Raw genomic sequence first — 128,084 nt, forward strand, 5'->3', positions numbered from 1 at the left:
ATCGGAAACTTAGTGGTCAGTAAATGGTTCCTGCTGGGATTTCTGGGTGGCCCCTGGGTTGGGAATTTAGTGGTCAGTAGATGGTTCCTGGTGGGATTTCTGGGTGGAAATTTAGTGGTTCCTGGTGGGATTTCTTGGTGGGAATTTAGTGGTCAGGGAATGGTTCCTGCTGGGATTTCTGGGTGGGAATTTAGTGGTCAGTAAATGGTTCCTGGTGGGATTTCTGGGTGGGAATTTAGTGGTCAGTAGATGATTCCTGGTGGGATTTCTTGGTGGGAGTTTAGTGGTCAGTAGATGGTTCCTGGTGGGATTTCTTGGTGGCCCCTGGGTTGGGAATTTAGTGGTCAGTAGATGGTTCCTGGTGGGATTTCTGGGTGGGAATTTAGTGGTCAGTGAATGGTTCCTGGTGGGATTTCTGGGTGGGAATTTAGTGGTCAGTAGATGGTTCCTGGTGGGATTTCTGGGTGGGAATTTAGTGGTCAGTAGATGGTTCCTGGTGGGATTTCTGGGTGGGAATTTAGTGGTCAGGGAATGGTTCCTGCTGGGATTTCTGGGTGGGAATTTAGTGGTCAGTAGATGATTCCTGGTGGGATTTCTTGGTGGGAGTTTAGTGGTCAGTAGATGGTTCCTGGTGGGATTTCTGGGTGGCCTCTGGGTTGGGAATTTAGTGGTTCCTGCTGGGACTTCTTGGTGGGAATTTAGTGGTCAGGAAATGGTTCCTGGTGGGATTTCTTGGTGGCCCCTGGGTGGGAATTTAGTGGGGGTGAGGAAGAGCTGGGTGAGTGATTTGAATCACTCAAAATGCCAAGATTTTCCCCGTTTTCTCTGAGGCAGAGACGGGAGTAAATCAGCAAGGCTGAATTGAAATCCCGTGGGGATTGAATCCCTCAAGGGGCTCCATCCTGTCCCTGCCCCGGACCCCTGGGACACCTCAGAGCCCCTCAGGGCCCTCGTCAGGGAACTTTTTGCAGCTTCAGGGTCTCGTATCTCAAACCTTGGGTACCTGGATGGGTCTGTGGGATGGCAGAGCAGGTTTCCAGCAGGTTCCAGAGACAGCATCAGGGCCTCGTATCTCAAACCTTGGGTACCTGGATGGGTCTGTGGGATGGCAGAGTGGCTTCCAGCAGGTTCCAGAGACAGCATCAGGGTCTTGTATCTCAAACCTCGAGCACAGATGAGTCTGTGGGATGGCAGAGTGGCTTCCAGCTGGTTTCCTGTCCAGAGACAGCTTCAGGGTCTTGTATCTCAAAATTTGAGCACCTAGATGGGTCTGTGGGACAGCAGAGCTGTTTCCAGCAGGTTCCAGAGACAGCATCAGGGTCTCGTATCTCAAACCTCGAGCAGAGATGAGTCTGTGGGACAGCAGAGTGGCTTCCAGCAGGTTCCAGAGACAGCATCAGGTTCTTGTATCTCAAACCTTGAGCACAGATGAGTCTGTGGGACAGAAGAGCAGGTTTCCAGCAGGTTTGTGTCCAGAGACAGCATCAGGGTTTCGTATCTCAAACCTCAGGCACAGATGAGTCTGTGGGACACCAGAGTGGCTTCCAGCAGGTTCCAGAGACAGCATCAGGGTCTCATATCTCAAACCTCAGGCACAGATGAGTCTGTGGGATGGCAGAGTGGCTTCCAGCAGGTTCCAGAGACAGCATCAGCAGGGCTCTGGGTGCCAAGCAGCGGGAACAGCCCCAGATCTGTGTGTCAGCCCAGCATCGCCTGTTCCCTTGCAGGTGCTGAACCTGTTCTTGGCCTTGCTGCTGAGCTCCTTCAGCGCCGACAACCTGGCGGCCACGGACGACGACGGCGAGATGAACAACCTGCAGATCTCGGTGATCCGCATCAAGAAGGGCATCGCCTGGACCAAGGCCAAGGTGCGCGAGTTCATGCAGGTGCACTTCAAGCAGCGGGAGGCGGACGAGGTGAAGCCCCTGGACGAGCTGTACGACAAGAAGGTGAACTGCATCGCCAACCACACCGGCGCCGACATCAACAGGGACATCGACTTCCAGAAGAACGGCAACGGCACCACCAGCGGCATCGGGAGCAGCGTGGAGAAGTACATCATCGACGAGGACCACATGTCCTTCATCAACAACCCCAACCTGACCGTCCGCGTGCCCATCGCCGTGGGCGAGTCCGACTTCGAGAACCTCAACACGGAGGATTTCAGCAGCGACACGGACCCCGACGGCAGCAAGGAGGTGCGGGGGGAGATCCCCGCGGGGCCGGGGGCTGCGGGAGCGCGGAAGGGGCTCGGTGGGGAGAGACGGCTCTGAAGTTTTAGTTTAAAGTTTTAGTTTGAACTCGTTTTGGTTTAAACTTTTATTTTAAATTTTTGTTTTATACTTTTAGTTTAAAATTTTAAATTTTTAGTTTAAACTTTTAGTTTAAAAGCTTACTTTAAACTTTTTTTACTTTTAAATTTTACTTTAAAATTTTTTTTTTTGCAAAAAAAATTTTTTTGCTTTAAAATTTTACGCTAAAATTTTCTTTTAAACTTTTAGTTTAAACTTTTAGTTTAAACTTTTAGCTTAAAATTTTAAAATTTTAGTTTAAACTCTTAGTTTAAACTTTTGCTTTAAAATTTTACGTTAAAATTTTCATTTAAACTTTTAGTTTAAACTTTTAGTTTAAACTTTTAGCTTAAAATTTTAAAATTTTAGTTTAAATTTTTAGTTTAAACTTTTACTTTAAAATTTTACTTTAAAATTTTCTTTTAAACTTTTAGTTTAAGCTTTTAGTTTAAACTTTTAGTTTAAACTTTTAGCTTAAACTTTTACTTTAAAATTTTATGTTAAAATTTTCTTTTAAACTTTTCTTTTAAACTTTTCTTTTAAACTTTTAGTTTAAACTTTCAGTTTTAACTTTCAGTTCAAACTTTTAGTTTTAACTTTCAGTTTAAACTTTTACTTTAAACTTTTCTTTTAAACTTTTAGTTTAAGCTTTTAGTTTTAAACTTTTAGTTTTAACTTTTAGTTTAAGCTTTTAGTTTAAACTTTTAGTTTAAACTTTTAAATATTAGTAATATTAAATATTAGTATAATATTTAATAATAAATCAATATTTGATATTAGTAATATTAACTAATATTAATCTGTATTAATAATTAATATATTAATATTATATAATTAATATATATATAGATAATCAGTATATGTATTAATTTTTGATATTTATGGCGAGTTTGTTATTTATTGATTATCCATGAGGTTTTGTGTTGCAGAAACTGGACGAGAGCAGCTCCTCTGAGGGCAGCACCATCGATATCAAGCCTGAGGTGGAGGAAGTTCCCGTGGAGGCACCGGAGGAGTACCTGGACCCCGATGCCTGCTTCACTGAGGGTGAGGAAGGAGTGAAGGAAGAGGAGTTTGGGATGTTCTGAGCTGGCAGCTCATCTCAGGCTTAGGCCAGCCTGGCTCAGGGCTGGCTCTCAGCTCATCTCAAGGCCCTTGCTGGATTCTATATATATATATAATTTTTATATATATATAATTTATATTTTTTTATACATATATATGTATATAATTTATATTTTTATATATATATAAAAATTATATATATATATATAAATTATATATATAAATTATATATATAATATATAAATTATATATAATATATATATAAAATTTATATCTATTTTTATATATATAATATTTATATATAATTTTTATATATATAAAATATATATATATAATTTATATTTTTATATATAATTTTTATGTATATGTAATTTTTATATATCTATATAATTTTACTATATATTATTTATATATATTATTATTATATATAATACATATAATTTTAGTAGTAGGAGTAGTAGTATTATAATACTAATATAAAAATTAAATAATTAAATTGATTAAAATATTTATAAATATTAACATATAAGTATATATCTATAGTTAATAATATTATATAATAATAATTTTATATATATTTATAGTTAATAAATAATTTAAAATAAATTCATTTAATAGAATAAATATGTAATAAAAATAATTGTTTTATTATAATAATAATATATAATTATGTATATAATGTATATATTATATGATATATAATTATAGATATCATATATAATATATAATCATATATATTATATATATTATGTTGTATATAATATATAATTATATATATCATATACAATATAATTGGGAGCAGTTTGTGAAGCTCTCAGAGGTGCAGCTGCCATCACAGAATCACTTTGTGTTGGGAAAAAACCTTAAATCTCATCCAGATTTCCCCCCCTGCCACGAGCAGGGACAGCTCCCTCTGTCCCAGCTGCCTCCAATCCCTGTCCAGCCTGGCTTTGGGATCCAGGGATCCCAAATTCCAGGGATCCCAAACTCCAGGGATCCCAAACTCCAGGGATCCCAAATTCCAGGGATCCCAAATTCCAGGGATCCCAAATTCCAGGGATCCCAAATTCCAGGGGTCCCAAATTCCAGCGATCCCAAATTCCAGGGATCCCAAACTCCAGGGATCCCAAACTCCAGCGATCCCAAATTCCAGGGATCCCAAACTCCAGGGATCCCAAATTCCAGGGATCCCAAACTCCAGGGATCCCAAATTCCAGGGTTCCCAAATTCCAGTCCCAAATTCCAGGGATCCCAAACTCCAGGGATCCCAAACTCCAGGGGTCCCAAATTCCAGGGATCCCAAACTCCAGGGATCCCAAACTCCAGCGATCCCAAACTCCAGGGGTCCCAAATTCCAGGGATCCCAAATTCCAGGGATCCCAAACTTCAGCGATCCCAAACTCCAGGGATCCCAAACTCCAGGGATCCCAAATTCCAGGGTTCCCAAACTCCAGGGATCCAGGGGCAGCCCCAGCGCCGTGCCCACCCTGACAAATTCAATTTATAAAGAATTAGGGATGACCTGAAGAAGATGATTTTTGTTCAGCTGAAGCATTTAGAGGCAGAGTATTTTTCCTCTCCTGTGACTGCCCTCAATGCGTTCCGAGAGCCGATCCAGTACGGGAATTCCCACGGCAAAAAAACGCTTTAAATGGTTCAAGGTTATTTTATCATCAACTTTTCCATTCGTGTCCTCGACAGCAGAGCCCTCAACCAAACAGAACAATCTGTTCCCAAAATCCACGTTTAATTCTGGTGACCAGAAATGGCCAAACAACCCCAAAATCCTCAAAATCCCCAAAACTTCCAACTCCCGTTAAAACCCACCCAGCGTGGCTCGCCTTGGGTGAGGTTAAAACTCCTTGCAGGGAGTGAAAATTGAATGTTTTTCCCTTAAAATGCTGCGTTTCCCAGGGTGCATGCAGCGCTGCAAGTGCTGCCAGGTGAACATCGAGGAAGGGCTGGGAAAGTCGTGGTGGACCTTGAGGAAAACTTGTTTCCTAATCGTGGAGCACAACTGGTTCGAGACCTTCATCATCTTCATGATCCTCCTGAGCAGCGGGGCTTTGGTGAGTAAAGTGTGAGTAAAGTCCGGGGGTGTTTGGTTGTGGAGGGGAGATTTGGGGGGAAAGCAAACTGGGGGAATTTAGATTGAATTTAGATTGAATTTAGATTGAATTTAGATTGAATTTAGATTAAATTTAGATTAAATTTTTACTAAATTTAGATTGAATTTAGATTGAATTTAGATTAAATTTCGATTAAATTTCGATTAAATTTAGATTGAATTTCGATTAAATTTAGATTAAATTTAGATTAAATTTAGATTGAATTTCGATTAAATTTAGATTAAATTTAGATTGAATTTAGATTGAATTTAGATTAAATTTAGATTAAATTTAGATTGAATTTAGATTGAATTTAGATTGAATTAAGATTGAATTTAGATTAAGTTTAGATTAAATTTAGATTGAATTTCGATTAAATTTAGATTGAATTTAGTTTAAATTTAGATTAAATTTAGATTAAATTTCGATTAAGTGTAGATTAAATTTAGATTAAATTTTGATTAAATTTCGATTAAATTTAGATTGAATTTAGATTGAATTTCAATTAAATTTAGATTGAATTTAGATTAAATTTCGATTAAATTTTGATTAAATTTAGATTAAATTTCGATTAAATTTTGATTAAATTTAGATTGAATTTAGATTGAATTTAGATTAAATTTCAATTAAATTTAGATTAAATTTAGATTAAATTTAGATTGAATTTAGATTAAATTTAGATTGAATTTAGATTAAATTAAGATTGAATTTAGATTAAATTTAGATTAAATTTCGATTGAATTTCGATTGAATTTCGATTGAATTTCAATTGAATTTAGATTAAATTTAGATTAAATTTAAATGTTTAAATTAAGAACAAAGCATTTAAATCTGGGTTCTGATCCTGGTTTGAGTAGAAGTGTGAGGATCTGGGGAAAAGTCAGCCTGGATTTCAGGGAATCACAAAATCCCAGAATCACTGAGGTGGAACATCCAGTCCAAATGTGACTGAAGGAAAACCAATTTCTTATGTTTGGTTTCTATGTTTTTTATATAAATTTATATATATATTATATATATTTATTAAATTTTTCATCTATATTAATATATATTTATTATATAAATATAATATTTTATATAAACTATATATATCTATTTTAGAAAAATATTCTGTATTATTTATATTATATAATATTACATAACATTAATATATAATGTATAATATATTATGTTACATTTTATTGTATATTATATATTATATATTATATGTTATATGTTATATGTTATATGTTATATATTATATATTATATATTATATATTATATATTATATACTATATACTATATATTATATATTATATATTATAATAGTATAATAGTATATATTTAATATATCATTAATCTATTCTATATTATATTACATTACATTACATTATATTAATTTTTATATACATTTTATATATATTTATCATAGTTTTTTAATAAAAACTCCTATAAATTCTTAAATTTTATTTATTTATTTATTTAAATTTTAAAATTTTATCTTTTCTTTTTAAATTATGTAATGATAATGATAATGATAATGATAATGATAATGATAATGATAATGATAATGGGATGACCCCATGATATGGAATAAATCCTATCTAATGACACGAGCACCCTGTAATAATAATAATAATATTAATAATAATAATAATGATGATTTTAATAATAATAGTAATAATAATAATAATAATCGTAATGGCATAACCCCATGGTATGGAATAAATCTCATTTAATGACACGAGCACCCCATAATAATAATAACAATAACAATAATAATAATAATAATAGTAGTAATAGTAGTAGTAGTAGTAGTAGTAGTAGTAATAATAATAATAATAATAATAATAAAAATAATAATAATAATAATAATAATAATAATAGTAATGGGATAACCCCATGATATGGAATAAATCCCATATAATGACATGAGCACCCCATAATGATAATAATGATGACAATAATGATAATAATGGTAATGATAGTAATAACCGTAATAGTAATAGTAATAATAATAATAATAATATTAACAATAATAAAATAACCCCATGGCATGGAATAAATCCCATTTAATGACACAAGCACCCCATAATAATAACAATAACAATAGCAATAATAATAACGATAGCAATAATAATAATAACAATAATAATAACAATAATAACAATAATAATAATGAAATAATAACAATAATAATAACAATAATAATAATAAAATAACCCCATGCCATGGAATAAACCCATTTAATGACACGAGCACCCCATAATAATAACAATAACAATAGCAATAATAATGACAGCAATAATAATAATAACAATAATAACAACAATAATAACAATAACAATAATAATAATGAAATAATAACAATAATAATAATAACAATAATAACAATAACAATAATAACAATAACAATAATAATATTGAAATAATAACAATGATAATAACAATAACAAGAATAATAACAACAATATAATAATAATAATAATAATAATAATAATAATAATAATAATAATAATAATAATAATAATAATAATAATAACAACAATAATAATAATAATATAACCCCATGGCATGGAATAAACCCCATTTAATGACCTCCCCCTTGTTTTCCTGCAGGCTTTCGAGGATATTTACATCGAGCAGAGGAAAACCATCCGGACCATCCTGGAGTACGCAGACAAAGTCTTCACCTACATTTTCATCCTGGAGATGCTGCTCAAGTGGTGCGCCTACGGCTTCGTCAAGTTCTTCACCAACGCCTGGTGCTGGCTGGATTTCCTCATCGTGGCTGTATGTATCCTCTCCTCCTTTCCTTCTGCTTGCTGGGGGTGTTTCCTCCTCGAATCCTGGGTTTGGCAGCAGCTCCATCCTCCTCACATCCTGCATTTAACAGCAGCTCCATCCCAGGTGTCTGTGAATTCCCCTGTGAAAAACGAGGTTCACGTGGTTTTTATAGGATTTAAATTTTTTTTTTAATAAAAAAGCAATTAATCTTAATTCAGTCTAAATTAGGAGGAAAAAGTAAAGTGTGGAGATAGGGTTGGGGGTTTCTGCATTCACCTTGTTAATAAAGGATTGTTCCTTAAAAACAGAACAAAACATATCCATAAATTCTCATTCATATCCATAAATTCTCGTCCAAATCCATAAATTCTCATACAAATCCACAAATTCTCATCCATATCCATAAATTCTCATACAAATCCATAAATTCTTATACAGATCCACAAATTCTCATACAAATCCATAAATTCTTATACAAATCCATAAATTCTCATACAAATCCATAAATTCTTATCCATAAATTCTTATCCATATCCATAAATTCTCATCCAAATCCATAAATTCTCATCCAAACCCATAAATTCTCATCCAAACCCATAAATTCTTATACAAATCCATAAATTCTTATCCATAAATTCTCATCCAAATCCATACATTTTTCTTAGGATCTTTGGTGTTCTTCTGTTCAGTTTTCTCTTGCCCCCTTCCCAACAGATCAATCCTCTTGGTGCCATCGAGATTTACATTCTCAATAAAATTGAGGATTCAAATCAAATAAAATTCTGATATCAGAAATGCAATAAATTCCTCCCTCCCCTCCAAGAGTTCTGGTCATTGCTGGCTTCATCTGCATAAGATAATTTAAAAAAGGAAAAAAAGATCTCCAGCTATTTTTTATTTTATTATTGTATCTTTTTCAGTCTTTGAGAAAAAAAAACAAAAGCAGTTTTTATTTTAATGCTATGTCATAGCTTAATATATATGTATTATACCACTATTTCTGAGTTTCATTAATAACAGAGATAGATCATATTATGACACCTAAATTTTCTAATCTTATACATAAAATATTTATTATAATACTTGAGAAAAGCCAATAATTCGATGTGCATTTGTAACACCCCCAAATCAAAAAAAATTTGATTTGGTTTTGTTTTTTTTTAATTGGGATTTCTCTGAGATCAAGGAGGATTTTCCAGCTCTTTTGCTTTGCTGAAAACAGAATTTTTAGGAGTTCTGCTGGTGTGTGGAGCCCCCTGAGAGGTTTTTAAGCAGGTGTGGCAGTTCTTGGTGATATTTCAAAGGGTTAAATTCTCTTTAATTGTTTTCTGGAGTTATTAATGATGAGGGGGTGATGAGGCAGCAAAATTTCCCCATCCCACCACCCCAGCAGGTCTGTTCTGAGAGCTGGAAATCCCTGGGGAGTTTAATTTTGCAAAGTTTAGCACAAATCCAAAAAAATTCCAAAAAAAAACCAGCAGGATCCCATCAAAGCAGAAAACTCAGAGGGGCAGCTCCACCCTGGAATCCCCCTGCAGGATCAATCTGAAAATTAAAAATAAAAAAAAATAAAAATAAAATTTAAAAAAAAAAATAAAATTAAAAAAAAATAATAAAATTAAAAAAAAAATAAAATTAAAAAAAAAAAAGAGAGAATAAATGATAAAATTAAAAGAAAAAAAAAGTCAATAGAGAGAAGTTTTAGCAATAAATTTGGTTTAGTTTTTAGCGAGGGAATTTAAAACTGATGGAATCGATGCTGTCGTGTAGGAAATTTCAGAAGGAAGAAAATCCAGAATCCCTGAATCCTTTTAAAATGTTTCATCACATCCATCTGGGATTGAGTGGCTCCAGTGAGTGCCCCAAGAGCAAGAAATGTTAAAAAAGAATCACCAATTTTATTTTGTTTTTTTTTTTACCCCTTGGAACACTCTGTGTATGATTCAGCTGCTGTTCAGTTTTCACTCTGGAAATATTCCTGAGTAGGTGGAAGGAGCTATGCTTGGAATTCAGGGCCAGAAGTGACTCAAACTCTGTGTTTCCTGTAGGAAAAATGAAATTTGAAATTTTCTTTTCATTTTTTTTAAATAATGATCCCCTCAAAACCTTTCCTTGGACACAACCTGCCGCGTGATAAATTTTATTTTCTGACGGTTTAACCCTGGATCTCTCTCTCTCTGCCTGAGGATAAAATACGAGTTTAATTCCAATATTTTAAATTTTGGATGAAATTCAGCTTAAAGGGGCAGATCTGGCACAAGTTTGATTTCCTTCCCACGTGTCTGGGAGTGGAAGAAAGTTCTGGAACTTCCCAGGCAGGAAGGGAAGAGCGAGGGGAACAAATGTAGAAGGATTTAAAATCCCCAGGGCTTCAGGAGGAATTCCTGTTTTCCCTTGGTGTCGCAGAACAGTTTTTCCCTAAAAAAAAAAATTAAAATTAAAATCTAAAATGTGACTTTGATATGCCAAAATACCCATCAGCGATGCTTCGTGTGCTGGATGTGTCGAATCACCTTTTTTTAACCCAAATTGTGTCGCGGAAGGGGCCAGGGCAGCAGGGAATGAGCTTTTACCATCCTAACGACGCTCTTGGATGTTATTTTTACAGGTTTCTATAGCATTGTCCAATTCCCCTCATCCCCAAAGCCTTCCTGGCTGTGTTTGTGAAGACTTTTACTGGGTAATAATGAAGGATTCTGCTTTCCAGTCAGTCTGGGATTCCCTTTGTCCGACCTCGGTGCCTGCTGTGTCTCCTCTTGGAATGTCCTCAGGGAATAATCCTCAAAGATCCCTAAAAAACTCCAGCTCTTTCTGCCGTGGTCTGAGCGTCCTGCTCGGGAGCCAGGTGTTATCGCCAGGGGAAGGAGATCTAAAAAAAAAAATAAAAATGAGGGTTCTTTGTTGATGGAATTATGGAATTATGGAATGGTTTGAGTTGGATGGGACCATAAAGCTCATCCCGTTACCCCAGGGTGCTCCAAGCCCCTTCCTTGGGCACTCCCAGTGTTAAATTTAAAAGAATTTATTTTATTTATTATTTTATTTATTTATTTTAATTGGTAAATAAACCACATCTCCAAATCCACCCAAATTTTATATTGAGTTCTATATTTATTTTGGATTTTTAAGGATGGGACCATAAAGCTCATCCCGTTACCCCAGGGTGCTCCAAGCCCCTTCCTTGGGCACTCCCAGTGTTAAATTTAAAAGAATTTATTTTATTTATTATTTTATTTATTTATTTTAATTGGTAAATAAACCACATCTCCAAATCCACCCGAGTTTTATACTGAATTACATTTTTATTTTGGATTTTTAAGGATGGGACCTTAAAGCTCATCCCGTTACCCCAGGGTGCTCCAAGCCCCTTCCTTGGGCACTCCCAGTGTTAAATTTAAAAGAATTTATTTTATTTATTATTTTATTTATTTATTTTAATTGGTAAATAAACCACATCTCCAAATCCATCCAAATTTTATATTGGATATTCTATTTTTATTTTGGATTTTTAAGGATGGGACCTTAAAGCTCATCCCGTTACCCCAGGGTGCTCCAAGCCCCATTCTTGGGCACTTCTAGGGGCATTCCCAGTGTTAAATTTAAAAGAATTTATTTTATTTATTATTTTATTTATTTATTTTAATTGGTAAATAAACCACATCTCCAAATCCACCCAAGTTTTATATTGAATTACATTTTTATTTTGAATTTTTAAGGATGGGACCTTAAAGCTCATCCCGTTACCCCAGGGTGCTCCAAGCCCCTTCCTTGGGCACTCCCAGTGTTAAATTTAAAATAATTAATTTTATTTATTATTTTATTTATTTATTTTAATTGGTAAATAAACCACATCTCCAAATCCATCCAAATTTTATATTGGATATTCTATTTTTATTTTGGATTTTTAAGGAAGGGACCTTAAAGCTCATCCCGTTACCCCAGGGTGCTCCAAGCCCCTTCCTTGGGCACTCCCAGTGTTAAATTTAAAATAATTTATTTTATTTTTATTTATTTTAATTGGTAAATAAACCACATCCCCAAATCCACCCAAGTTTTATATTGAATTAGATATTTTAGTTTGGATTTTTAAGGAAGGGACCTTAAAGCCTTTATATATTTATATAAATATATTTTATATATTATATAAAGATATCTATTTCTATATATTTATATTTCTATATTTATCATATAGATATATTTATTATATATTATATATTCATATAAATATATATTATAATTATCTATTTCCATATATTTATTATATTATATATGAATATATTTTATATTATATATAAATACATATTCCTATATATTTATTATATTTCTATATATTTATTATAAATTATCTATTATATTTTATATATATTATATAATATGTAGTATATTATATATTAACATATAATTATATATAATATATTAATAATAATATTTATTTTTATATTATTATTATTATTATTATTATTATTATTATTATTATTATTATTATTATTATTATTATTATATAATTCTAATTTTTTCAATACAAAACCAATCCCCAGGAAATTTCCTATTCTGAGAATCCAGCTCAAACCCCCACCTGTTCCAGGAGGAGGCATTTTTTGGGTTTATTTTTGTTTATTTCTGTATTTGGATGTCTTTTTTAATTTCATCTTAAAAAGGATTCGCGTCTCCTTTTCTGTCTGAGGAAAAATGGGAATTGTGGCAGCTGCTGTGCTGTGTCTGTCCCCGTTTTCGTGACTTGGTGGCTTTCAGGAGATCTGAGAATTCAGGTTTAGAGCCAAAATGTTTGCCCAGTATAAACCAGTTCATCCCAGTGCTTCACCAGTGCTGGGATTGGGGGGAAAAACCCAGCAAAAAGGGGATGGGATGGGGGAAAATGGGATAAAACGGGGTTGGGATGAGAGGAAATTGGGGGGGAAATTGGGAAAAACGGGAGGAAAATTGGGGTGGGGAGAAAAGGGGAGAAAACACCTGGAATGGAAAAAAAACGGAGAATTCTGGAGCTGGGATTGGGTAAAAACGGGGAAAACTGGAGATTCTGGTTTAGGGATGTGGTAAAAACCCCGGGAAAAGCAATTCCTGGGAATCCAGGTGGCCATTTCCCCTCATCCCAGCCCTGTTCAATCCCATTTTCCTCCATCCCATCCTCGTTTTTCCCGATTTTTCCTGTTCTATCCCATCCTCATTTTTCCCGATTTTTCCTGGTTCTCCCATTTTCCTCCATCCCATCCTCGTTTTTCCCAATTTTTCCAGTTCTATCCCATTTTCCTCCATCCCATCTTCCTTCTTTCCCAATTTTTCCTGTTCTATCCCATTTTCCTCCATCACATCCTTGTTTTTCCCAATTTTTCCTGGTTCTCCCATTTTCCTCCATCCCATCCTCGTTTTTCCCAATTTTTCCTGTTCTATCCCATCCTCGTTTTTCCCAATTTTTCCTGGTTCTCCCATTTTCCTCCATCCCATCCTCATTTTTCCCAGTTTTTCCTGTTCTATCCCATTTTCCTCCATCCCATCTTCCTTTTTTCCCAATTTTTCCCGGTTTCCCCCCAATCCCAACCTCGGCAGCTGCATGAGTCGGTGAAACACTGCTCTGTACTGGGTTGTACTGGGTTGTACTGGGTTCCTCCATCCCATCCTTGTTTTTCCCAATTTTTCCTGATCTATCCCATTTTCCTCCATCCCATCCTCATTTTTCCCGATTTTTCCTGTTCTATCCCATCCTCATTTTTCCCAATTTTTCCTGTTCTATCCCATCCTCGTTTTTCCCAATTTTTCCCGATTTCCCCCCAATCCCAACCTCGGCGGCCGCATGAGCCGGTGAAACGCCGCTCTGTACTGGGTTGTACTGGGTTTTACTGGGTTCCTCCATCCCATCCTCGTTTTTCCCGATTTTTCCTGATCTATCCCATTTTCCTCCATCCCATCCTCGTTTTTCCCGATTTTTCCTGTTCTATCCCATCCTCATTTTTTCCGATTTTTCCCGATTTCCCCCCAATCCCAACCTCGGCAGCCGCATGAGCCGGTGAAACGCCGCTCTGTACTGGGTTTTACTGGGTTTTACTGGGTTTTACTGGGTTCCTCCATCCCATCCTCGTTTTTCCCAATTTTTCCTGATCTATCCCATTTTCCTCCATCCCATCCTCGTTTTTCCCAATTTTTTCTGTTCCATCCCATTTTCCTCCATCCCATCCTTGTTTTTCCCAATTTTTCCTGTTCTATCCCATCCTCATTTTTCCCAATTTTTCCCGATTTCCCCCCAATCCCAACCTTGGCAGCCGCATGAGCCGGTGAAACACCGCTCTGTACTGGGTTTTACTGGGTTTTACTGGGTTTTACTGGGTTCCTCCATCCCATCCTCGTTTTTCCCAATTTTTCCTGATCTATCCCATCCTCGTTTTTCCCAGTTTTTCCTGGTTCTCCCATTTTCCTCCATTCCATCCTCATTTTTCCTGATTTTTCCTGTTCTATCCCATCCTCGTTTTTCCTGATTTTTCCTGTTCTATCCCATCCTCATTTTTCCCGATTTTTCCCGGTTTCCCCCCAATCCCAACCTCGGCAGCCGCATGAGCCGGTGAAACGCCGCTCTGTACTGGGTTGTACTGGGTTTTACTGGGTTTTACTGGATTTTACTGGGCTGTACTGGGTTACACTGGTTTATACTGGGCTGTACTGGGTTACACTGGTTTATACTGGGCTGTACTGGGTTACACTGGTTTATACTGGGCTGAACTGGCTTGTGGTCCGTCTCCATGCTTGGAAAGCCACCGGGAAACGGATCAGCAATTCTCCATCTCAACCCAAGCGGGATCAGGGGAGAGAACACCCCCAATCCTCATCGCCCGCCCCGGCCCGGGGGAGGCAGGAGGAGCTGGAAAAAGCCTCTGAGGAATTCCAGAGTGGAATTTCCCAGGTGTGCAGTGTTTGTATTTATCTGTATTCTTTCTCACAGGTACCTTTAACATTTGTCTGGCTTAAATTTCATGGGCGCCGCCGGGATCCCTGCAGCCGGTAAAGGGCGAGGGTAAGGTTTTTGTCATCGTTTGGGCTCTTCCTTCCTTCCAACAGCCCCCTTCTCTCTTTTTCTTCTCAGTGTGTGTCTCTTCTTCTTCCTCCTCTCTCTCTTTTTTTTGTTTTTCACTGATCTCTTCCCCTTCTGTTCTTTTCTCAACCGCATTATTTCCTTCCAGGTCGGTTCAGTCAAGTGAAGTAGGCAGCTGGTGTCATGGCTTCGGTATTTGGGGCGGCCCAGGTGGCTCCTGGGCTGGGCAATCAGGGTTAGGGGATCCAATCTAACAGTCTGGAACATTTTTTTCTTTTTTTCTTTTTTTTTTTTTTTTTTTTTTTCTTTATTTTTTGTTGTTGTCGTTTTGTTGTCGTTTTTTTTTTATTATTTTATTTAATTTTTTTTCACTTTTTTGTGGTTTTTTTTTTGGCTTTTTTTCCGATTTTTTTTTTTTTTTTGTGTCTTTTTTTTTTTTCTCTCTCTCCCCTTCTTTGCTTTTTTTCTATTTCTTTTCTATTTTCTGTGTAGGTCTCTTTAGTCAGCCTTATAGCTAATGCCCTGGGCTACTCGGAACTAGGTGCCATAAAATCCCTTAGGACCCTAAGAGCCTTGAGGCCTTTAAGAGCGTTATCCCGATTTGAGGGGATGAGGGTAAGAATTCCGTCAGCAGCCGATCCTTCTGCATGCCCGTGGAGCCGTTTGATTTTTTTAAAAGCATGCTAGAACCGATCCAAAAAAAAAAAAAAGAAAGAAAAAAATTCCCAACAGAATCACGATGGCAGCTGCTGACTCGATCACCTCCACGTTGGATGTGAGCCTCGCCCGCCGCTGCACCCTCCCCTCTTAACGAAGGGAGATGCATCAGCTGCCTCATTACATTAATTAGCGGCCCAAAAGCACTTTGCCATTTCCTAGCCCATGTCGCCACTTGGCTGTTCTCATTTGGCCTGGCTTTGACCTCCAGCATCCGAGGAGCTTCTCAGCTTTTTTGAGGAATTTTTGATTTTTAGGGAGAATCACCAGGTGCAAAAATAAAAAAAAACAAACTCCAGAATTGGAACCATCTCAGGGGTTTTTTGGGTTTTTTTTTTTTCTGGATTTTTCCAGGTGTTGGTGGAATTGGATTGAATGATTTTTTTTTTTTTGTCTAAAGGGGGATTTTTTTTTGTTAAAAAAAGGGGGGAAAAAAGCTTCAAGGGGGGAGCTGAGCTCTTTGGAAATTTCGGTTTCGTTCCTCTCGTTGCACCTCGTTGTTCTCAGTCTGGTCTGGTGGTGAATGGCAGCCTTGTCTGGTGGTGAAATTTTTCCTTTTTGTCCTTTTTCCTTTTTATTTTTCCACGCTTTTTTTGGTCCCCTGTCGCGTCACTGTGGAACCAGAAACAAAGCAAAAGCATTGAACTTCACAAAAGCTTTCCTTGAATTGGTGCTGGCACCACTCCCTCGGGTGTTTCAATTGTTATTTTATTATATTTCAATTGCAGCCACTGAAATTCTGACATTTTGCTGCTTTTTTTAAAATTTTTTTTCCCCATTTGGGATTGAAAAAGTCTCCTAAGAACAGGCAAAAAATATAAATTATGTAGTAAAAAAAAAGAAATTAAAAGTATAAATGATGTAGTAAAAAAATAAATCAAAAATATAGATTATGTAGTAAAAGAAATCAAAAATATAAATTATGTATTAAAAAAAATAAATCAAAAATATAAATTATGTATTAAAAAAAAAGAAATTAAAAATATAAATTATGTAGTAAAAAAAAGAAATCAAAAATATAAATTATGTAGTAAAAAAAAATCAAAGATATAAATTATGTAGTAAAATAAAAGAAATCAAAAATATAAATTATGTAGTAAAAAAAAGAAATTAAAAATATAAATTATGTAGTTAAAAAAAGAAATTAAAAATATAAATTATGTAGTTAAAAAAAGGAAATCAAAAATATAAATTATGTAGTAAAAAAAAAGAAATCAATTTTGTATAAATGGATTTTGCAGGTGCTCTTTAAGTATGTGGGGTTAAATCCCAGTTGTAACCAGAGGATAATGCAAGAAAATCACATTTATTTAAAGGATAAAGGAAGGGGATAGCTGTTTTTAATTTAAAAGGTTTAAAAGATTATTTTAAATTTAAAAGATTAAAATTTAAAATTTAAAAGAATAAATTTAAAAGATTAAATTTAAAAGATTATTTTAAATTTAAGGATTTTCAGGAGCTGGGGAGGGATAAAAACCCCTGAGCTCCAAAACCGAGGGATTAATAAAGAATAAACCTGGAGAAAATAAAAGCTTTTATTTCTATAGAAAAATAAAAAATAAATAATATTTCCATATAAAAATAAAAAATAAATAATAAACCTGGAGAAAAATAAAAGCTTTTATTTCTATAGAAAAATAAATAATAAAGCTGGAGAAAATAAAAGCTTTTATTTCTATAGAAAAATAAATAATAAATAATAAAAGCTTTTATTTCTATAAAAAAAAATAATAAATAATATTTCTATAGAAAAATAAATAATAAATAAATAAAAAATATAAATAATAAAATACAAAAAATATAAATAATAATATAATCATAATATTTTTAAGAAAAAAATAAATTATAAATAAAAAATAAATAATAAATAATAAACCTGGAGAAAATAAATGTTTTTATTTCTATAGAAAAATAAATAATAAACCTGGAGTTTTATTTCTATAGAAAAATAAATAATAAATAATAAATAATAAATAATAAATAATAAATAATAAATAATAAATAATAAATAATAAATAATAAAGCTGGAGAAAATAAAAGTTTTTATCTCTACAGAAAAATAAATAATAAATAATAAACCTGAGGAAATAAAAGTTTTTATTTCTATATAAAAATAAATAATAAATAATAAACCTGAGGAAATAAAAGTTTTTATTTCTATATAAAAATAAATAATAAATAATAAACCTGAGGAAATAAAAGTTTTTATTTCTATATAAAAATAAATAATAAACCTGAGAAAACAGAAGTTTTTAAGCCCTGCTGGGGAGAAGATTCCTGATGTACAATCAGGGAATTCTCACATTTAAATAAGGGGGATTTTCACCAAAAATTGCTGGTTAGGAGTGCAGCCCTGTCAGAAAACTACACCCAATTCTTTATTTTTGGAGACAAATATCAGTTCTCCATCCAACCAGAGCAATTCCTGTGAATTCCAGGGAATTCATTTCTGAAATACCTTTTAAAAGGAGGCTGAAACCGGAGTTCTTTGCTTTTCTCTCCATAGCAATCTGCATTTCCAGGAGCTTGCTCTGCTCTCGGCTGGGTCAGGGAGTTTGATGTGACACCTGCATGCACACGAAAGCCATGTTCCTCCTTTGGCTCCTTCTGGAAAGTTCTGTGCATTCCAGGGACCAGAAATGACCCTGATGTGGCAGGATCTCACCCCTTTTTGTATTTGTATTTATATATATTTATATATCAGTGACCCCCCAAAGTGCAGAATAAATCAGTGTATTTTTATTTTTATTTATATATATTAATATATATATTTATATATCAGTGACCCCAAAGTGCAGAATAAATCAGTGTATTTTTATTTTTTATATATATTTATATATCAGTGACCCCCTTGTATTTTTATTTATATATATTTATATATCAGTGACCCCAAAGTGCAGAATCAGTGTATTTTTATTTTTTATATATATTTATATATCAGTGACCCCCTGTATTTTTATTTATATATATTTATATATCAGTGACCCCCTGTATTTTTATTTATATATATTTATATATCAGTGACCCCCTGTATTTTTATTTATATATATTTATATATCAGTGACCCCCCCAAAGTGCAGAATAAATCAGTGTATTTTTATTTTTATTTATATGTATTTATATATCAGCGACCTCCCAAAGTGCAGAATCAGTGTATTTTTATTTTTTATATATATTTATATATCAGTGACCCCCTGTATTTTTATTTATATATATTTATATATCAGTGACCCCCTGTATTTTTATTTATATATATTTATATATCAGTGACCCCCCAAAGTGCAAAATAAATCAGTGTATTTTTATTTTTTATATATATTTATATATCAGTGACCCCTGTACTTTTATCTATATATATTTATATATCAGTGACCCCCTTGTATTTTTATTTATATATATTTATATATCAGCGACCCCCCAAAGTGCAGAATAAATCAGTGTATTTTTATTTTTATTTATATATATTTATATATCAGTGACCCCCTTGTATTTTTATTTATATATATTTATATATCAGCGACCCCCCAAAGTGCAGAATAAATCAGTGTATTTTTATTTTTTATATGTATTTATATATCAGTGAACCCCCCAAAGTGCAGAATAAATCAGTGTATTTTTATTTTTATTTATATATATTAATATATATATTTATATATCAGTGACCCCAAAGTGCAGAATAAATCAGTGTATTTTTATTTTTTATATATATTTATATATCAGTGACCCCCTTGTATTTTTATTTATATATATTTATATATCAGTGACCTCCCAAAGTGCAGAATAAATCTGTGTATTTTTATTTTTTATATATATTTATATATCATTGACCCCCTGTATTATTATTTATATATATTTATATATCAGTGACCCCTGTACTTTCATTTATATATATTTATATATCAGTGACCCCCTTGTATTTTTATTTATATATATTTATATATCAGTGACCCCAAAGTGCAGAATCAGTGTATTTTTATTTTTTATATATATTTATATATCAGTGACCCCCTGTATTTTTATTTATATATATTTATATATCAGTGACCCCAAAGTGCAGAATAAATCAGTGTATTTTTATTTATATTTATATATATTTATATATCAGTGACCCCCGTGTATTTGTATTTATATATATTTATATATCAGTGTCCCCCCCAAAGTGCAGAATAAATCAGTGTATTTTTATTTATATATATTTATATATCCGTGACCCCCAAGTACAGAATAAATCAGTGTATTTTTATTTATATTTATTTATCAGCGACCCCCCAAAGTGCAGAATAAATCAGTGTATTTTTATTTATATTTATATATATTTATATATCAGTGACCCCAAAGTACAGTAGCTGGAACAAATCAGTGTATTTTTATTTTTTATATATATTTATATATCAGTGACCCCCTGTACTTTTATTTATATATATTTATATATCAGTGACCCCCTTGTATTTTTATATATATATTTATATATCAGTGACCCCCTTGTATTTTTATTTATATATATTTATATATCAGTGACCCCAAAGTACAGTAGCTAGAATAAATCAGTGTATTTTTATTTTTATTTATATATATTTATATATATATATATCAGTGACCCCCCCAAAGTGTAGTAGCTGGAATAAATCAGTGTATTTGTATTTATATATATTAATTTTTATTTTTATATACCTGTCCCACCCCTGGGGCTTCCCACACGCGCTCGAGTCTCACAACCGAGGCGATGGTTTTGATTTATATATTTATATCTATATTAATATTAATATATTTTATATATTTAATTTATAATATCGTGTTCATTTATTAATCTGAATCAGGAATCTTAATTAGGAGATCTCCATCACAGACCGAATACCCCGCTGAGCCGCCTCGATTAAAAGCTCACATTTGTGTTGGCCAGCGATGCTCCCAAATTAAAAAATTTGGAATTAGAAAAAAGGAATTAGAAAAATTCAGAATTAGAAAAAGGAATTAGAAAAAGGAATTAGAAAAATTTGGAATTAGAAAAAAGGAATTAGAAAAATTCAGAATTAGAAAAAGGAATTAGAAAAATTTGGAATTAGAGAAAGGAATTAGAAAAATCTGGAATTAGAAAAATTTGGAATTAGAGAAAGGAATTAGAAAAATTTGGAATTAGGAAAAGGAATTAGAAAAATTTGGAATTAGAAAAATCTGGAATTAGAAAAATTTGGAATTAGAGAAAGGAATTAGAAAAATTTGTAATTAGAAAAATTCGGAATTAGGAAAAGGAATTAGAAAAATTTGGAATTAGAAAAATTTGGAATTAGGAAAAGGAATTAGAAAAATTTGGAATTAGGAAAATGAATTAGAAAAATTTGGAATTAGAAAAAGGAATTAGAAAAATTTGGAATCAGAAAAAAGGAATTAGAAAAATTTGGAATTAGAAAAATTTGGAATTAGGAAAAGGAATTAGAAAAATTTGGAATTAGAAAAATTTGGAATTAGAAAAATTTGGAATTCGGGAGAGATGAGCTGTGACAAAAGCCATCTCTGTCCCTTTTTGGTGCAGTTTGGAGGGAGGAACATGGCTTTTCTGTCCTCGGGAGCCTGCCGGGTGCATGCTGAGCTCTGCCTGGGACAACACGAGTGGCCTGGCGTTGTCCTCGGTGTGACCCGGGTGTCGTGACCCGGTGACACGAGTGGCCTTGCTTGGTCCTCGGTGTGACCTGGGTGTCGTTACCCGGTGACACGAGTGACCTTGCATTGTCCTCGGTGTGACCCGAGTGACACGAGTGGCCTGGCTTGGTCCACAATGTGACCCGGGTGACACAAGTGTCCTGGCTTGGTCCTCGGTGTGACCTGGGTGTCGTGACCCGGTGACACGAGTGACCTTGCTTGGTCCTCGGTGTGACCCGGGTGTCGTTACCCGGTGACACGAGTGGCCTTGCTTGGTCCACAGTGTGACCCGAGTGACACGAGTGGCCTTGCGTTGTCCTCGGTGTCACCCGGGTGTCGTTACCCGGTGACACGAGTGGCCTTGCGTTGTCCTTGGTGTGACCCGGGTGACACAAGTGGCCTTGCGTTGTCCTCGGTGTGACCCGGGTGTCGTTACCCGGTGACACGAGTGGCCTGGTGTTGTCCTCGGTGTGATCTGGGTGTCGTGACCCGGGTGACACGAGTGGCCTTGCGTTGTCCTCGGTGTCACCCGGGTGTCGTTTTGGTGTGACCACGGTGATGCTGGGCTGGGTCCTGACCCCGTTTCCGCAGCCCCTGCTGGGAGCAGGACCGAGCCCGGAGTGAAAACAGCTCGGTTTGGATGTGGGGAACGGCTGGAGGGAGCCACTGACCCAAAAAATCCTCAATTCACCGGAAAAAGGTGATGGGAAAATTCCAAATTCTCATCCGTGAGAGGCTGGGAGATTCAAATCAGAGAAAAGAGTTACTGAAGAACAAAATAAATAAAAAATAAAGTAAATGAACAAAGTAAATGAACAAAATAAATCAACAAAATAAATAAAATAAATAAACCAAATAAATCAACAAAATAAAATAATTAAATAAATAAAGAAATAAATAAATAAAATCAACAAAATAAATTAATTAAATAAATGAAATAAATAAATCAACAAAATAAATCAACAAAATAAATTAAATAAATTAATTAAATAAGGAAATAAATTAAATTAATCAACAAAATAAATTAAATAAATAAATAAAATAAATAAATAAATAAATAAAATCAACAAAATAAACAAACAAAATAAATAAAATAAATGAACAAAATAAATCAACAAAATAAATCCCCAACCACTTGGCCTGTTTTTATTTGGAAAACAGAGCTCTGGAACAGAATTTGAAGGTTGGAATCACTTCTAACTTCTCCATGGAGTAAAATCTGAGGTGTCCTCGGATCATCCGTGAGAGTCTGAGCCCCCCTGTCCCTCTGGGCAATTCAAATCAGATTAAAGAATTACTGAAGAACAAAATAAATCAAAACCAAAATAAATAAATGAAATAAATCAACAAAATAAATAAAATAAATAAATAAATAAATAAAATAAATTAAAAAAATGAACAAAATAAATCAAAAAAATAAATGAACAAAATAAATAAACCAAATAAATAAACAAAATAAATAAATTAAATAAATCAACAAAATAAACAAACAAAACAAATCAACAAAATAAATCAACAAAATATGTAAAATAAATAAATAAACAAAATAAATCAACAAAATAAAAAAAGAAAATAAATAAATAAAATAAATCAACAAAATAAATGAAATAAATCAACAAAATAAATCAACAAAATAAATAATCAAAAAAAAAAAATCAACAAAATAAATCCCCAACCACGTGGCCTGTTTTTATTTGGAAAACAGAGCTCTGGAACGGAATTTGAAGGTTGGACTCACTTCTCCATGGAGTAAAATCCGAGGTGTCGGTGGTCCCCGTCCAGCTGTTCCCCCCAAAACCAGCTGTAGTGATGCTCGCTGTCTCCTCCTCGTGTTTTATACTGAAACTTTTTCCCACCCCTCCCAACACAGGTGGTTGTCAACGCCTTGGTTGGCGCTATCCCTTCCATTATGAATGTCTTGTTGGTCTGCCTTATCTTCTGGCTGATTTTCAGCATTATGGGGGTTAACCTGTTTGCCGGGAAATATCATTACTGCTTTAATGAAACAGCTGAGCATCGCTTTGAGATAGATGTTGTTAACAACAAGACTGACTGCGAAGCTCTGATGCCTCCCAACTCCACGGAGATCCGCTGGAAGAATGTGAAAATTAACTTTGACAACGTTGGGGCGGGATACCTGGCTCTGCTGCAGGTGGTGAGTTTGCTTTGATGTGGAGTTCTTCTCTCTGAAATAACGGTGTTAGTGTTCAGGGACTCACAGAATCCTGGGTGATTAGAGGAAGGTGCTATATTTATATTTATATTTTTATTTTTATTTTTTATATTTATTTTATTTTTATTTTTATTTTTATTTTTATTTTTATTTTTTATATTTATTTTTTATATTTATTTTTATTTTTATTTTTTATATTTATATTTATATTTTTATTTTTTATTTTTTTATTTTTAATATATTATTATATATTTATATATATAATATTTATTATATATATTATATATATTATATATATATTTAATTTTAATTTATATATTTATATTTATATTTATATATATTTATATATATTTTTATATATTTATTTTTTGGTTTATAAATTTATATTTATATTTATATATATTTATATATATTTATTTTTTGGGTTTATATATTTCTATTTCTATTTATATATATTTATATATGTTTTTATATATTTATTTTTGGTTTATAAATTTATATTTATATTTATATATATTTCTATTTCTTTTTTGGGGTTTATATATTAATATTTATATTTATATATATTTATTTTTATTTTTATATATTTATATTTATATATATTTATATATATATTTATTTTTTATTTTATATATTTCTGTTTATATTTTATATATTGGTATATTTATATTTATATATTTATATATATTTATTTTTATTTCATATAATTATATTTTTACATATTAATCCTTATTTATTATTTATTTATTATTTTATTTTTATATATTTATATTTTATGTATTGATATATTTACATTTTTATTTATATTTATATATTTTTTCTTTTTCCTTTTATATTTGCACATTTATTTTTATTATATTTATTTTTATTTTTATTCTTATATTTATTTTTATTATATTCATATTTATTTTTATATTTATTTTTCTATTTTATATGTATTTAAATTTATATTAAAAAATAAAAAAATATTAAATAAAAAATAGATTTATTAAATAAAAAAATTGATTTATTAACTGAAAAAAATACATTTATGAAATGAAAAAACATGAAATGAAAAGAGAAATATTTAAATAATAGTAAAGTTTATTACACAGGACCATCAGGAGTCCCAATTCAGGTTCATTTTCATATTTTGGGTGAATTCTTCCTTTTCTTTGCCAGGCTACATTCAAGGGCTGGATGGACATCATGTACGCAGCTGTTGATTCCAGAAAGGTACAAAAAAACCCCAAAAACTCCCCTCCCTTTAATTCCATCCCCTCTTTTGCTTTGCTAAAAATCAAAATTAAAACTTGCAGAAGCCTTTTTTTTTTTCAATATATAATATTCACAAATATTATTTACAAATAAAAATAAAAATATTCTGATTTTTGCATCTTTTTTGCTCCAACATCTTCGAATTTACAAACACAACCGATCTCATTTTGCCTGCATTTTTTTGCCTCCAAAATGTCATTTTTTTTGCTGTTTTTATCTCCATTTCAGCAAGAAGAACAACCCAAATACGAGGACAACATTTACATGTACATTTACTTCGTCATCTTCATCATCTTCGGTTCCTTTTTCACCCTCAACTTGTTCATCGGCGTCATCATCGACAACTTCAATCAACAAAAGAAAAAGATAAGTGATTTTTGTTTGCTTTTTATTCCAGGACCAGGCTGGTGGTGGTTTTATCTGCAAAATAAAAATCATTTTGGGGCATAAAACTGATTTTTTTGGGGCTTTTTGGAGCCTCCCAGGGGTGGCTGAGCACAACGGGGAGCACAAAATGCAGCTCAAAGTGGATGAAAAATTTTTTCTGGGTTATATTTTGGGGCATTTTGGGGTTTTTTTACATCTTTCCTAAAATAAAAAGCCCAAAATGTAGCTCAAGGTAAATTAAATATTTCCCCTGGCTTATATTTTGGGGCATTTTGGGGTTTTTTTAATGCCTTTCCTACAAAAAAAAAACCCCAAAATGTTGCTCAAACATTTCCCCTGGGCTTCATTTTGGGGCATTTTGGGGTTTTTTTACATCTTTCCTAAAATAAAAAGCCCAAAATGTATCTCAAGGTAAATTAAATATTTCCCCTGGGTTATATTTTGGGGCATTTTGGGTTTTTTTTTTTTTTTTTTACACCTTTTCCTTTAAATTTTATTATTATTATTATTGTTATTATAAATTTAATTTTCTTTAAAAGTTTTAAAGAAAAAAAAAAAAATTCAAATTTTAATTTTAAAATTTTCAAAGAAAAAAAATTAAATTTCCATTTTAATATTTTAAAAGGAAAAAAAAATATTAAAATTTCAATTTTCAAATTTTAAAAGGGAAAAAAAATATTAAAATTTTAATTTTCAAATTTTGAAATAAAAAAAATTAAAATTTAATTTTAAAATTTTAAAATGAATGTAATTTTTAAAGGGAGATCAGTGCACTCTGGGGGATTAATGTGAATTATTTCTGTCTGAAATAACATTTACCCAGCTGGGCTTTACTCCTTTCCCTTCTGGATGAGCTGATTGTAACCAAATTTTTTATTTTCTCCTTTACTTTGGAGGTCAAGACATTTTCATGACAGAAGAACAAAAGAAATACTACAATGCCATGAAAAAACTGGGCTCCAAGAAGCCTCAAAAACCCATTCCAAGACCTCTGGTGAGTGCAGGGAGGAGATGTGGAGCGGATTTAAATGGAATTTTTGTCACCAGGAGCGTTCCCTTTCTCCTGGCTGAAATTATTCCAATAATTCCAACAATTATTCCAATAATTCCAACAATTATTCCAATAATTCCAACTATTACTCCAGTTATTCCAACAATTATTCCAATTATTCCAACAATTATTCCAATTATTCCAACAATTATTCCAGTAATTCCAACACTTATTCCAATTATTCCAACACTTATTCCAATAATTATTCCAATTATTCCAACACTTATTCCAATAATTCCAACAATTCCAGTAATTCCAAGATATAAATATAAATACAAATACAAATACAAATACAAATACAAATACAAATATAAATATAAATATAAATATAAATATAAATATAAATATAAATATAAATATAACACTCCTATTAGTAGGGCTGTAGTATCATGGTGAGGTAAAAATAATGGCAATAAATATAAATATAAATATAAATATAAATATAAATATAAATATAAATATAAATATAAATACAAATATAAATATAAACATAAACATAAACATAAACATAAATATATATATATATAAATATAAATAAATATAACCCTACTGCTAGTAGGGCTGTAGTGGCATGGTGGGGTACAAATAATGGCTATAAATATAAATATAAATATAAATATAAATATAAATATAAATATAAATATAAATAAGTATAAATATAAATATAATCCTCCTGCTAGTAGGGCTGTAGTAGCATGGTGGGGTACAAATAATGGCAATAAATATAAATATAAAATATAAATATAAATATCAATATCAATATCAATATCAATATCAATATAAATATAAACATAAATATCAATATCAATATCAATATAAATATAAACATAAATATAAATATAAATATCAATATAAATATAAACATAAATATAAATATAAATATAAATATAAATATAAATATAAATATAAATATAAATATAAATATAAATATAAATATAAAATATAAATAGAAACATAAACATAAATATAAATATAAAATATAAATATAAAATATAAATATAAATATAAATATAAATATAAATATAAATATAAATATAAATATAAATATAAAATATAAATAGAAACATAAACATAAATATAAATATAAAATATAAATATAAATATAAATATAAATATAAATATAAATATAAATATAAATATAAATATAAATATAAATATATATAAATATAAATATAAATAAATATCAATATCTCCCAACCCCGCTCCTCCTCTCTCCCCGTGCCGCAGAACCGCATCCAGGGCGCCGTCTTCGACTTCGTCACGCAGCAAGCCTTCGACATCGTCATCATGATGCTCATCTGCCTCAACATGGTGACCATGATGGTGGAGACGGACACGCAGAGCAAGCAGATGGAGGACATCCTCTACTGGATCAACTTCGTCTTCGTCATCTTCTTCACCTGCGAGTGCGTGCTCAAGATGTTCGCCCTGCGCCACTACTACTTCACCATCGGCTGGAACATCTTCGACTTCGTGGTGGTGATTCTGTCCATCGTGGGTGAGTGATGACAGGGATGCTCTTCACCTCTTGAAGGTTTCTCCTTGAGCCCTGGGAGGAGATGGTGGTGGAATTTGTCTGCCCCTGGTGTCTCTCCCCTCTGTTCTTGACCTTCCTTTCCAGCTGTGTGGAGTAAAAAGCTTGGAATTTGCTTTCTCTGTGTTTAAAACTGAACTTTCACTCGCCTCACCAGGATGTTTTAGCTCTCAGGAGCCTCTGGAAAAGCTTCCTGCCACAGCACAGGATTTGCCATCTCTGACTGGGGTTTGTTTGAGTGTTAAATCCGCGTTTCCTCCAGCAGGTTTTGAGGATTTTAGCGTCTGATCCGCAAAATAAACCTCACAAAGGGGTGGGAGTGAGGCACCACTCAAACCACCAGCCCTCAGACCATCCCACAGCCTAAAACTCAGCCCCAGATTTGAAATCGGGTTTATCTCTCACTTTTAGCGCCTTCAGGGCTGAGTCTGGGGCCTGGCTGCCGTGGCAGGGGGTTCCATCATCGTTGTCCAGGAGGGATGGATCCTTCTCTGGCTCAACCTCTTCCCTCTCCCTTGAGTTAGGACCTTGAATCACAGAATCCTGGAATGTCCTGAGCTGGAAGGGATCATCCAGTGCAGCTGCAGCTCCTGCACAGACCCCACAACAATCCCTGGAGCGCTGTCCCAGCACCCCTGGAGCTCTGGAGAACCTTTTCCTGCTCTCCTGGAGCTCTGGAGAACCTTTTCCTGCTCTCCTGGAGCTCTGGAGAACCTTTTCCTGCTCTCCTGGAGCTCTGGAGAACCTTTTCCTGCTCTCCAGGAACACTTTTCCACAGCTCCAGCTGTTCCCTCAGCCCATCCCTGGGCATCCCTGAAGTTCTGGAGAACCTTTTCCTGCTCTCCCAGCCTGATACAGCTCCAGCCTGGCCCTGGGCACCCCAGGAGCTCTGGAGAACCTTTTCCTGCTCTTCTGGAGCTCTGGGAGAACCTTTTCCTGCTCTCCTGGAGCTCTGGGAGAACCTTTTCCTGCTCTCCTGGAGCTCTGGAGAACCTTTTCCTGCTCTCCTGGAGCTCTGGAGAACCTTTTCCTGCTCTCCTGGAGCTCTGGGAGAACCTTTTCCTGCTCTCCTGGAGCTCTGGAGAACCTTTTCCTGCTCTCCAGGAGCTCTGGAGAACCTTTTCCTGCTCTCCTGGAGCTCTGGAGAACCTTTTCCTGCTCTCCTGGAGTTCTGGAGAACCTTTTCCTGCTCTCCAGGAGCTCTGGAGAACCTTTTCCTGCTCTCCTGGAGCTCTGGAGAACCTTTTCCTGCTCTCCTGGAGCTCTGGAGAACCTTTTCCTGCTCTCCTGGAACACTTTTCCACAGCTCCAGCTGTTCCCTCAGCCTGGCCCTGGGCATCCCTGAAGTTCTGGAGAACCTTTTCCTGCTCTCCCAGCCTGATACAGCTCCAGCCTGGCCCTGGGCACCCCAGGAGCTCTGGAGAACCTTTTCCTGCTCTCCAGGAGCTCTGGAGAACCTTTTCCTGCTCTCCTGGAGCTCTGGGAGAACCTTTTCCTGCTCTCCTGGAACTCTGGAGAACCTTTTCCTGCTCTCCTGGAGCTCTGGAGAACCTTTTCCTGCTCTCCTGGGGCTCTGGAGAACCTTTTCCTGCTCTCCTGGAGCTCTGGAGAACCTTTTCCTGCTCTCCTGGGGCTCTGGAGAACCTTTCCTGCTTTCCTGGAGCTCTGGAGAACCTTTTCCTGCTCTCCTGGAGCTCTGGAGAACCTTTTCCTGCTCTCCAGGAACAGTTTTCCACAGCTCCAGCTGTTCCCTCAGCCTGGCCCTGGGCATCCCTGAAGTTCTGGAGAACCTTTTCCTGCTCTCCCAGCCTGATACAGCTCCAGCCTGGCCCTGGGCACCCCAGGAGCTCTGGAGAACCTTTTCCTGCTCTTCTGGAGCTCTGGAGAACCTTTTCCTGCTCTCCTGGAGCTCTGGGAGAACCTTTTCCTGCTCTCCCAGCCCTGCCCCAGCTCCAGCTGTTCCCTCAGCCCGGCCCTGGCCACAGGGAGCAGAGGTTGGAGCTTCTCCTCCACTTGAGGAGGATTTACCTGCCTGAAGGTGCCACCCTAACCCAGACCCCCCCCAAAACCCCACCACGCTGTCCCACCCATCTCCGAGCCCAGAGGGAGCGGCAGCCCGTGCCTCCCCACCCTCACACTGGTTTCCTCTGTCCTTCAGGGATGTTCCTGGCTGAGATCATCGAGAAGTACTTCGTGTCCCCCACCCTGTTCCGAGTCATCCGCCTGGCTCGCATCGGCCGCATCCTGCGCCTGATCAAGGGAGCCAAGGGCATCCGCACGCTGCTTTTTGCCTTAATGATGTCCCTGCCCGCCTTGTTCAACATCGGCCTCCTGCTCTTCCTGGTCATGTTCATCTTCTCCATCTTCGGCATGTCCAACTTCGCCTACGTCAAGCACGAGGCCGGCATCGACGACATGTTCAACTTCGAGACCTTCGGCAACAGCATGATCTGCTTGTTCCAGATCACCACCTCGGCGGGCTGGGACGGGCTCCTGCTGCCCATCCTCAACCGCCCGCCCGACTGCGACCTGGACAAGGAGCACCCGGGCAGCGGCTTCAAGGGGGACTGCGGGAACCCCTCGGTGGGGATATTCTTCTTCGTCAGTTACATCATCATCTCCTTCCTCATCGTGGTCAACATGTACATCGCCATCATCCTGGAGAACTTCAGCGTGGCCACGGAGGAGAGCGCCGACCCGCTCAGCGAGGACGACTTCGAGACGTTCTACGAGATCTGGGAGAAGTTCGACCCCGACGCCACGCAGTTCATCGAGTACAGCAAGCTGGCGGATTTCGCCGACGCCCTGGAGCACCCGCTGCGCGTCCCCAAGCCCAACACCATCGAACTGATCGCCATGGACCTGCCGATGGTGAGCGGGGACAGGATCCACTGCTTGGACATCCTGTTTGCCTTCACCAAACGCGTGCTGGGGGACAGCGGGGAGCTGGATATCCTGAGGCAGCAGATGGAGGAGAGGTTCGTGGCTTCCAACCCTTCCAAAGTGTCTTACGAGCCCATCACCACCACGCTGCGGCGCAAGCAGGAGGAGGTGTCGGCCGTGGTGATCCAGAGGGCCTACAGGGCTCGTTTGGCGCGACGAGGATTCATCAGCCGCAGACCCGCCGCCCCCAAACTGGAAAACGGGGGAGCAAACAGGGAGAAAAAGGAAGGAACCCCGTCCACGGCGTCGCTGCCCTCCTACGACAGCGTCACCAAACCCGAGAAGGAGAAACAGCAGCGGGCGGAGGAGGGGAGGAGAGAAAAGGCAAAGAGACAAAAAGACAGGGAACACAAGTGTTGAGACACACAAAAAAAAAATAAAAATACACACACACACACACACACACACACAGGGGGAGAGAGGAGAGAGGAAAAAAAAAAAAATAGATTAAAAAAGGGAAAAAAAAAAAAAATTTTAAAAAAATTAATTTAAAAAAAAAAAAAATAGTAGAATTGTATGAATTAAAGTATTTGCAAGCGAAAAAAGAAAAAAGACAAAAAAATTGTTTACAAACTTCTTGAAATATATCAATACAGAAGAGCTGTGGAGACACTTACCTGAAGATCTTATACCAAACATAGTCTGCTTACCGTGTGACAGCGTTGCATCTAAAAGCAGTGACCTACCACCTGTTTAAAGGACCCTGTAAACAAACATTTAAACACGAAAAAAAAAATAACAAAAAAAAAAAAAAGGGAAAAAAAAAACCCACAAAAAAAAAAAAAAAAAAAGGATTTTCTATTGTTTGGGCAGGTGGATACTGCATGTTCCACATCAGTCAATGCAACTTAGGACAAACAAGCGAAATAAATCACACACAAAAACACAAACACACACAGAGAAAAACAAAACCTGCTGCTGGGATTCATGTATTTTCCAAAGCAGCCCCAAATGGATTTATTATTTTTGGGTTTTTTGGGTTTTTTTTTTTTTTTTCCCATTTTGTCGGTTATTCTCGGGAGAAAACCCAGAAAGTCGCGGCGTTAATGGGGTTTGTTCGTGCGGAATTAGATTTGGATTTAGTTAAGCAGCAAAAAAAAAAAGGAAAAAAATTGAAAAAAAATGGAAAAAAAATCGAAAAAAAAAATTTGAAAAAGAGTTAAAACAAGTAGAACAAAAAAAAAAAAAGATGAAAAATGAAACAAATCAAGCATTAACCCCACTTAATCCTCATGGTTTATTTGAGATTTTATTATTATTATTATTTATTATTTACATTTTGGTTTCTCCATGGGTTTGGTTTGGGAGCCTGGAGCCACCCCACAACCCCCCCCCCCCAAAAAAAACAACTCCAAATGTTGTTTGGAAAGCGATTTCTGCATGAAAAATGAAAAGGCACGAGCAGGGACCATGCATGAGGAACCACGAGCAGGAGACACCTGCGCTCACCTGTCCACACAGGTGTGTCAAGCCATAAAAAAAAAACAAACCACGAAAAAAAAACCCCAGCTTTTTATTTACCCTGCGCTGGATTTGGAGAGAAAACTCAGTGATGCTCCTGCCCGCCAGCGGTTTCAGGATATTCCGTGGATGGGTTGGTAAAAGGGGGGAAAAATACACAAAAATAGGTCAAAATAGCCCAAAAATAGCCCAAAAATAGCCCAAAATACCCCAAGAATAGCCCAAAATAGCCAAAAATAGCCCAAAATAGCCCAAGAATAGCCCAAAATAGCCAAAAATAGCCCAAAATAGCCCAAGAATAGCCCAAAATAGCCAAAAATAGCCCAAAATACCCCAAGAATAGCCCAAAATAGCCAAAAATAGCCCAAAATACCCCAAGAATAGCCCAAAATAGCCAAAATACCCCAAGAATAGCCCAAAATAGCCAAAAATAGCCCAAAATACCCCAAGAATAGCCCAAAATAGCCCAAAATACCCCAAGAATAGCCCAAAATAGCCCAAAATACCCCAAGAATAGCCCAAAATAGCCAAAAATAGCCCCAAAAATAGCCCAAAACTCACAAAAATACTCCAGAACAACTCATAAAATACCTGAAAATACTCCAAAACAACCCAAAATACCCCAGAATGCCTAAAATACCCCAAAACATCCCAAAATACCCCAAAACATCCCAAAATACCCCACAACACCCCAGAACACCCCAAAATACCCCCAAAATACTCCCAAAATACACCAAAATACCCCAAAGTCCTCCCCAAAATACCCCAAAACACATCAAAATACCCCAAAATACCCAAAACCACCCCAAAATCCTCTCCAAAATACCCCAGAATACCCCAAAATATCCCAAAAATATACCCCAAAATGGCCAAAAATACCCCAAAAATATACCCCAGAATACCCCAAAGTAGCCCAAAAAATAGCCCGAAATAGCCCAAAACACCCCAAAATACCCCAAAATACCCCAAAACAGCCCAAAATACCCCCAAAAATACCCCAAAACAGCCCAAAAAATACCCCAAAATGCCCCAAAAATACCCCAAAATTGCCCAAAATACCCCAAAACACTCCAAAATACCCCAAAATACCCCAAAATACCCTGAAATCCTCCCCAAAATACCCCAAAACACCCCCAAAAAATACCCAAAAGTACCCCAAAACAGCCAAAAAAAATACCCCAAAACACCCAAAAATACTCCAAAAGTACCCAAAATACCCCAAAACACCCCAAAATCCACCCCCAAAAAAAAACCAACTTCCCCCAGCAGAACCCACCAAGGAAATGAATGAATTATTCATTTAAATCTTTATTAATTTAAATCTTTATTTAAATAACTTTTTATTTTCCATACAGCCATGAGGGTTTTTTTTTTTTTTACTTTTTTTATTATTATTTTATTTTTATTTTTATTTCTTTTTTTGCACGCTATTATTTCTATTCTATTTATTTCTATTTCGCACACTTAAAACGAGAACAAAATTTCAAAATGCTGCTCTGGACTTCACCAAAATGGGATAAATTTGGGAATGTTTTTTATTTTAAACCGTGTAAATCCAAAACTTAGGGCTTCAAGAAGCCAGCAAGGCCAGTTGTATCCTGCAATATTTAATATTAATTAATATTAATATTAATAATTGATCGTTAATATTAATTCTCCTTCCGCCTCCATCCTGCAGCGCTGACACTTCTGATTTTTTTTTTGGGAGAGATAAATGGTGAAAAAAAAGTTGATTAAAAATGTTAAAATTCCCTCTTCTGGTGGGGATTTGGGGAGTTTTGGGGTGGAGGGAGGGTTTGGGGCTCCCCCCGAGCTTCTCCTGCCCTGGGGGGGAGGCACTGAGGGTTTGGGGGTGACCAGGAGGGGTTTTGGGGTGACCAGGAGGGGTTTGGGGGTGGCCAGGAGGGGTTTTGGGGTGGCCAGGAGGGGTTTTGGGGGTCCTTTCTGTGTTTTCCCCATCCCCAGCTCGGTTTTGGGGGTCCCCTCTGGGTTTTCTCCATCCCCAGCTCAGTTTTGGGGTGACCAGGAGGGGTTTTGGGGGTCCCCTCTGCATTTTCTCCATACCCAGCTCAGTTTTGGGGTGGCCAGGAGGGGTTTTGGGGGTCCTTTCTGTGTTTTCCCCATCCTCAGCTCTATTTGGGGGTGACCAGGAGGGGTTTTGGGGGTCCCTTGTGCATTTTCCCCATCCTCAGCTCAGTTTTGGGGGTCCCCTCTGCATTTTCTCCATCCCCAGCTCAGTTTTGGGGGTCCCCTCTGGGTTTTATCCATCCTCAGCTCAGTTTTGGGGTGACCAGGAGGGGTTTTGTGGTGACCAGGAGGGGTTTTGGGGGTCCCCTCTGCATTTTCTCCATACCCAGCTCAGTTTTGGGGTGGCCAGGAGGAGTTTTGGGGTGGCCAGGAGAGGTTTTGGGGGTCCCCTCTGCGTTTTCCCCATCCTCAGCTCAGTTTTGGGGTGACCAGGAGGAGTTTTGGGGGTCCCTTCTGTGTTTTCTCCATCCCCAGCTCGGTTTTGGGGTGTGACCAGGAGGGGTTTTGGGGTCCCCTCTGTGTTTTCCCCATCTCCAGCTCAGTTTTGGGGTCACCAGGAGGAGTTTTGGGGGTCCTTTCTGTGTTTTCCCCATCCTCAGCTCTATTTGGGTGTGATCAGGAGGGGTTTTGGGGTCCCCTCTGCATTTTCTCCATACCCAGCTCAGTTTTGGGGTGGCCAGGAGGAGTTTTGGGGTCCCCTCTGCATTTTCCCCATCCCCAGCTCAGTTTTGGGGTTACCAGGAGAGGTTTTGGGGTGGCCAGGAGGGGTTTTGGGGGTCCCTTGTGCATTTTCCCCATCCTCAGCTCTATTTGGGGGTGACCAGGAGGGGTTTTGGGGGTCCCCTCTGCATTTTCCCCATCCCCAGCTCGGTTTTGGGGGTCCCTTTTGGGTTTTCCCCATCCCCAGCTCAGTTTTGGGGTTACCAGGAGAGGTTTTGGGGTGACCAGGAGGGGTTTTGGGGGTCCCTTGTGCATTTTCCCCATCCCCAGATCAGTTTTGGGGTGACCAGGAGGGGTTTTGGGGGTCCCTTGTGTGTTTTCCGCATCCCCAGCTCAGTTTTGGGGTGACCAGGAGAGGTTTTGGGGGTCCCCTCTGCATTTTCTCCATCCCCAGCTCGGTTTTGGGGGTCCCTTTTGGGTTTTCCCCATCCCCAGCTCAGTTTTGGGGTGACCAGGAGAGGTTTTGGGGTTACCAGGAGGAGTTTTGGGGGTCCCCTCTGCGTTTTCCCCATCCCCAGCTCAGTTTTGGGGCTCAATTTTGGGGTTAAACCCCACTCGGGTTTTGGGGGGAACCCAAGGGGGTGCAGCCCCCTCCAAAGCGGGGGGTACCCAAACCAAGGGGGCACAAAACCAAATAAAACAACCCCAAAAAAACTCAAAATTTCAGTTTTTTATCATCCCATAAAAGCCAGAAAAAAACCCAGAATCACCTGAAATCAAACAAACCCCGACCTCGGGGCGCATCTCCTGTCCTGCCCCCCTTTTTCCTCATAAGATGAATAAAATAAATCAAAATAACAACAAAGAAACACAAAAAAAAAATATAAAAAATTAAAAAAAAAAAATAATTTAATTCTACATACATATGTATATACACAAAAAAAAAAAAAAATGGAAAAAAATTTAAAAAAAAAATAGCAAAGCGTGGTTGAACTTTTTAAGAGAATATTATAAATACTGTAATATATCATTTTATTTTATTGGCATGCTTTTTTTTTTTGTAAATACGAAAGAACTACAAAAAAAAAAAAAAAAAAATTATAGAATGGCTTCTGGCTTATGCCATTGTCCATGGTTATTTTTATTTTTTTAAGATTTTTTCTGTTCTCCTTAGATTTTAGATAGCCAGGAAATATTCCCCAAAGCAAAAAAAAAAAATAAAATAAAATATAAAATATAAAATACAACAACAAAAAAAATTCCAAATTAAAAATCCCTCCAATAAACTAGATTTTAACAAAAAAAGCTTTATTTGCAGCAGCAAAAGTGTCGATTTTTTGGGTTCCAATGTGCAATAAATCGACAACTTCTATGCAAGATTTGGCTGAATTTCGTAATTTTTCTTAGGCTGAGTCTCGTAGGTGACGCGTTGACGTTTTGTGCTGGCAAAACTCAAAAAAACTTGGAAATAAAACCAAAAAAAAAGTCCCTTCAAACTCTGGAAATAAATGATTTATTTTGGATTTTTTGAGTTTGAGAGGCAGGAAGGGGAGGGAGGAGGTTTGGAGGTTTTGTTCTATGAAAATTAAAAGTTTTGGGGTGTTTTTTTGGGTTTTTTTTTAATTTTTTGGGGTTTTTTTTGGGTTTTTTTCCCCCAGGGTAGGTTTTTCTCTGATGGGGAAATTTTGGGTGAAAATCTCGGGGGGTTTTGGTGTCTCACCCAAATTTCACCTTTTGGGGTTTGGGGAGCAGAATTTGGGGTTAGGAAAGGCAAAATTCAAATCCATTTCCCTCCAAAATTCTCCTTTTTTGGGTTAATTTTGTCATTTTTTGGGTTCATCCAAAAGCCTGGAGGGGAGGGCGGTAACGAAATTCCATCCTGAGATGATTTATTCGCTTTTCTCTGGTTAAAATCCAGCTGGGGAAAAAGTAAATTTAAAAAGGAAATGGTAAATAATGAAGAAAAAATGGAAAAATAGGGGAAAATGGGGAAAAAACGGGAAAAAAATGGGGAAAATGGGAAAAAAATGGAAAGAAAATGGGAAAAAATTGAAGGAAAATGGAAAAAATGGGAAAAAATGGAAAGAAAAAATTTTAAAAAATGGGAAAAAAATGGAAAGAAAAATGGAAAAAAATGGGGAAAATGGGAAAAAATGGAAAGAAAATGGGAAAAAATGGGGAAAAAATGGGAAAAAAATGGAAAGAAAATGGAAAAAAAATGGGAAAAAATGGGGAAAGAATGGGAAAAAATGGAAAGAAAATGGAAAAAAATGGGAAAAATTGGAAAGAAAAAATTTTTAAAAATGGGGAAAAAAATGGAAAGAAAATGGAAAAAAATGGGGAAAATGGGAAAAAATGGAAGGAAAATGGGAAAAAATGGGAAAAAAATGGAAAGAAAATGGGAAAAAATGGGGAAAAATGGGAGAAAATGGGGAAAAAATGGGAAAAAATGGAAAAAAATGGAAAAAAATGGGAAAAAATGGGGAAAAATGGGAAAAAATGGGGAAAAATGGGAAAAGATGGAAAAAAATGGAAAAAAATGGGAAAAAATGGGGAAAAATGGGAAAAAATGGGAAAAAATGGGAAAAGAATGGGAAAAAATGGGGAAAAAATGGGAAAAAATGGAAAGAAAATGGAAAAAAAATGGGAAAAATGGGGAAAAAATGGGAAAAAATATAAAAAAAAGGAAAGGAAAGGAAAGGAAAGGAAAGGAAAGGAAAGGAAAGGAAAGGAAAGGAAAGGAAAGGAAAGGAAAGGAAAGGAAAGGAAAGGAAAGGAAAGGAAAGGAAAGGAAAGGAAAGGAAAGGAAAGGAAAGGAAAGGAAAGGAAAGGAAAGGAAAGGAAAGGAAAGGAAAGGAAAGGAAAGGAAAGGAAAGGAAAGGAAAGGAAAGGAAAGGAGAAAAGAGGAAGGAAATAAAACACAATATTTGGGGGAAAAAAAATTAATAAATTCAGTTTGAATGATTTTTTTCTGCTGCAAAAATGAAATTTAAAACCAAAAATAAGCCCAATATTTGGATGTTGAGGATTATGGTGTCAGAAGCCTCACGGTTCCTTCCTTACCCAGCGCCATCAGCGATTCCTCCGAGCCGAAAGAAGCAGAAATCCATTTCCTGTGCGCGAGGGGAGGCCGTGAGGTCCTGTCCCGGGTGTTTCTCGCACTCCTCCTCCCCTCGGAGGGTTGTTCCAGGTGTTGGGAGCTGCAGGAGGAGCTCCTGGAGGGGTTTGGGGGGTGCCGGGAGGGGCTCAGGCCCCGGCAGGTGAGGGTCACACACAGGTGAGGGTCACACACAGGTGAGGGTGACACACAGGTGAGGGTGATGCACAGGTGAAGGTCCCAGGTGAGGGTCACAGGTGAGGGTGACACACAGGTGAGGGTCACACACAGGTGAGGGTGACACACAGGTGAGGGTCCCAGGTGAGGGTCCCCAGACAGGTGAGGGTCACACCCAGGTGAGGGTCACACACAGGTGAGGGTCCCAGGTGAGGGTCCCAGGTGAGGGTCCCAGGTGAGGATGCTCCGTGCTGGATCTGCTCTGGCAGAGGAGGACGTTCAGTGATGGCTCAGCCTGAAACTGCTCACCCAATAACCCAATAACCCAATAACCCAATAACCCTATAACCCTATAACCCTCACCCTATAACCCTCACCCTATAACCCAATAACCCTATAACCCAATAACCCTATAACCCAATAACCCTATAACCCAATAACCCAATAACCCAATAACCCCTCACCCTATAACCCTATAACCCTATAACCCAATAACCCCTCACCCTATAACCCTATAACCCTATAACCCTATAACCCTCACCCTATAACCCTATAACCCAATAACCCTATAACCCTCACCCTATAACCCAATAACCCCTCACCCTATAACCCTCACCCAATAACCCCTCACCCTATAACCCAATAACCCTATAACCCTCACCCTATAATCCTATAACCCTATAATCCCTCATCCCATGGTCCCTCATCCCATAGTCCCTCACCTCTCATCCTATAATTCCCCACCCTATAAACCCTTCATCCCACAGCCCCTCACCCTATAACCCTTCATCCTATAGTCACTTATCCTATAACCCCTCACCTTACAGCCCCTCACCCTATAGCCCCTCACCCTATAGCCCCTCACCCTATAGCCCTTCATCCCATAACCCTATAGCTCCTCACCCTATAGCCCCTCACCCCTCACCTGCAGCCCCCCTCCATCATTTTTCCTACAAAGACCCCAAAAAGACCCAAATCCCCCCCGGGGGGGGCTGGGTGCTCCTGCTGCCCCCCGGTGCTGTCAGAGCCCGACCCCAGCCCCACCCTGGGGTCCCACCCTGGGGTCCCACCCTGGGGTCCCACCCTGGGGTCCCATCCTGGGGTCCCACCCTGGGGTCCCACCCCGGGGTCCCATCCTGGGGTCCCATCCTGGGGTCCCACCCTGGGGTCCCACCCTGGGGTCCCATCCGGGGTCCCACCCTGGGGTCCCATCCTGGGGTCCCATCCCGGGGTCCCACCCCGGGGTCCCATGCTGGGGTCCCACCCTGGGGTCCCACCCTGGGGTCCCACCCTGGGGTCCCATCCCGGGGTCCCACCCTGGGGTCTCTGTGCTGACCCCCCAGGCGGCCCCGGCCCCCGGCACCAGACAAAGGCAGCGGGAATTGCTTCTCCTATTTCAGTTCTGCTCATGGAATTCCCTTCCATACCAAACACAACTCTGAGTTCACCCCGGTTTAATTTAACAAATGTGGATTTTACAGCTGAATCAGGAATTGCTTTTCCTATTTAAGTTCTGGTCACTCTGGAATTCTTCCACACCAAACACAAATCTGAGTTCATCCCAATTTATTTAACAAATGTGGATTTTACAGCTGAACCCGGGAATTGCTTTTCTTATTTCAGTTCTGCTCATGGAATTCCCTTTTTTTTAGCAAACACAACTCTGAGTTCACCCCAGTTTAATTTAACAAATGTGGATTTTACAGCTGAACCAGGAATTGTTTTTCCTATTTCAGTTCTGCTCATGGAATTCTCTTCCATACCAAACACAACTCTGAGTTCACCCCAGTTTAATTTAATAAATGTGGATTTTACAGCTGAATCAGGAATTGCTTTTCCTATTTCGGTTCTGCTCTCCCCAGAATTCCCTTTTTTTTAGCAAACACAACTCTGAGTCCACCCCAGTTTATTTAACAAATGTGGATTTTACAGCCAAACCTGGAATTGTTTTTCCTATTTCAGTTCTGCTCATGGAATTCCCTTTTTTTTAGCAAACACAACTCTGAGTTCACCCCGGTTTATTTAACAAATGTGGATTTTACAGCTGAATCAGGAATTGTTTTTCCTATTTCAGTTCTGCTCATGGAATTCTCTTCCATACCGAACACAACTCTGAGTTCAGTTTAATTTAATTAAATCTGAGTTTAGTTTAATTTCGGTTTAATTTAACAAATGTGGATTTTTCTGCTGGGTTAAAGCGACCCCAGAGCTTTGGTTGCACCTCGTGTCACACACACACACACAAACTGGGAGCACTGGTTTAACTGGGCACGGGGATGGAGAATTCCCAGTTCTCCCCACCTGGAAACTCGGATCATTCCCTACCTCACAGGGGTGTTGTGAGGCTTTAATTAGCGCCCTAATGAGGGTGGCGGGCTCTGGGGGGTGAGGAGGGGGTGACAAAAATCTCTGCTGTGCCCGTCCCGCACCCTCGGCCCGGGGGGGCAGGAGCGGTTCTCCCCCCTGACACCCCCGGCTGTTCCCCCCGAGCTGCTTCATCCTCCTCCTCCTCCTCCTCTCCCACCCCCGGTTCCGCTCTCGGTTCTGTTGGACCCGGGGAGAGGAGGAGGAGGATGGAGCCGGCGGAGGAAGGAGGGACGGGCTGGGAGTTCCATGGCTGAACTTTTGAGTTCCTTTGTACTGTACATCTTTTTACTTTGGAATTTGCAATAAAGAGTTATGTCCATCTTGTTTTAACGACTTCTCCTGCCTGCCCTGTGCTTCTGTTCCCTCCTCGCTCCGGGAATTCCGGGGGTGACCGCTCCGAAATTTGGGGGGTCCAACCCCAACCCCTGCCCTGGAGGAGAATCCAGGAATTTTTTGGAGGGTTGGAGAGGGATCCAAGGCTTTGAAACCCCCCCGGGCACAGCCCAAAGCTCATCCCTGCCCTGGAGGAGAATCCAGGAATTTTTTGGAGGGTTGGAGAGGGATCCAAGGCTTTGAAACCCCCCCGGGCACAGCCCAAAGCTCATCCCTGCCCTGGAGGAGAATCCAGGAATTTTTTGGAGGGTTGGAGAGGGATCCAAGGCTTTGAAACCCCCCCGGGCACAGCCCAAAGCTCATCCCTGCCCTGGAGGAGAATCCAGGAATTTTTTGGAGGGTTGGAGAGGGATCCAAGGCTTTGAAACCCCCCCCCGGGCACAGCCCAAAGCTCATCCCTGCCCTGGAGGAGAATCCAGGAATTTCTTTGAGGGTTGGAGAGGGATCCAAGGCTTTGAAACCCCCCCAGGCACAGCCCAAAGCTCATCCCTGCCCTGGAGGAGAATCCAGGAATTTTTTGGAGGGTTGGAGAGGGATCCAAGGCTTTGAAACCCCCCCCGGGCACAGCCCAAAGCTCATCCCGAGCCCTTCCCGGCCAATTCTGGCTCCTGGTTTTGAGTCACATCAACCCCGTTCCTGCAAATCCAGGGAATTTTGGACCCCCCTGGGGTTGTGTGTCCGTCCGACCCCCCCTGCTCGCACAGGAACTGCCGAGTCCCCCCCTGCTGCCACAATTTACATTTTAAAGCTTGGGGAAAAGGCCTCGTTTCACTCCCCCGAGCAAATCCACCATGTCCCGGCTCGGTTTGCCTTCTAAAGTATTTAACACGGGATATATTGGCCCTGTATCCACCAGGAATTCAACGACATTGTCCTCAAGAACAAGAACGAGCCGAGAACGAGCCGAGAACCGAGACAGGAACGAGCCAAGAACGAGCGAAGAACCGAGCCAAGAACGAGCCAAGAACGAGCCAAGAACGAGCCAGGAACGAGCCAGGAACGAGCCAGGAACGAGCCAAGAACCGAGGCAGGAACGAGCCAAGAACGAGCCAAGAGAGAGCCAGGAACGAGCCAAGAACGAGCCAAGAACGAGCCAAGAACGAGCCAAGAACGAGCCAAGAGCGAGCCAAGAACGAGACAAGAACGAGCCAAGAACCGAGCCAAGAACGAGCCAAGAACCGAGCCAAGAACCGAGGCAGGAACGAGCCGAGAACGAGCCAGGAACGAGCCAAGAACGAGCCAAGAGAGAGCCAGGAACGAGCCAAGAACGAGCCAAGAGCGAGCCAAGAACCGAGACAGGAACCGAGACAGGAACGAGCCAGGAACGAGCCAAGAACCGAGCCAAGAACGAGCCGAGAACGAGCCAGGAACGAGCCAAGAACCGAGCCAGGAACGAGCCAAGAACCGAGCCAAGAACCGAGCCAAGAACGAGCCAGGAACGAGCCAAGAACCGAGCCAGGAACGAGCCAAGAACGAGCCAAGAACCGAGCCAGGAACGAGCCAGGAACGAGCCTCCCCTGCCCAGGAGAACACGCTGAGGCCGTGTTTGGATTCCAACCCCTCCACGAGGCTTTACTGAGCTCTGCTTTTCCTCTGGGCATCCCCTGGGCTCCGCTTTTCCTCTCGGCATCCCCCGGGCTCTGCCCTTGCTCAGGCGCTCAGGATCCTCCTCCAGTGGCAGCAATAGACGGCGGTGCCCGTGAGGAGCACGGAGCTCAGGAAGGCTCCGAACACACCCAGAAGCACGGGCCGGAGCCAGCCCAGGAGGCCGCGGCTGTAGCTGGGGGGCGGCTGCCGCTGGAAGAGCATCTCCCCGGGCAGCGGAGCCCTCCTGGCCCTGGGCTCCGGCGGCCGCAGCTGCGCCGAGCTCAGGTGCTGCACGCTCCTCCTGTAGCCCTCCACGTTCCTCCGCAGCTCCAGGCTCCGGGCTTGGTTCAGGTTTTTCCCCAGCTCCCGGGCGATGTCGGAGCGGCCGATGTGGTGCAGGGCACGGACCAGGTGGTCCCAGGTGGTCGCTTCTCCTGCTGTCACCAGCCAGAGCCGCAGCGCTTCCGAGCATCCCCGGGGGCTGCGCCCGAACCAGCGGCGGAGGACGGGGGGGTTCCCCTCGGGGGTGTTCCCCTCGGGGGTGTTCACCTTGGGGGTGTTCCCTTTTGGGGTGTTCCCCTCGGGGGTGTTCCCTTTTGGGGTGTTCCCCTCGGGGGTGTTCCCCTTGGGGGTGTTCCCCTTGGGGGTGTTCTCCTGGAGGTTGTTCTCCTGGAAGTTGTTCTTCTGGAGGTTGTTCATCTCGGGGTTGTTCCCATCGAGGTTGTTCCTCCTGGGGTTGTTCCCCTTGGGGTTGTTCTCCTGGAGGTTGTTCCCCTTGGGGTTGTTCCCCTGGAGGTTGTTCATCTCGAGGTTGTTCCCCTCGAGGTTGTTCCCCCTGGGGTTGTTCCCCCTGGGGTTGTTCCCATCGAGGTTGTTCCCCCTGGGGTTGTTCTCCTGGAGGTTGTTCATCTCGGGTTTGTTCCCACTGGGGTTGTTCCCCTTGGGGTTGTTCCGGTTGTTCTCCTGGAGGTTGTTCCCCCTGGGTTTGTTCCCCTCGAGGTTGTTCCCCCTGGGGTTGTTCCCCCCGAGGTTTTTCTCCTCGGGGACAGCTCCGGGAGGTTCCTCCAGGCTCCCCAGCTCCTCCTCGGGGCTGTTGAGCTCCGCCTGCAGCTGCCGGCACTCGGAGCCGGCCAGCAGCTCTGCGATGCGGCTCATGGTGTGCCGGCCCACGGTGGCAGCCACGGTGTCATCGCCGCGGCCACCCGAGGCCAGCAGGAGCAGGAGCAGGAGCAGGAGCGGCCTCATGGCTGGGCAGCAGCGGGGATCCGGCGTTCTGGGTGTCCCAGGAGCGGCCCTGACCTCACAGAGCCCCGCGGGTTCCATCCGCAGCCCCGGCGGATGCTGAATGCAAAGAGGAGGGAACAGAGCCTGGCTGAGTCACGGGATTCTCATTTTTGCGCTCTGAATCCTCTCAAATCTCATTTCCGACAAAACAGGAGAGAGAACCCAAACAGCCCCTGGAGAAGGACAAGAATCTCTGCACTCAAGGGCTGATGTTCCAATTAATTAATGATGGTGATGAGCTGCTTTAATGAGCAGCGAGAGTTTCACCCCCAAGGCGTCTATGAAAGAAAATCCAGAATAACAAACTTTGCTGTGCTGTTTAACACCCAGGAGAGTTTGTGTCGTTCTTCTCGCCGTTCCCAACAGAGCCACAAGCCCCCAACTTGCCCCCCAAGCGTTCCAATGTGGCCACGGGCACAAACGCGTCCCAAACCAGCCGCAGATGGAACCAAAGCTCGGTCACGCTGTGCAGGAGGAGCTCCAAGGCGATTTCAGAGCTGCCGCTGACATTTGTTCACCTCTGCGGCCGCCCTCGCTCCCCAGATCCTCACCCTGGAGCATCCCGAGCTCCACCCGTGGGGCTGCCCCGAGCTGGGGCTGCGCTCTGGGGTGGTTCCGCTCCTTGGGACACCCGGCCCGGCTCGGGGGAGCAGCCCCGGACCCTCCCCGGACCCTCCCCGGGTCCCCTCGGGTCCCCCCGGACCCTCCCCGGGTCCCCTCGGGTCCCCCCGGACCCTCCCCGGACCCTCCCCGGCTCCCCCGGGCTCCCCTCGGGTCCCTCCCCGGACCCTCCCCGGGTCCTCCCGGACCCTTCCCGGACCCTTCCCAGGTCCCCCCGGACCCTCCCCGGGTCCCCTCGGGTACCCCCGGACACTCCCCGGGTCCCCTCGGGTCCCCCCGGACACTCCCCGGACCCTCCCCGGCCCCCCCGGGCTCCCCTCGGGTCCCTCCCCGGACCCTCCCCGGCTCCCCCGAGCTCCCCTCGGGTACCCCCGGACCCTCCCCAGCTCCCCCGGGTCCCCCCGGACCCTTCCCGGACCCTCCCAGGCTCCCCCCGGACCCTCCCCGGGCCCTCCCCGGCTCCCCCGGGCTCCCCTCGGGTCCCCCCGGGTCCCCCCGGGCCCTCCCCGGCTCCCCCGGGCTCCCCTCGGGTCCCTCCCCGGACCCTCCCCGGGTACCCCCGGACCCTCCCCAGCTCCCCCGGGTCCCCCCGGACCCTCCCCGGACCCTCCCCGGACCCTCCCCGGCTCCCCCGGGTTCCCCCCGGCTCCCCCCGGACCCTCCCCGGGTCCCCTCGGGTCCCCCCGGACCCTCCCCGGGTCCCCCCGACCCTCCCCGGGCCCTCCCCGGACCCTCCCCAGGTCCCCCCGGGCTCCCCCGGGCTCCCCTCGGGTACCCCCGGACCCTCCCCGGACCCTCCCAGGCTCCCCCCGGACCCTCCCCGGACCCTCCCAGGCTCCCCCCGGACCCTCCCCGGACCCTCCCAGGCTCCCCCCGGACCCTCCCCGGGTCCCCCCGGGTCCCCCCGGACCCTCCCAGGCTCCCCCCGGACCCTCCCCGGACCCTCCCCGGGTTCCCCCGGGCTCCCCTCGGGTACCCCCGGACCCTCCCCGGCTCCCCCGGACCCCGACGTGGCAGAGCCGGCCCCAGGATGGGCTGAGGAGCCACGAGGTGGCAACAGAGCCCCGAGGCTCCTCCAGCGCGCTCCTCCCATCGTGAAAACCGCGATTTTCCCCCAAAAAATCCCTTCTGGAGCCTCGATTTCACCCCCAAAAAAAAACCCCTGGAACCGCGATTTTCCCCCCAAAAAATCCATTCTGGAACCGCGATTTCACCCCAAAAAAAAACCCCTGGAACCGCGATTTTCCCCCCAAAAAATCCCTTCTGGAACCGCGATTTCACCCCAAAAAACCCCCCTGGAACCGCGACTTCACCCCCCCAAAAATCCATTCTGGATCCGCGATTTTCCTCCCCAAAAAATCTCCATGGAAACGCGATTTTCCCCCCAAAAAATCCCTCTGGAGCCACGATTTTCCCCCCCAAAAAAACCCTAAGAAACCGCGATTTTCCCTCCCAAAAAATCCCCTTTGGAACCGCGATTTCACCCCAAAAAAAACCCCCTGGAACCGCGACTTCACCCCCCAAAAAATCCATTCTGGATCCGAGATTTTCCCTCCCCAAAAATCCCTTTGGAACCGCGATTTTCCTCAAAAAAAAATCCCTCTGAAACCGCGATTTCACCCCCAAAATCCCCTCTGGAACCGCGATTTTCCTAAAAAAAAAAATCCCTCTGGAACAGCGATTTTCCCCAAAAAAACCCTAAAAAAACTGCGATTTTCCCCCCAAAAAATCCCCTTTGGAACCGCGATTTCACCCCAAAAAACCCCCCTGGAACCGCGATTCCCCCTCCTCAACACCCCAAGGCCAGGATTTGTTCAGGTAATCTCTTTAATACTGTGTAATATTAATTTTTTTCTTTTTATCTTTTTTTTTTTCTCTTTTTTTTTTTTTTTTTTGCCTTTTTTTCCTCTTTTTTTAAAATACAGCATTTCTTGAGGTAGACCATCCCAGCCCTAGAGCTTCTCAGACATCAATAAGACATGAATTAAATACTTTCATGTACAAATACGTTGCAAAAAATGAGGTAGAAATGGTTACAGAGAGTGTACAAATAGGATAATTAATAATTAATAATTAATAATAAGTCTTCAGGAAGCCGGCACGACTTTTTGGAGGTGGGAGGCAAAGTTAATGCCCTGGATGTAATAAAAAAATGGGGAAAACAGGGAAAAAATGGGAAAAAAACCCCGTGAGGGGTTTGTTCTCTCTGCTCACCACACCCTGAGGTTTTGGGGGGCTGCTCTGGGGGAGGGGGAGAGGGATTTAAAACACTAAAAATAATTAAAATCAACACTAAAAATAATTAAAATTCACATTTTTTTTAAATGGGGAAAACCCCACAAAGAGGCAGAGAGGGGTGGGATGGGCTGGGGGCTTTTTAAAACTCGTTCAGCCCCGCTGGGATTATTTTTTTAGGGGTTGGGAGGGGGAAAATTTGGGGGAAAATTTGCCAAATCTGCTCCAAAAAGCGGTGCCAGCGACATCTCCCAAGCTACGGCACTAAATTTCCCACTGAAGACACGTTACTCCACCAAACGCTACAATAAACCGTGTTAAAACCAAAAAAAAAACCCCCAAAAAATCAAAATTTCAAATAAAATTATGGCATAATATAAGCGGAAAGCACCTGAAATACATTCAAATTTCATATTTGTAACAGCTTCAAGTTTATTTTTCCTTTTATTTCTTCCTTTCTTCAACCCCCTTTTTTTGGGGGGTAAATGAAGGAGGCAGCTTTGTCCCAGGTGGGAAAAACTCTTAAAAAAAAAAAAAATTCCTTTTTTTTTTTATTTTCTGAGAAGATAAAAAGTGTTTTTTTTTAAAAAAAAAAAAACAAAACATTCTTTAGTTTTTTTCTGAGGTAATTTTTTTTTTTTCCTGAGTAGTTAAAAAGAAATAAAAAAAAAAAAACAAACGAACAAAAAAACGCTACAGAGCTTACAAAAATAAAAAACCCGAGTCTAGGATATTCAAAAATCTACGGCATTTTACTCCAAAAAAATTTGGTTTTGGGGTGGTTTGGGGTCTGACCCCCTGGTTTGGGGTGCAACCTCCTTGTTTTGGGTTGAAATTCCCTGGTTTTGGGATGAAATTCCCTGGTTTTGGGATGAAATTCCCTGGTTTTGGGTTGAAATTCCCTGGTTTTGGGCTGAAATTCCCTGGTTTTGGGCTGAAATTCCCTGGGTTTGGGTTGAAATTCCCTGGTTTTGGGTTGAAATTCCCTTGCTTTGGGCTGGAATTCCCTGGTTTTGAGATGAAATTCCCCGGTTTTGGGATGAAATTCCCTGGTTTTGGGTTGAAATTCCCTGGTTTGGGCTTAAATTCCCTGGTTTTGGGCTGAAATTCCCTGGGTTTGGGTTGAAATTCCCTGGTTTTGGGATGAAATTCCCTGGTTTTGGGATGAAATTCCCTGGTTTTGGGTTGAAATTCCCTGGTTTTGGGCTGAAATTCCCTGGTTTCGGGTTGAAATTCCCTGGGTTTGGGTTGAAATTCCCTGGTTTTGAGATGAAATTCCCTGGGTTTGGGATGAAATTCCCTGGTTTTGGGTTGAAATTCTCTGGTTTTGGGCTGAAATTCCCTGGTTTTGGGATGAAATTCCCTGGTTTGGGTTGAAATTCCCTGGTTTTGGGATGAAATTCCCTGGTTTTGGGTTGAAATTCCCTTGTTTTGGGTTGAAATTCCCTGGTTTTGAGATGAAATTCCCTGGTTTTGAGATGAAATTCCCAGGTTTTGGGTTGAAATTCCCAGGTTTTGAGTTGAAATTCCCTGGTTTTGGGCTGAAATTCCCTAGTTTTGGGCCAAAATTCCCTGGTTTTGGGCTGAAATTCCCTGCTTTTGGGCTGAAATTCCCTGGTTTTGAGATGAAATTCCCTGGTTTTGGGTTGAAATTCCCTGCTTTTGGGTTGAAATTCCCTGGTTTGGGCTAAAATTCCCTGGTTTTGGGTTGAAATTCCCTGGTTTTGGGATGAAATTCCCTTGCTTTGGGCTGAAATTCCCTTGCTTTGGGCTGGAATTCCCTGGTTTTGAGATGAAATTCCCTGGATTTGGGATGAAATTCCCTGGTTTTGGGTTGAAATTCCCTGGTTTTGGGCATCTCCCCTTTCCCCGATCAGGTGAGAAGGGGCTCCAAAGACACCCGAGGTATTTTTGTTGGGAATAATTAAAAAAAAAAAAGCAATTAAAAACCCCAAAAAAACCAAACCAACCCCCCAATTAAAAACCAACACTAAAGCTTTGGGGTGGATGGGGGGAGCTCCTGAATCCGTCGCCGGATCCCGATGCCGGAAAATCTCCCGGGGCGCCTCCGGCCCCGCCGGCATCGCCGATCCAGGCACGGAGGGTCGGGAAAATAATAAATAGCTTATCCTGAGTCGTGGGCGAGGCTTCCCCAAAAATGCAAAAAAACAAAACAACAGCCTGTAAAAAATCCCTGGATGAGTCCGAAATAGGAAAGGCCAGGCCGGGCCAGCATCACCGGTGTCCCCAAGCCCGCCGGGTGTCACCCACCCCTCAGTGCCTGGTGCCGTACATCTTATCCCAGTCCAGGAACAAGTCCAGCTCCTTTTGGGACACACCCGGGCGCACCTTGCACAGAGCTTTCTCCAGGTCCTGGTAGGATGTGGGGGGTCCTGGCAGGGCGCGGCGAGCGGCCCCGGCGTGCTGGCACAGCCGCAGCAGCTCGGCGCAGGAGAAGCTCTCGGTGCGTTGGGCCAGCGCCGCCAGCTCGCGCTCGCCCAGGCAGCAGCTCTGCCTGGCCAGGGCCTGGCGGAGGATCTGGCGTCGCGCCTCGCCGTCCGGTGGCGGGATGTAGAGCCGCGTGCCGAAGCGCCGGTGCGACGCCTCGTCGATGCTGCCGGGCCGCGCCGTGGTGCCGATGACCACCACGTTCCGCTCGGATGAGGTGGCCACGTCGTCCAGGTAGGAGAGGAGCTGGGATTTGAGGCCACCCGCCTGGCCGCCGTCCTCGCCCGGCCGCGCCGCCAGCAAGGAATCGGCCTCGGTGATGAGCACCACGGAGGGCTGCCGGCAGCTGGCCACCAGGAACACGGTCTGGAGAATCTTCTCGGCTTCGGCCTTCCAGGTGGACAGCAGCGCGGCGCCGCTGAGGCGCAGCAGGGTGGAACCCAGCTGGGTGGAGACGCAGCGGCCCAGCAGCGACTTGCCGGTGCCGCGGGGCCCGAAGAGCAGCAGGGTCCGCAGCGGGTGGCTGGCACCGCTGCAGGAGCCGGGCCGCAGGATGGGCCACAGCAGCTCCTCCTCGATGGCCGCCTTGACGCCCGCCCGCCCGGCGATGTCCGACCACTGCACCGGCGGCCCCCGCTCCACCACCTTGGTGTTCACCAGCTCCAGCACCAGCGGGTCGACGTTCTTGGGCTGCTCCTCCAGCGGGGCGAAGCCCAGAGCTTTGGGGGGCAGCCGCAGCGGGAAGGGGGGTCCCGGCTCGGCCGTGCGCTCCCCGTTGGCCAAGGTGGGGCTGAACTTCTCGAAGGGCTCTGCCGGCCGCAGGGCAGCGTCCCTGGAGCCGTAGGGTGGCGAGGCCATGCCCTTCATCTGCTGCCCGCCGAACTTTCCGCCGTGTTCCTCGGCGCTCCCAGCCGCCGGGGGCTTCCCGGCTTTGAAGGGCACCTGCGGGGAGTCGCCGCCGCCGGCGAAGCCGTTCCCCCGGCACTCGCCGTTGTCCGACAGCGGGTACGGGGACTTTGGCTGCTCGTAGCTGTATTTCCTGTACCTGCCCTCGCCGTCATCCTCCCCGCCCATGTCGAACGCCTTCCTCTTCAGCGTGCCCGCCGCCTCGGTGCCCAGCGGCGGCACGGCCAGCGAGCCCAGCGCAGCCCCCTGGTAGCCGTAGCCAGGGACCCCCGGCGGGCGGGCGGGGGGCGGCGGGGCCGGGATGGGGGTGGGCGCGGCGATGCCGGAGGGCAGGTAGGAGGCTGCCGAGGGGTGCGGAGGGTGGATGCCCCCGTAGCCCGGCTGCGGAGCGTAGCTGCCCGCCGTGTAGTTGTAGACGGGGCCCGAGGAGCCGTAAGCGGGCACCAGGGCGGGCGAGGGGTGCGCCGGCTGCAGGAGCCCCGAGCTGTGCAGGGCGGGGGGATGCGGCGGGGGCAGCGCCGCCGGGGGCTGGGTGCAGTAGCCCGAGGGCAAATAGGTGCCACCGTAAGCCGAGGGGTACTCCTGAGCCGCCCCGAGCGGCCCGGAGCCGGCGGCGGCCGCCCCGCAGGAATTACCGGCAGCGTACACCGGCTCGCTGAGGTTGGGCAGCACCGGGGAGCCCCCCAGCCCCATGGCCCCGCTGCCGGCGGGCACGGCCGGTGGCACCGAGCCCTTGGCGAGCCCATCGGCGATGGGGGCCAGCGGGTAGGAGCCGTCAGAGCCCCCCGGCCAGGGCTCCCCGTCCCCTTTCTGGCCGTTCACGGGGCCGAAGGCGCCGTCCCCGTACCCGGCGAGCGTGGGGCGCTCGTAGGGCGAGTCCAGCACCCCCGAGTACTTCTCGGCGTACCTCTTGAGGAGGTTGGAGGCCGTGAGAGCCGAGATGTCATCGTTGGCCCAGGCGTAGTTGAAGCGCTGGCGGGTGCTGGGGTACAGGTCGGACTTGTGGGCCGGCGAGGAGGTGGTGGAGGAGACGTCCAGGTGCTGCTCCGGCCACTGGTTCAGGGACTGGGCATGCTCTGGTGACCAGTGCATCTTCGACAGACCTGTGGGCACGGGACAGCGCGGGTGAGAGCAGAGGAACGGGAATTCTGCACCCAAAACCTGCTCTGCTGCCCTGTCCCGGGCTGGGAGCGCCTGCTCGGGTGTTCTGAGCTTGGGGAAACCTTCAGGGCCACTGAGGCCAAGCTTTGACCGGTCCCCACCTCATCACCCGGGCCACCTCCAGCTGTCCCTGCGGTGACGCCACCACGTCCCTGTCCAGGCCAATCCAACGCTCCCTGAGAGGGAATTCTCCACCCTAAAACCTCCTCTGGCCACCTCCTGCTGGGGCTGCCACCTCCTGCTCCAGCCCTGAGGGTGGTGGCAGTGTCCCCAAATCTCCTCTGGCCACCTCCTGCTGGGGCTGCCACCTCCCTCCAACCCCGAGGGTGGTGGCAGTGTCCCCAAACCTCCTCTGGTCACCTCCCTCCAGCCCCGAGGGTGGTGGCAGTGTCCCCAAACCTCCTCTGGTCACCTCCCTCCAGCCCCGAGGGTGGTGGCAGTGTCCCCAAACCTCCTCTGGCCACCTCCTGCTGGGGCTGCCACCTCCTGCTCCAGCCCCGAGGGTGGTGGCAGTGTCCCCAAACCTCCTCTGGCCACCTCCTGCTCCAGCCCCGAGGGTGGTGGCAGTGTCCCCAAACCTCCTCTGGCCACCTCCTGCTCCAGCCCCGAGGGTGGTGGCAGTGTCCCCAAACCTCCTCTGGCCACCTCCTGCTCCAACCTCGAGGGTGGTGGCAGTGTCCCCAAACCTCCTCTGGTCACCTCCTGCTCCAGCCCCGAGGGTGGTGGCAGTGTCCCCAAACCTCCTCTGGTCACCTCCTGCTCCAGCCCCGAGGGTGGTGGCAGTGTCCCCTCCCCTCCCCACTGTCCCCAGCCCCTCGGGGGACACCGAGGCCGGGGCCAGGTGGGGACCTCGTGCCCTCCTCGCTCTCTGCCGCGGCCTCTCAGCCGCTCTGCACAATAAGATTAATTTAATGCTTTAATTGACTTATGGGGCACTTTGGATATCGAAGTTCCACCAGAGGATTCCGGGCCTCCTGTCATTGGCAAAGCTCTCCTGACGGATAAAATCACAGGGGATCCTCCTGGAGCTGCCCGTGGGGCTGGGGGAAAATGCACCCAAAAGCTTGAAAAGGAAAAAAGGAGCATTTGGCTGGTTCTGAGATGAACAAGGCATTTCCCCTAATTTTTTATATTTTTTTTTAGGGAATTAAAGCAGCAGGAGTTTCCATCCTCGCTCAGTGGGTGCAGGGCCCCCCAGGAATGTCAGGATTTGATTTGGGGACACCAGGGGAGGTGTCTGAGCGCTCCAGTACAACCAGTAAATCCCAGTGCCATTCCCAGGAATGCCAGGATTTGATTTGGGGGCACCAGGGGAGGTGTCCGAGCGCTCCTGGGAGCCACCAGTACAACCAGTAAATCCCAGTGCCATTCCCAGGAGCCACCAGTACAACCAGTAAATCCCAGTGCCATTCCCAGGAATGTCAGGGTTTGATTTGGGGGCAGCAGGGGCGGTGTCTGAGCTCTCCAGTACAACCAGTAAATCCCAGTGCCATTCCCAGGAATGCCAGGATTTGATTTGGGGGCACCAGGGGCGGTGTCTGAGCCCTCCTCGGAGCCACCAGTACAACCAGTAAATCCCAGTGCCATTCCCAGGAGCCACCAGTACAACCAGTAAATCCCAGTGCCATTCCCAGGAGCCACCAGTACAACCAGTAAATCCCAGTGCCATTCCCAGGAGCCACCAGTACAACCAGTAAATCCCAGTGCCATTCCCAGGAATGTCAGGGTTTGATTTGGGGGCACCAGGGGCGGTGTCCGAGCCCTCCTGGGAGCCACCACCAGTACAACCAGTAAATCCCAGTGCCATTCCCAGGAGCCACCAGTACAACCAGTAAATCCCAGTGCCATTCCCAAGCTCCTGATGACAGCAGGGCAGCGACAAACCCCAAACACCCGAACAAAACGAGTTGAGCCCGGCCCAGCAAACCCCTTAAAAACACGGGAGAAATAAAAAAAAACCCAAAAGCCATGGAAAAAACAAAAAAAAAAGGTGGAAAAGGCAGAGAGGGGGGAGGGCGGCGGGCAGGGAGGAGCTGTCAGGGTTGGAATGGGAGGTGAATGAGTGGCGGAGCGGGACAGATGTTTCAATGCTCCCCTTGGCAGTGTGAGAAAATTACTGTCCAGTGACCAAATGGCCGGGCCGGTTCCCACCCTCGCTGCTGCCCATTATCCCCAGCACAAGACAAAGGCGGGCAGGGGGGCTGGGCAGGGAGAATCCCATTGTTCCCGCCCGCCCTAATTATGGAAATCTTGTTAATCTATTCAGCAGCGAGTCTGAACTGGGCTTTTGTTCGGGGGGTTTGCAGCGGGGGTGTCCAACGGCTGGGAGCGGGGATGGGGTGCGCTGCCTCCCCCCGGGAACAGCCAGGAGGCCGAGGGGAGCGGCCCCGCCGCGGCTCCGGGGAGCCAGGGGGGTGCGTTTGCTCTGGAGAGCCCTGGAGCTCGCGGGGATGGTGCTGGAAAAACACCTGGGGGGCAAATGCCAGCGGGGTGACCCCCCCAGAGCAGGGTCTGCAGACGGCTGAGCCGGCCCCGCGTCACGGGGGGATGGAGAGGGGGCTCCGGTGGCTCTGGAGGGAAGAGCAAACAGGATGGACGCAGGATGGACATTCCAGAATGGCCAGTGGCCAGTGGCCAGATCTCCAGTGGCCAGATCTCCAATGGCCAGATCTCCAGTGGCCAGATCTCCAATGGCCAGATCTCCAATGGCCAGTGGCCAGATGTCCAATGGCCAGTGGCCAGATCTCCAATGGCCAGATGTCCAATGGCCAGATCTCCAATGGCCAGATCTCCAATGGCCAATGTACAGATGTCCAGAAGTCCAAAATGTCCAATGTCCAGAATGCCCAGCTGTCCAGTGTCCAATGTCCAGAATGTCCAGTGTCCAATGTCCAATGTCCAGATGTCCAATGTCCAGAATATCCAATGTCCAGCTGTCCAATGTCCACTGTCCAGAATGTCCAGATGTCCAATGTCCAGAATGTCCAGTGTCCAATGTCCAATGTCCAGATGTCCAATGTCCAGAATGCCCAGCTGTCCAGTGTCCAATGTCCAGAATGTCCAGTGTCCAATGTCCAATGTCCAGAATATCCAATGTCCAGCTGTCCAATGTCCAATGTCCAGAATGTCCAGATGCCCAGCTGTCCAGCTGTCCAATGTCCACTGTCCAGAATGTCCAGATGTCCAATGTCCAGAATGTCCAGATGTCCAGTGTCCAGAATATCCAATGTCCAGCTGTCCAATGTCCAATGTCCAGCTGTCCAGCTGTCCAATGTCCACTGTCCAGAATGTCCAGATGTCCAATGTCCAGAATGTCCAGTGTCCAGAATATCCAATGCCCAGATGTCCAATGTCCAGAATATCCAATGTCCAATGTCCAGCTGTCCAGATGTCCAGTGTCCAATGTCCAGCTGTCCAGATGTCCAGAATGTCAGATGTCCAGCTGTCCAGATGTCCAATGTCCAATGTCCAGATGTCCAATGTCCAGCTGCCCAGCTGTCCAGATGTCCAATGTCCAATGTCCAGAATGTCCAGAATGTCCAGCTGTCCAATGTCCAGCTGTCCAGCTGTCCAGCTGATTCCGATGGGAATTCAGCCGGAGGCTGAGCCCGTCTGTCACCATGGGAGAAATGGGAATGGGAAAAGGGAGCCCTGGGCTGGGAATGAATTCTGATCCTGGGGAGTCCCAGCCCCATCCAGAAATTAATTTGAATTAATTCTGATATTGGGGAGTCCCAGCCCCATCCAGAAATTAATTTGAATTAATTCTGATATTGGGGAGTCCCAGCCCCATCCAGAAATTAATTTGAATTAATTCTGATATTGGGGAGTCCCAGCCCCATCCAGAAATTAATTTGAATTAATTCTGATCCTGGGGAGTCCCAGCCCCATCCAGAAATTAATTTGAATTAATTCTGATATTGGGGAGTCCCAGCCCCATCCAGAAATTAATTTGAATTAATTCTGATCCTGGGGAGTCCCAGCCCCATCCAGAAATTAATTTGAATTAATTCTGATATTGGGGAGTCCCAGCCCCATCCAGAAATTAATTTGAATTAATTCTGATATTGGGGAGTCCCAGCCCCATCCAGAAATTAATTTGAATTAATTCTGATATTGGGGAGTTCCAGCCCCATCCAGAAATTAATTTGAATTAATTCTGATATTGGGAATCCCCAGTATTTTAATTAATCCCCAGTGAATTTTAATTAATTCTGATACAGACCCTCAGCCCAACAAGAAATGAATTTGAATTAATTCTATACTGGGGAGCCCCATCCCCATCCATAAATTAATTCGAATTAATTCTGATCCAGATCCCCATCCATAAATGAGTTTGAATTAATTCTGATCCAGATCCCCATCCATAAATGAGTTTGAATTAATTCTGATCCAGATCCCCATCCATAAATGAGTTTGAATTAATTCTGATCCAGATCCCCATCCATAAATGAGTTTGAATTAATTCTGATCCAGACCCCCATCCCCAGCCAGAAATGAATTTGAATTAATTCTGATATTGGGGAGCCCCATCCCCATCCATAAATTAATTTGAATGAATTCTGATCCAGATCCCCATCCATAAATTAATTTGAATTAATTCTGATCCAGATCCCCATCCATAAATTAATTTGAATTAATTCTGATCCAGATCCCCATTTATAAATTAATTTGAATGAATTCTGATCCAGATCCCCATCCATAAATGAGTTTGAATTAATTCTGATCCAGATCCCCATCCATAAATGAGTTTGAATGAATTCTGATCCAGATCCCCATCCATAAATGAGTTTGAATTAATTCTGATCCAGATCCCCATCCATAAATTAATTTGAATTAATTCTGATCCAGATCCCCATCCATAAATGAGTTTGAATTAATTCTGCTTGTGTCACCCCCATCCCCATCCCTCCCCATCGCATTTTTCTCCTCGGTGCCTCTGGAATTCCGCAGGGAATGGAGCCCCAGCTCCTCTTTTCCATCATTTCCATCATTCCCGGCCATCCCGGATGATGGATCCCGTTCCCATCCCCTGGGATCCATCCCAGCCCCACCCAACCGTGCCCAGACCTTTTGTTTTCACAAACCTTTTTTCACTCTCCTTTTTCCAGCACTGGAACCCCCCCAGCTCCCTCCTGCACCCCTTCCCCTGATGGATTCTCCAGAAATTCCCTTTTTTTGGGGGGTTTGCTTTGCCCCAGGTTGTTTGGATGCATTTGGATTTTGGGGATTTATTTCCCTTCTGCAGCCTGGGATTGTCCAGGTTATAAACCAATTATTTATTAATAGAATATTAATATATAATATATAATATAATATATAAAATATAAAATATAAAATATAAAATATAATATATATTATATAATATATAATACATAATATATAATATATAATATATAATATATAATATATAATATATAATATATAATATATAATATATAATATATAATATATAATATATAATATAATTATATTATATATTCTATTATATATTAATATTATATTAATAAATAAATTGGTTATATTTATTATATATATAATATATATATGTATTATATTATATATTATATATATTTATTATATATATTATATATATATTTATTATGTATAACATAATTATAATTATATTATAATATAAAATATAATTTTAATTATATTATAATATATATAATATAATATATTAATAAATATATTATCATTTACATATTCATTTATTTGTTTCGGTATTTATGTTTCTGGATCTATTTTTATGTTGATGTATTTATAGAAATAGATTTAGTATATTTATTTTTATATATATTTATATATAATAAATATTTAATTTATTTATACACTACATGATATATAATATATATTAAAATATATTATATATTATAATATATTATATATTAGATAATATATTATATAATATATATTTGCATAATTAAATTATATATATTATATACAATAATATTGTATTATATAATATTATATAATTATATATCTATTATATATATTATAATATTATATAGTATATTATATAGTATATATAATATTATATATAATCATATAAATGTCAATATATTAAATATATGGAATATATAATTATATATATATATATAATATGGTGAATTTGGTAAATTTGGTGAATTTGGTGGATTTGATGAATTTGGTGGATTTGATAAATTTGATAAATTTGGTGAATTTGGGGGGTTTGGTGAATTTGGTAAATTTGGTAAATTTGGTGGATTTGGTAAATTTGATGAATTTGGGGAATTTGGGGAATTTGGTGAATTTCTGTTGGCAGAACCGAGGAGGTGGCGATGCTGGGGACGAGGCTGGAGCTGGGATTGGTGGCATCTGGAGATTCCTCTGGCCACCAATGCCACCAGTGACCCTCTGGTCACCAATGCCACCAGTGACCCTCTGGCCACCAATGCCACCAGTGACCCTCTGGTCACCAGTGCCACCCCTGCTCTGTGACCCTCTGGCCACCAATGCCACCAGTGACCCTCTGGTCACCAATGCCACCCCTGCTCTGTGACCCTCTGGCCATCAGTGCCACCCCAGTGACCCTCTGGTCATCAGTGCCACCCCTGTGACCTCCTGGCCACCAATGCCACCAGTGACCCTCTGGCCACCAATGCCACCAGTGACCCTCTGGCCACCAGTGCTGCCCCATATATTTGAATATTTATATTTATATTTATATTTATATTTATATTTATATTTATATTTATATTTATATTTATATTTACAGTTCTTTGGTGTAGAACCCCAAACCCCATGCACAGAGCCAGCTGCTGTATATACATATATGTGTGTGTGTGTGTGTGTATATATATATGTATATATATATATATATATAAATATATATATATTTATATATATGTGTATATAAATATACAATATATATATATATATACACGCATGATACATATAATAATATACAGAATAGAATAGAATAATATATTAAATTAAAATAATTAATATGTTACAATATAATATTATACCCTGACCAGGGATAAAATCTCAGCACCCCAATCCAGGATAAAACCTCCACATGCCAATCCAGGATAAAATCTCAGCATCCCAATCCAGGGAGATCTCAGCATCCCAATCTGGGATAAAATCTCCACACCCCAATCCAGGATAAAATCTCCACACCCCAATCCATGGAGATCCCAGCACCCCAATCCAGGGAGACCCCAGCACCCCAATCCATGGAGATCCCTCCTCACACCACAAAATAAACCTCGCTGGGGGAGATGGAGCTGAGCCAGCAGCTCCCTGAGGGATCCAGGAGGGAATTCCTGGAGCAGGAGAAGATCCAGGATGGGATTCCTGGAGTGGGAGAAGATTCCTGGAACAGGAGAAGATTCCTGGAACAGGATTAGATCCAGGATGGGATCCCTGGAACAGGATTAGATCCAGGATGGGATCCCTGGAACAGGATTAGATCCAGGGTGGGATCCCTGGAACAGGAGAAGATCCAGGATGGGATCCCTGGAACAGGAGAAGATCCAGGATGGGATCCCTGGAACAGGAGAAGATCCAGGATGGGATCCCTGGAACAGGATTAGATCCAGGATGGGATCCCTGGAACAGGATTAGATCCAGGGTGGGATCCCTGGAACAGGAGAAGATCCAGGATGGGATCCCTGGAACAGGAGAAGATCCAGGATGGGATCCCTGGAACAGGAGAAGATCCAGGATGGGATCCCTGGAACAGGAGAAGATCCAGGATGGGATCCCTGGAACAGGATTAGATCCAGGATGGGATCCCTGGAACAGGATTAGATCCAGGGTGGGATCCCTGGAACAGGAGAAGATCCAGGATGGGATCCCTGGAACAGGAGAAGATCCAGGATGGGATCCCTGGAACAGGAGAAGATCCAGGATGGGATCCCTGGAACAGGAGAAGATCCAGGATGGGATCCCTGGAACAGGATTAGATCCAGGATGGGATCCCTGGAACAGGATTAGATCCAGGATGGGATCCCTGGAACAGGATTAGATCCAGGATGGGATCCCTGGAACAGGATTAGATCCAGGGTGGGATCCCTGGAACAGGATTAGATCCAGGGTGGGATCCCTGGAGTGGGAGAAGATTCCTGGAACAGGATTAGATCCAGGATGGGATCCATGGAACAGGATTAGATCCAGGATGGGATCCCTGGAACAGGATTAGATCCAGGATGGGATCCCTGGAGTGGGAGAAGATTCCTGGAACAGGATTAGATCCAGGATGGGATCCATGGAACAGGAGAAGATCCAGGATCCCATCCCTGGAACAGGATTAGATCCAGGATGGGTGGCGTTCCCACCCTCAGGAATATCTCCTCGATTCGGAGGATGTAAAATTGATCCTCTTGGCCTCAGGCTGCATTTCACCACCCCAAAATCAACCCAATTTTAGGATTTTCTCCTCCCGTGGGTGTGGGGTGAGCGCTCCCAGCCCTCGGGCGGATTATCCCGGGGATTTGGGAAAAGCAGCAGCAGCAGGATGGGACCCCAGCTATGAAACAGAGAAACTCCCGGAGCTGCAGCAGGTGGAGGAAACATCCCTGGGCTGGGAATCTCCCCAGGGGTTTGTCACCCCTGGAACCTCCTCAGCCGCCGGGTCCCGCATCCACAGCACCCAGGGAACGGCGCCGAGGAGATTTCTCAGCCTTTACTCCTCGTTTTCCCCTGGAAACGGGAGAACTCGGAGGGGATGGAAGGGTTTGGGGCACCAAAACCGAAATGCTGCAAAATGCCCAGGCCAGCCCTGGGGAGGGGAAAAAAGGGAGGGAGGGGAGGGGAGAAGAGCGGCTCCAGATAAGGAATTGTTAACATGATCCATATGGTCAGCACCGCGCTGTTTAACCAAAATGATAATGGCAAAAGGGAAGAATGCAGCGGGGGCTCGGCGGGAGAACAAAGGCGGCCACAGAGCCCTTCCCTGCCCCTGGAATCCTGAGCTGTTCCCAACCTTCCCTGCCCCTGGAATTCTGAGCTGCTCAAATCCTTCCCTGCTCCAGGAATCCTGAGCTGCTCAAAACCTTCCCTGCCCCTGGAATTCTGAGCTGTTCCCAACCTTCCCTGCTCCAGGAATCCCAAGCCGGCACAAACCATTCCCTGCCCCAGGAATCCTGAGCTGCTCAAAACCTTCCCTGCTCCAGGAATTCTGAGCTGTTCCCAACCTTCCCTGCTCCAGGAATCCTGAGCTGTTCCCAACCTTCCCTGCCCCTGGAATTCTGAGCTGCTCAAAACCTTCCCTGCCCCAGGAATCCTGAACCATTCCAAACCCTTTCCCTGCCCCAGGAATTTCGAGCCATTCCAAACCCTTTCCCTGCCCTGGGAATCCTGAACCATTCCAAACCCTTTCCCTGCTCTGGGAATTTCGAGCTGCCCCAGGAATCTCGAGCTGGAAGAGCTGGTGATCACAAACCCCTTCCCTGCCCCAGGAATTTCGAGCCATTCCAAACCCTTTTTCCCTGCCCCAGGAATCCTGAACCATTCCAAACCCTTTTTCCCTGCCCCAGGAATCCTGAATTGTTCCCAACCTTCCCTGCCCCAGGAATTTCGAACCATTCCAAACCCTTTCCCTGCCCCAGGAATCCTGAACCATTCCAAGCCCTTTTTCCCTGCTCCAGGAATCCTGAACCATTCCAAACCCTTTCCCTGCCTCAGGAATTTCGAGCCATTCCAAACCCATTCCCTGCCTCAGGAATCCTGAACCATTCCAAACCCTTTTTCCCTGTCCCAGGAATCCCGAGCTGTTCCAAACCCTTTCCCTGCCCTGGGAATCCTGAACCATTCCAAACCCATTCCCTTTCCCTGGGAATTCTGAACCATTCCAAGCCCTTTTTCCCTGCCCTGGGAATCCCAAGCTGTTCCAAACCCTTTCCCTGCCCCAGGAATCCTGAACCATTCCAAACCATTTTTCCCTGCCCTGGGAATCCTGGGAATCCAGAGGCTGCTCCCCCATTCCCCACTCCAGGAATTGTGGCTGAGCCCCAAAACCGCCCCCGGCTCCTTCCCCCTCCACAAAATCTCTCCTAAAAACACAAACAAACCCTGCTAAAAACAGGGAGCGAAACCCCAAATAAATTTATCTGTATCTCTAACGATATTTTCATTTTCCATCGAAACGGGGGCAGGACTGGGGGGATGCAAAGACGGAGCCCGTTCCTGTCGGATCTGGGATGAATTCAGGCCTGGCTGCTGATGTTATTCCAGGATCCCGTGGTTTTCCAAGGAACACAATGCAGTGCGTGCCATTCATTATCCCGCCAGTCCCCCAAGAGAAAATGTCAACACACTTCTGCCGGAGAGAGCTAAAACAAATGTTTAATGTGATAAACAAGCGCCAGGCCTCAGCCCCCGCTGAAATGTTTAATTCAGAATCACCTCCAGAGCAAACAGGAGCCCGCATGGGAAATGCTGGCAGAACCTCAGCGATTCCCAGCAGGAAATCCATCCCCAGCCATTCCAGCGCCCTCCGCGGAGCCACGGCCACACCAAACACGCAAATCCTGCCCCAAATTCCCTCAAATCTGTCACAAAAGCTTCGACCACAAACGCTCGGTTTTGGTGGAAAACCAGGAATGAGGTGAACCAGCACATGGCGACTCCAAACCAAAAGAATTTTGGAGCACACGGGATAAAGGGGTTTTAAAATGATGTTTTTCCCCCGTCCCAGCCACGAGCGAAAAACTCCAGGTTTAGAATAAAAATAATGTAAAATAAAAAATAATTTAAAATAAAAATCATTTAAAATAAAAAGAATTTAAAATAATAAAAATAACTTAAAATAAAAATAACTTAAAATAAAAATAATATAAAATAAAAATAATTTAAAATAATAGAAATAATTTAAAATAAAAATAATTTAAAATAATAAAAATAATTTAAAATAAAAATAACTTAAAATAAAAATAATTTAAAATAAAAATAATTTAAAAGAATAGAAATAATTTAAAATAAAAATAATTTAAAATAATAAAAATAATTTAAAATAAAAATAACTTAAAATAAAAATAATTTAAAATAAAAATAATATAAAATAAAAATAACATAAAATAAAAATAATTTAAAATAAAAATAATATAAAATAAAAATAATATAAAATAAAAATAACATAAAATAAAAATAATTTAAAATAAAAATAATTTAAAATAAAAATAATTTAAAATAAATTAACTTAAAATAAAAATAACTTAAAATAAAAATAACTTAAAATAAAAATAATATAAAATAAAAATAATATAAAATAAAAATAATTTAAAATAAAAACAATATTAAATAAAATTAATTTAAAATAAAAATAATTTAATTTCTTTTTTTTTTTTTAAAAAAAGGAGCTTTCAGGCAAAGCTTCTGTTTAAAAATCACCGTCAGCTCCTGAACGCCGCGAGTGTTTTGAAGGCTCCGGCGTGCGCTTGACGTGCGACAGCGGCTGCGGGAGCCTGCATTGTTCCCGGGGAGAGGGATGGAGGAGGGAGGGAGGGATGGGAGGGATGGGAGGGATGGGAGGGATGGATGATGGATGATGGATGGATGGAGGGATGGATGGATGGATGGATGGACGGACGGACAATCGCACCCTGAGCGCTCTCCGCGCTCCAGGCAGGGTTCGGAGCAGGATTGGTTCCGCCACCGTGACCCGGCTCCCCTCGGGACCCCTCTGGGGCCAGGCTCGTGTCACCACCGCGCCCCCCGGAGCCCCCCGCAGCCTCTCGGGGGGAAGAGGAGCCAAAGGCCCGGGTGGTTCCCCGGTAGCTCTCGGCTCTCCGGAGCCCTCCCGCGACCCCCGGGCTCTCCCCGGGCTCTCCCCGGGCTCCCCCCGGGTTCCCCCCGGGCTCTCCCCGGGCTCCCCCCGGGCTCTCCCCGGGCTCCCCCCGGGCTCCTCCCGGGCTCTCCCCGGGCTCCCCCCGGGCTCCCCCCGGGTTCCCCCCGGGCTCCCCCCGGGCTCTCCCCGGGCTCCCCCCGGGCTCTCCCCGGGCTCTCCCCGGGCTCTCCCCGGGTTCTCCCCGGGTTCCCCCCGGGCTCCCCCCGGGCTCCCCCGGCTCGGTGCCCGCAGCGCGGCGGGCGGGATGCGCACCCCGGGCGGCTCCGGGGCTGCTCGGCCGAGGGTCCCCGCTGCCCCCCGACCCATCCCGGCCCCACTCACCTCCTCATGCCGGCGGGGCCGTCAGCGCAGCCCGGGAGGCCGAGCCGGGCGCCGCATCCTGCGCTGCCGCCCGGACAATGCGGGGCGGCGCGGCGGCCCCGGGCGGCGGGGGCTGGGGCCGGGCTGGGGCTGGGGCCGGGGCCGGGGCCGGGGCCGCGGCCGGGGCCTGGGCTGGGGCTGAGCCCCCCGCCTCCCTCCCACCGCCCACTGCCCGCCCCCGGGAGCGGCGGGGCGGAGCGGCCAGGCCGGGCCATGGCGAGGTGCGGGACAGCGGCCGGGGGGGCTGCGAGAGTCCCGGAGGGACCCCCGGCACCGGGGTATCCCTGCTGACCGAGCCCCCAAATCCCTGCTGACCGAGCCCCGAAATCCCTGCACCCTGATCCCCGAAATCCCTGCACCCCGAGCCCCGAAATCCCTGCACCCCGAGCCCTCAAATCCCTGCAGCCCGAGCCCCCAAATCCCTGCACCCTGAGCCCCGAAATCCCTGCACCCTGATCCCCGAAATCCCTGCACCCTGATCCCCGAAATCCCTGCACCCCGAGCCCCGAAATCCCTGCACCCCGAGCCCTCAAATCCCTGCAGCCCGAGCCCCCAAATCCCTGCACCCTGAGCCCCGAAATCCCTGCACCCTGAGCCCCGAAATCCCTGCACCCTGAGCCCCGAAATCCCTGCACCCCGATCCCCGAAATCCCTGCACCCCGAGCCCCAAAATCCCTGCACCCCGAGCCCCGAAATCCCCGTACCCTGATCCCCGAAATCCCTGCACCCTGAGCCCCCAAATCCCTGCAGCCCGAGCCCCCAAATCCCTGTACCCTGATCCCCGAAATCCCTGCTGACCGAGCCCCCAAATCCCTGCACCCCGAGCCCCCAAATCCCTGCACCCCGAGCCCCCAAATCCCTGTACCCTGATCCCCGAAATCCCTGCTGACCGAGCCCCCAAATCCCTGCACCCTGATCCCCAAAAATCCCCGCACCCCGAGCCCCCAAATCCCTGCACCCCGAGCCCCAAAATCCCTGCAGCCCGAGCCCCCAAATCCCTGCACCCCGAGCCCCAAAATCCCTGCAGCCCGAGCCCCCAAATCCCTGCACCCCGAGCCCCCAAATCCCTGCACCCCGAGCCCCCAAATCTCTGCACCCTGAGCCCCCAAATCCCTGCACCCCGAGCCCCCAAATCCCTGCACCCCCATCCCCTGCACCCCAGCATTCCAGGGCCCATGGATCCCAATCTTCAACCCAACACCCATGAACTCTGACCCCTGCACCCCAACACCCCTGACTCCCTGTACCCCAACATCCCTGAACCCAAACACCCCTGATCCCCAACATCCCCAACATCCCTGACCCCCAACATCCCTGATCCCTGATCCCAAACACCCCTGACCCCCAACATCCCTGACTCTGACCCCCAACATCCCTGACCCCCAACATCCCTGATCCCTGACCCCCAACATCCCTGATCCCTGACCCCAAACATCCCTGATCCCTGACCCCCAATATCCCTGTCCCTGCCCCCAAACATCTCTGACCCCCAACCTCCCTGACCCCTGACCCCCAACATCCCTGACCCCCAACATCCCTGACCCCAAACACCCCTGACCCCCAACATCCCTGACCCCAAACATCCCTGACCCCCTGCACCCCAACATCCCTCCCCTGTTCCCCCAGCTCCTTTCTCCCTTCTCCCTGCACCCCAACATCCCTGCACCCCAACATCCCTGCACCCCAACATCTCTGACCCCCAACCTCCCTGACCCCTGACCCCCAACATCCCTGACCCCCAACATCCCTGACCCCAAACACCCCTGACCCCCAACATCCCTGACCCCTGACCCCAAACATCCCTGACCCCCAACACCCCTGACCCCTGACCCCAAACATCCCTGACCCCTGACCCCCAACATCCCTGACCCCAAACATCCCTGACCCCCTGCACCCCAACATCCCTCCCCTGTTCCCCCAGCTCCTTTCTCCCTTCTCCCTGCACCCCAACATCCCTGACCCCCAACACCCCTGACCCCAAACACCCCTGCACCCCAACATCCCTGACCCCCAACATCCCTGACCCCTGACCCCCAACATCCCTGACCCCCAACATCCCTGACCCCTGACCCCCAACATCTCTGACCCTTGACCCCCAACATCTCTGCCCCCCAACCTCCCTCCCCTGTCCCCCCAACTTCTCCCTGTCCCCCTCCGGCCCGTCCCGTCCCCCCGGGCCCGGAGCGATCCCAAATCCCTGGAATATTTTCCTGCTATTAATCAAAGCTTTCCCCCAGGGACAGCGCGGCACAGCCCCTTTATTTATTGAATTTTTATTAATTTATTTATTATTTATTTTTATTTATTTATTATTTATTGAATATTTATTCATTATCCCTAAAAAATCCTTGGGATCAGCAAAAAATCCCGCTCTTTGGGCCATAAAATTCCTCTTTTTTGGGTGGGTTTTCCCCAAGAATTCTGCTCTCAGAAGCCGTGATCTGTTTTAATCAATCAATCAATCAATCAATCAATCAGGCTCCTGGGGGATGGGTTAGTAATAATTCCCTGATCCCAGTGTTGCGCGCTCCCGGGTTTTTAGGGAATATTTTCCTTTCCAGGAGGGAATTCCCTGTGCTGGAGGTTCCAACCCTGGAGCAGATGGATTCATTTGGCTCCAGCTCACCCCGGGATCCCAGGATTGCGAATTTGGAACCTCCACGGGACGATTTGAATCCCGGAGAGCCGTAAAAAAGCAGCGATAAAATCACATTTATTGCGGTTCTGCTTTCACTGGGCACAAAGTGACTTTTATTAAACTGGCAAAAGCGAATTTCTCCTCTCACGGGGTTCAAGCTCACCTCGTTAACTGAGGAAAAGCTAAGGATTTATTATTGATTATTTAAATTATTTAAATAATTAAATAAAATTATTTAAATTATTTAAATTATTTAAATTAATTTTTATTTTTATTTTTATTTTTATTTTTATTTTTATTTTTAATATTTATAATTTATTATTCATTACTAATCATTAATTATTTTTATTTTTATTTTTATTTTTATTTTTATTTTTATTTTTATTTTTTTTTATTTATTATTTATAATTTATTATTTATTATTCATTATTTATTATTTACTATTTACTATTTACTATTTACTATTTATTATTTATTGTTTACTATTTATTATTTATTATTTTTATTATATTATATTATATTATATTATATTATATTATATTATATTATATTATATTATATTATATTATATTATATTATATTATATTATATTATATTCATGATATACTATATAGTATATAGTATATAGTATTTATTATATTATCTATTATCTATTATCATCTATTATGTATTATATATTATATATATTATATTATATGTTATATGTTATATGTAATATGTTACATGTTATATATTATATATTATATATTATACATTACATATTATGTATTATATATTATATATATAATATTATATATCATATATTATTATATATTATATATTATATATATTATACCTCAGGGACATCGGACCCCCTCCCCAGCCTGGATTCACGGGGGTGTTCAGGGGGGCTCCGGGACCCCTCCCCAGCTGTTCCCCGGGGGTTTCAGGGGGTTCAGGGTGGGATGGGGGGCACTGGGACCCCTCCCCAGCTGTTCCCCGGTGCTTTCAGGGGGTTCAGGGCGTTCAGGGGGGCTCTGGGACCCCTCCCCAGCTGTTCCCCGGTGCTTTCAGGGGGTTCAGGGGGGCTCCAGGACCCCTCCCCAGCTGTTCCCCGGGGGTTCAGGGTGGGATGGGGGCTCCGGGACCCCTCCCCAGCTGTTCCCCGGGGGTTTCAGGGGGGCTCCGGGACCCCCCCCCAGCTGTTCCCCGGGGGTTTCAGGGGGGCTCCGGGACCCCCCCCCAGCTGTTCCCCGGGGGTTTCAGGGGGTTCAGGGCGTTCAGGGGGGCTCCGGGACCCCTCCCCAGCTGTTCCCCGGGGGTTCAGGGTGGGATGGGGGCTCCGGGACCCCTCCCCAGCTGTTCCCCGGGGGTTTCAGGGGGTTCAGGGTGGGATGGGGGGCACTGGGACCCCTCCCCAGCTGTTCCCCGGGGGTTTCAGGGGGTTCAGGGGGGCTCCAGGACCCCTCCCCAGCTGTTCCCCGGGGGTTTCAGGGGGTTCAGGGCGTTCAGGGGGGCTCCGGGACCCCTCCCCAGCTGTTCCCCGGTGCTTTCAGGGGGTTCAGGGTGGGATGGGGGCTCCGGGACCCCTCCCCAGCTGTTCCCCGGTGCTTTCAGGGGGTTCAGGGGGGCTCCAGGACCCCTCCCCAGCTGTTCCCCGGGGGTTCAGGGTGGGATGGGGGCTCCGGGACCCCTCCCCAGGCTGTTCCCCGGGGGTTTCAGGGGGTTCAGGGGGGCTCCGGGACCCCTCCCCAGCTGTTCCCCGGGGGTTTCAGGGGGTTCAGGGGGGCTTCGGGACCCCTCCCCAGCTGTTTCCCGGGGGTTTCAGGGGGGCTCCGGGACCCCTCCCCAGCCACACCAGGACCCCTCCCCAGGCTGTTTTTCCCGGGGGTTTCAGGGTGTTCAGGGGGGCTCCAGGACCCCTCCCCAGCTGTTCCCCGGGGGTTTCAGGGGGTTCAGGGGGGCTCCGGGACCCCTCCCCAGCTGTTCCCCGGGGGTTTCAGGGGGGCTCCGGGACCCCTCCCCAGCTGTTCCCCGGGGGTTTCAGGGGGGCTCCGGGACCCCTCCCCAGCTGTTCCCCGGTGCTTTCAGGGGGTTCCCGGTTTTCGGGCGGGGGTCTCTGCCCGCCCCCTCCCCTGCAGCCCCAGGGGGAGCACAATGGGCTCTTGTTCTCGGTAACCCGAGAAGCTCCAGCCCCAGCGCTCCAATTTTCGGCTCCAGCCCCTCCCGCATTCCTCAGCCCCACAAAAGCGGATTTTTATTCCCTGGAATGCGCAGCCCTCGTTTCACCGCTCTCCCAGGAGAGAGAAAATTCGAGATTTTTATTCCCTGGAATGCTCAGCTCTCATCTCACCTCTCTCCGGGAGGGAAAATTCGAGATTTTTATTCCCTGGGGTGCTCATCCCTCCTTTCTCCGGAGATAAAACCCGAGATTTTTATTCCCTGGGATGCTCATCCCTCCTTTCTCCGCTCTCCCGGGAGAGAAAATTCGAGATTTTTATTCCCCGGGGTGCTCAGCCCTCCTTTCTCCGCTCTCCCGGGAGACAAAAACCCGGGATTTTTATTCCCCGGGGTGCTCAGCCCTCCTTTCTCCGGAGATAAAACCCGGGATTTTTATTCCCTGGGATGCTCATCCCTCCTTTCTCCGCTCTCCCAGGAGAGAGAAAATTCGAGATTTTTATTCCCTGGGATGCTCATCCCTCGTTTCACCGCTCTCCCAGGAGGGAAAATTCGAGATTTTTATTCCCTGGGGTGCTCAGCTCTCCTTTCTCCGGAGATAAAACCCGGGATTTTTATTCCCTGGGGTGCTCATCCCTCCTTTCTCCGGAGATAAAACCCGGGATTTTTATTCCCTGGAATGCTCAGCTCTCATCTCACCTCTCTCCGGGAGAGAAAATTCGAGATTTTTATTCCCTGGGATGCTCAGCTCTCCTTTCTCCGGAGATAAAACCCGGGATTTTTATTCCCTGGGATGCTCATCCCTCCTTTCTCCGCTCTCCCAGGACAGGGAAAATTCGAGATTTTTATTCCCTGGGGTGCTCATCCCTCCTTTCTCCGGAGATAAAACCCGAGATTTTTATTCCCCGGGGTGCTCATCCCTCCCTTCTTCGGAGATAAAACCCGAGATTTTTATTCCCTGGGATGCTCATCCCTCCTTTCTCCGCTCTCCCGGGAGATAAAACCCGGGATTTTTATTCCCCGGGGTGCTCATCCCTCCTTTCTCCGCTCTCCCAGGACAGAACCCGAGCGGGAAGAGTTTTCCGCGTTTGGGAAATGCGGGTGGGAGGATCCCGAGGAAAATCGGGATAATGAGGATTTGGGCAGATGGAAAAAGCAGCTGGGGCGGCTGGGGATGGGGAAGGGACACGGGGGACGCTGCTCCAGGAGCTCTGAGATCACTCAGATCTAAGATTTATATTATCTATATTTACATTATTTATATTTATATTTATATTTATATTTATATTTATATTTATATTTATATTTATAATATTTATATTAATATTATTTATATTTATATTTATATTTATATTTATATTTATATTTATATTTATATTTATATTTATATTTATTTCATTTTTATTTTATTTATATTTTATTTCTATTTTAATTGATATTTATATTTTATTTATATTTTATTTATATTTATATATTATTTATATTTATATTTGTATTTATATGTATATTTATATTAGTATTTTTATATATGTATATGTATATGTATAGGTATATATTTATATTTATATTTATATTCATATTTAGATTTATATTTAGATTTAGATTTAGATTTAGATTTAGATTTAGATTATTTCTATTTCTATTTCTATTTCTATTTCTATTTCTATTTCTATTTCTATTTCTATTTCTATTTTTATTTATATTTATATTTATATTTATATTTATATTTTATTTATATTTATATTTCATTTTTATTTATATATTATTTATACTTATATTTGTATTTATACGTATATTTATATTAGTATTTTTATATATTTATATGTATAGGTATATATTTCTATTTCTATCTACGTGTATATGTGCATTTATATTTATACTTATATTTATATTTACATTTATATCTACATGTATATGTGTATTTATAGATTTAGATTTAGATTTAGATTTAGATTTAGGTATAGATTTAGATTTAGGTTTAGATTTAGATTTAGATTTAGATCTAGATTTAGGTTTAGATTTAGATTTAGATTTAGGTTTAGGTTTAGATATAGATTTAGATTTAAATTTAGGTTTAGATTTAGATTTAGGTTTAGATTTAGGTTTAGGTTTAGATTTAGGTTTAGGTTTAGATTTAGATTTAGATTTAGGTTTAGATTTAGGTTTTGGTTTAGGTTTAGATTTAGATTTAGATTTAGGTTTAGGTTTAGATTTAGATTTAGATTTAGGTTTAGGTTTAGATTTAGATTTAGATTTAGGTTTAGGTTTAGATTTAGATTTATGTTTAGATTTGGTTTAGGTTTAGATTTAGGTTTAGGTTTAGATTTAGGTTTAGATTTAGGTTTAGATTTGGTTTAGGTTTAGATTTAGGTTTAGGTTTAGATTTAGGTTTAGGTTTAGATTTAGGTTTAGATTTAGATTTAGATTTGGTTTAGGTTTAGATTTAGGTTTAGATTTAGATTTATTGAAGAGCTCCGGCTGTCAGGGGTGCTCAGACCCAAATCTGACCCGTTGTGGTTTTGAGCTGAACACGTTTTATACTCGATCATTATACAATTATATCATTATTCAATTAATAATTGATATTCATTATTAAACTGACATTGTTCTGTTGTGTGCACAACTGGACAGAGTTAAAGGAATTAAACAACAAAGCTGAGATTTACCCAAAAAAACTTCCAAAGATGCACCCGGGGTTTATTCCCGGGTTTATTCCCGTTTCATTCCCGGGTTTATTCACGGGTTTTATTCCCAATTTTATTCCCGGTTTTATTCCCAATTTTATTCCCAATTTTATTCCCAATTTTATTCCCAATTTTATTCCCGGTTTCATTCCCGGTTTCATTCCCGGTTTTATTCCCGGTTTTTATTCCCGGTTTTATTCCCGGGTTTATTCCCAATTTTATTCCCAATTTTATTCCCGGTTTCATTCCCGGTTTCATTCCCGGTTTTATTCCCGGTTTCATTCCCGGTTTTTATTCCCGGTTTCATTCCCGGTTTTTATTCCCGGTTTTATTCCCGGTTTTATTCCCGGTTTTATTCCCGGTTTTATTCCCGGGTTTTATTCCCGGTTTTTATTCCCAATTTTATTCCCGGTTTCATTCCCGGGTTTATTCCCGGTTTTATTCCCGGTTTCATTCCCGGTTTCATTCCCGGGTTTATTCCCGGAGGGAGCCCCGAAGGTTTCGCTCTCCCGCGACCTCTGGCACCCCCTGGTGGCAGCGGGGGGGACACAGAGGGGACACCGGGGGGACACCGGGGGGACATTGAGGGGACACCGGGGGGACATCGGGGGGACATTGAGGGGACATCGAGGGGACATCGAGGGGACACAGAGGGGAAATCGGGGGGACACTGCCGGCTCATGTGCCCGGGGGGACACGGGGACATCGAGGGGACATTGAGGGGACATCGTGGGGAGACCGAGGGGACACCGAGGGGACATCGAGGGGACACGGCCCTGGCACCCCCGCCAGACCCCGAATTCCTGCTCCATATCCCGGGGGTCTCCCTCCCTTCCCGATATCCCGGGGAATTCCCGGTATCCCGATATCCCGATATCCCGATATCCCGGGGAATTCCCGATATCCCGATATCCCGGGGAATTCCCGATATCCCGATATCCCGATATCCCGGGGAATTCCTCATTCCCGATATCCCGGGGAATTCCCGATATCCCGATATCCCGATATCCCGGGGAGTTCCCGATATCCCGATATCCCACGGGAATTCCTCATTCCCGATATCCCGGGGAGTTCCCGATATCCCGATATCCCGGGGAGTTCCCGATATCCCGATATCCCGGGGAATTCCTCATTCCCGATATCCCGGGGAATTCCCGATATCCCGATATCCCGGGGAGTTCCCGATATCCCGATATCCCGGGGAATTCCTCATTCCCGATATCCCGGGGAGTTCCCGATATCCCGATATCCCGGGGAATTCCTCATTCCCGATATCCCGGGGAATTCCTCCCTCCCCCCACCTCATTATCCATGGGGGTTCCGCCCAGGCCACGCCCCCTCCCCACTGACCCCTCCCCGTTGATTAACCCCGCCCTCCGCATGCGCATAAAAAGCCCGCGCGACGGAGCGCGGACTCCAACTCCCGTGAACACCCGCGCGGCGGGCCGGGGGGCGGCCCCCGCGCTGATTGGACGCCGCGGGGCGGTGCCGCGCGCTGATTGGCTACCACGCCGAGGTTTGAACGGGTGCGCGGCGGGCTCCGCCCTCTGGCGGCCGGCGGCGGAGCAGCAGCGCAGCGTGAGCGGGGGGGGCGCGGCCCGCGGGGATTTGGGGCAATTTGGGGGTCCCGAGTGGGGATTTTGGGGGGCTAAGACCCTCTCAGGGAACTGGGGGAGCCGGGGAGGGTGCGGCGAGGACAGGGAGAGGCAGGGAGCCCTGTGGGCCGCGGTGAGGACAGAGGAGAGAAGGCCGGGACGCCTGAGGGGGTGGGGGGGGGGGGGGTCAGGGCCTCTGTGAGGGGAAGGAGTGAGGGGGGGGCTGGAAATGGGGCTGGGGTCCCTGAGGTGTCAGAAAATGGGGTCGGGGGGACTGGGAGTGATCTGACCCCCTTAAGGGGGTTCAGGAATGGGGCTGGGGGCTTGGTGGGGGGGGAGGAATGGGGCTGGAGACCCCCAGAGGGGCTGGGGGTCCCTGGGGAGTCAGAAATTGGAGCTGAGGGGGCTGGGGTGTTGGGGAATCTGGGGGGTTTTGGGGGTCTGGGGGGTGTTTGGGGGTCTCTGGTATTGGGATCTCTGGGTCTGGGGGTTTTGGGGTTCTTTGGGTTTGGGGGTTGTTGGGGTGTGTGGGTTTGGGGGTCTCTGGGTTTGGGAGTTTCGGGGTTCTCTGGGTTTAGGGATTTTGGGGTCTCTGAGTTTGAGGTTCTGCAGGTTTGGGGGGGCTCTGGGGGTCTCACACCTCCCCTTGCTCCCCCCAGCCCCGCCTCACATCACAGCCCCTCAGGAGAAGCCCCCGGGATGGACGAGAAGGACGGGAAAGATGGGAATGACGGAACCACGGACGGCTGGGCCGGCATCGAGGAGCGCCTGGAGAAGATCCGGGTGAGCCGAGGAGAGGCTGAGCCTCCTTCCCACGGAAAAACCTCGGGATGCCCAGGGAGAACTGGGGAATTCTGTGCTGGATCCCAGTGTGGGATCTCTGCAGGGTTCTGAGCTGGTTCTGGCTCCTTCTTTTCCTGGGAAATGACCCTTGAGGGGCTCAGTTGTGATCCCAAATCCCTCTTTTCCCAGGAAATGCCCCCAGAGTGCCCAGTTGTGATCCCAAACCCCTCTTTGATGAGGAAACAGTCCTGGAAGGGTTCAGTTCTGATCCCAAATCCTTTTTTTTCCCATTAGATGTCCTTGGAGGGGTTCAGTTGTGATCCCAAACCCCTCTTTTCCCAGGAAATGTCCCCTAGATTGCCCAATTCTTATCCCAAATCCCATTTTTTCCCAGGAAATGTCCCCTAGGTTGCCCAATTCTGATCCCAAACCCCTTTTTTCCCCATTAATTGACCCTGGAGGAGCTCAGGTGTGATCCCAAACCCTTTTTTTCCCCCATCAAACACCCCCTGAGGTGCTCAGGTGTGATCCCAAATCTCTTTTTTCCCCATGAAACGCTCCCTAGGTTGCCCAATTCTGATCCCAAACCCCTTTTTCCCCCATGAAACACCCCCTGAGGTGCCCAGTTGTGATCCCAAACCCCTGTTTTCCCCAGGAGAGCCTCGGCAGCCGCTCGGCCCCGTGCTCCCGCCGCGTCCAGCTGTGCGACCGCGCCCTTCGCTCCTGCGTGGCCGAGCTGGCCCGGCCCGGGGGGCTACCGGCCCACGGCGCCCAGCTGCTGACCCTGGCCCAGGAGGCCACCAACACCTACCTGAGCCTGGTCCCCGAGCCCCCTCACCTGTACCTGGAGAAAATCCTGTTCCACGTGCTGCGCAACGCCGCGGGATGGGCCGGCATCCGCAGCTGGAGCGCGGCCGAGCTGCTGCGGGAGCGGCTGCGGCGCTGCCGCCGCCGCGACGCCGACTGGGCCGGGGTGACCCGCGGCGCTTTCGGGCTGCTGTGGCGAGCGGCGGCCGAGCTGGCCGGGCCCGAGAGGCCTCGAGAGGAGGGCAGGGCGGTGCTGAGCGCCCGGCTGCGCTCCCTGCGCTTCCTGCTGCTCTTGGAGTCGGAGCCGCCGGAACGCTCGGCTCGGGAATCTTTCCGCCCGCCGTTCTTCGCCTCGTGCACCGCCCAGCACGCCGCCGCCGCCGCCGCGCTCTACGAGGCCCAGAGAGCTCCCTGCCCGGTTTTCCTGGCCAGGCAGCTGCGGGAGTGGCTGCTGGAAGCGCTGCGGGACGAGGCCCCGCGGCCTCCGGATCTCGGGAGCTCCCTGTGCTGCCTGGAGCTCACCCTGGAGTGCTGCCGCCGCCTCTGCAAAGCCCGGCGGCACCGCGAGGCTCTGGACCTGCTGGGGGATTCCAAAGGGTTTTTGGGAGCTGGGAATTCTCTGGGAGCCCCCCTGGAGCTGCTGGAGGCCGGGATCCAGCTCAGCTGGGCGCTGCTCAAAGGCGGGGCCGGAGCCCGAGCCGTGGGCTCGGCGCTGTGCCGGGCGGGAGCGGCGCTGGCGGCGGAACCTTCCGGAAGGATTCTCCGGGTGGTGCTGGAGTGCTCCCAGTTTGTGCTGGGGCAGCTCGGGGAGGCGCTCAGGAAGAGCCAGGAGCTGCCCCTCGGCCTCCAGGAGCTTCCCGGGATTTGTGCCTTCTCCCAGGGCCACGGGCGGGCGCTGCGGCAGCTGCTGGCCCAGGTGAGGAGGAGGAGGAGGAGGAGCAGCTCCGGGATCAGGATTCCCTGGAATCCTGGAGGTCCCAGCCCTGGCAGCAGCTCCTGGACTTTGGGGAGTCCCAAATCCCACTTTTCCCTTTCCCAGACCCATCCCAGTAGAAGCTCCTGGAGTTCCTGAACCTCCAGATCCCTCTTTCCCCATTCCCAGCATTCCTAAATCCCATTTCTCTAATTCCCAGGGTCCATTCCCTGACCCCATTCCTAGCCCCACCCCAGCATTCCCAAATCCCGTTTTTCCCATTCCCAGGGTCCATTCCCTGACCCCGTTCTCATTCCCAGCTCCATCCCAGCATTCCCAAATCCCGTTTTTCCCATTCCCAGGGTCCATTCCCTGACCCCATTCCCAAATCCCATTTTTCCCATTCCCAGGTCCCTCCCGACTCCGTCCAGGAGCAGGTGATGGTGAAGCAGCTGCTGTTCCACAGCCTCCAGCTCTTCTCCAACGCCATCCATGAAATATTCCAGCGCTCCCAGGTATCCCAGGGAACGGATCCGGGTCCCTCGGGGGGCTGGGAGCCTCTCCCGTGGGATGTGGGGCTGGAATTTTGGGGTTGAGGTGCCCTGAGGGGTTCTGGAAGCTTCTCCTGTGGGATGTGAGGCTGGAATTTTGGGGTTGAGGTGCCCTGAGGGGTTCTGGAAGCTTCTCCTGTGGGATGTGGGACTGGAATTTTGGGGTGGAGCCACTCTGGGAGCCTCCCCCGTGGGATTCAGTCACCCTGAAAAGGTTCTGGGGGTTCTGGAAGCTTCTCCCGTGGGATGTGGGGCTGGAATTTTGGCTCTGTGGGACCATGGAGCAGTCCCCTGTGGGTCTGGGGTCCCAGCTGAGCCCCGGGGTCCCCGCAGCCCTCGGGGTGGCCGGAGCTGCCGCAGGTGACCGGGAGCTGTGTCCGGAGCGTCACCTGGATGCTGGAGGGGCTGGAGGGGCTGCCCGAGGCTGAGAGCGGCAAATTCCTCGATGTCACCGGTCAGTGGCACCCCCTGTCCCCAGTGGTCAGTGGCACCCCCTGTCCCCGTCCCCAGTGGTCAGTGGCACCCCCTGTCCCCGTCCCCAGTGGTCAGTGGCATCCCCTGTCCCCATCCCCAGTGGTCAGTGTCCCCCCAGGGCTCTGTCCCCATCCCGGCTGTCCAGGGGGTCACTCCATGTCCAGGGGTTTGGGGTCACTCTGTGTCCAGGGGGTTTGGGGTCACTCCATGTCTGGGGGTTTGGGGTCACTCTGTGTCCAGGGGTTTGGGGTCACTCCATGTCCAGGGGTTTGGGGTCACTCCATGTCCAGGGGTTTGGGGTCACTCCATGTCCAGGGGGTTTGGGGTCACTCCATGTCCAGGGGGTCACTCCATGTCCAGGGGGTTTGGGGTCACTCCATGTCCAGGGGTTTGGGGTCACTCCGTGTCCAGGGGTTTGGGGTCACTCTGTGTCCCCCCATCCCATCGGTCACTCTGGCCCCTCTGGACACAGCCACGGCCACCTTCCGCCTGGGCCAGGCCTTCCTGAGCCGGAACGTTCCGGAAGCGGCCGGAGCCGTGTGTGAGCCCTTCTGCCGGGCAGTGCTGACCGGCCACGGCTACGGCCGGCCCGGAGTCACCCCCGAGCGGGTACTGGGAACACTGGGATGGGGCACGGGGGGTACTGGGGTGGGGTTCTGGGGTCACTGGGATGGGGTTATGGGGTCACTGGGATGGGGTTATGGGGTCACTGGGATCACTGGGATGGGTTATGGGGTCACTGGGATGGGGTTATGGGGTCACTGGGATCACTGGAATGGGTTATGGGGTCACTGGGGTGGGTTATGGGTCACTGGGGTGGGGTTATGGGGTCACTGGGGTGGGTTATGGGTCACTGGGATCACTGGGGTGGGTTATGGGGTCACTGGGGTGGGTTATGGGGTCACTGGGGTGGGTTATGGGGTCACTGGGATCACTGGGGTGGTTTATGGGATCACTGGGATCACTGGGACGGGCTCTGGGATCACTGGGATCACTGGGATCACTGGGGTGGTTTATGGGGTCACTGGGGTGGTTTATGGGGTCACTGGGATCACTGGGATGGGTCACTGGGATCACTGGGATCACTGGGATGGGTCACTGGGATCACTGGGATCACTGGGACGGGCTCTGGGATCACTGGGATCACTGGGACGGGCTCTGGGATCCCGGATCCCGACGCCGTTCCCGCAGCTCCACAGGTGTTTCCGGCTGTGGGTGGAGAGCTGGCGCTGCCGGCAGCGGGAGCGGCGGGCGCTGGACGCGGTGGCCCAGTGGCTGCTGGCCCTGGGGACACATTCCCAGCACGGACAGGTAATTCCCGGGATCAGGGACATTCCCAGAGAGCAGGGACACATTCCCGGGGATCAGGGACACATTCCCAGCATAGACAGGTAATTCCTGGGATCAGGGACATTCCTGGGGATCAGGGACACATTCCTGGGGATCAGGGACACATTCCCAGCACGGACAGGTAATTCCCGGGATCAGGGACATTCCTGGGGATCAGGGACACATTCCTGGGATCAGGGACACATTCCCAGAGATCAGGGACACATTCCCAGAGATCAGGGACACATTCCCAGAGATCAGGGACACATTCCCAGAGATCAGGGACACATTCCCAGGACTGGTGAGCCATTCCCGGGGACTGGTGACCCATTCCCGGGACTGGTGACCCATTCCCGGGACTGGTGACCCATTCCCGGGTACTGGTGACCCATTCCCGGGGACTGGTGACCCATTCCCGGGATTGGTGACCCATTCCCGGGACTGGTGACCCATTCCCGGGTACTGGTGACCCATTCCCGGGGATTGGTGACCCATTCCCGGGGACTGGTGACCCATTCCCGGGACTGGTGACCCATTCCCGGGGATTGGTGACCCATTCCCGGGGATCAGGGACACATTCCCGGGGACTGGTGACCCATTCCCGGCATTCCCAGCCCTTCCCGGCCCCGCTGGCCGAGCCGGTGGCGCTCTGGGCCAGGATCAAGACGGAGGCGGCCAAACGGGGAGCGGAGGAGCTGCGGCTGTGGTGAGGGAGCTGGGAATTGGGGATGGGGGAACTGGGATGGGGAATTCGGAGGGGAGGATTGGGGTGAGGAGAATGGGGCGGGAGGGATTGGAGGGATGGGATGAGGGGGTTCGGACTGGGGGGATTGGGATGGGGAATTGGGATTGGAGGGATGGGGGATTGGAATTGGGATAGGAGGGATGGGATGGAGATATGGGATGGGGAATTGGGATTGGGATAGGAGAGATGGGATTGGGGATCAGGACTGGGATTGGAGGGATGGGATGGGGAATTGGGATTGGGATAGGAGGGATGGGATGGGGAATTGGGATTGGAGGGATGGGGGATCAGGATTGGGACAGGAGGGATGGGATTGGGGATCAGGACTGGGATTGGAGGAATGGAGGATCAGGATTGGGACAGGAGGGATGGGATGGGGAATTGGGATAGGAGGGATGGAAGATCAGGATTGGGATTGGGACAGGAGGGATGGGATGGGGAATTGGGATTGGGATTGGGATAGGAGGGATGGGATGGGGAATTGGGATTGGAGGGATGGGATGGGGAATTGGGATTGGGATTGGAGGGATGGGATGGGGAATTGGGATAGGAAGGATGGGGGATCAGGATTGGGATTGGGACAGGAGGGATGGGATGGGGAATTGGGATGGGATCCTGTCCCCCCTCACCTCCCGCTCCGTCCCCGCCGCCAGGACCCTGCGGGATGCCCTGGATTCCCACTCCCATTCCCGGCTCCTGCCCGGGGCCGCCGTGCCGGGGCTGCTGCTGGCCGAGCTCCGCGCCTACAAATCCCTGCGGAGCCCCACGGCAGCCGAGCGCTACGGGGTGATCTGCGACCTGCTGGGCCCCGCGGGAACGGGGGATCTCGGGGGAACGGGGGATCCCGGGGGAATGGAGGATCCCAAGGGAACGGCGGATCCCGGGGGAACGGCGGATCCCGAGGGAACGGCGGATCCCGAGGGAATGGTGGATCCCGGCCGGAGCCTGCCCAGGGCGGTGGCGCTGCTGGAGCTGGCGCAGCTGCTCTGCAGCCACAGCTTCGCCCCCCACACTGACTGGTGGGTGCCTGGCCCAAATCCCAGCCCAAATCCCAAATCCCAGCCCAAATCCCAGCCCAAATCCCAGCCCAAATCCCAAATCCCAGCCCAAATCCCAAATCCCAACCCAAATCCCAAATCCCAGCCCACATCCCAAATCCCAGCCCACATCCCAAATTCCAGCCCAAATCCCAAATCCCAGCCCACATCCCAAATCCCAGCCCAAATCCCAGCCCAAATCCCAAATCCCAGCCCACATCCCAAATCCCAGCCCAAATCCCAGCCCACATCCCAAATCCCAGCCCACATCCCAAATCCCAGCCCACATCCCAAATCCCAGCCCAAATCCCACATCCCAAATCCCATCCCATCCTATTGATCCCATCCCGATCCCATCCCTGATCCCATTTCCCCATCCCATTCCTGCATTTCTAAGGCTCCCCCATCCCAATCCCCCCATCCCAATCCTGGGATTCTGGGAGCCATTCCCGTTATTTTGGGGTTGATTCCGGGGATTTTTGGAATCCCTGTCCCTGCAGCTCCGCCCTGGACGCCATCCAGGAGGCCCTGAGGCTGCTGGAGTCGCTGGCCCAGCATTCCCAAGCCCAGAATTCCCAAATCCGGGATCAGCTCCTGGACGAGCGCGCCCAGGCCCTGCTCTGGCTCCACATCTGCACCCTGGAGGCCCTCATGGAAAAGGTGGGTGGGATTTTCCCGGGATTTTGGGGAATCCTGGAGTTCCCTGCTCATCCCAAACCCTTCTCAGGATGAATTTCCCAGGATTTTGGGGAATCCTGGAGTCCCTGTGTGTCCCAAACCCTTCCCAGGGTGATTTTCCCGGGATTTTGGGGAATCCTGGAGTCCCTGTGTGTCCCAAACCCTTCCCAGGGTGATTTTCCTGGGATTTTGGGGAATCCTGGAGTCCCTGTGTGTCCCAAACCCTTCCTGGGGTGCGATTTTCCTGGGATTTTGGGGAATCCTGGCATTCCCAGCTCATCCCAAACCCTTCCTGGGGTGCGATTTTCCCGGGATTTTGGGGATTTTTGGGACGCTCGGCTTTCCCGGGGTGGTTTTCCCGGGATTTTGGGGATTTTTGGGACGCTCTGCTTTCCCAGGGTGGTTTTCCCGGGATTTTGGGGATTTTTGGGACACTCGGCTTTCCCGGGGTGGTTTTCCCGGGATTTTGGGGATTTTTGGGACGCTCTGCTTTCCCGGGGTGGTTTTCCCGGGATTTTGGGCATTCCCAGCATCCCCAATCCCCGTTCCCTTCCCAGAGCGTGGCTCGGGAGCGGCGCGGGCGGCGCCGGAACGCGGAGCTGCCGGATGGATCCGAGGGGAGCGCGGGAGAGCGGCCGGAGCCGCGGGACGGGATCCGCTGCAGCCTCAGCTCCGACAGCGGTGAGGGATCCCCGGGATCCGGGATTCCCGGGATCCGGGATTCCCGGGATCCGGGATTCCCGGGATCGGGGAGTCCCGGGATCGGGGAGTCCTGGGATCAGGGATTCCCGGGATCGGGGATTCCCGGGATCGGGGAGTCCCGGGATCGGGGAGTCCTGGGATCGGGGATTCCTGGGATCGGGGATTCCCGGGATCGGGGATTCCTGGGATCGGGGATTCCTGGGATCGGGGATTCTGGGAACGGGGAGTTCTGGGATCAGGGATTCCTGGGATCCGGGATTCCCGGGATTGGGGATTCCTGGGATCAGGGATCCCCAGAATCAGAGAGAGATTCCCAGGATCAGGGATTCCTGGGATTGGCTATTTCTGGGATCAGGGATTCCCGGGATCAGGGATTCCCAGGATCTGGGATTCCCGGGATCAGGGATTCCCAGGATCTGCCATTCCTGGGATCAGCGAGGGGATTTTGGGATGAGCGAGGCCTCTGGAAGGTCGGGAAAAGCTTTTCCAGGGGCAGTGATGAGATTTCCTGGGATGGATAAAAACCCTGGAGGGGCGGGGAGGGATTTTTTGGGATCCTGGAAGTCCGGGGAGGGATTTTTTGGGATCCTGGAAGTCCGGGGAGGGATTTTTTGGGATCCTGGAAGTCCAGGGAGGGATTTTTTGGGACGCTGGTGGATCTGGAGGAGGTTTTTTGGGATCCTGGAAGTCCGGGGAGGGATTTTTCGGGATCCTGGAAGTCCGGGGAGGCATTTTTTGGGACGCTGGTGGATCTGGAGGAGGTTATTTGGGATCCTGGAAGTCCGGGGAGGGATTTTTTGGGATCCTGGAAGTCCGGGGAGGGATTTTTTGGGATGCTGGAAGTCCGGGGAGGGATTTTTTGGGATCCTGGAAGTCCAGGGAGGGATTTTTTGGGATCCTGGAAGTCCAAGGAGCGATTTTTTGGGACGCTGGTGGATCTGGATGAGGTTTTTTGGGATCCCAGATGTCCGGGATGAGCCTTCCCATCATCACCACCGAGCTTTCCCGGGCAGCACGATGACTTTCCCGGGATGATCCCGCTTTGGGAAGAGCTTTTTCCCGGGATTTCCCTCCCTGGCCGAGCCCTCTGCCCCCTGCAGCTCTCTCCAAACCCTTGGACGAAGCCGTTTCCCTGTGGGAGCAGCTGCTGGAGAACGCCGGCGTTCCGGCGCTGCGCAGCCCGGAGCAGAGCGCCGGCTCCCTGCAGCTGCTGGCCGCGCTCTTCCTCATCCAGGGAAAGGTGATCCCAGATCCCCGGGGATCCCCGGGATCCGGGAGGGAGGGAAAAGGCTTGGGGTGAGGAGGAAGAGGGAGGGAGTTTGGGATGAGGAAGAGGAGGGAATTTGGGGATGAATAGCTCTTCCTCATCCAGGGAAAGGTGATCCCAGATCCCCGGGGATCCCCGGGATCCGGGACCGAGAGGGAAAAGGGTTGGGGTGAGGAGGAGGGAGGGAGTTTGGGATGAAGAGGAGGGAGGGAAAAGGGTTGGGGTGAGGAGGAAGAGGGAATTTGGGATGAGGAAGAGGAGGGAGTTTGGGGATGAACAGCTCTTCCTCATCCAGGGAAAGGTGATCCCAGATCCCCGGGGATCCCCGGGATCCGGGACCGAGAGGGAAAAGGGTTGGGGTGAGGAGGAAGAAGGGAGGGAGGTTTGGGATGAAGAGGAGGGAGGGAAAAGGGTTGGGGTGAGGAGGAAGAGGGAATTTGGGATGAGGAAGAGGAGGGAATTTGGGATGAAGAGGAGGGAGTTTGGGGATGAATAGCTCTTCCTCATCCAGGGAAAGGTGATCCCAGATCCCCGGGGATCCCCGGGATCCGGGAGGGAGGGAAAAGGGTTGGGGTGAGGAGCAAGAGGGAGGGAGGTTTGGGATGAAGAGGAGGGAATTCAGGGATGAGGAAGAGGAGGGAATTTGGGAAGAGGGAATTTTGGATGAGGAAGAGGGAATTTAGGGATGAGGAAGAGGAGAGAATTTGGGATGAGGAAGAGGGAATTTAGGGATGAGGAAGAGGAGGGAATTTAGGATGAGGAAGAGGAGGGAATTTGGGATGAAGAGGAGGGAATTTGGGATGATGAGGAGAGAGTTTGGGATGAGGAAGAGGAGAGAGTTTGGGATGAGGATGAAGAGGAGGGAGTTTGGGATGAGGAAGAGGAGAGAGTTTGGGATGAGGAAGAGGAGGGAATTTGGAATGAAGAGGAGGGAATTTGGGATGAGGAGGAGGGAGTTTGGGATGAGGATGAAGAGGAGGGAGTTTGGGATGAGGATGAAGAGGAGGGAGTTTGGGATGAGGAAGATGAAGAGGAAGGCCAGGTTTTGCCGGGATTCCCGGGATTCCCTGGATCGTTATCCGGGGATTTTCCCTGCAGCCCCTGCAGGCCCTGCGGAGTCTGCGGCTGCTCCGGTCCCTGTGCCGGAGGCTCGGGGATGGAACGGGAGAGGCCGAGGCCCTGAGCCAGCTGTGCCGGATCCTGCTGCAGCTGGAATGTCCTGGCCACGCCCAGGTAACCGGGAATGGGATCTGGGAATGTGGGAATGTCCTGGCCACGCCCAGGTAACCGGGAATGGGGGCTGGGAATGTCCTGGCCACGCCCAGGTAACCGGGAATGGGATCTGGGAATGTCCTGGCCACGCCCAGGTAACCGGGAATGGGATCTGGGAATGCCCAGGTAACCGGGAATGGGATCTGGGAATGCCCAGGTAACCGGGAATGGGATCTGGGGATCTGGGAATGTCCTGGCCACGCCCAGGTAACCGGGAATGGGATCTGGGAATGCCCAGGTAACCGGGAATGGGATCTGGGGATCTGGGAATGGGATTGGGAATCCAGGAATGGGATCTGGGGATCTGGGAATGTCCTGGCCATGCCCAGGTAACCGGGAATGGGGGCTGGGAATGGGATCTGGGGATCTGGGAATGGGATCTGGGAATCTGGGAATGTCCTGGCCACGCCCAGGTAACCGGGAATGGGATCCGGGAATCTGGGAATGGGATTGGGAATCCGGGAATGGGATCTGGGGATCTGGGAATGTCCTGGCCACGCCCAGGTAACCGGGAATGGGATCTGGGGATCTGGGAATGTCCTGGCCATGCCCAGGTAACCGGGAATGGGGGCTGGGAATGGGATCTGGGGATCTGGGAATGGGATCTGGGAATCTGGGAATGTCCTGGCCACGCCCAGGTAACCGGGAATGGGGGCTGGGGATCTGGGAATGTCCTGGCCACGCCCAGGTAACCGGGAATGGGATCTGGGAATCTGGGAATGGGAGCTGGGAATCTGGGAATGTCCTGGCCACGCCCAGGTAACCGGGAATGGGGGCTGGGGATCTGGGAATGGGAGCTGGGAATCCAGGAATGGGATCCGGGAATCTGGGAATGGGATCTGGGAATCCGGGAATGGGATCTGGGAATCTGGGAATGTCCTGGCCACGCCCAGGTAACCGGGAATGGGATCTGGGAATCTGGGAATGGGATTGGGAATCCAGGAATGGGATCTGGGGATCTGGGAATGGGATTGGGAATCCGGGAATGGGATCTGGGAATCTGGGAATGGGCTCTGGAATTCCGGGAGTGTCCTGGCCAGGCCCAAGTAACTGGGAATGGGCTCTGAAAATCCAGGAATGGGCTCTGGAAATCCGGGAATGGTCTCTGGAATTTCGGGAATGGGCTCTGGAAATCCAGGAATGTGCTGGGATAATCTGGGAATGCACTCCCGAAATCTGGGAATGCAGTCCTGAAATCTGGGAATGCGCTTCCCAAACTCAGGGAAATCTGGGAATGTCCTGTCCAGACCGAGGGAAAAAAAAACCAGGATGAGGGAACTCCAGGAATTCCCAAAATCCCGGGAAAATCCACCCCGGGATGGGCTTTGGGTGCTGATCCAGGTGTGGCATTCCCAGGTTTTCCTGGAAGAGTTGGAATCGTGCCTGGAGGAGGAGGAGGAGGAAGGCAGCGACGATTCCCGGCTGCTCCTGCGCCATTCCCGGCTCCTGCTGCGCAGCCAGCTCTGCTGCCTCCAGAACCAGGCAAAAACGGGATTTTCCCAAAAAAAAAATCGGGATTTGGGATGGGGGAGCCCCTGGGATCCCGAATCCCGGTTTTCCAGGCGGAGCAGAGGGCGTGGCCCCGCTGCTGGAAAGGGACTGGGATGGGGGATTGGGATAAAAGGGCTGGGATGATGGGCTGGGAACACCCCCTGTGCTCCCTAAATCCCTTTTTTTCCCATTTTTTCCCCATTTCTCCCAATTTTTCCCCATTTCTCCCCATTTTCCCCATTTTCCCGGAATTCCCGCCATTCCCAGGTGGCCCAGGGCGTGTCCCTGCTGCTGGAAGGGGACTGGGATGGGGGATTGGGATAAAAGGACTGGGATGATGGGATGGGAACACCCTGTGTGCTCTCTAAATCCCATTTTTCCCCTGTTTTTTCCCATTTTTCCCTGTTTTTTCCCCATTTCTCCCATTTTCCCGGAATTCCCGCCGTTCCCAGGTGGCCCAGGCCGTGGCCCTGCTGCTGGAAGGGGACTGGGATGGGGGATTGGGATAAAAGGACTGGGATGATGGGCTGGGAACACCCCCTGTGCTCTCTAAATCCCGTTTTTTCCCCGTTTTTTCCCATTTCTCCCTGTTTTTTCCCCATTTTCCCGGAATTCCCGCCGTTCCCAGGTGGCCCAGGGCGTGTCCCCGCTGCTGGAAGGGGACTGGGATGGGGGATTGGGATAAAAGGACTGGGATGATGGGATGGGAACACCCCCTGTGCTCTCTAAATCCCGTTTTTTCCCATTTTTCCCCTGTTTTTTCCCATTTTTCCCTGTTTTTTCTCCATTTCTCCCCATTTTCCCGGAATTCCCGCCATTCCCAGGTGGCCCAGGGCGTGTCCCTGCTGCTGGAAGGGGACTGGGATGGGGGATTGGGATAAAAGGACTGGGATGATGGGATGGGAACACCCCCTGTGCTCTCTAAATCCTATTTTTTCCCCGTTTTTTTCCATTTTTCCCCGTTTTTTTCCATTTTTTCCTGTTTTTTCCCCATTTCTCCCCATTTTCCCGGAATTCCCGCCGTTCCCAGGTGGCCCAGGGCGTGTCCCCGCTGCTGGAAGGGGATTGGGATGGGGGATTGGGATAAAAGGACTGGGATGATGGGATGGGAACACCCCCTGTGCTCCCTAAATCCCGTTTTTTCCCATTTCTCCCTGTTTTTTCCCCATTTTCCCGGAATTCCCGCCGTTCCCAGGTGGCCCAGGCCGTGGCCCTGCTGCTGGAAGGGGACTGGGATGGGGGATTGGGATAAAAGGACTGGGATGATGGGATGGGAACACCCCCTGTGCTCCCTAAATCCCGTTTTTTCCCCGTTTTTTCCCATTTCTCCCTGTTTTTTCCCATTTTTCCCTGTTTTTCCTCCCATTTCTCCCATTTTCCCGGAATTCCCGCCGTTCCCAGGTGGCCCAGGGCGTGTCCCTGCTGCTGGAAGGGGACTGGGATGGGGGATTGGGATAAAAGGACTGGGATGATGGGATGGGAACACCCCCTGTGCTCCCTAAATCCCGTTTTTTCCCCGTTTTTTCCCATTTCTCCCTGTTTTTTCCCCATTTTCCCGGAATTCCCGCCGTTCCCAGGTGGCCCAGGCCGTGTCCCTGCTGCTCCAGGCCCTGCAGGATCCCGGCTCCGGCCGCTCCACGCGGGGCTGGTTCCTGGCCCGCGCCCGGGCCCTGCAGCTCACGGCGCAAATCCTGGAGCTGCCCCCGGCGCGGCTCCCGGCGCCGCTCCGGGAACGGATCCGGCACAAGGGTGGGAAAACCTGGGGAGGAGGAGGAGGAGGGGAGAGTTGGGATGAGGAAGAGGAAGTGGAAGGGAGTTTGGGATGAGGAAGAGGAAGGAAGTTTGGGATGAGGAAGAGGAAGAGGGAAGGGAGTTTGGGATGAAGAGGAAGAGGAAGAGGGAAGGGAGTTTGGGATGAGGGAGAGGAACAGAGAAGGGAGTTTGGGATGAGGAAGAGGGAAGGGAGTTTGGGAAGAGGGAGAGGAAGAGGAAGGGAGTTTGGGATGAGGAAGAGGAAGGGAGTTTGGGATGGAGAGAGAGTTTGGGAAGAGATGAAATGAATTTGGGATGAGGAAGAGGAAGTTTGGGATGGAGAGAGAGAGTTTGGGATGAGATTAAAGGAATTTGGGATGAGGAAGAGGAAAGGGAGTTTGGGCTGAAGAAGAGGAAGAGGAAGAGGGAAGGGAGTTTGGGATGAGGAAAAGGAAGAGGAAGGGAGTTTGGGATGAGGAAAAGGAAGAGGAAGGGAGTTTGGGATGAGGAAGAGGGAAGGATTTTGGGATGGAGAGAGACTTTGGGAAGAGATGAAGGAAGTTTGAGATGAGGAAGAGGAAGAGGGAAAGAGTTTGGGATGAAGAAGAGGGAAGGGAGTTTGGGATGAGAAAGAGGAAGAGATGAAGGGAGTTTGGGATGAGGAAGAGGAAGGGAATTTGAGATGAAGAGAGTTCGGGATGGAGAGGAGAACGAATAAGGGGGAGGAGAAAGGGAATTTGGGATGAGGAAGAGGAAGAGGGAAAGAGTTTGGGAAGAGATGAAGGAATGAGGAAGAGGAAAAAGGGGGGATTTGGGATGAAGATGAGGAAGAGAGAGGGAATTTTGGGATGAGGAAGAGGAAGAAGAGGGAGGGGTTTTGAGGATGAGGAGGGAGTTTTGGGATGAGGAGGAAGAGGGTGGGAATTTGGGATGGAGAGGAGGAACGAGAGGTTTTGGGGATGAGGAGGAAGAGAGAGCTCGGGATGAGGGAGGAGTTCAGGGAGAAGGGAATTGGGACGAGGAAGAGGAAGGGTGGAGTCGGGATTCGGGGAAGCTTTGCTGGGAGGAGGAGGAGGAGGAGGAGGAAGAGGAGGGAACACTTGGGATCCCATTCCCATTGATCCCACGGAATTCCAGGCTGGAGCAGCCCCAAGGTGGCTCTGCTGGAGGCGCAGAAGCTGCTCCGGAGCGTCCTCGTCTTCCTCATGGGCAGCGACATCCTGGGGAGCGCCCGGAGCCTCCCGCCCGAGGAGCCCGGCCCCGACTCCGGTCAGCAACGGGACGGCGTCCCTGGGGTGGGGTGGGGTCTGTGGGGTAGGATGGGATCCATGGGATGGGATCCATGGGATGGGATCCATGGGGTGGGATCTGTGGGGTGGGATCTGTGGGGTGGGGTGGGATGGGATCCATGGGATGGGATCCATGGGATGGGATCCATGGGGTGGGATCCATGGGGTGGGATCCCTGGGGTGGGATGGGATGGGATCCATGGGGTGGGGTGGGAGCCTCTGGAATCCTCCCTGTCACATAACCCTGGGAATCCTTCCCGTCCATGTCCCTGTCCGGTGTCTCTGTCCCATGTCTGGTACCGGTGTCCGAGCTGTATCCGGTACCGGTGTGTCCGGTGTGTCCGGTACCGGTGTCCGAGCTGTATCCGGTACCGGTGTGTCCGGTACCGGTGTATCCGGTGTATCCGGTGTATCCGGTGTCCGGTACCGGTGTGTCCCATGTCCGGTACCGGTGTCCGAGCTGTATCGGGTGTATCTGGTGTGTCCGGTACCGGTGTATCCGGTGTATCTGGTGTGTCCGGTGTCCGGTACCGGTGTGTCCGGTGTATCCGGTACCGGTGTCCGAGCGCCGTTGCCGTTGCAGGCTCGGCGCTGTTGCACAAGTGGCAGGCGCTGGGGGAGGCCCTGAGCTGCTGCCGGCGCCTGGTGACGCTGCTGGGCCACGGCGAGCTGGGCTGCAGGGCCAGAGCCTTCTGCGGGGAGGGGCTGGGGCTGGCCGGACACCTGCAGGCTGCTCGATGGTCAGTGCTGGGGTCACTGGGGTCACTGGGGTCACTGGGGTCACTGGGAATGGATTGGGGTCACTGGGATCACTGGGGTCACTGGGGTCACTGGGGTCACTGGGGTCACTGGGAATGGGATCACTGGGAATGGGGTCTCTGGGGTCACTGGGGTCACTGGGGTCACTGGGGTCACTGGGATGGAGCTGGGCTGCAGGGCCAGAGCCTTCTGCGGGGAGGGGCTGGGGCTGGCCGGACACCTGCAGGCTACTCGATGGTCAGTGCTGGGGTCACTGGGAATGGGAATGGGATCACTGGGGTCACTGGGATCTCTGGGAATGGATTGGGGTCACCGGGAATGGGATCATTTGGGTCACTGGGAATGGATTGGGGTCACTGGGATCATTGGGGTCACTGGGAATGGGAATGGGGTCACTGGGATCACTGGGAATGGGATCATTGGGGTCACTGGGAATGGGAATGGGGTCACTGGGATCACTGGGAATGGGATCACTGGGAATTGATTGGGGTCATTGGGAATGGGAATGGGATCATTGGGATCACTGGGAATGGATTGGGGTCACCGGGAATGGGATCATTTGGGTCACTGGGAATGGATTGGGGTCACTGGGATCATTGGGGTCACTGGGAATGGATTGGGGTCACTGGGATCATTGGGGTCACTGGGATCACTGGGAATGGGATCATTGGGGTCACTGGGAATGGGATCATTTGGATCAGGATTGGGATGGGGATCCTTTGGGAATGGTGGGTCAGGAGCTCAGTGACCGTTCCCACCTCCCTCCCGGCTCCGATGGGGTCTGAGGGGCCTTTTTCCACATTTTCCCCGTTTTTTTCCCGTTTTTTTTCCATTTTTTTCCCCGTTTTTTCCCCGTTTTTTCCCCGTTTTCCCCTGTTCTTCCCGCTTTTCCCCCGTTCTTCCCGTTCTTTCCCGCTTTTCCCGCAGGTGCGTGTCGTTCCTGGTGCTGCAGTCCCAGCTGGAGCTGCAGCAGGGGGAGCTGGAGCTGAGCCAGTCCCACCTCCAGCACGCCCAGTTCCTGCTCCAGCCCCAAACTGGTGAGCACTGGGATGGGGAAATCCCGGTCTGGGAATGGGGAAATCCCAGTTTGGGAATGGGGAAAATCCCAGTTTGGGAATGGGGAAATCCCAGTTTGGGAATGGGGAAATCCCAGTTTGGGAATGGGGAAATCCCGGTCTGGGAATGGGGAAATCCCAGTTTGGGAATGGGGAAAATCCCAGTTTGGGAATGGGGAAATCCCAGTTTGGGAATGGGGAAATCCCAGTTTGGGAATGGGGAAATCCCGGTCTGGGAATGGGGAAATCCCAGTTTGGGAATGGCGAAATCCCAGTTTGGGACTGGGGAATTCCCAGGGATCCCAGTTTGGGAATGGGGGAAATCCCGGTCTGGGAATGGGGAAATCCCAGTTTGGGAATGGGGAAATCCCAGTTTGGGAATGGGGAAATCCCGGTCTGGGACTGGGGAAATCCCTCCCGGTCTGGGAATGGGGAAATCCCAGTTTGGGAATGGGGAAATCCCAGTTTGGGAATGGGGAAATCCCAGGGATCCCAGTTTGGAAATGGAGGAGGGGAAATCCCGGTCTGGGAATGGGGAAATCCCAGTTTGGGAATGGGGGAAATCCCAGTCTGGGAATGAGGAAATCCCGGTTTGGGAATGGCGAAATTCCAGTTTGGGAATGGCGAAATCCCAGTTTGGGACTGGGGAATTCCCAGGGATCCCAGTTTGGGAATGAGGAAATCCCAGGGATCCCAGTTTGGGAATGGGATCAGGCTCAGACAGGATCCAATTTTTTGGACCCTTTCTTTGAGCTGGAAAATCCCAAATATCCTTTCCTCCATCCACAGAATTAAATCCCCCTGGGAACCCCAAACATCCCTCCCCATCCCCGGGGTTAAAAATCCAGCCGGGAATCCTCCCCAAATCCCGAATCCTCCCCAAATCCCAAATCCTCCCCAAATCCCGAATCCTCCCCAAATCCCGAATCCTCCCCAAATCCCGAATCCTCCCCAAATCCCGAATCCTCCCCAAATCCCGAATCCTCCCCAAATCCCAAATCCTCCCCAAATCCCAAATCCTCTCCAAATCCCAAATCCTCTCCAAATCCCAAATCCTCCCCAAATCCCAAATCCTCCCCAAATCCCAAATCTCCCCAAATCCCGAATCCTCCCCAAATCCCAAATCTCCCCAAATCCCGAATCCTCCCCAAATCCTCCCCAAATCCCAAATCCTCCCCAAATCCCGAATCCTCCCCAAATCCCGAATCCTCTCCAAATCCCAAATCCTTCCCAAATCCTCCCCAAATCCCAAATCCTCCCCAAATCCCGAATCCTCCCCAAATCCCAAATCCTCCCCAAATCCCGAATCCTCTCCAAATCCCAAATCCTCCCCAAATCCTCCCCAAATCCCGAATCCTCTCCAAATCCCGAATCCTCCCCAAATCCCAAATCCTCCCCAAATCCCAAATCCTCCCCAAATCCCAAATCCTCTCCAAATCCCAAATCCTCCCCAAATCCCAAATCCTCCCCAAATCCCAAATCTCCCCAAATCCCGAATCCTCCCCAAATCCCAAATCTCCCCAAATCCCGAATCCTCCCCAAATCCCAAATCCTCCCCAAATCCCGAATCCTCCCCAAATCCCAAATCCTCCCCAAATCCCAAATCTCCCCAAATCCCGAATCCTCCCCAAATCCTCCCCAAATCCCAAATCCTCCCCAAATCCCGAATCCTCCCCAAATCCCAAATCTCCCCAAATCCCGAATCCTCCCCAAATCCTCCCCAAATCCCAAATCCTCCCCAAATCCCGAATCCTCCCCAAATCCCGAATCCTCCCCAAATCCCGAATCCTCCCCAAATCCCAAATCCTCTCCAAATCCCAAATCCTCCCCAAATCCCAAATCCTCCCTCAATTCCAGAATCCAAACCCCTGCGGGATCCTGGGCGCCGAGCCAAGATCCAGCTCCGGAAGGGTCTCCCGGCGAGGAGAAAACCCCGGGATCCACTGGATCCACTGGATCCCGCCGAGGAAGAGGAGGAGCAATTCCTCAAGGGTCCATCCTTGGATCTGCTGGCTCCGGCCGCTCTCCCGGAGCAGCCGGACGCTCTCACGGCCTCTCCGGAGCTGCGAGCCGGGAGAGGGAGAAGCCTGGAATTGCTGTCCCATCCCTGGGGGTGCGGCTGCTCCTTCTGCTCCGACCCGGCGCTGCTGGAGCTGGGGCTGCGCTGGCTCCTGGCGCGGGCTCGGCACCGCGTCCTGGCCGGCAGCGCCGCCCCCGGAGCCGCCCTGGCGCGGAAAGTGCTGGAACGCTGCGGGAGCGCCGGGAAACGGCTGGAGTGGGAGCTGGGGAGGGCTGGGATCGCGGGGAGCGCCGGGAATAACAACGGGGGGAATAACGGGGGGAATAATGGGGGGAATAATGGGAATAACAGCAGGAATAACGGGGGGAATAATGGGAATAATGGGGGGAATAACGGGGGGAATAATGAGAATAACGGGGGGAACTGTGGGAATGAGAGCCGTGGGAATGAGTGGAACAATGGGAATGAGAGCCATGGGAATGGGAACAATGGGATTGAGAGCCATGGGAATGGGGGGAACAATGGGATTGGGGGGAACAATGGGAATGAGAGCCATGGGAATGGGGGGAACAGTGGGATTGGGGGGTACAGTGGGAATGAGAGCCATGGGAATGAGGGGAACAGTGGGATTGAGAGCCATGGGATTGGGGGGAACAATGGGATTGGGGGGAACAATGGGATTGGAGACATAATCAAGGATAGGGGAATTCCTGGGAATAATGGGGATGCCATCAGGGATGGGGACAGGAACACCCTTGGGATCAGGGATCTGCAGGATCCCTCTGGCAATGGGAACACCCTTGGAATCAGGGATCCCCCTGGGGATGGGAAGAGTTTTGGGATCAAGGACCTGCAGGACCCCCCTGGGAATGGGAATGTCTTTGGGATCAGGGATCCCCCTGGGAATGGGAAGAGTTTTGGGATCAAGGACCTGCAGGACCCCCCTGGGAATGGGAATGTCTTTGGGATCAGGGATCCCCCTGGGAATGGGAATGTCTTTGGGATCAGGGATCCCCCTGGGAATGGGAATGTCTTTGGGATCAGGGATCCCCCTGGGGATGGGATCAGTTTTGGGATCAGGGATCTCCCTGGGGATGGGATCAGTTTTGGGCTCAGGGACCCCCCTGGGCTCAGCCCCCCCCTGGGCCCGCTGGCCGAGCTGGTGGCCGCCGGCTACTCCACGCTGGCCCTGCGGGGGCTGCCGGGCCCATCCCACCCGGATCCCGTTTGGGACGAGGAGCTGGAGCGGGGTCTGACCCTCCTGGCGTCCCAAAGCGCCCCCGTGGCCGGGCTGGCCGTGGCCGTGGCCACTCTGCTGCTGGCCAAAGCCTTGGCCACCCTCGGCCGCGTGGCCACCGCCCTCGGCCGCTCCGTCAGCGACGTCCTGGCCCAAAGCTGGACCCCCCGACCCCCACCCAGCCCCAAAGAACCCCAAAAAACCCCCAAAGCTCCCCCCAAGAAAAGCAAAGCCCCCAAAGGCAAGGTGGGGAAGACCCCAAAAGCGAAGCCCCCCGGGTTTGGGGAGGTTTTCTCGCTGGGGGATTCGGACAGCGAGGTTCCCCCCATCGTCCTGCGGCCGGGGGGGCCCTGCACCCCCCACCCCAAATCGGGGGCGCCCCCAAAAACGCTGCTGGGGGGGCCCAGGACCCCCTTCAGCATCTTCAGCGAGGAGCCCTCCCCCAGCGGGGGCAGCTCCCGGCTCCGCAGGGCCCCCAAAATCCCGGGAAGGGTCAAGTCCCGGATCAGGGTGAGTCTGGGGAGGGTGGGGGGAATTTGGGGAGGGAAATTTTGGGGGGAAAAGTTTGGGGATGGAAAATTTGGGGAGGGAAAATTTGGGAAGGGAAATTTTGGGGATGGAAAATTTGGGGAGGGAAAAGTTTGGGAAGGGAAATTTGGGAAGGGAAATTTTGGGGATGGAAATTTGGAGATGGAAATTTGGGAAGGGAAATTTTGGGGGGAAAAGTTTGGGGATGGAAAATTTGGGAAGGGAAATTTTGGGGGGAAAAGTTTGGGGATGGAAAATTTGGGGAGGGAAATTTTGGGGGGAAAAGTTTGGGGATGGAAAATTTGGGGAGGGAAATTTGGGAAGGGGAAGTTTGGGGGGAAAAGTTTGGGGATGGAAAATTGGGAAGGGAAATTTGGGGAGGAAAGTTTTGGGGATGGAAATTTGGGAAGGGAAATTTTGGGGAGGGAAATTTGGGAAGGGAAATTTTGGGGATGGAAATTTGGGAAGGGAAATTTTGGGAAGGGAAATTTTGGGAAGGGAAATTTTGGGGATGGAAATTTGGGAAGGGAAATTTGGGGACGGAAATTTGGGAGGGGACAAAGCTTTGTGGGGGGGAATGGAAAGAAGGAAAAAGGATTTGGGAAAGGAAAGCTTCGGAGGAGAGAAGTTCTGGGAGGAAAGTGAAAGTTTGGAAGGGGAGGAAAATTTTGGGAAAGAAAATTTCAGGGGGAAAATTTGGGTGGGAGGAGGGGGAGAAAGTTCCGTGTGGAGGAAAAATTTTGGGATGAAATTTTGGGGCTTTTTTTTCCCCTCTTTTTTCAGGTGACGTTCAGCGACAGCGACCCCGAGGAGCCCCAAATCCCCCCGGATCCCCCCAAAAACGGCCGGAAAAATTCCTGTGCCCGGAGGGTCCGGCCCCAAAAATCCCCCGGGAATTCCCCGGGAATTGAGGCTCGGCCCCGGCGGGGGCGGCCCCGGAAGGAGCCGGAAAAAAGTGGGATCGAGCAGGGGGAAAATGTGGAAAAGAAGGAAAAAAGGAGAAACCCCAGAATGGAAAACGTGGGGAGAAGAGGGATCTCAGAAATGGAAAATGTGGGAAAAAATGGAAACCCCAGAATGGAAAACGTGGGGAGAAGAGGGATCTCAGAAACGGAAAATGTGGGAAAAAATGGAAACCCCAGAATGGAAAACGAGGAAAAAATGGGAAACCCTAAAATGGAAAAAGAGGAAAAAATGGGAAACCCCAAAATGGAGAAAATGGGAAACCCTAAAATGGAAAAAATGGGGAAAAGAGGGATCCCAAAAATGGAAAATGTGGGAAAAAATGGAAACCCCAGAATGGAAAACGTGGAGAAAATGGGAAACCCCAAAATGGAAAAAATGGGGAAAAGAGGGATCCCAAAAATGGAAAATGTGGGAAAAAATGGAAACCCCAAAATGGAAAACGAGGAAAAAATGGGAAACCCTAAAATGGAAAACGTGGGGAGAAGAGTGATCTCAGAAATGGAAAATGTGGGAAAAAATGGAAACCCCAGAATGGAAAACGAGGAAAAAATGGGAAACCCCAAAATGGAAAAAATGGGAAACCCCAAAATGGAAAAAACGGGGAAAAGAGGGATCCCAAAAACTGAAAACGTGGAAAAAACCGGAAACCCCAGAATGGAAAAAATGGGAAATCCTAAAATGGAAAAAGAGGAAAAAACGGGAAACCCCAAAACGGAAACTTTGGAAAAGAAGGAAAAGGGAAACTCCAAGAAAATTCTGGAAAAGAAGGAGAACAGGGCCCCGTGCCGGGAAAAGAGGGAGAGGGGGACGCCCCGAATGGGAATTTTGGAGGAAAAGAAAAGCTGGGAATTTTCTGGGATGGAGGAACGGGATCCCCTGAGGGCCCTGGAGGAGGAGGAGGAGGAGGAGGAAGAGGAAGAGCTGAGCTTCGAGCTCCCCCCGCTGCCCCCAGGTGAGTCCGGGGGGGTTTTGGGGGACCCCAAAATTGCCTTTTCGGACCCCAAAACTGCCCCATCCCGTGTCCTTCCTTTTCCAGGTGGGGCCGGCAAGGAAATTCCAGGGATTGGGGATCGGGGGGATCCCCCAAATCCAGAGGGGTCCAACCCCTCTGCCCCGCCCGGTGAGCAGCTGGAATTTGGGGGGTTGGGGGAATTTTGGGGGATTTGGGGGGGTTTGGGGGAATTTTGGGGGGATTTTGGGGGGGTTTGGGGAATTTTGGGGGGATTTGGGGAGGTTTGGGGTGATTTGGGGGGGGTTTGGAGAATTTTGGGGGGTTTGGGGAATTTTGGGGGGGGTTGGGGGATTTGGGGGGGGTTTGGGGAATTTTGGGGGGGGTTTGGGGAATTTGGGGGAATTTTGTGGGGGTTTTGGGGAATTTTGGGGGGGTTTTGGGGAATTTTGGGGGGGTTTGGGGAATTTTGGGGGGGTTGGGGGATTTTGGGGGGATTTTGGGGGGTTTGGAGAATTTTGGGGAGGTTTGGGGGAATTTTGGGGGGATTTGGGGGGGGTTTGGGGGATTTTGGGGCATGTCCTGGTTTTCCTCTGGTTTTCCTTCCTTTTCCAGGAATTTTCCTTGTTTTTCTCAGGAGTTTCCTCTCCTGGAATTTTCCCTTCTCCCCAGATTTTTCCTTTTTCCCCCAAAACTTTTCCTTTTCCTCCCGAACTTTTCCTTTCCCCGGATTTTCCCAACCCCTCCCGGCCCCTCCGGCCGCTCCCGGCCCAGCCCTGCCTGGACACCGGTCACTCCTCCTGCCTCAGGGTCAGGGCCACTGACCACTGACTGCTGGCCACTGACCACTGACTGCTGGCCACTGACCACTGACCATTGACTGCTGGCCACTGACTGCTGGCCACTGACCATTGACCACACTGACCATTGACTGCTGGCCACTGACCATTGACCACACTGACCATTGACTGCTGGCCACTGACCATTGACCACACTGACCACTGACCATTGACCACTGACCACTGACTGCTGGCCACTGACCATTGACCACTGACCATTGACTGCTGGCCACTGACCATTGACCACACTGACCACTGACCATTGACCACTGACCACTGACTGCTGGCCACTGACCATTGACCACTGACCACTGACTGCTGGCCACTGACCATTGACCACACTGACCACTGACCACTGACCATTGACTGCTGGCCACTGACTGCTGGCCACTGACCATTGGCCACTGACCATTGACTGCTGGCCACTGACTGCTGACCACTGACCACACTGACCATTGGCCACTGACCATTGACTGCTGGCCACTGACCATTGGCCACTGACCATTGGCCACTGACCATTGACCACTGACCACTGACTGCTGGCCACTGACCATTGACCACTGACCATTGGCCACTGACCATTGACTGCTGGCCACTGACCATTGCCCACTGACCATTGACCACACTGACCACTGGCCATTGACCATTGACCACACTGACCACACTGACCACACTGAACACTGTCCCTGCTGACCGCTGTCCGTGTGTCCGCAGGTGTCCCCTGTCCGGCCGCTGTCCCCTCTCTGACTGCTGTCCCCACACTGACCAGTGTCCATCTGTCCGCAGGTGTCCCCTGTCCGGCCGCTGTCCCCTCTCTGACTGCTGTCCCCACACTGACCAGTGTCCATCTGTCCGCAGGTGTCCCCTGTCCGGCCGCTGTCCCCTCTCTGGCCGCTGTCCCCTCTCTGGCCGCTGTCCCCTCTCTGGCCGCTGTCCCCTCTCTGGCCGCTGTCCCTGTGTCCATCTGCCCGCAGGTGTCCCCTGTCCGGCCGCTGTCCCCTGTCTGGCCGCTGTCCCCTCACTGACCAGTGTCCATCTGTCCGCAGGTGTCCCCTGTCCGGCCGCTGTCCCCTCTCTGACCAGTGTCCATCTGTCCGCAGGTGTCCCCTGTCTGGCCGCTGTCCCCTCACTGACCGTTGTCCCTGTGTCCATCTGTCCGCAGGTGTCCCCTGTCTGGCCGCTGTCCCCTCACTGACCGTTGTCCCTGTGTCCATCTGTCCGCAGGTGTCCCCTCTCTGGCCGCTGTCCCCTCTCTGGCCGCTGTCCCCACACTGACCAGTGTCCATCTGTCCGCAGGTGTCCCCTGTCCAGCTGCTGTCCCCTCACTGACCGCTGTCCCCACACTGACCATTGTCCATCTGTCCGCAGGTGTCCCCTGTCCGGCCGCTGTCCCCTCTCTGGCCGCTGTCCGCTGTCTGCTGGCCGAGGCTCTGGCGTGGGTCGGTCACTTCCCCCCGGGCTCTCTCTATGCCCAGCTGTGCCAGCTGCTGGCGCTGGCCCTTGGGGACAGTGACCCTGTGGCCACCGCGGGGCTGCTGGCCGAGTCCCTGGCGGTCACCGCCCGCCACCAGCTGCTGGCCATCGTCCACTCCAGGGCTCGGTGGGTTCTGCGGCCGCGCCCTCCCGGTGTCACCTCCAGTGTCACCTCCTGGTGTCACCTCCCGGTGTCACCTCCCGGTGTCACCTCCTGGTGTCGCCTCCAGTGTCACCTCCCGGTGCCACCTCCAGTGTCACCTCCCGGTGTCACCTGCAGTGTCCCCTCCCAGTGTCCCCTTCTGATGTCACCTCCAGTGTCCCCTCCCGGTGTCACCTCCAGTGTCCCCTCTGATGTCACCTCCAGTGTCACCTCCCGGTGCCACCCCCAGTGTCCCCTCCTGGTGTCCCCATCCCACGTTCCCCCCTCTTTCATCCCCTGATTGCCACGAGCAAGAGACCCCTTCCCAACATTCCCAGCATTCCCAACATTCCCAGCATTCCCAGCATTCCCAGCATTCCCAACATTCCCAACATTCCCAACATTCCCAGCATTCCCAGCATTCCCAGCATTCCCAACATTCCCAACATTCCCAACATTCCCAACATTCCCAGCATTCCCAGCATTCCCAGCATTCCCAACATTCCCAACATCCCCAACATTCCCAACATTCCCAGCATTCCCAGCATTCCCAGCATTCCCAGCATTCCCATCCCCAACATTCCCAACATCCCATTCCCAACATCCCATATCTCCATCCCCAACATCCCCAACATTCCCAACATTCCCAGCATTCCCAGCATTCCCAGCATTCCCAACATTCCCAACATTCCCAACATTCCCAACCTCCCATTCCCAACATTCCCAACATTCCCAACATTCCCAACCTCCCATTCCCAACATTCCCAACATTCCCAACCTCCCATTCCCAGCATTCCCAGCATTCCCAACATTCCCAACCTCCCATTCCCAACATTCCCATATCCCCATTCTCAACATTCCCAACATTCCCAACATTCCCAACATTCCCAACCTCCCATTCCCAACATTCCCATATCCCCATTCTCAACATTCCCAACATTCCCAACATTCCCAACCTTCCCATATTCCCATTCCCAACATTCCCATATTCCCATTCCCAACATTCCCAACATTCCCAACCTCCCATTCCCAACATTCCCGTTCTCAACATTCCCAACATTCCCAACCTCCCATTCCCAACATCCCATATCCCCATTCCCAATATCCCCAACATCCAATTCCCAACATTCCCAACATTCCCAGCATTCCCAACATTCCCAGCATTCCCAACATTCCCAACATTCCCAGCATTCCCAACATTCCCAGCATTCCCAACATTCCCAACATTCCCAACATCCCCAACATCCCCGACATTCCCAACCTCCCCAACCTCCCTAGCATTCCCGACATTCCCGACGTTCCCGACATTCCCATTCCCGTATCCCCACCCCCACTTTCCCCCCCTCCATCCCCAATTCCCGGCCCCCTCCGGAGGAATTTTGGGATGATCCCGCAGGAAGCAGCGGAAAGCGGCGGCCGCCGGAGGCGACGTCTCGGATCAGCTCCGGGGCCTCTCCCTGCGGGAAGAGGGGGATTCCCGGGATTCCCAGGATCCCCAGGATCCCCAGGATTCCCAGGATTCCCGGGATTCCCACCTGGCCCAGCTGGAGGAGCTGTTCCAGTTCAGCTCCACGGGGCTGGGGCCGGCGGAGCGGGAGCGGTTCCGGGAGCAGCTCCGGAAGATTCCCAGCGGTCAGTTCCTTGGGAAATCCCAAATTCCCACTCTGGGGGTTGGGAAATCCCAAATTCCCGGATTGGGGGATTGGGAAATCCCAAATTCCCACCCTGGGGGTTGGGAAATCCCAAATTCCCACTCTGGGGGTTGGGAAATCCCAAATTCCCACCCTGGGGGTTGGGAAATCCCGAATTCCCGGATTTGGGGGCTGGGAAATCCCAAATTCCCGGATTGGGGGTTGGGAAATCCCAAATTCCCACTCTGGGGGCTGGGAAATCCCAAATTCCCAGATTGGGGGTTGGGAAATCCCAAATTCCCACTCTGGGGGCTGGGAAATCCCAAATTCCCAGATTGGGGGTTGGGAAATCCCAAATTCCCGGATTGGGGGGCTGGGAAATCCCAAATTCCCACTCTGGGGATTCCAGACTTTGGGTCTGGGAAGCTTTCCCAGGGTGGGGGATTCCATGGGGTTGGAATTCTGGGGGAATTCCCGAATTCCAGGAGGATTCCAAGTGTGGAATTCCCAAACTTGGGAATTCCCGGCTGTCCAGCCCTGGAGTTTCCTGGGATTGGTGGGAACGGTTGGAATTTGGGTCTGGGAGGTTTCTCCAGGTTTGGGGATTCCCTGGGATGGGATTCCCTGGGATTGGGATTCCCGAATTCCCAGGAATTCCCAGGAATTCCGGCTGTCCCCCCCGGCAGGTGTCACCGTGTGCCAACCCCGGAGTTTCCTGGGATGTTGGGAATGGTTGGAATTTTGTTCTGTGTGGTTTTTCTATGGGATTGGGATTCCCTGGGATTGGGATTCCCTGGGATTGGGATTCCCTGGGATTGGGATTCCATGGGATTGGGATTCCCTGGGATTTGGATTCCCTGGGATTGGATTCCATGGGATTGGGATTCCCGAATTCCCAGGAATTCCCGGCATTCCGGCTGTCCCCCCCGGCAGGTGTCACCGTGTGCCAGCTGTCCCTGGCCGGTGCCGGCCCCGCGGCCGCGCTGCTGCTGACGCGGCTGGAGCGCGGCGCCGAGCCCCTGAGCGTCCGGATCCCCACCCAGCGCGGCCAGGTCAGTGACCTTCATCATCACCTTCATCATCATCATCCTCACCTTCATCATCATCATCCTCACCTTCATCTTCATCCTCACCTTCATCATCATCCTTACCTTCATCATCATCATCCCCATCATCCTCACCTTCATCATCATCATCCCCATCATCCTCACCTTCATCTTCATCCTCACCTTCATCTTCATCCTCACCTTCATCTTCATCCTCACCTTCATCATCATCATTATCCTCACCTTCATCCTCATCATCCCCATCATCCTCATCTTCATCTTCATCCTCACCTTCATCCTCATCATCCTCACCTTCATCATCATCATTATCCTCACCTTCATCCTCATCATCCCCATCATCCTCATCTTCATCTTCATCCTCACCTTCATCCTCATCATCCTCACCTTCATCATCATCATCCCCATCATCCTCACCTTCATCCTCACCTTCATCATCATCCTCATCTTCATCATCATCATTATCCTCACCTTCATCATCATCCTCACCTTCATCATCACCTTCATCATCATCATCATCCTCACCTTCATCTTCATCCTCACCTTCATCCTCACCTTCATCCTCATCATTATCATCATCCTCACCTTCATCCTCACCTTCATCCTCATCATCATCATCCTCACCTTCATCATCATCATCCTCACCTTCATCATCATCATCCCCATCATCCTCACCTTCATCTTCATCCTCACCTTCATCATCATCATCCTCACCTTCATCCTCATCATCCCCATCATCCTCATCTTCATCTTCATCCTCACCTTCATCATCATCCTCACCTTCATCTTCACCTTCATCCTCACCTTCATCCTCATCATCCCCATCATCCTCACCTTCATCCTCACCTTCATCCTCACCTTCATCATCATCATCATCCTCACCTTCATCATCATCATCCTCACCTTCATCTTCATCCTCACCTTCATCTTCCTCATCCTCATCCTCATCCTCACCTTCTTCCCCCATCCTCCTCCCCCCGTTCTGGGAGTCCTGGAGGATTCCCGATCCCTGGAATTCCCGATCCCTGAATTCCCGATGATTCCTGATGATTCCCGATCCCTGCCGGAATTCCCGATCCCAGAATTCCCGATCCCAGAATTCCCAATCCCGGAATTCCCGATGATTCCCGATGATTCCCAATCCCTGTTGTAATTCCCAATCCCTGAATTCCCGATCCCGGAATTCCCGATGATTCCCGATGATTCCCGAGGATTCCCGATCCCGGAATTCCCGATGATTCCCGATGATTCCCGATGATTCCCAATCCCGGAATTCCCGGCGATTCCCGATGATTCCCAATCCCGGAATTCCCGGCGATTCCCGATGATTCCCAATCCCGGAATTCCCGGCGATTCCCGATGATTCCCGATCCCGGAATTCCCGGCGATTCCCGATGATTCCCGATCCCGGAATTCCCGGCGATTCCCGATAATTCCCGATCCCGGAATTCCCGGCGATTCCCGATGATTCCCGCGGTGTTGCAGGCGCCCCTGGCTGAGCTGCTCCGGGAGCTGGAGGGGATCCAGCGGGAGCAGCGCGAGGCCAACGGCTGCAGCGAGCGCCGGGAATGGTGGGAGCGCCGATCCCGCCTGGATCTGCGCATGCAGGTGGGAGCCGCGCCCCAATCCCGGGAAAAAACCCCGGGAACGGGGCTGGGAACCCTGCGGGCCTCACTGGGAATCCCCTGGGAGTCCCCTGGGATTCCCCTGGGAGTCCTGATGGGATTCCCCTGGGATCGCCCTGAGATTCCCCTGGGATTCCCCTGGGAGTCCTGACGGGATTCCCCTGGGATCGCCCTCATTCCCAATGGGATTCCCCTGGGATTCCCCTGGGAGTCCTGACGGGATTCCCCTGGGATTCCCCTGGGAGTCCTGACGGGATTCTCCTGGGATCTCCCTGGGATTGCCCTGGGATTCCTGCAGGATTTCCCTGCCATTCCCATGGGATTTCCCTGGGATTGCCCTGGGATCGCCCTCATTCCCCATGGGATTCCCCTGGGATTCCCCTGGGATTCCCAATGGGATTTCCCTGGGATTTTCCCTGGGATTTCCATGGGAGTCCTGATGGGATTCCCCTGGGATCGCCCTCATTCCCAATGGGATTCCCCTGGGATTCCTGCTGGGATTTCCCTGGGATTCCTGATGGGATTTCCCTGGGATTCCTGATGGGGTTCTCCTGGGGTTTCCCTGGGATTCCCCTGGGATTGCCCTGGGATTTCCCTCATTCCCAATGGGATTTTCCCTGGGATTCCTGCTGGGATTTCCCTGGGATTTTCCATGGGATTTCCCTCATTCCCACTGGGATTTCCCTGGGATTTCCCTGGCATTCCCAACTGGGATTTTCCCTGGGATTCCTGCAGGATTTCCCTGGGATTCCCATGGGATTTCCCTGGGATTCCCTTTGGGATTCCCCCTGTGATCCCTTTGGGATTCCCCCCGTGATCCCTTGGGGATTCCCCCTGTGATCCCTTGGGGATTCCCCCTGTGATCCCTTTGGGATTCCCCCCGTGATCCCTTTGGGATTCCCCCTGTGATCCCTTGGGGATTCCCCCTGTGATCCCTTGGGGATTCCCAGGGGATTTCCCGTGACATTCCCGGTGTTTTTGGGGTCGGGATCCCGTTCCCATTCCGTGTCTCTCCCCAGAGCCTGATCCAGAGCCTGGATTCGGAGGTTTTGGGATGCTGGCGGGGGCTGCTGCTGCCCCGGGATCCCGGGAATCCCCCCCTGGATCAGCAGGAATTGTCCCGGCTGCTCCAGGAGCTCCGGGAATGCGGCTGGAACAACCCCGACCCCGGCCTGCTGCAGGTTTGGGATCTGGGATCTGGGAATGGGATCTGGGATTTCGGATCTGGGATCTGGGAATGGGATCTGGGGTTTGGGATCTGGGGTTTGGGATCTGGGATCTGGGAATGGGATCTGGGATCTGGGAATGGGATCTGGGGTTTGGGATCTGGGATTTGGGATCTGGGAATGGGATCTAGGATCTGGGATTTGGGATCTGGGAATTTGGGATCTGGGAATTTGGGATCTGGGATCTGGGAATGGGATCTGGGATCTGGGATTTGGGATCTGGGGTTTGGGATCTGGGATTTGGGATCTGGGATCTGGGATTTGGGATCTGGGGTTTGGGATCTGGGGTTTGGGATCTGGGAATGGGATCTGGGATTTGGGGTTTGGGAATTTGGGATCTGGGATTTGGGATCAGGGATCTGGGGTTTGGGATCTGGGATCTGGGATTTGGGGTTTGGGATCTGGGATTTGGGGTTTGGGAATTTGGGATCTGGGATTTGGGATTTGGGATCTGGGATCTGGGGTTTGGGATCTGGGGCTGCTCATCCCTGGATCGCCGGGGGTCGAGCCCAGGATTTTCAGGATCCTCGTTCCTGGATTTGGAGTGGTGATCCCAGAATTTGGGGGTGCTTATCCCTGGAATTTGGGGTTCTGCCCCACACGTTGGGTTGCCCATCCCAGATTTGGGGGTTCCGATCCCGGATTTAGGGTTCCAATCCTGGATTCCTGGTTCCAATCCCAGATTTTGGGTTCCAATCCCACATTTGGGGGTTCCAATCCCAGATTTGGGGTTCTGATCTCCCCCCAGGTGTTGCTGGCTGTGCTGTGTCCGGCCGATGTCCGGGCGCTGGCGCAGGCGCTGTGTCCGGCCCAGCCCCTCTGATCCCAGATTTAGGGTTCAGATCCCAGATTTGTGGTTCCAATCCCAGATTTAGGGTTCCAATCCCACATTTGGGGTTCAGATCCCAGATTTGGGGTTCAGATCCCACATTTGGGGTTCTCTCCCCCCCAGGTGTTGCTGGCGGTGCTGTGTCCGGCCGATGTCCGGGCGCTGGCGCAGGCGCTGTGTCCGGCCCGGCCGCTCTGATCCCAGATTTGGGGTTCAGATCCCACATTTGGGGGTTCCAATCCCAGATTTGGGGTTCCGATCCCGGATTTCAGGATCCCCTCTGGAATTCTCTCCCCAGGTGTTGCTGGCGGTGCTGTGTCCGGCCGATGTCCGGGCGCTGGCGCAGGCGCTGTGTCCGGCGCGGCCGCTCCGGGCGCGGCTGCTGCTGGACGAGGCCCTGGAGCGGCGCCGGGAGGGGCCCGGGGGCAGCGCGGGGTCCCTGGTGCTGCTGCTGGACAGGGTGAGAGCCCCTGGCCTTCCTCACCTTCCTCCTCCTCACCTTCCTCTTCATCTTCTTCCTCTTCATCTTTCTCACCTTCCTCCTCCTCACCTTCCTCTTCATCTTCCTCCTCCTCACCTTCCTCCTCCTCACCTTCCTCCTCCTCCTCCTCACCTTCCTCTTCATCTTCCTCCTCTTCATCTTCCTCCTCACCTTCCTCTTCTTCACCTTCCTCTTCCTCACCTTCCTCCTCTTCATCTTCCTCACCTTCCTCTTCATCTTCCTCCTCTTCATCTTCCTCCTCTTCATCTTCCTCCTCACCTTCCTCCTCCTCCTCCTCACCTTCCTCTTCATCTTCCTCCTCCTCACCTTCCTCCTCCTCTTCCTGCTCCTCTTCCTCATCTTCCTCCTCCTTTTCTTCCTCACCTTCCTCCTCATCTTCCTCCTCTTCTTCATCTTCTTCCTCCTCTTCCTCTGCATCTTCATCTTCTTCCTCATCTTCCTCTTCACCTTCCTCATCACCTTCCTCCTCCTCCTCCCCTCCCCTGCCCCCTCCCCTGTCCCTGACCCTGTTCCGGTCTCAGCACCTGCAGCGCCTCCCCTGGGAGAGCTCCGGAACCCTCCGGAACGTTCCGGTGACGCGGCTGCCGGGGCTGCGCTTCCTGCTGCGCTACGGGCTGGGCCCGCAGGTACCGCCACACCTGGGGACACCTGGGGACATGGGGACACACCTGGGGACACACCTGGGGACCTGGGGACACACCTGGGGACACCTGGGGACACACCTGGGGACACACCTGGGGACGTGGGGACACACCTGGGGACACACCTGGGGACACCTAGGACACACCTGGGGACATGGGGACACACCTGGGGACAGCTGGGATACAGCTGGGGATACCTGGGGACACACCTGGGGGTACCTGGGATACACCTGGGACAGCTGGGGGTACCTGGGACACACCTGGAACACACCTGGGGGTACCTGGGGGTACCTGGGACACACCTGGGGACACCTGGGGGTACCTGGGACACACCTGGGGGTACCTGGGACACACCTGGGGACACCTGGGGGCACCTGGGGGTACCTGGGGACACCTGGGGGTACCTGGGACACAGCTGGGGACACACCTGGGGACACCTGGGGGTACCTGGGACACACCTGGGACACACCTGGGGACACCTGGGGGCACCTGGGGGTACCTGGGGACACCTGGGGGTACCTGGGGGTACCTGGGACACACCTGGGGACACCTGGGGGTACCTGGGACACACCTGGAACACACCTGGGATGGGGGACACACCTGTGCCCCCCTGTGCAGGGCCCGGTGCTGCAGCGGGGGGTGAACCCCAGGAGCGCTTTCTACGTCCTGAACCCGCAGCGCGACCTGGGCGGCACCGAGGAGCGATTCCGCAGCTGGTTTGAGAGGTGACACCCCAAAAACCACCCAAAAACCACCCAAAAACCCCCCAAAACCCCCAAAAACCCCCCAAAACCCCCAAAAACCACCCAAAAACTGCCCCAAACAGCCCTGGGACACCAAAACCCCCCCAAAAACTGCCCCAAACACACCTAGAACCCCCAAAATCCCCTTAAAACCCCAAAAAAAACCCCTCCAAGACCCCAAACTCCCTCTGGGAACCCCAAATCCTCCCCCATTATCCCAAATCTTCCCCTTTATCCCAAATCCTCCCTTTTTATCCCAAACCCCCCCCATTATCCCAAACCCCCCCCTCATCCCAAACTCCCCCCTCATCCCAACCCCCCCATTATCCCAAACCCTCCCATTATCCCAAACCCCCCCATCATCCCAAACCCCCCCATCATCCCAAACCCCCCCATCATCCCAAACCCCCCCATTATCCCAAACCCTCCCATTATCCCAAACCCCCCATTATCCCAAATCCTCCCTTTTTATCCCAAACCCTCCCCCATCATCCCAAACCCCCCCCTCATCCCAACCCCCCCATTGTCCCAAATCCTTCTTCTTTATCCCAAATCCTCCCTTTTTATCCCAAACCCCCCCCATTATCCCAACCCCCCCCATCATCCCAACCCCCCCCATTATCCCAAACCCTTCCCCATTATCCCAAACCCTCCCATTATCCCAAACCCCCTCTTTATCCCAAACCCCCTCTTTATCCCAAATCCTCCCTTTTTATCCCAAATCCTCCCTTTTTATCCCAAACCCCCCCATTATCCCAAACCCCCCCATTATCCCAAATCCTTCCCCATTATCCCAAACCCCCCCTTCATCCCAAACCCCCCCCATCATCCCAGTTTTTCCCCATCATCCCAACCCCCCCTTCATCCCAACCCCCCCTCATCCCGATTTTTCCCCTTCATCCCAAACCCCCCCATTATCCCAAACCCCCCCATTATCCCAACCCCCCCTCATCCCGGTTTTCCCCCTTTCCCCTTTTCCCGGCGCTCCAGCGAGCCGGGCTGGCGCGGGGTGTCGGGGGCGGCCCCCACCCCACAGCAGCTGCAGGAGGCGCTGGGGGAGCGCGACCTCTACATGTGAGACACCCCAAAAGGATTCGGGGGGATTTGGGGGGTTTGGGGGGGATTCGGGGGGGTTTGGGGTTGGATTTTGGGAGGATTTGGGGTTGATTTGGGGTTGGATTTTGGGGGAATTTTAGGGGGATTTGGGGCTGATTTGGGGTGGGATTTTGGGAGGATTTGGGGTGGGATTTTGGGGGGATTTGGGGTTGGATTTTGGGGGGATTTTGGGTGGGATTTTGGGGGGGATTCGGGGTTGGATTTTGGGGGGATTTGGGGTTGATTTGGGGTTGGATTTTGGGGGGATTTGGGTTTGGATTTTGGGGGGATTTGGGGTTGGATTCTACGGGGATTTGGGGTTGATTTGGGGTTGATTTGGGGTTGGATTTTGGGGGGATTTGGGTTTGGATTTTGGGGGGATTTGGGGTTGGATTCTGCGGGGATTTGGGGTTGATTTGGGGTTGATTTGGGGTTGGATTTTGGGGGGATTTGGGTTTGGATTTTGGGGGGATTTGAGGTTGATTTGGGGTTGGATTTTGGGGGAATTCGGGGCTGGATTTTGGGAGGATTTGAGGCTGATTTGTGGCCAGATTTGCAGGGCTTTTGGGGCTGATTTGGGATCAGGTTTGGGGTCAGGTTTAGGATCAGGTTTGGGATCAGGTTTGGGATCAGGTTTAGGATCAGGTTTAGGATCAGGTTTGGGATCAGATTTGGGATCAGGTTTGGGCTCAGGTTTGGGCTCAGGTTTGGGCTCAGGTTTGGGATGAGGTTTAGGTTTAGGATCGGGTTTAGGATGAGGTTTGGGTTCCCCCACAGCTACGCCGGGCACGGTGCGGGCGCGCGGCTCCTGGACGGGCAGAGCCTGGCGCGGCTGGTTTGGGATCAGGTTTGGGATCAGGTTTGGGATCAGGTTTGGGATCAGGTTTGGGGTCAGGTTTGGGATGAGGTTTAGGTTTAGGATCAGGTTTAGGATCAGGTTTAGGATGAGGTTTGGGCTCCCCCACAGCTACGCCGGGCACGGTGCGGGCGCGCGGCTCCTGGACGGGCAGAGCCTGGCGCGGCTGGTTTGGGATCAGGTTTGGGGTCAGGTTTGGGATCAGGTTTAGGTTTAGGATCGGGTTTAGGATGAGGTTTGGGTTCCCCCACAGCTACGCCGGGCACGGTGCGGGCGCGCGGCTCCTGGACGGGCAGAGCCTGGCGCGGCTGGTTTGGGATCAGGTTTGGGGTCAGGTTTGGGATCAGGTTTAGGATCAGGTTTAGGATGAGGTTTAGGATGAGGTTTGGGTTCCCCCACAGCTACGCCGGGCACGGTGCGGGCGCGCGGCTCCTGGACGGGCAGAGCCTGGCGCGGCTGCGCTGCCGGGCCGTGGCGCTGCTCTTCGGCTGCTCCAGCGCCGCGCTGACCCCGCGGGGGCAGCTGGAGCCCAGCGGCACCGTCCTGAAATACGTCCTGGCCGGCTGGTGAGTGCCGGGAGTGCGGGATCCGGGAATGCGGGGACCCGGGAATGCGGGAATCTGGGATCCGGGAATGCGGGAATTCGGGATCCGGGAATCCAGGAATCTGGGAATGCGGGGATCCGGGAATTCGGGAATCTGGGAATATGGGAATTTGGGAATGCGGGATCCGGGAATGCGGGGATCCGGGAATCCAGGAATCTGGGAATGCGGGAATCTGGGATCCAGGATCCGGGAATGCGGGAATCTGGGAATTTGGGAATCTGGAAAATTCGGGAATCCGGGAATCTGGGAATATGGGAATCCGGGAATGTGGGAATCTGGGAATTCGGGAATCCGGGAATACGGGAATCTGGGATCCGGGAATCCGGGAATTCGGGATCCGGGAATCCAGGAATCTGGGAATTTGGGAATCCGGGAATTTGGGAATCTGGGAATCCGGGAGCTGGGGGGGCTCCGGGTGCCGAGTTTTGGGTGCCTGGGATTGCATGGGGGGCTCTGGGTGCTGAGATTTGGGGTGGATTTGGGGTTTTGGAGCTTTGGGGGCTCTGGGTGCTGCATTTTGGGGTGGATTTGGGGTTTTGGAGCTTTGGGGGGCTCTGGGTGCTGAGCTTTGGGGTGGATTTGGGGTTTTGGGGGCTCTGGGTGCTGAGATTTGGGGTGGATTTGGGGTTTTGGAGCTTTGGGGGCTCTGGGTGCTGAGATTTGGGGTGGATTTGGGGTTTTGGAGCTTTGGGGGCTCTGGGTGCTGAGATTTGGGGTGGATTTGGGGCTTTGGGGTTTTGGGGGACTCTGGGTGCTGAGATTTGGGGTGGATTTGGGGCTTTGGGGGCTCTGGGTGCTGCGTTTTGGGGTGGATTTGGGGCTTTGGGGTTCTGGGGGCTCTGGGTGCTGCATTTTGGGGTGGATTTGGGGTTTTGGGGGGCTCTGGGATTTTGGGGTCCCTCTTTACTTTTGGGGATTCTCAAGGGATTTTCTTTTGGGGCTCACAGCCCCATTTTGGGGTCTCTGTGTATTTGGGAAGGGGTTTTTGTCTGTTTGGGGAGGGGTCTCTGTATTTGGGGTCTCTCACCCCCCATTTTGGGGTCTCTGTCTATTTGGGGAGGGGTCTCTGTGTATTTGGGGTGGGGTCTCTGTGTATTTGGGGTCTCTCACCCCCCGTTTGGGGTCTCTGTGTATTTGGGGAGGGGTCTCTGTGTATTTGGGGTCTCTCACCCCCCATTTTGGGGTCTCTGTGTATTTGGGGAGGGGTCTCTGTGTATTTGGGGTCTCTCACCCCCCGTTTGGGGTCTCTGTGTATTTGGGGTCTCTCACCCCCCATTTTGGGGTCTCTCACCCCCCGTTTGCAGCCCCCTGGTGCTGGGGAACCTGTGGGATGTCACGGATCGGGACCTGGACCGTTTGGCGCAGGCTCTGCTGCGGGGCTGGCTGGGGGGGGGTCCCGGGACCCCCCTGCTGGCCCAGCTGGCCCAGGCCCGCCAAGCCCCCAGACTCAAATCCCTCATCGGGGCCGCCCCCGTGGCCTACGGGCTCCCGGTCAGCCTCTGCTGAGGGGGGTCCCTTTGTCATCTTTGGGGTGCCCCCCATTGCCTGGAGTGAAGTTTTGGGGTCCCTTTGCCATCTTTGGGGTCCCCTCATTGCCTGGAGTGAGGTTTTGGGGTCCCCTGGTTGATTTTAGGGTCCCCCCCATTGCCTGGAGTGAAGGTTTGGGGTCCCCTGGTTGATTTTAGGGTCCCCCCACTGCCCACAGACTCCACTGGGGTACAGATTTGGGGTCCCCCCATTGTCTGGAGTGAATTTTGGACCCCAGTTGTTTTTGGGGTCCCCCCCTTCCTTATAGGGGAGAATTGGGGGATCCCCCCATTGCCCGGGGGAGGTTTTGGGGTCTCCCCATCGCTTTTGGGATCCACTTGTGGCCTTTGGGGGGGTCCCTCCTTTGTTACTTTTGGGGTCCCCCCGTTACCTCTGGTGACGATTTTGGGGCTCCCCGTCCCCTCAGGGATTTTTGGGGTGTCTGAAAGGGGGGGGGGGGGGTTGGAACCGCCTTAATTTTAACGAAATTTTAACAAAATTTGGTTTTATTTGCCTATTTTGCAACAATAAAGCTACTGCCTCTGCACTGACCCCTCCTGAGTCTCTCTGAGCCCCCCAAAATCCCTCTGGACCCCCCCCAAATCCCTTTGGACCCCCCAAAATCCCTTTGGACTCCCCCAAATCCCTTTGGACCCCCCCAAATCCATCTGGACCCCCCCAAATCCCTTTGGATCCCCTCAAAATCCCTTTGGATCCCCCCCAAAATCCCTCTGGATCCCTCCCAAAATCCCTCTGGACCCCCCAAATCCCTCTGGACCCCCCCCTTTTCCTTCTGGGGGTCACTATCCCCCCCCCGAGTCCTCCCATCCGCCAGGGGGCGCTGTCTCAGTGGGGCCAGCTCGGTCCTCCCATCCGCCAGGGGGCGCTGTGGCGGCGGGCGCGGGCCCGGCTGAGGGCGGGCGGTCCAAGATGGCGCAGACCGTGAGCGTTGGGGAGCTGGGGCTGCCCCAACTGGAGCTGCTCAAGGGGCAGCTGGAGCAGGTCCGGGGGGCTCGGAGGGGGCTGGGGAAGGGGTTGAGGGGAGGTCTGGGGGTCCCGGGGGGAGCGGGGATGGGAGGGGCCTGGGGAGAGTCCTGAGGGGATCGCGGGGGGAGCAGGGCCGGGGGCTCTGAGGGGGCTCCGGGGGCAACTTGGGGGTCTCAGAGAACCAAGGGAGGGTCCCGAGGCCTGGGGGTCGCAGCTGGGGCAGTTCGGGAGAGGCTGGAGGGGAATTTGGGGTTGTCTGGGTGTGGGGGGCTCGGGTTTCAGCCCCCCGAGCTTGGCCCACGCCCCAGTTTCTGGAACCTTCCCCCAAAAAGTTTCCTCCTCATCCCTTCGGGGCCATCCCCAGCCCCTTCCTGCCCTTGTGGGGGTCTCCCCGCAGGACCCCTCCCCACAATTCCCAACCCCGGGGGTCTCTCTCCCCACAATCCCCAACCGTGGGGGTCTCTCTCCCCTCAATCCCCAACCCCGGGGGTCTCCCCTTCCCCTCAATCCCCAATCCCGGGGGTCTCCCCTTCCCCTCAATCCCCAACCCCGGGGGTCTCTCTCCCCACAATCCCCAACCCCGGGGGTCTCTCTCCCCTCAATCCCCAACCCCGGGGGTCTCTCTCCCCTCAATCCCCAACCCCGGGGGTCTCCCCGCAGGAGGTGGAGTTCCTCTCCTCGTCCCTGGCCCAGCTCAAGGTGGTGCAGACCAAGTTCGTGGAGGCCAAGGAGTGCCTGAACGTCCTGCACAAAGGCAACGAGGGTGAGAGACCCCCCAAAAAACCCCAAATCCTCCGCGGGGGACCCCAAAATCCCAGGGGGTGTCCCCAGATATTGATACGAGGCTTCAAAACCCCCAGAGAGAGTCCCCAAATTCACGTGGGGAGCTGCAGGTCCTGTGGGATGTCTGTGAGGCCAAATTTGGATGGGGGGAGCCCCAAATCTTCAGGGGAACCCCAAAATCTGGAGGAGGGGGTCTCAAATCTTGATGTGTGGGGGGTCCTGAATTATCGGGGAGATTCCCAAATCCAAAAGGAGGGGGTTTAAAAGCTGAGGGGGGTCCCAAAATCTTGATGGGGTTGGGGTCTCCAAACTTAGAGGGATCTTTGGGAGTTCCCCAAATCCTAACGGGGAACCCCAAAACCGGGGGTGGTTCCTAAACCCAAGGGATCCCCAAATCCAGGGAGACCCTGGGGGGTCCTGGAAGGGGTTTTTTTGGGGGGGGGGGGGGTGGTCCTGAGGGGGTCCTGGGGTTTTCCTGACCCCTCCTTTTCCCACAGGGAAAGATCTCCTGGTGCCTCTCACCAGCTCCGTATCCTTTTCCTGCTCCTGGAATCCCCCCCAAAAATCCCTCCTGGGGGGGTTCTGAGCCCCCCAGCCCCCCCATGCCCCCCGTTTTCCATGACCCCCCCAGATGTACGTGCCCGGCAAGCTCCAGGACGTGCGGACGGTGCTGGTGGATGTCGGCACCGGTTACTACGTGGAGAAGGTGAGGAGGGGGCTTGAGGGGCTTTGGGGGGGCTGGGGACCCCCATTTCCACCTTTCCCGTCCCATTCCCCCCATTCCCACCCCGTTCCCACCCGTTTTTCCCTCATTTCACCCCTTTCCCATCCCCATCTCCTCATTTTCCCATCCCCATCCCACCCCCTTTTCCCCATTTTTCGTCATTCCCACCCAATTTCTCACCCCTTTTTCTCCCTTTCCCACCCTATTTTTTTTAATTTTCCCTTGTTTTCCTTGTTTTCTCCCATTCCCACCCCATTTTCCCCCATTCCCACCCTGTTTTTCCCCATTTTCCCCATTCCCACCCCATTTTCCCCCATTCCCACCCCATTTTCCCCATTCCCACCCCATTTTCCCCCATTCCCACCCCGTTTTTCTCCATTCCCACCCCATTTTTCCCCATTCCCACCCCATTTCTCCCATTCCCACCCTGTTTCTCCCTGTTTTTCCTCATTCCTACCCCATTTTCCCCCATTTTCCCCCCGTTTTTCCCCGTTTCCCCCCATTTTCCCCATTTCCCCCCGTTTTTCCCTGTTTCCCACCCCATTTCCCCCCGTTTTTCCCCATTTTCCCCCATTTCCCCCCGTTTCCCCCCCGTTTTCCCCGTTTTTCCCCGTTTTTCCCCATTTTCCCCCATTCCCACCCCATTTTCCCCCATTCCCACCCCGTTTTCCCCCATTTTTCCCCGTTTTTCCCCATTTCTCCCATTCCCACCCTGTTTCTCCCTATTTTTCCTCATTCCTATCCCATTTCCCCCCATTTTCCCCCATTTCCCCCCATTTCCCCCCGTTTCCCCCCCGTTTTTCCCCGTTTCCCCCCCTTTCCCCCCATTTCCCCCCATTTTCCCCCATTTCCCTCCATTTTTCCCTGTTTCCCACCCCATTTTCCCCCCGTTTTTACCCGTTTTCCCCGTTTTTCCCCGTTTCCCCCGTTTTTCCCCATTTCCCCCCGTTTTTACCCGTTTTCCCCCGTTTTTCCCCATTTCCCCCCGTTTTTCCCCATTTCCCCCCGTTTTTCCCCATTTCCCCCCATTTTCCCCCCGTTTCCCCCCCGTTTTCCCCGTTTTTCCCCATTTTCCCCATTTCCCCCCGTTTTTCCCTGTTTCCCACCCCATTTCCCCCCGTTTTTACCCGTTTTTCCCCGTTTTTCCCCATTTTCCCCCATTTCCCCCCGTTTTTCCCCATTTCCCCCCATTTTCCCCCGTTTTTCCCCATTTCCCCCCATTTCCCCCCGTTTTTCCCCGTTTCCCACCCCATTTTCCCCCATTTCCCCCCGTTTTTCCCAGTCTGCCGACGACGCCCGGGCGTTTTTCAAGCGGAAGATTGAGTTCCTGACGCGGCAGATGGAGAAGATCCAGCCGGCCCTGCAGGAGAAGCACGCCATGAAACAGGGTGGGTACCCCCAAAACGCGCCTGGGGACCCCCCGACCCCCCCCCCAAACACCCCCTGCCCTCCCCCCCCTCCCCCTCCCCGTTTTTGGGGTCTCTCCCAGCCCTGGGGTCCCCCCTGACTTTCCTCACCCAATTTTGGCCTTTCCCCCTGCTCCTCCTTTTCCCCCCTCCCCAATTTTGGGGTCTCCCCCTGGTCTCTCCCTGACCCCCCCCCCCCCCCCCCCCAGTCCTCCCGACCCCTCCCCAATTTCAGATCCCCCCCCCCACCCTGTTTTTGGGGTCCCCCCGACCCTGGTGCCCCCCAGCCCCCTCTGACCCCTCCCCACTTTTGGGATCTCCCCAGTCCCAGGGTCCCCTTTCCCCCCTCCCCACTTTTGGGGTCCTGTCCTTGCTTCCCTCCTGACCCCTCCCCACTTTGAGGACCCCCATTCCCGCCCCCCACCCCCGACCCCTCCCTGCTTTTGGGGTCCCCCTTTGCCCCCTCCCCACTTTGGAACCCCCTGACCCCCCCACATCCATCTCAACCCCTCCCTGACTTTGGGGTCCCTCTTTCCCCTCCTCCCCGCTTTCGGGGCCCCCCCGACCCCTCCCCGGTTTTGGAGACCCCCCCGACCCCTCCCCGCTTTTGGGGCCCCTCCCCGACCCCTCCCCGCTTTTGGGGCCCCTCCCCGACCCCTCCCCGGTTTTGGGGCCCCCCCCGACCCCTCCCCGCTTTTGGGACCCCCCCGACCCCTCCCTGGTTTTGGGGACCCCCCTGACCCCTCCCTGGTTTTGGGACCCCCCCGACCCCTCCCTGGTTTTGGGACCCCCCCCGACCCCTCCCCGCTTTTGGAGACCCCCCCGACCCCTCCCCGCTTTTGGGGCCCCCCCACGACCCCTCCCCGCTTTTGGGGCCCCCCCACGACCCCTCCCCGCTTTTGGGGCCCCCCGTTTTTGGGGTGCCCCTGACCCGCTGCCCCCCAGCCGTGCTGGAGATGATGACGCAGAAGCTGCAGCAGCTGGCGGCGGCCCAGGGGGTCCCGGGGGGGGCCAAGGCGTAGCCCCCCACCCCAAAATCCTGGGCTGGGGATTTGGGGGTGCAGCCCCCCCCACCCCCACCCCAAATCCCGACCCCCTTTGTTTTGTACCGGTCCCTGCAATAAAGGAGACGGCTCTGAGTGGGCTCCGGGCGTTTTGGGGGGGGGAGACCCCCGGGATTTGGGGTCCGAGGGGGGTCCCTGGGGGTGTCCAGGGGTGTCTGGGGGTCTCTTGGGGGTCCCTGGGGGTGTCCAGGGGTGTCTGGGGGTCCCTGGGGGTCTCTTGGGGGTCCCTGGGGATGTCCAGGGGTGTCTGGGGGTCCCTGGGGGGTCTCTTGGGGGTCCCTGGGGGTGCTCGGGGGTCGTGGCGGGGCTGAGCCCCCCCCCCGGCAGCCGCGTCCTCCCGGCAGCGGCCACGAGGTGGCGACAGCGACACGGACGGGAGGGGACAAAGGATGGGGACAGGGACAGGGAGGGGACAGGGACAGGGACAGGGATGGGGACAGGGACAGGGACAGGGAGGGGACAGGGTGGGGACAGGGACAGGGCCGGGGGTCCCGAGTCCCACCAGGCTCGGGCAGGGTGGGCTCTGCTGTCACCTCCCCCCGCCCCCCCCCCGGTGGCAGCAGTGTCCCCACGGGGGTGGCGATGTCCCCGCGCAGCCGGGGGGTGTCTGTCACTGTCCCTGTCCCTGTCACCGTCCCTGTCACCGTCCCTGTCCCCGCTGACAGCCAGCGCGGGGGGGGAGGTGACAAGGCGTGACACCGGGGGGTGACACAAAAGCTGCGGGGGGATCTCTGGCCAGCCTGGAGGTGCCACCACCCCCCTCCCCGGCTGTCCCTTGTGTCACCCCTGTGTCCCCCTCGGGCTGTTCCTTGTGCCAGCCCCTTGTCCCTTGTGTCACCCCTGTGTCCCCTGAGCCACCCTCGTCCTTTGTGCCACCCCCTCGTCCCTTGTGCCACCCCTCTGCCCCCCCCAGGCTGTCCCCTGGGCCACCCCCTTGTCCCCCGGGCCACCTCGGTGTCCCCTCCACCCCCCCAGCAGAGGCAGAGCCGCGATCCAACCCCAGCGCCTTTTATTGGGGACAGACTGGGACAGACTGGGACAGACTGGGACAGACTGGGGACACGCTGGGGACACGCTGGGGACACGCTGGGGACACCCGTGCCGGGGCTGTCGCGTGTCGCACTCGGGGCGGGGCTGGGGGCGGGCCGGGGTCGCGGGGCTGTCACCGCTGTCACCGGGCCGGGGTCGCGGGGGGGTCCTGGGGGGGTCCCGAGGGGGGCGATGGAGCCGGAGAAGGTGCAGTAATTTTGGGGGGGGTCTCAGGGGGGTCTCAGGGGGGTCCCGGGGGTCAGTCGGGGTAGATGATGAAGCCGGAGAAGGTGCTGTAATTTTGGGGGGGGGGGTCCCGGGGGGTCCCGGGGGTCCCGGGGGTCTCAGGGGGTCAGTCGGGGTAGATGATGAAGCCGGAGAAGGTGCTGTAATTTTGGGGGGGGGTCCCGGGGGGTCCCGGGGGTCCCGGGGGTCAGTCGGGGTAGATGATGAAGCCGGAGAAGGTGCTGTAATTTTGGGGGGTCTCAGGGGGGTCTCAGGGGGTCCCGGGGGTCAGTCGGGGTAGATGATGAAGCCGGAGAAGGTGCTGTAATTTTGGGGGGGGTCCCGGGGGTCTCAGGGGGGTCCCGGGGGTCTCAGGGGGTCCCGGGGGTCAGTCGGGGTAGATGATGAAGCCGGAGAAGGTGCTGTAATTTTGGGGTGGGGTCTCAGGGGGTCCCGGGGGTCAGTCGGGGTAGATGATGAAGCCGGAGAAGGTGCTGTAATTTGGGGGGGGGTCCCGGGGGTCTCAGGGGGTCAGTCGGGGTAGATGATGAAGCCGGAGAAGGTGCTGTAATTTTGGGGTGGGGTCTCAGGGGGGTCCCGGGGGTCTCAGGGGGTCAGTCGGGGTAGATGATGAAGCCGGAGAAGGTGCTGTATTTGTTGGTGTTGCCGCCGTGCACTTTTCCCCCGTCCAGTTTGACGAACACCTCGTCCCCCACGTCCAGGTGCAGGATGACGCTGTTGGACGCGTAATCGTAATTCTGGTCCGCGTCCTGGGCGATGGCGCTGGCCCGGACCTGCGGGGACACGGCTGTCACCTCCCCCCCTGTGCTGGCCCGGACCTGCGGGGACACGGCTGTCACCTCCCCCCCTGGCCCGGACCTGGGGGGACACTGCTGTCACCCCCCCTGGCCCGGACCTGCGGGGACACGGCTGTCACCTCCCCCCCTGTGCTGGCCCGGACCTGGGGGACACGGCTGTCACCCCCCCCTGGCCCAGACCTGCGGGGACACGGCTGTCACCCCCCGTGGTGGCACTGGGAAAGGGGGGACACGGCTGTCACCCCCTCCCCACACCCAACACCCACCCCCAGGAAATGGGGGTGACACCAGCGGGACCCCTCTGGGGGGGGGACACGGCTGTCACCCCTCCCTGGCCCGGACCTGCGGGGACACGGCTGTCACCCCCCGTGGTGGCACCGGGAAAGGGGGGACACTGCTGTCACCCCCCGTGGTGGCACCGGGAAAGGGGGGACACGGCTGTCACCCCTCCCATCCCCCCCCATTCCCATCCTCTCCTCATTCCCAAATTCTGCTCCCCCCCCCCAAATCCCATTTCCCTCATCCGACCCCCCCCAAATTCCCATCCTCTCCCCCCATTCCCAACCCCAAATCCCGTTATTTCCCCCAAAATTCCCATCTTTTCCCCATTCCCAACCCCAAATCCCGTTATTTCCCCCCAAAATTCCCATTTTTCCCCATTCCCAACCCCAAATCCCGTTATTTCCCCCCAAAATTCCCATTTTTCCCCATTCCCAGCCCCAAATCCAATCCCCCCTCCCCAAATTCCCATTTTTCCCCATCCCTGTTCCCACGGGGGGGCTCGGGGGGGGGGGGGGTCCCTCCCTGCTGACCCCCCCTGGGACCCCCCCCCCCCCCGGATCCATCCTTGTTTTCCTTGGATTTCCGGGAATAAATGGATGGGAAAAGTCCGGGATGAGCGAACAAAGGGAGCGGGGGAGGGGGGGGCACAGCCCCTGTCCCACCCCCCCCGGGAATCTGGGATGGGGAAAAGGAATTTGGGAATTCGGGGGGGAAAAAATGGGAATTGGGGGGAGGGAAATGGGAATTCGGGGGGGAAATGGGAATTTGGGGGGGGAAAATGGGAATTGGGGGGAGGGAAATGGGAATTGGGGGGGGAAAATGGGAATTCGGGGGGGGAAATGGGAATTGGGGGGAGGGAAATGGGAATTGGGGGGGGGAAATGGGAATTTGGGGGGGGAAATGGGAATTTGGGGGAAAAAATGGGAATTGGGGGGAGGGAAATGGGAATTGGGGGGGGAAAATGGGAATTCGGGGGGGGAAATGGGAATTTGGGGGGAGGGAAATGGGAATTGGGGGGGGGAAAATGGGAATTTGGGAATTCGGGGGGGAAAAAATGGGAATTGGGGGGAGGGAAATGGGAATTGGGGGGTGAAAAATGGGAATTTGGGGGGTGAAAAATGGGAATTTGGGGGTGAAAAATGGGAATTTGGGAGGTAAAGGATGGGAGAAATGGGATCTGGGGATGGGGAATGAGGAATGAGGGGAAAGGACGGGAATTCGGGAGAGAATTGGATGAGGAAAATGGGATGTGGGACTGGGAAGGAACAGAACCGGGAATGGGGAATCAGGGAATGGGAAAAAGGATGGGAATGGGGGGATTGGAGGGAGAAAATGGGAATGGATGAATCAGGGCTGGGAATTTGGGAGGGAGAAATGGGATGTGGGGATGGAACTGGAAAATCGGGGATGGGAACTGGGAGGGGTTGGATGGGGGAAATGGGAATGTGGGGATTTGGGATGGGAGGAACTGGAAAATCGGGGATGGGAACTGGGAGGGGTTGGATGGGGGAATGGGAATGTGGGGATTTGGGATGGGAGGAACTGGAAAATCGGGGATGGGAACAGGGAGAGGTTGGATGGGGGAAATGGGAATGTGGGGATTTGGGATGGGAGGAACTGGAAAATCGGGGATGGGAACTGGGAGGGGTTGGATGGGGGAATGGGAATGTGGGGATTTGGGATGGGAGGAACTGGAAAATCGGGGATGGGAACAGGGAGAGGTTGGATGGGGGAAATGGGAATGTGGGGATTTGGGATGGGAGGAACTGGAAAATCGGGGATGGGAACTGGGAGGGGTTGGATGGGAAATGGGAATGTGGGGATTTGGGATGGGAGGAACTGGAAAATCGGGGATGGGAACAGGGAGGGGTTGGATGGGGGAAATGGGAATGTGGGGATTTGGGATGGGAGGAACTGGAAAATCGGGGATGGGAACTGGGAGGGGTTGGATGGGAAATGGGAATGTGGGGATTTGGGATGGAGCAGAACCGGGAATGGGAAATCACCGAGAAATCGAACCCGGATGGGAACCTGAAATTACCCAAAGCAAAGCAGCAAAAACCGCCATGGGCCAGAACAACAACCGGAACAACAACCCCGAGAGCGAAAACCGGGGATGGAAACCGGGAATGAGAACCGGGAATGGAAACTGGGATGGAAACCGGGAATGGAAACTGGGGATGGAAACCGGGGGGCAAAAACCGGGGATGGAAACCGGGAATTGAAACTGGGGGGCAAAAACCGGGAATGGAAACCGGGAATGGAAACTGGGGGGCAAAAACCGGGGATGGAAACTGGGGATGGAAACCGGGAATGAAAACTGGGGGGCAAAAACCGGGAATGGAAACCGGGGATGGAAACCGGGGATGGAAACCGGGAATGGAAACCGGGAATGGAAACCGGGAATGAAAACTGGGAATGAAAACCGGGGGGGCAAAAACCGGGGATGAAAACCGGGGATGAGAACCGGGGATGAAAACAGGGAGGCAAAAACCGGGGGGTTAAAACCAGGAGGTGAAATCGGGGTGTGCAATCCAGGGGATGAAAACCGGGAATGAAAACCGGGGGATGAAATCCAGGAGGTGCAAACCGGGGGATGAAATCCGAGGGATGAAATCCCGGGATGAAATCCAGGGGGTGAAATCTGAGGGATGAAATCCGGGGGGTGAAATGTGAGGGATGGAATCCGGAGGGTGAAATCCAGGAGGTGCAAACCGGGGATGAAATCCGAGGGATGAAAACCGGGGGGTGAAATCCCGGGATGAAACCCGGGGGATGAGAACCGGGGGATGAAATCCGAGGGATGAAATCCCGGGATGAAACCCGGGGGGTGCAAACCGGGGGATGAAATCCCGGGATGAAACCCGGGAGATGAAATCCAAGGGGTGAAATCCCGGGATGAAACCCGGGGGGCGCAATCCGGGGATGAGAACCGGGGGGTGAAATCCAAGGGATGAAATCCCGGGATGAAACCCGAGGGATGAAATCCAAGGAATGAAATCCCGGGATGAAACCCGGGGGGCGCAATCCGGGGGATGAAATCCCGGGATGAAACCCGGGGGGCGCAAACCGGGGATGAGAACCGGGGGATGAAATCCAAGGGATGAAATCCCGGGATGAAATCCAAGGGATGAAATCCCGGGATGAAACCCGGGGGGCGCAAACCGGGGGATGAAATCCCGGGATGAAACCCGGGGGGCGCAATCCGTTGCGGGGGCCCCGCCGGGGGTCTCGGGGGGAGGTTCCCGGTACCTGCCCGTTCTTCATCAGGTCGGCCCACATGCTGGTGCCGTCCCCGCCGCGCATCAGGACGTGGTAGGTGAAGAAATAAATGCCGGGCAGGGGGCAGGTGAATTTGCCGCTCGAGGGCTCGTAGTAGTTGCCCACGTTGGTCACGACGTCGTCGAAGCGCAGAACCTCGTAACCTTCGTGGGGTTTCCTCAGGCCGGCGTAAAAAGCGATTTTGGGGCTGTAGAAGGACGGGATGTACCCGCCCGGGCCCGGCCCCGGAGGTCCCGGCGGGCCCGGCCGGCCCGGTTCCCCCGGCGGTCCCCGCGGTCCCGGCGGTCCCGGAGGGCCCCGGAGGCCGGCGCGGCCCTTGCGGCCCGGCTCGCCCCGGGCCCCGGGAGGGAAGGGCGGCGGGGAGGCCGCGGGCAGCTCGGGGTAGGGCTCGCACACCATGCGGCAGCTGCCCAGCATCTCGTAGTGAGCGGCGGCCTTGGAGCCGTGCACCAGCAGCGGGATGGCCACGAGCAGCAGCAGCAGCATCGCCACGCCGATGGCCACCGCGGCCACTCGCCGCCTGCGCCTCAGCCGAGACGCGGCCACAGCCAGCAGGTCCTGCTCGCCCTTGGGAGCGATGGTGGCGAGCGGCGGGGACAGAGCCCGAGGGACACCGAGCACGGGAGGGGACGGGGAGGGGGACGGGGATGGGATCGGGAATGGGATTGGACTGGGATTGGACTGGGATGGGGAATGGGATCGGGGACAGGGACAGGGATTGGGGACAGGGATGGGGACAGGGATGGGGAATGGGATCGGGGACAGGGACAGGGAGTGGGACTGGGATTGGGACTGGGGACAGGGATGGGGACAGGGATGGGGACAGGGATGTGGCTGCTGGGGGCGTTGGGAGAGGGGGAAATGGCAGTGGGGATGGGATGGGGACAGGGATGGGGACAGGGATGGGGACAGGGATGGGGACAGCGGCTGCAGCTGCGGGTGGAGCCGGGGCTGAAGCCCAGAGAGGGGATGGGGCCGAGGATGGGGCCGAGGATGGGACTGGGAGCAGGGACGAGCCCGGGAATGGGGCCGGGAATGGGGCCGGGAATGGAACCGGGAATGGGACCGGGAATGGAACCGGGAATGGAACCGGGAATGGAACCGGGAATGGAACCGGGAATGGGGCCGGGAATGGGGCCGGGAATGGGGCCGGGAATGGGGCCGGGAATGGGGATGGAGCCGGAGGAGAAGCTGCGGGTGGAGCCGGGGATGGGACCCACGGCAGAGACGGGGCCGGGAATGGGATCCGGATATGGGATCGGGATCCGGGAATGGGATCGGGGATGGGATCCGGGAATGGGATCCGGGAACGGGACCGGGAATGGGATCGGGGATGGGATCGGGATCCGGGGATGGGATCGGGAATGGGATCGGGAATGGGATCGGGATCCGGGAATGGGATCGGGGATGGGATCGGGAGCCGGGAATGGGACCGGGAATGGGACCGGGAATGGGATCGGGATCCGGGAATGGGATCGGGGATGGGATCGGGATCCGGGAATGGGATCGGGGATGGGATCGGGATCCGGGAATGGGATCGGGGATGGGATCGGGGATGGGGAGCGGGGCCGGAGCCGCGGGCGGAGCCGGCGGCGGCACCGGGAGCGGGGCCGGGGCTGCGGCCGAGGACGGGACCGGCGGCGGGGCTGGGGCTGGGGCTGGGGCCGGAGCCGCGGGCGGAGCCGGGAGCGGCGCTGGCGGAGGGGACGGAACCGGAGCCGATGGTGCTGGAGGGGCCCGAAGCGGTACCGGGAGCGGAGCCGGACGCGGAGCGCGGAGTCAGAGCGGAGCTCCTGCAGCAGCCAGGACCGGAGCCGGGGTGGGAGCTGCTGATGTAACCGGAGCCGGGATGGAGCCGCCACCGGGATCGGGACAGAACCGCCTCCGGAGCCGGGACAGAACCGGGACAGAACCGGGATGGAGCCGGGATGGAACCGGGATGGAGCCGCCACCGGAGCCGGGAGGGAACCGGGGCGGAACCGCGAGGGAGCCGCCGCCGGAGCCGGGATGGAGCCGGGACGGAGCAGCCACCGGAGCCGGGAAGGACCGGGAAGGACCGGGAAGGGACCGGGAAGGACCGGGAAGGACCGGGAAGGACCCGACGCGCGGGGGAACTTCTCCCCAAGTTCCCCGCGAGCGACACGCGGGGAGCGGCACCCCCGGGATTGTCACCCCGGGATTGTCCCCCCGGGATTGTCCCCCCCGATCGTCCCCCGGGATTGTCCCCGGTGCCTCCCCCGGGGCCGGGATCCCCCGGGCCCCCCCGCGCTCCTCCCCGCGGTCCCGGAGCCCCCCGGGCCGGACCCCCCCGGTACCTGCGGCCGGTGCCGCCGCCGCGCCCGCAGCGAGCCCCGCTCGGCCCCGCCCGACGGCCCCGGGCACGGCGGGGAGGGAGGGGCCGGCGGCGGGGGGGCCGGGGTGAGTGTGCAAGGGGGGGTGAGTGTGCAAGGGGGGGTGGGAGTGTGCAAGGGGGGGTCTGGGGGGTGTGCAAGGGGGGGTTTGGGGGGTGTGAGGGGGGTCTGGGTGTGTGAGGGAGGGGGAGGTTGGGGTGTAAGGGGGGGGTTTGGGTGTGCAAGGGGGGTTTAGGGTGTTTGGGGGGGGTTGGGTGTGCAAGGGGGGTTTGGGTGTGCGAGGAGGGGGACGCAGAGTGAGAGAGCTCTGAGTGTGATCTCTGTGAGTGTGAGCTCTGAGTGTGAGCTCTGTGTGTGTGAGCTCTGGGAGTGTGAGCTCTGGGAGTGTGAGCTCTGTGAGTGTGAGCTCTGTGTGTGTGAGCTCTGAGTGTGAGCTCTGGGAGTGTGAGCTCTGTGAGTGTGAGTGTGAGCTCTGAGTGTGAGCTCTGTGTGTGTGAGCTCTGGGAGTGTGAGCTCTGAGTGTGAGCTCTGTGCACGCGTGGACATCCTGTGTGTGAGCTGAGTGTGACTGTGAGTGTGAGCTCTATTCACGTGTGCGTCCCATGTGTGACTGTGAGCTGTCAGTGTGAGTGTGAGCTCTGTGTGTGTGAGCTCTGTGTGTGTGAGCTCTGGGTGAGCTCTGTGAGTGTGAGCTCTGTGAGTGTGAGCTCTGTGTGTGTGAGCTCTGGGTGAGCTCTGGGAGTGTGAGCTCTGGGAGTGTGAGCTCTGTGAGTGTGAGCTCTGAGTGTGAGTGTGAGCTCTGTGAGTGTGAGCTCTGGGAGTGTGAGGAGCTCTGAGCGTGAACCCCGAGTGATCTCTGTGAGTGTGAGCTCCGAGTGATCTCTGTGAGTGTGTGCGCTCCGAGTGTGAGCTCTGTTCACGCGTGTATCCCATGTGTGTCTGAGCTCTGGGTGAGCTCTGAGTGTGATCTCTGTGAGTGTGAGCTCTGAGTGTGAGCTCTGGGAGTGTGAGCTCTGTTCACGCGTGTATCCCATGTGTGTCTGAGCTCTGTGTGAGCTCTGAGTGTGAGCTGCTCACGCGTGTGTCCCCCGTGAGTGTGATCTCTGTGAGCTCTGCGTGTGCAAATCCTGTGTGATGGTGAGTGTGAGCTCTGGGTAAGCTCTGAGTGTGAGCTCTGTGTGTGTGAGCTCTGTGAGTGTGAGTGTGAGCTCTGGGAGTGTGAGCTCTGGGAGTGTGAGTGTGAGCTCTGTGAGTGTGAGCTCTGGGTAAGCTCTGAGTGTGAGCTCTGTGTGTGTGAGCTCTGGGAGTGTGAGTGTGAGCTCTGGGAGTGTGAGCTCTGTGAATGTGAGTGTGAGCTCTGTGAGTGTGAGCTCTGTGAGTGTGAGTGTGAGCTTTGAGTGTGAGCTCTGTGAGTGTGATCTCTGTGAGTGTGAGTGTGCGCTCCGAGTGTGAGTGTGAGCTCTGTGAGTGTGAGTGTGATCTCTGTGAGTGTGAGCTTTGAGTGTGAGCTCTGTGAGTGTGATCTCTGTGAGTGTGAGTGTGAGCTCTGTGAGTGTGAGCTCTGGGTAAGCTCTGAGTGTGATCTCTGTGTGAGTGTGAGCTCTGAGTGTGAGCTTTGAGTGTGAGCTCTGTGTGTGTGATCTCTGTGAGTGTGAGTGTGCGCTCCGAGTGTGAGTGTGAGCTCTGAGTGTGATCTCTGTGAGTCTGAGTGTGCGCTCCGAGTGTGAGTGTGCTCTCTGGGTGTACAAATCCCCTGTGAGTTCACCCTGAGCGCGTGTGAACTCCGGGCACACCTGGGCATCCCGGCCGGGTGTGCAAAACTGCATTTCCTGCATTTCCTGCACTTCCCGTGCATTTCCTGCACTTCCCCTGCACTCCCTGCGCTCCCTGGGTGGATTTTGGTGTTTTTCCTGCATTTTCTGTGTTTTCCCGCGTGTTTCTCTCTCATTTTCTTCCTCCCGGCTGCTTTTTATCCATTTTCTGTGTTTTCCATGGATTTTTTTTATTCATTTCCCATATGTTTTCCCCCATTTTCCATGTTTTCCATGTATGTTTTTATCATTTTCACACCTTTCCCTGTATTTATTACCCATTTTCCATGATTCCCATCTATTTCTTTATAAATTTTCCATGTTCCCATATATTTTTTTTATTCATTTCCCATATATTTCCCCCCATTTTCCATCTTTTCCATATATTTTCTTATCATTTTCACACCTTTCCCATGTATTTCCTCCCATTTTCCATGATTCCCATCTATTTTTTCCCATTTTCCATGATTTCCATATATTTTTTATTAATTTCCCATCTATTTTTCCCCATTTTCCATGACCCCATATATATTTTTTTATTAATTCCATATATTTTTTTATTAATTTCCTAAATTTTTTATTCATTTCCCATATATTTTTTATTAATTCCATATATATTTTTATTAATTTCCTATATTTTTATTAATTTCCCATATATTTTTAAATTAATTTCCCATATATTTCAAAATTAATTTCCCATATATTTTTTTATTAATTCCATATATTTTTTATTAATTTCCCACATATTTTTATTAATTTCCCATATATTTTTTATTAATTTCCCATATTTTTTATTAATTTCCCATATATTTTTAAATTAATTCCATATATTTTTTTATTAATTTCCCACATATTTTTATTAATTTCCCATATACTTTTAAATTAATTTCCTATATTTTTTATTAATTTCCCACATATTTTTTATTAATTTCCCACATATTTTTATTAATTTCCCATATATTTTTTTATTAATTTCCCATATTTTTATTAATTTCCCACATATTTTCCCTGCGTTTTTTCCCCATTTTTCCACCTTCTCCCCCCACCCCCCCGTTTCTTTTTCTCCTCTCTTTTTCTTCCTCCTCCTCCTCCTCCTCCTCCTCCTCCTCCCCCGGGACCAATCCATCGCCGCAGCTCCCGGGGTCTCGGATCCCCCGGATCCCCCCGATCCATCACCCGGGATTTACCGCCCGGCTCGATGCTGCGGCCGTGCCCGCGCAACAAAATCGGGGTGGGGGGCTCGGGGGGGGTCCCCCCTCCCCTTCCCGACCCCCCCAGAGCCCCCTCGGCCCTTAATCAGGGGGTTAATTAGCGCCCGGGAGCGTTAATTAGAGGGGTTGGGGGATGGGGGGCTCGGATTTGGGTGGGTGGGGTTTGGGGTGGGGGGGTTTGGGGGGTCCCTGGGTTTGGGGTGGGGGGTTTGGGGGGAGTTTTGGGGGTCTTTGGGTTGGGGGCAGCAAATTTGGGGGGGTTTGGGGGGTCCCTGGGTTTGGGGTGGGGGGGTTTGGGGGGAGTTTTGGGGGTCTTTTCCATCCTGCCTCAGTTTCCCTCCTTTTCCCCTCTCTGTTCCCGCCCCAGGACGCCCAAGGGGGGGTCGGGGACAGCCGAGACCCCCCCAAAACCCCCTCGGGGGGGGTCAGGAACAGGGGAGACCCCCCCCAAATCCCTCCCGGGGGGGTGAGGAGCGGTTCGGGGGGGTCAGGACCGGCTCGGGGGGCTCAGGAGCGGCTCCAGCCCCCCCAAAGCCCCCCCAAATCCCCCCCGGGGGGGTCAGAACCGGCTCCAGCCCCCCCCCAAAGCCCCCCGGGGGGGTCAGGAGCGGCTCGGGGGGGTCAGGAGCGGTTGGGGGGGGTCAGGAGCGGCTCCAGCCCCCCCAAAGCCCCCCCAAAGCCCCCCCGGGGGGGTCAGGAGCGGCTCGGGGGGGTCAGGAGCGGTTGGGGGGGGTCAGGAGCGGCTCCAGCCCCCCCAAAGCCCCCCGGGGGGGGGTCAGGAGCGGCTCGGGGGGGTCAGGACGGGCTCGGGGGGGTCAGGAGCGGCTCCAGCCCCCCCAAAGCCCCCCGGGGGGGTCAGGAGCGGCTCCAGCCCCCCAAATCCCCCCCGGGGGGCTCAGGAGCGGCTCCAGCCCCGCTGCCGCCGACCCCAGCCCATGAATAACGCATCAGCCGCGACCCCCCCGGGACCCCCCCGGGACAGCGGCGGCGGCTCCGGCTCGGGGAGCAGCTGGCACAGAACGGGGGGGACACCGGGGACAGGGAGGGACACGGGGGGGACACGGGGGGACAGAGCTGGGGGGGGGACAGGAGGGGACAGGAGGGGGTTGGGGGGACAGGGGGGGACACGGGGGGGACACGGGGGGACACGGGGGGAACGGGGGGGGGACAGGGGGGACAGGGGGGGACAGGGGTGGGGACAGAGCTGGGGGGGGACAGGGGGGGGACAGGGGGAGGACACAGAGCCGGGGAGGGGACAGGGACAGAGATGGGGGAACACGGTGGGGGACACGGGGGGACATGGAGGGGACAGAGATGGCGACAGGGGGGGGACACGGGGGGCACAGAGATGGGGAGGGGACAGGAGGGGGTTGGGGGGACAGGGGGGGACAGGGTGGGGACAGGGGGGGACAGAGGGGGGCACAGAGATGGGGACAGAGCTGGGGAGGGGTCAGGAGGGGGTTGGGGGACAGGGGGGACACGGGGGGACACGGGGGGGACAGAGATGGGGAGGGGACAGGAGGGGGTTGGGGGGACAGGGGGGGACAGGGGGGGGACAGGGGGGGACAGAGATGGGGACAGGGCTGGGGAGGGGACAGGAGGGGGTTGGGGGGACAGGGGGTGGGACAGGGGGAGGGGACAGGGGGGACAGAGCTGGGGACGGAGGGGACAGGGAGGGGACAGAGGGGGGGACAGGGGGTGACAGAGGGGGGGAGGGGAGGGACAGAGATGGGGAGGGGGAGGGGACAGAGGGGGTGACAAATCCAAGGGGGAGGGGGTGAAAAATTCCGGGGGGGGTGGACACAGATCAGGGATGGGGGAGGGACAAGGGGAGGGACAATTTGGATCCCATTCTTTGGGATTTGGGATCGTTCTTTGGGATTCAGGAGGGGTCGGGAGCTCCCATCCAGCCCCGATTAGGGCGGGGATTTTTAGGATATTTTTAGGGTTTTTTTTAAGGATTTTTTTAGGATTTTAAAGGATTTTTAAGGATTTTTTTAGGATTTTTTGGGGATTTTTTTAGGATTTTTAAAGGATTTTTTAAGGATTTTTAAAGGATTTTTTAA

The 128,084-nt window shown here is 50.5% G+C and overlaps 6 protein-coding genes and 1 long non-coding RNA gene across 11 annotated transcripts in view; 4 read left to right on the plus strand and 3 right to left on the minus strand.

The window, feature by feature from the left end:
• The window catches only part of SCN8A (sodium voltage-gated channel alpha subunit 8), a 76,392-nt gene extending 39,778 nt beyond the window's left edge, over nt 1–36,614 (plus strand). For 3 of the 5 annotated variants that reach the window (XM_086870417.1, XM_086870416.1, XM_086870418.1), the window contains 12 exons: nt 1–15; nt 1,728–2,198; nt 3,221–3,338; nt 5,271–5,425; nt 8,064–8,237; nt 15,763–15,885; nt 23,495–23,779; nt 24,959–25,012; nt 25,283–25,420; nt 26,331–26,435; nt 27,720–27,990; nt 30,185–36,614. The exon at nt 1–15 is cut by the window's left edge and continues 342 nt beyond it. In XM_086870417.1, the coding sequence (XP_086726543.1) occupies nt 1–15; nt 1,728–2,198; nt 3,221–3,338; nt 5,271–5,425; nt 8,064–8,237; nt 15,763–15,885; nt 23,495–23,779; nt 24,959–25,012; nt 25,283–25,420; nt 26,331–26,435; nt 27,720–27,990; nt 30,185–31,329 (3,054 nt within the window). In that variant the 3' untranslated portion in view covers nt 31,330–36,614. The remainder of the gene's footprint in view (nt 16–1,727; nt 2,199–3,220; nt 3,339–5,270; nt 5,426–8,063; nt 8,238–15,762; nt 15,886–23,494; nt 23,780–24,958; nt 25,013–25,282; nt 25,421–26,330; nt 26,436–27,719; nt 27,991–30,184) is intronic. The other 2 variants (XR_015281286.1, XR_015281287.1) reach the window with 2 other exon arrangements.
• A 1,301-nt stretch (nt 36,615–37,915) lies between these two features.
• Nucleotides 37,916–41,092, plus strand: LOC147647890 (uncharacterized). The gene is made up of 2 exons (XR_015281288.1): nt 37,916–38,429; nt 38,460–41,092. It is a non-coding gene; the product is annotated as an uncharacterized LOC147647890 (long non-coding RNA).
• Nucleotides 41,093–42,697: 1,605 nt separating this feature from the next.
• TMDD1 (transmembrane and death domain 1) lies at nt 42,698–44,028 on the minus strand. The gene has a single exon (XM_086870420.1). It carries the CDS (start codon nt 43,982–43,984, stop codon nt 42,803–42,805), a length of 1,182 nt encoding a protein of 393 aa, XP_086726546.1. The 5' UTR covers nt 43,985–44,028; the 3' UTR covers nt 42,698–42,802.
• Nucleotides 44,029–49,101: 5,073 nt separating this feature from the next.
• FIGNL2 (fidgetin like 2) lies at nt 49,102–51,325 on the minus strand. The gene has a single exon (XM_086870457.1). The coding sequence runs from the start codon at nt 51,323–51,325 to the stop codon at nt 49,154–49,156; it is 2,172 nt and encodes a 723-aa protein (XP_086726583.1). The 3' UTR covers nt 49,102–49,153.
• Nucleotides 51,326–72,490: 21,165 nt separating this feature from the next.
• On the plus strand, nt 72,491–110,596 carry ESPL1 (extra spindle pole bodies like 1, separase). Its single transcript, XM_086870445.1, has 32 exons — nt 72,491–72,626; nt 73,303–73,426; nt 74,082–75,149; nt 75,557–75,661; nt 76,031–76,151; nt 76,644–76,780; nt 77,363–77,482; nt 78,115–78,206; nt 78,899–79,264; nt 79,783–79,942; nt 80,518–80,641; nt 81,763–81,902; nt 83,028–83,162; nt 84,558–84,683; nt 86,270–86,441; nt 87,582–87,713; nt 88,317–88,473; nt 89,420–89,529; nt 91,405–93,314; nt 94,116–95,250; nt 95,335–95,418; nt 97,455–97,686; nt 99,098–99,333; nt 100,266–100,384; nt 101,882–102,004; nt 103,041–103,202; nt 104,375–104,536; nt 105,100–105,204; nt 105,838–105,944; nt 106,953–107,036; nt 108,315–108,479; nt 109,823–110,596. Exons 2-32 carry the CDS (start codon nt 73,343–73,345, stop codon nt 110,022–110,024), a joined length of 8,175 nt encoding a protein of 2,724 aa, XP_086726571.1. The 5' UTR covers nt 72,491–72,626; nt 73,303–73,342; the 3' UTR covers nt 110,025–110,596.
• A 306-nt stretch (nt 110,597–110,902) lies between these two features.
• Nucleotides 110,903–115,084, plus strand: PFDN5 (prefoldin subunit 5). The gene is made up of 6 exons (XM_086870444.1): nt 110,903–111,047; nt 111,693–111,795; nt 112,313–112,344; nt 112,447–112,521; nt 113,822–113,927; nt 114,891–115,084. The coding sequence occupies exons 1-6, from the start codon at nt 110,976–110,978 to the stop codon at nt 114,965–114,967; spliced, it is 465 nt and encodes a 154-aa protein (XP_086726570.1). The 5' UTR covers nt 110,903–110,975; the 3' UTR covers nt 114,968–115,084.
• Nucleotides 115,085–116,644: 1,560 nt separating this feature from the next.
• On the minus strand, nt 116,645–121,146 carry C1QL4 (complement C1q like 4). The gene is made up of 2 exons (XM_086870455.1): nt 120,616–121,146; nt 116,645–117,057 (listed from the first exon to the last, which is right to left on the minus strand). The coding sequence occupies exons 1-2, from the start codon at nt 121,129–121,131 to the stop codon at nt 116,878–116,880; spliced, it is 696 nt and encodes a 231-aa protein (XP_086726581.1). The 5' UTR covers nt 121,132–121,146; the 3' UTR covers nt 116,645–116,877.
• Between the last annotated feature and the right edge of the window lie 6,938 nt (nt 121,147–128,084).

The sequence above is a fragment of the Cyanistes caeruleus genome, chromosome 32 (assembly GCF_971803275.1).
Source record: "Cyanistes caeruleus chromosome 32, bCyaCae1.hap1.1, whole genome shotgun sequence".
NCBI classification, from domain to species: Eukaryota; Metazoa; Chordata; class Aves; order Passeriformes; family Paridae; genus Cyanistes; species Cyanistes caeruleus.

What these genes read in the sequence shown, in the direction of transcription:
- TMDD1 (XM_086870420.1), bottom strand. Translation starts at nt 43,984, where the DNA reads ATGAGGCCGCTCCTGCTCCTGCTCCTGCTCCTGCTGGCCTCGGGTGGC.
- PFDN5 (XM_086870444.1), top strand. Translation starts at nt 110,976, where the DNA reads ATGGCGCAGACCGTGAGCGTTGGGGAGCTGGGGCTGCCCCAACTGGAG. An exon ending in CCTGCACAAAGGCAACGAGG is followed by an intron (nt 111,796 to 112,312) that starts GTGAGAGACCCC and finishes CTTTTCCCACAG; the next exon opens with GGAAAGATCTCCTGGTGCCT. An exon ending in TGGTGCCTCTCACCAGCTCC is followed by an intron (nt 112,345 to 112,446) that starts GTATCCTTTTCC and finishes TGACCCCCCCAG; the next exon opens with ATGTACGTGCCCGGCAAGCT.
- C1QL4 (XM_086870455.1), bottom strand. Translation starts at nt 121,131, where the DNA reads ATGCTGCTGCTGCTGCTCGTGGCCATCCCGCTGCTGGTGCACGGCTCC. An exon ending in ACCTGATGAAGAACGGGCAG is followed by an intron (nt 117,058 to 120,615) that starts GTACCGGGAACC and finishes GTGTCCCCGCAG; the next exon opens with GTCCGGGCCAGCGCCATCGC.
- ESPL1 (XM_086870445.1), top strand. Translation starts at nt 73,343, where the DNA reads ATGGACGAGAAGGACGGGAAAGATGGGAATGACGGAACCACGGACGGC. An exon ending in CAGCCTCAGCTCCGACAGCG is followed by an intron (nt 80,642 to 81,762) that starts GTGAGGGATCCC and finishes TGCCCCCTGCAG; the next exon opens with CTCTCTCCAAACCCTTGGAC. An exon ending in AAATACGTCCTGGCCGGCTG is followed by an intron (nt 108,480 to 109,822) that starts GTGAGTGCCGGG and finishes CCCCGTTTGCAG; the next exon opens with CCCCCTGGTGCTGGGGAACC.
- FIGNL2 (XM_086870457.1), bottom strand. Translation starts at nt 51,325, where the DNA reads ATGCACTGGTCACCAGAGCATGCCCAGTCCCTGAACCAGTGGCCGGAG.